The sequence below is a fragment of the Anoplopoma fimbria genome, chromosome 17, assembly GCF_027596085.1.
Source record: "Anoplopoma fimbria isolate UVic2021 breed Golden Eagle Sablefish chromosome 17, Afim_UVic_2022, whole genome shotgun sequence".
Classification (NCBI taxonomy): domain Eukaryota; kingdom Metazoa; phylum Chordata; class Actinopteri; order Perciformes; family Anoplopomatidae; genus Anoplopoma; species Anoplopoma fimbria.
In genome coordinates, this window is record NC_072465.1 from 20704897 (window position 1) to 20832688 (window position 127792).

At 39.9% G+C, this 127792-nt stretch overlaps 1 protein-coding gene across 4 annotated transcripts; it reads left to right on the forward strand.

Moving 5' to 3' along the window:
• Nucleotides 1-7756: 7756 nt before the first annotated feature.
• tox2 (TOX high mobility group box family member 2) lies at nt 7757-113335 on the forward strand. Of its 4 annotated transcripts, none has more exons than XM_054617615.1 (10): nt 7757-7827; nt 57147-57239; nt 70456-70515; nt 85969-86250; nt 101927-102202; nt 103292-103522; nt 108639-108719; nt 111321-111731; nt 111818-111966; nt 112644-113335. In XM_054617615.1, the coding sequence occupies exons 2-10, from the start codon at nt 57198-57200 to the stop codon at nt 112684-112686; spliced, it is 1575 nt and encodes a 524-aa protein (XP_054473590.1). In that variant the 5' UTR covers nt 7757-7827; nt 57147-57197; the 3' UTR covers nt 112687-113335. The 4 variants fall into 4 exon arrangements, with proteins under 4 accessions (XP_054473590.1, XP_054473589.1, XP_054473592.1 ...); XM_054617614.1 differs by lacking the exon at nt 7757-7827 and adding an exon at nt 25769-26107; XM_054617616.1 differs by lacking the exon at nt 7757-7827 and adding an exon at nt 26336-26386.
• Nucleotides 113336-127792: the final 14457 nt, after the last annotated feature.

The window sequence follows — 127792 nt, forward strand, 5'->3', positions numbered from 1 at the left end:
GATCCCCTCCAGACATGTTTCAAGACATATAAAATACTTTTCCATGAATAATAATTTATGTAATTTTTCAACAGAGAACTTTAAGTTTTGACTTCTCCCTCTTTGAAGAATCAGGAATCTATGAAAATGCAAATGTAATCTTGGGTAATCATGTTTCTTTTGAAACTTAAGTTGCTGAAAAACGTAGCTTGACATTACTAAAACTATTTAGTAATGTCAAGTTAAGTTATCCTAAGTTATTGATACAATATTAGTTGGTTTCATTACATTCCTGTATGTTATTTTACAGACAAACTCCCCTTTGTTTGACTGGAACATTTAAATTATCAAAGTTAGCATTGTCCACATGGAAGCTTCACACTCAAAATGAAGAGTCAACACCATGTTTTTGTCACATATACAGTATATGCATAACAGGAACCTCAACAATATCGCAACATTTTGTTTTGTGATATAGTAGAAACGTGACAAAACCACACACACTCACACACACATACATTCTGATGATAAACTTATTACAGTTAAAAGTCATTATACATTCTCATTACTGAAGCAGTTGCCTTGTTAGATTGTGTTTATGAGGTGGAAAGACATTGAAGTGTGATTTCTTTAAGTTTCATGTTTCACCTTTAACTCTCAGTTTTTCATTGCATGTTTGGGTGATTCCCCTGTAACCAGGCAAACACAGAGAGAGAGAGAGAGAGAGAGAGAGAGAGAGAGAGAGAGAGATAGAGAGAGAGATAGAGGACTACAACAACAGACTGTGAGCTGACTTTGTCAAACAAAAAATGTCTGCTGTCATTTTCTTATACACTTAATCTGCAACCATGTTACATGGTGCAGTGACCGCCACACAACAACCATTTGTATGAGTGTGTGTGTGCAGATAACATGTATCTATTACAAAAAGGCCAAAGTTTGGTTCAGTGTGAAGCCACTCCCTGTGTTATTGTATTTCATGAATGTTAAAAACTGTGAAAACACCCACACCCTCTGCACCATACTGTAGCCTACCTGCTTGTTTTTTTCCACCATCTTAAGCAACTGCCCTGCAGCTGTCATTTCCCATGCTACAGACACAGTGTGTAAACTAGTGTAATGCAACGTTGTTATTACCGGTGCCATATCGTACCATTAGAAATGCTGCCACAGCTAAATCACCATTAGCTGCTGCCGCTGCTATTGTTGTTGATTTTGTTATCGCAAATTTGTAATGCATCGCCTTCAGGCCATAAATCTTGTAGGGGATTACTGTGTACAAGTCCTTTGTATGGTCTTGACTCATCAATCAGAGCTGGAATGTTTGTGTTACAACTGCCACTTTGTATGATGGATGAAGATGGGTGCTCTCTAACAGTACAGTGTGTGTGTGTGTGTGTGTGTGTGTGTGTGTGTGTGTGTGTGTGTGTGTGTGTGTGTGTGTGTGTGTGTGTGTGTGTGTGTGTGTGTGTGTGTGTGTGTGTGTGTGTGTGTGTGTGTGTGTGTGATGGAGCACAATGCAAGCACTGACACTCATTATTCCATCTGCAGCCGAGAGTGATTGAACACGCCACATATTAACTGTCTTTTCCTCTTAATCCCATTGTGCTCCGCGAGATTAAATTTGAACACTAATAAACGTTTTTTGTGGCTAATTAATGTTTCGCACCTTGCCAAGAATCATTTTCTTCCTCCACTAATTCTAATTGGTCCAATTAATCATGCAAAAAGTAATTAGCATAGTTTGATGTGCAGTAAAGCCACTCCGGAGCCCACGGGGGGATTTGGAGAGCTTTTGTTTCTCGATACAAACAGAAAATTAGTCAAGGGTGGTATGCGCTTGATGCCGCAGCACAGTGCAACACAATACTAATGAGCGTGTTCTATTGTGATGGTCTTTATGGGACTGACAGCCATATTCATACCAAAGGCAGATGTACATTGCAAATGAATGAAGATGACTGGCTTTGGCTGCCTGAGAGATCTGTGCAATGTCCCGGAGATTTACAGTAAGAAAGGCCAAACACACAGACACACACTGAGGCAGCAGCTTATTCCCTGGTATACATAGATTTTCAAAGGTCTCCTGCTGTAGTCTATAATAGACATATATTGATCTGGATTTCTCTCTCTCCTTTTCAAATCAATAGTGAAAACTTTTCAGGGATTTCAGGGAGATATTATCAAGTGTTGCGATACAGTTTAAATCTGTATGAAAGTGTTTTCATGAGTGTATATTGGACCAGTATCAAAGAAAGAGTACAAAGGATCTGCAAACTACGCTATACATTTAAGGCCAATTTAGGAAAGCACATTAATCTTTCACACTCAGCAACACGAGATGAGCCACAAGAAGGTTTGATTCAGGGTCCAAATAATCCAGGTTCAAGTATTTCTAAGCGGGTCAACCCAGCAGTTCAACACCTGATGTAAAGAAATCTAATTTATCGACAATAAAAAGGGTTGAATTATATAAAATTCACAGATACTGATATTGAGAACAGGGAAATGAGCTATAAAGACCAAGATTATTTTTTTGTTTCAGGTTGTAAACATGTTTGTTTCTGGGCAATTCAACATGGGAGTCTATGGGGATTGACCTATTTTTGTAACAAGCCTCAAGTGGCCATTTGTGGAACTGCAGTTTCGGGAACTTTCACATCAGCTTCATTTTCCAGCACCAGAGGTTGCCTTTGGTTCCTCCTCGATCGTGGGTCTATTTAAGTTTAACCTTAACTGTTTAAATTAATCTGGATCTATTAGGGTCAAGCATGTGTATCAACATGACAACCTGCAGGTGTAACTTTCACTGAGGAGAAAACTCCTCTAAATGTAAAACGTTATTGCTTTAGTTATTTTGTTCTCCAATTAGTAGCGCCACCATCAAATAATTTAAATTGATATGGACAGGGATGGTGTATTGAAAAATTGGTATGTAAAAAAAGGTTATATGACAAAAGAGTTTATGGATATAAACAAATGATAGTGGGAGGTTGTGTATGTGTTATATAGAATAAACTATGTTGAAGAAAACTGGAAAGAGGTCCTGGTGATTTAAAAATAGGTTGATGTGCTTCTTAAATGTCTAATCTGTAATACAAATGTAAAGAAATGGGTCACCCCACTACTAAATCTCAAAACTCATGTCTGGAACCTGCTGTCACTGTGAAATTGATTGACACATCTGTTATAGTAATACAGGGACTAAAATTAGACACATCACCAGGTTATTGATTCTGTTTAAGGCGTATTCATATCAGTAGTGTCTGTAAATACAGCGGATATTTTAAGTCATTGTCCGCTGATAAACACAAAACCTGCATCCATGTATGTGAGTTTGTCCTATACATTTATACATGTGATCAAAACAAAAAAGACATTTTATAAAATCTAAACCTGAGCAGATAGAGTATATATGCGTATTAGTCATTATAAATGCCTGTGACAGAGAGAGCTGAAAGGAAAAAAGCATGGCTTTTAATTACCATTTTCAGAGTATACATATACATATTTATATTCACATCCATGTGTCTGATGATCAGCAAACATAGCCCACTCTTCCACTTTCTTTTTTTAGGACCAGAAATGATGATGATGTTTTCGGGTTTTCCCCATATATCAGTTGTATGGCTTGTTTCAATTCTCAGGAAACCCTTCAAGGGGTCAGTCAGTCCAAAACAAAATGAAATGTGGGAAATCATAACTTGTACTTTACCAAGTTGTGGTTTACAATAAACCTCAGACCTGTTAGAATACTGTTATAGAACAACTAACCACTTTCTATTTTGCAGCCATTACTCTATAACGCAACCATTACTCATAAAAAGCATTTATTGTGAGGTGGTCTTAGATGTGCCACATGTTCATAGGTTTTTGTCAGTTTTCCTCAGGGTATATATGTGTCATTAAACCTGAATGTATATTTATTGATTCAATACAATGAGCAGTATAAGACTGTTTGATTGTGGTTGCAGATCCACTCTGTATGTTTGATGTAGCCTATTTTCTAAAGAGAATACAACTATATTCAAATCTTAAGTATATTTTTTGTAGTAGTGTGTAAGATTGGGAGGAATTTCAAAATGTTGAGATAGCCTTTAATACTTAGCAATCATCTGATGGACTACGATTGAGATTAATATGTTCTCTTCGATTTATAGACGCTGATGATGGTCAAAACATTTGCCTCTGCACTTTTTCACTTTAACAATTTTGCCCAGTGTCAGCATCTATGAATGCAATTAATACACGAACACCAAGCTTCAATCTCATAAAACTAATTTACAAATTTAAACACGAACAGTTAAAATCAGATTAACAAAAATTCATCACTTTTCCTTTGATTATTTTTTCTACAATTCAGCCCCCTCAATATTTCTTATCTGCTCTCTTATCATCGGCACCACAAAAATCTATGCACAGTTAGAGTGTCAGCGAAAATAGTTGGCCCTATAATATCATTCTACAAGCTGAGGTTGATTATGATAGTGAAATTGGCAGCGGAGCGTGGAATATCCCCCCGGTGATTTTCCAACTCCAACTCATTTCACGGGCCATCTCTGGGTCCCGATCTCTGGGACTGGGTTCACTCGGTGCTGGCCCTGTGCTACTGATGTCTTGATTGCTGTTTCATAGACTTTCACGTGTCAATGCAGCAGTGCCGAAGGGACCTGCGAGGAGGAAGTGATGCAACCACAAAAACATGTAAGGGCGGCTTGAAAACACTAACACTGTGGTTCGCTGACCTCAAAGGAAGGAAAAAGACAAAGAGAGCGAGAGAGAGACAAAGAGTGAGACAGAGACAGAGGGAGAGAGAGAGGCAGTTTTATAGGTGGTCAGAGGTTCTAAATGTCAGGTGGTGACAGTTTGGACCATGAATGTCAAACTAGTGTTGAAGATATTTTTGCACGTATGCGGTTATGTTTCTCATGCATCTGTTCAACTCAAAAGCATTACACATATGCAACACACTTTAGTGTTACAAAATGATAAAAGAAAATGGCAACAAACATTAATCAGGTTGATGGCAGGTGAAAAAAAACCCAGGCTGCTATGTAATCTTAATGCTATTCTAAACAGTGACAATCTAATTGCTGCTGCCAAAATGTTGGATTTCAAGTAAATTAGATCAGTAGCTAAAAAAAATAGTCTCTGTAAATGTAGCTTTATCTGTAAGTCAAGGCCATTAGCAGCCCCAGTCTGAGTTGCCTTGGGCTCTGTAATTAACTCCACTCAAGCACAGCTAAACATTTTTGACATTTTTCCTAGTCCAGAATTAACTGTCACAGCAGAGGGAGAAAGTAACCATCTTGTCACATTGAGTTTATCTGAAGATTGTGAAACGCTGTCCTCTTCTCTCTCTCTCTCTCTCTCTCTCTCTCTCTCTCTCTCTCTCTCTCTCTCTCTCTCTCTCACACACACACACACACACACACACACACACACACACACACACACACACACACACACACACACACACACACACACACACACACACACACTCTCTCTCTCTCCCAACCTGGATCTCATTTCAGTAATGTTTCATGATGAGCGAGATGATGGAAAGTGTGACTAGGCCTAATGTTTTGAACGTTTGGGTGGCGCCGTCCTCAGGTTACATTACACTGCTAATTGTAAGGCAAAATGCATTCCTCTTCCATGTATATATGGAGCAAAGGTCTGGAGCTCATCTAGATGAGGTCACATGACACAAATGAAAATCTCTTAGATAAGTCCATGTGGAGGAAAAGAAGTATGAAACCCTACCCTGTCATTTTGAGTTTTCTGCAACTGTCACATAAAATATGTTGTAGGCTTTATGGTTTAAACAATGCTTTTGCTGGCACACACACATACAGTCGTGTTTTCATGATTTTTGGGGCCATTACATTGACTTACATTCATTTTCTGGAGACCTTCCTTAACCCTTACCTTAAATCAAGTCTTCAAACTAAAATGTAATAAATTATGTTACGGGGACGTTAATTTTGATGCCTTAAGGAAGGCTAGTCCCCACAGGGCGACTGTGTAAACAGATTTATGTCCCCGCAACACAGGTAAAACATGCCCCCACACACACGCTACAGAGAGGCTGTGTGGAACAGCAGATTCACCTGATTGGTTTAGCTGGGGAACAGAAAAATGAGTCGGCTGATGTGAATGGAAAGGCCCAAGGTACCGTAAACATGTAGCATGCAGCATGACAACTCCCAAGCCATCCAGGAACTGCCTGGTTTCCAGTAAAGAATTATTTCTCTGTGAGCGCAAATGCAGTTACTGTTTGATGTACGATTTGTCAGGAACAACTGAGGTGTCACGGTAGTTTGGGGGTGTAAACCACACACTGATAAAGATCAGTAAGATATTGATTGTTTAAATGCTAAGTAAACAGAGGAATTAGACTTCAATAAATCAATAAAAAGGGTTAATTTCATATTTAAATTGTATGAAGTTGTAAAATATCAGAGATATACTTTTTTATACATGTGGATTTCACTTATATTGTGAGAAAAAAGTACTTTCTACAAATTGACAATCTGTAATTATCTCACTCCATAATACAGAGTCAGACAAAATGAAGTGATGACATTTCTTGCACCTCTTTCAGTTTGGGTATGAATTCCTCTTTTCTAGCAACAGTATAATATAAAGCCATTAAGTAGACAGCAATTTCTATTCACACAGCACAGTTGCATAAGCGGGTTTCCAGACTATTCAAGAGCTTGTTAATGATGATAGAGTTGACCTTAGATATCGCCCACGCAAATTACTCATTTTGCACATAATAGACCATTTCTGCTAAGTTTCATTTATTGAGAAGACACAGTTCTCCATCATTCTATCATCTTGGATGGTGGCTATGAGTAGCTGGGAGGTTGTGAAAACCACACGACAATGTCTGACAAGCCTAAACAAAATACCACCAACGAAAAGTCTGAAGTCAATATGGTGCAAATTCCCCCTGATGAGCACACATTAAACCAATCATTGTGCGTTAGTATTTCAGTCATCCATGAACCATTACCGGGCACTGTAATTACACCACATGTTCCATATATAACTTTGAATGAAAGAAGTCCAATTACAATCCTTTTACTCTGTCTCTCAGTATGCTGGCTGATGCCTCAATAAAAGTCTGTGATTAAATTACTCAGGGGAAAGCACTCACATTTTATATGACAACCCCTGACGCATCGTTCAGCCACGAATTCCCCAACCGGCTGCAAATCTTCTGCGGGGCTCTGACTGTGGACAGGTGGGTCGGGATGACTGAGAGAGACGGAGAGACAAGTCCTCTCAGCTTTACGCCTTATGCTATTACTCTCTGTCCCTTCTGTATTGATATAGAGCTAACTTACCTGCCATACATATTGTATCATCTGACAGGAAGATTAGGAGGAACGTCAGTTCATTTCTGACCTCCCTCCTCCGGCATTCTGTTTTCTCTCTACTTTAGCTGTCAAAACTTAAGAAACACAATGCTTATCATCTTTTAACTGTGCAGTGTGTATAGATGAAGCATGAGTGCTGTACCTGCGAGTGTAGGGGCTCTCCAGACAAAATCATAACCAAACAGGTTATTCAGAACTTTTTGTCGTTGTCTGTTTGAAGTCAATTTTAGCACGAGAGACGCTACCCACTGCCAACTGCCCTTCTTTCAGTTGAAATAAACAGTCAAAGGCTTCAAACGAATATACAGTAACTACCTACTCCCACATGTTTCACTGAGGCAGAAAATTCCCTCATCTGAGACGAGTGTCTGCTGCAGACTGAAGGTGTTGCTGCACTGATGAGCACTGGACATAGGCACCGTGAGAGGAACCCTGTTCACGGCACGCAAAGAGCAAAGTAAGAGCTTTACATAACACTCAAATGCTAGTTTATTCAAGAATTTTTATTCCCCCAACGTTGGTGTACAGGAGTCATTTTAGACAAACTGTGTGAAAAGTGGGGCTCCAGAAATTTCCCCCTTTGCATTTCACAGCAGAGAAATTCAGTAGTTGTTCAAGTCACGCAGGAATGTGAAATGTGAGTTCTGGGAAGACATGGGTCAGACAGACACAGAGGCCCTTCTGACAAGGAAGGAAACCTTGTCAATCACGTCACCCCTCTGTCAATAGCTGTTTAATCCTCTGCTGAAAGCTGGTGGGTGCTGGACTTAGAGGCAGGCAGGAGGTTAAAGGTAAATTTAATGACACCCCCCCCCCCACCCTGCAAGAGCAATTTCCATCGTCAGAGCATAGTTGGCTGAAAGGTAAGGATCTCATTGTTTTTTCGTGAAACCAGACATCTGAGTTTTTAACATCAAGGCTGTAGCTACTAGACAGTGATACTGATGAAAGAGATACTGAGGGGAAATGCAAAATGCCTGTTATCAACTTTTGCAGATGGCATAAAATGTCTGCCTGAGAGCAGATCCTTCATGCCTTACTAGCCATCCCCCCCCAAAAAATAGCTTCTCAAAGTGTATTGCTTTATTCTCTGCCGGCCTGAAAAAAAACAAAAGACGGAGACAGTTGAATCAATTGGGGTTATATGTGTGGGTATAAACAAATCATAATGAAATGAGCACAGTGAAGACAATACCCTCGTTTTGAACAAAAATACATTTGAGCTTATATAAGTCTCATCATCTCCATGACAACGGCTTTACTGGTAACACAGGGATGTATTTGTGTATAACCACAGCAACGTCTTCCAATTGAATTAAGCTGCACCTGTGCACATTATAGATGGAAATAATAGACTGAAGGCTGTTAAAGTGAGGCTGTTGCTGTTGTGGGCACAGCACACAGAGAGTATATTTTGTTTTTCACGGATGACAGAAATGATTCATATATAACAGTGCAAGATGAATTAGCTGATAAACAAAAGCGATGGCTAGATAACAAATGTTTCATTTTTGTTCATTTGAAGAGTGAGAAAATGACTAGGAGATCTTATTTAATCATTAAGAAGAAACCCCTGGTTTTCAATCAGTTATCTTGTACAAGCCATTTGTCTTGTTCAGAATTGCTTTATTATTCTGCTACATGTCAATGATGGTAAAATATAGGCTTGTATTCTTCCTAATACACCATTACAACAAACAAAATAAATAGATTCTTAGACCTGAATGAGAAACTGCAATGGCAAAAACTATTGTATATGCGATACAAATGGTGAGAGCTGACATTCAAATAATATGCCTAATTGTGAACTTTTTCCGATTTTGTTTACTGCCGGAATATAAACTAAACACCTGATTTGGAGAAAGGGCACAGGAGCTGAGATGCAAACAGTGAATATCAGGTGAGAACCAAAAGTAAGATGTATAAGATGAATAAGACGTTGTAGGGACAGACTTCTCTCTGGTATGCTGGCTGCTCCGTCAAATAATTGGAGAATGTTATGACTGCTCTGTCAATACAGAGGATAACCGTCCTGTGCCAATGAATATTTATGATGAAAACAGCTATTTGTTATAAATATTTGATGCTATTTTATTCACCAAGCTGGTAGTATAGAATACGGTTTCAAGAGGTGTTCAGGAGATGGAGGCAGTCGTACTATTCATGTTTTTTAGATTCATTTTAAAATACAGAACTTTTATTTGTTAAGTTAGCAATCATCAAGTCTGAGTTACCATTATTCTTATGTTCAATAAACATTCATTTAAATTTTGTGCATCATTCATCATCTTTTATCAATACAATGGGTATGATAATCCAGTCGTCAGAATTCTTTTTGAAATCGTACTTTATCTGCAAACTACTTGATTGATTGAATTGAAGTTTAAGAACCTTAAGTAGTAACTGCCAGTTGAAGACTAAAAATCTGTGTAAGTTTTATTTGACATGTAAGTGTAGAAAGTATCTCAGAAAGCATTGGTGTTGAAAGCATTTTTTATTTATTTTTTTATGCCTGACTTTGACCACACAAACCAACTAGTACAGTAACAGTCAAAGTGAAAAATGAACACTATGTCTCCATAAGTAATAACAACACACAAGTCATAACAGCATAATAGTTATCTCAACAGTGAATTAAGAGTTACTCATGCAACTCATTAGACTCAGACAGCTAGTTTAACGACTACCTGGCTCGTAGTAACCTGAAAACTACATCAACCAATGAGAAACAAAACAGATAACCCATTAAAAAATTATAGTAGAAACCTGGAGAAAATTGTGGATGTAACAATGTCAGTTAAATTGCTACGGACAGTGTCAGTAGTGATTGCTACTAGCAACAGAATGTTCAACTGAAACCAACTTACTGGTGGAAGAATCAAGTTGACTCATGAAATGATACATATAACAGAAAAGGGGACCTTTTTAAATGTTGACATTGGTTTGACATCCTAACTTTGTCTTATAAAATCAAATCATAAACTACTTACTGTCCCTGTACCAACATCTTTGACTGCATAATTTAACATCCTAGCCATAATTAAAACATCTTAGCTTTATGGATCGGTAAAATCACTGCAAAGATGATAATTTCCTGCACAGATTGTGGTGTGACAATCTCTCACAATCTATTTCATAAATTCAATACCTAAATAGATACATAAATACTGTACACTGTATACACACCTTCCTACGGAATCTTTCACTTAATGTGCTTTTCAAACCAGTGCCATGTGCATGATTTATAATAGCACAGAAACATGTTATTTACTTTACACAAAAACATATCAGTTATGTCAAGTATTTTACTGTTGATATATCTTTGTGGATTAATGATAACATCATTATACGCATATTGCATTTGTAGTAGACATGTAGCCTGTTGGAAATAAACTGGTGACGAACATGAAGATATAAGATAGTATCAATAATAAGGTTCACTGATGTCATTCAGAGTCACACTGTCCTAAATGTCCTAAATGTTACCTTCAATCAATTTTGAATATTTCCTATGCTCGGACTGTTTCAGGTAAAGTGGGAAGGAGAGGGAGGATAGAGTACAGGGAACTTTTTTGGCATTCCTTTAGTGAGACATGGTGGGGCCGCAACTAAAGATTAATTTTATTATTGTTTAATATGCTATTTATTTCTCTTCATAGTCTACAAAGTGAGAAAACGTTCTATTATAGTTTCCCAGATCCAAGGGTGGCAGCTTTAAAATTCCTTGTTTTATTCGATCATCAGTCCACACCAAATTAAAAGGCAGCACATCCTCACATTTAAAAGCTGACATCAAAGAAATGTAATTTTAGCTCAGAAAATAAGGGAAATATTTAATTCACCATTTAACATGATTTTTCTTCCGATCGACTTTTCAATTCATCAACAAATCATTTCAGCTCTAAAACTGTTTACAGTGTGTATGTAAAAGTGTCTACAATGAGTAAGAGTGGATCATATTTGATGAAAAGGTCATTCTCCCTTGATACAGGTCCTGTGTTTGTCCAAATGCAAGTCTGTGATCTAGCCTTTACTTTTATAGGGAGCATGGACAGACCACAGTAAACAGGACAGGTTGTTTACATCTCCTAACAACACAAGGAAACGCCATCCTGCTACTCTGTTATTCACTTGATTGCATCTGTTTTTAATACCACTCCCAATGTCCACCGAGTATGAGCGTGAATAAACAAAATGACAGACGTGAATTAATGATAATGATGCAGATGTTTAAAGTAATGGAGGTGTGCTGGTAAATGTTGTGATAATAGAGGTACAGTGAGGGAAACATTTATGATTGCGGAGGAGGGTGACTGAGGCGGCTGGAATTTAAGATCAAAGAGGAGGACTAAATGCTTTGTCTTTTTACACAAGTAGAAATTTTAATTCATGATCTCAGAGGGGAGGAACGGGATGCACGGAGGTGTGTGGCTGATTCAGAAACAGAACCGAGCGAGATAAAAGCAAAAGCCTGTAATGCACTGTGACACGAGGCTCACATCAAGAGAAGAGAAAAGAAATGGTGCAAATGTTCGTCTGATAAAAAAGCCGTGTTTTCTGTCAAATATTAATGACGCCATGAAAGGTTTTGCTCATAACAGCAGCTATTCTGAATTTAAAGGAGGGCACAGTCACACAGAACGGTGATAAATAACTTCTCCCAGCTCTCACAACCACACCCCTTTCTCTTTTAATAGATGGGTACACAACACAGGCAGCCACATCTGTCTGTTTTTCTCCCTCACAAACTAACAGAGATTTTCTACGTGCATGTGCGTGCTCGGTGTTTGTGCAGCTCTGCCTTATTTTTCACTTTTCCCTTTAACTTCCTGTGAGTCATCAGCAGGCGGAGGAAATACTTTACAGCTGTACCTTTATTTTTTATGTGAAAACACTGCTTAATGCACACAGAGAACAAAAGCAGGAATCCAGTACAATGTTTTGCTTCACTTGTAAATTCCTGTGCACCTACTTAATTTGCTTTTGCTGCTCAATGGCAAAGTGCAGTTATAGAGCTGTTACATAACCATTGCTTATTTAAGTGTGTCATGAGCCGAGAGTGGCTTATGTAACTTTACAAGATGGTATAAATCTGTAGATCCTCTCCTCTTTTCCACTTATCAAAGAATACAAGATATATATTTTGTGCTGATGGAAATGGCTTGAGAGTCTGTGACAAAATATTCTTGATTATCGTGCGTGAGATTAGTTTCTCTAAAGTGGATGGTGTCTCCACAGATCTCCTTTTTTAACCACAATTAATGTAATGCAGCGCAGTGTTATCTGCAAATGTTGCCTGTTACGAGTGAAATGCAGAGAGAAAAGCAATAAAGATATTCTTTATTCCAGACATTCAGAATTAATGTTTTTCAAGTCACCACACAAAGAAAGAAAAAGGCCTCTGATGACAGTAGAGCGTGACGGTTGTTTGTCATTCACAGAACTACAGGGACGGATTAAACGTCTGTAAGATTTTGCCAAATAATTGGTAAAAATTTGCTCTGCGAAAAACACCAGCCTCCCTAGGAATAAATATAGTCGAGATAAACCTGTCATCCTGAATGCTTCTGGATGAGTTGTTGTTGCCCCAGCATTACATAACCCAAAGCCATTCACTCAGATTCATAGACCTAAGCGTACTGCGGAAGTGACTGTTTACCTCTCTCTATTGTGATTTATAAACTGAATTCATTTCTGTGGGAAGGACTTCTTTACAGATAGAAAACTTTTTTTTTTGTTTTTGCCAGGACTCCATCTGTGGTCAGAGACTGAACTATGGACCCAGACACTTCAGTCAGAAACATAGCCCGCTCTGATTGTAGATAGAGTTTGGTGTTGGTGGGGAAAAGGCACAGTTAATTGGACTTGTAAAGATTAATTATGATAATTAGGGATTGCCTCCCATGTTGGTAAGTGAGAGGAATGAGGTTGAGATAAAGTCAACCTTGAAGATCTTTAGATGTTAATGTGAGTTAATAGACAAAAAGACAGAGGAAATAATATGTGAAGGGATTAAACCTAGGAGGTGTGGCTACGAGGGAATAATGCCACGGCCACGTCACACTGCTTAGCCAAGAAAACATCCTCACATCAGCTTCTTTGTTGTAATTCCAGTTCCCTGGGATTTTTGACAGAAATGATTTTTCCCACTCTGTGAAAGAACTACATAAGTGTCAACAGTGGAAACATGTTATAACTAAAACCCAATTTTAGTACTTATATAATTGATTCAGCTAATTAAAAATGAGCTTTACACTATTTGTTTGAACATGCTCCGACTACATAATAGGCTACATCTAGGCTAATTAAATGATGGGACTATAAGGCCAGCAGAAGGGTGACCATTATAGAATAATGGGTGAACATTCCCGAGTCAAAATAAGGAGAGCTTTTCTTGTTCTTCCCATTCTGCCGTAATTGCAGAGATGGTCAACATTTAGTCAGCTCGCTGTTAAAATACCAAAAGTTGGACCCACAAAACAAATTGTTGTTGCTGACAGTTTGTTTTGGAGTAAATCCAGCTTGAGAAGAACTTTTAATGAAAAAGAAAACATGGCAATAAAACGAAATTGAGGCAACTGTAGAATAACAGCCATAACAACTTAATGAGTATGTCATGGGTGATTGTTTCTCATGTTTATGTGGAGTTCTTCTGCCCCAAGTGGCCAAAAAAGCAACTAAAGCAACTTTTAAACTCAATTCAGCTATTAGTTATATTCTAAATAATTATATTCTTGTATTAATATTGATTAAAATAAGTTCAGGATAAAGAGGCTTAAGAATTTAAAGAGATACTTATAATTATACAGTATATAAATGTACCTATAAATACCTAAAAAATAAATACTCTATTACTATGAGGATATAGGGGATATTTTAACAATGATAAATGAAAAGACCCTCATAATATGAACCTAGAGTAAAAAATAGCATAGCATTATAAGTGATGTGTCTTTTTATTTAATTTTTAAATTTGATTGACACGTCTGATGCGTTCTGGTCATATTCACCTGTTTGTCGGAAGGCTATGTGTGGTGAATCATAAAATAACTGCAATAAATGGAAACTATTAACACTACTGATTAATACACTAACAACAAATTGTTGTAAGCAGAACTAACACGTGTTGCACTAGTTGTTCTAGGCTACCATATAAATAAACCATGTTGTGGTATTTATCTGGATCTGTATTTACACTTTAAGTCTCATTTGATCGTTTTCTCCTCATATTTCAGCCTCCCTCCTCTGCCACTCTAGCTGTCAGACCAGGCTTTTAAAATCTTTTTGTATCAGCCTTGTTTGGCTCTCTGCCTGCCCCACAGGTCGGCTAGCCACCGAGAAAACTCCAGGCCCTCCAGATGGCCAGTCTGCTTATGAAAGCAACTTACCAAGCCCTTTTGAACAGAAGTGCATATTCAATTTCAAATCATATTTTAGTGCTTTGATATTCAGTGATAGTGGTAGATCTATGGTAGTGATTTTTTTTTTTTTAATAATGATGGAGTGTGTATAGTTTGGGATTTGTTGACCATCAAAACAAACACCATACAGTCAATATATGAGCAGTACTGTCTCTCCTCTTTCAACTATCAATCAACTCTTCTCCAAATCAATTTAAATTCCACATTTTTAACAGAGTCCTAAGAGTGATAGACACATACTGAAAGGCAGGAAGTCTCTCAGCTCTTTGCTTCCTGTATGCTGCCATTTGTCGTGGTGGAAACTTTGAAACAATAACCAAAGTTAGTGTGTACCAACGGAGTAGCTTGATCCTCCTCAGTCAGCATTTCTAGACCAATTATGTTTGAAATGGCAACAAGGTCAGTCCCTTTTCAAAGTTTCCACATGTCAACAAAAAAATGTATTTTGCTTAAATTTGGAAGACACAACTAGTGTATTTTTAGCTGTGCTGAGCAGCCCTATAGTACACTTGGTTGCACAAAAATGCCCCCATCCTTTGGCGGCCACATTTTTCTCCCTTGGAGGCAGTACTTTTGCATGTAGGTCATATGTGTGGGTCTCAAGTTGTTTTTTTGCAGAAAAAGTGGGTGTGGCAGTGACAGTAGCCTGATAGACTGATGAACTGTTTGTTGATTCTTGCTAAACACATCTTTGCAGTCAGTGGAGTTCCTTTTTTTAAAATTTGTGACAGCTTTCCTAGCCGCCTACATTTCAGCCCCGCCCCTTTCATAACTCATGAACCATTTCTCGTAGACACTTGTGGGAGGAGTGTGGATGCATGTGTGTACATGGTCGCAGCTATTAGGACAAGCCATCACTATCCCACATGTTCCATTGAGGACAAGTCAGATGTTTATTGGCTTGTTCAGACAATCCTTGTCATGTGACTACAGTGTATTTACAAAGTATCTGGTTCAGATTGTAATCATGCATCACATGAACTAGACCAAAGAAAACACCCCAACAGGATGTAAATAATGGACGACAGGCATGAACACCGCTGTGCTTCACAAACAGCCTGGACATTATGTTCATCACAGACTATTCATTTTTATATATATGTATATATATATATATATATGTAAGTTTATATGTACTTATACATACTTTTCTGGTTCAACATTTGCTAGTTGGCTATTATATGACTGATGTGAGATGTATATGGTATATAAAAACGTTATATTGGGAGGTGGGACTTTGCTGCAGCGTGTGAGTATCTGTACAAACTTGCCGTTTCTCAAAACAGTTTCTCTCTTTTTTAACAGGTAAATGTTTGATTTAACTCAATGGGTTTGAATCAGATCCTTGTTATAGGATATAAGTTTCAAGCAATCTTTTTACCCATATAAAATCAAAAACTATGCCATTTTTTTGACAAAACTTAATTCAAAATCAAACTCATCAAAAATTCATGTTTAATTGGATCCAAATGGTTGGCAATATTTTTTTTTTCAGAAAAAATACTAGAAAATGCTGATTATGAGACTATAGCCAAAAAGGAAGATTTTCGTTTAAAGATATGGTATTAACAATAAAGTCAAATATTGAGAAAGCTGCAAATTACTTGTACAGTCATTAATTCTGAGAGAACAACAACTAAATGCATGTCAGGTCATTATTTTTGTTTTGTTAGTGAATGCTTTCTGCAGTAAGCAGAGTGATTGGCATCTAAATAGTTTTCTCCAGTTCCGGAAGACATTTGAATTATAAAACAGAGCCTCAATTATTATGAAAAGAAATAATTTGGATGGCTGTTATTCAGGAGTTTCCCCGAGTTTAGTTAATAAATAACCAAAAATGATTTTAAATTACAATATTTTTGACTCAGGAAGTGGAGCAGATGTTAACACCAGCTTTAAGAGCTACAAGATTAATAAGGTTTATAAAAAGAGCCAATATACTGCAGAGCAGCGCGTCTGAGATTCAAGAGCAGCACGAGGATACAGAGGAGAGATTGAACCATGTATCTTTTCTTCCCTCTTGCCTCGACACCCTTCACATTCAAATGACCTCTGAAGGCAGCACTGGGATCTGCCTGATAGATATTACAGTATTTTGTCTGTTGCTGCTATGTGCTAGACTTCAGTGCCCCCCTCCCCCAACATGCAAGCTGACCTTTCATATTTAGTATAGCATGTTGGGTAAAGGTCAACACTGTTTTGGCTTCTCTCCACTGGTTTTGTTGTGCGATTGGAAATGCCCACTGTCTCTTCGATATATAAATATTTCCATGTTGCTGTCAACAACATGCAAAGGGCAAGTAATCACGGTGCGTTTTCAGTAAGTGATTTTTGAGATTTCCAATCACGCCAGGATGATTAGCTTGCACTAAAGCATGCAGAGCCATAACGTTGTGAGTTTCTCCTCTCATTAATTCCCGTTACTTCTACTCCACCATGATCAGCTTTGTGTGCTTGTGACCTGAAGTCTCGGGCATGCAATGCTTGAAATTAGCGTAAGACCTTACGTATCACGTGTCATGAATTGAAAAATGAAATACTTTGTTATCGGGGAAAGCGCCACCTGTTCAAAGCACTAAATTATCGAGATATAAATATATATTTAATGTCACTAGCATGTCCCCCCTCAGACTTCCCTTCGATGGAAAGGCAATGCATTTTCTTGCAGTACATTTCCCAATCACATAAAGTGCCTGCTGCTGGCTGCCTGTGACAGGTGCAGAAACCTAAACAGCCTCTTTGAAAACCGAATACCTCATTGCTAAAGCCATGTACATTATTTCATTACAGGGGGATCTTATAGTAGTGGGTAAGACACGTCACCATTCCTCTATGCTCAGTATATTATTGAAACAATTTCGACTTTCAGCATATTTCACTCGTCTTAGGGAATTTTAGACTTTTGTTTCATCACTCTGTCTTTCATTCTGTCATCATCTCTCTCTGTGGTGGTTCTGTTTTAAGACTTGGGAATGTGAAAGGCTCCAGTTAAGCTTCAAATGGTCCCCCTCCTCTTCTCAATGAGATGGAAACATTAATCAATTAGGTTGGCCCTTAAAGGATCTGAAGGAGATGAAGCTCCCCTCTCTCTGAAAATGAAATGCCACAGACTTTTAAATCCAGTCAAAGGGCATTTTTCCCAATCTTGCTCTCTTCTTTTCCCCCTCCCTTTCATTTCACACTCCCCGTTTCATTCATCTTCCCTCCCATCCCCCTCTCATTTCTCATGTGCTACATAAGTAGAAGGTCGGGGAATGAGAGGATGATGAAGAGGAGGGTTTATTCAGGAGTGGAATGGGAGGATGAGGGGGTGATGGGCCTGTGAAAACATGAGTTGAAAATACATTTTCGAGGAACAAATCTGAAGGTTGAATAAAAAATAAAAAATAAATGTAATTGTTTTGCATCAATCAGAAAGAGGTAGATTAACATATTTTCCCCCTCACAGATGAAATAAAAATTAAAAACTTGTAAAGATAATTTGATTGATTTGGATAATTTGTCTTTCTGATGCACCGAAACCCCCAATTGTCCACATACTTGACATGGAAATGCCACAGCAAATAACATATTAAAGTGTCACATCCGTATATGAATAGTAAATATGGTGTCTGGTTGGTTTGGATCTGGTGGAAATGCAACAGCAGCTAATTACTGGTATGGATAGGGTCACGCAGAGGGTGGAGCAGACTCCATGAATGGCAGTTGTTTCAATGGCCGATTGTCCAAAGGAACAAGAGACAACATAGTCTCATTATTGAAGGTCAGTGGCTAGAAAAGGTTAACAAAGGTTCACCATTGAACAGCCCTTTGTGGCGAGCATGCCACAGCTTCACACTGAATTTATTCACACACGCTTTGATACGAAAACTGAACTGTGCTTGGGTAAAGAGAAGTGCAAATTCTGCAAAGTGTTCTTCGGTATATAATTGTTGTCATTCTGGAACTGTCACACATTTTTGGTTTATTTGCACATTCTAATTCAGTTGATGCTCTGCCAGGAAATGTTTCCCAGTTTTGCATTGTGTTATTTGAAGTTATTTGCATTGTGTTATTTGCGGTTTCCTTAAGTTAGATTCAGGTTTTCATGTAGAGTGCGTCTTTCCTCGCTATACAGTTGTGCTCTCTGAAAGAACTTACAGAAATATGATCTCATAGGCAAGCAAATAAAAATTTACTGCGGGTCAGCGAGACCAAGCATTAAAATATCCCCAGACAATAATGGGGTCTTTTGTAAGGGGTTGGTCAGTGTGATAGTTTTTAGGCAATGTGAAGCCACTTGCTGTGTCTAGAGGGTCTGGATTTTGTGTCTGGAGCCATTATGTGCCATGTTAATTCAGAAATACATTCCACGAAACCCTCATGTCATCATGTCCATTGTTTGTCAGCAGACTTTCTTAGAATCCTATTTACATTAATTTACTAGTATTCTGTTTATGGTCGTGGTAGTTTTTAAACAAAATAATATAAATCATTTGAAGCATGACTAAAGACAGTCATACTGAGCTGAATGGCTTTTCATTCAACATGTTTAGGCAGCTGGAGACGAGTGGAAATGTGAAAGGGAAAAATTAAGCACCTGAGTACCAGTTTGATTCAGTTTAAATTGACATGAAGTGAAATTCATTGTATGAGAACCAAAATCAGAGGCAAAGTCATTTACCAAGCGTTTTTACATGCTGCTCTGTCACAAAGTGGTCCACTGAACACAAATGACACAAATTAAGGCAAAGGTGAGTCTTTTCAACATAATCTGTTTTCATGGATTTTTATTTGTTCCATATATATTTGCTGCTTCTTTGAAATGCTGCGAAAACAGTGTGTTTTCAGTGTAAATTTGGGTCATTAATGAATCATCTCCCTGCTTAATGGACCCATTGAACTATTTCCTGTTTACCATTACTTTGCTGTTTGCTTCTTTCAGGACAACCTTATATGGAATTGCTACCAGTAGAGCGAGGCAACGCTGTTACAACATTTACATTAGTGCTAAATTAAATCAGAGGGAAAGGTAGCAACATTTAGGACTTCCAATTTAGTCTAAAAGGAAAAGAACATCCATGTGAAAAAATAAACTCGTACTGCCATGATGTTAATTGAGAAACCCCTTGACCTCCAAAACTTCTGACAGTCATTTCTAAATCTAAAAGCTTTGACCTGTTTTACAAAAGAATAAGAATTAATATTTTACTCAAAATGACCAACAACCAAAGTCCTGTTGCGTCTGACGAAACTGCACCTTGGCAGCTTCACTTCCCATAAGCATTGGGGAACTGAAGGTCTTATTACAGTGACATTAAATAACACTTGCATAACTCTGCTTATTTGTTACAGATGAGAGATTAGGCTAATGTGTATTCTCTCGTGTGGAGGTGGAGGACGCCACTTAAGAAATACTGAATAAGTGTACAGTAGGACCTCTGAAATACACAGAGTGGAGGTTATTTGTTGACACCTCTCTTTTTCCACTTCCCATTCTCTGAATTATTAATCATTTGCCGCAGTTTTCCATGCAAGCAACACAGTTAAAGATGTTTTTAGAAAAACTCCCATGCTCATGTTATTCATTACCATTTACTTCATCAGGGAAAGACCGTTTTTTGTTCGACTCATCCATCTCCCCTCCCACTCGAGCTGTGTGGGTTTTTGCGGCCTTAATGATTCCTAGTTTATGAGTGTGTTGATGACATGCAAAAATGCGAATGACAGTGCATTAATTTTAGGTATAGCTACAAGCGCTGTATTAGAACATTCTGGACAGAGACATTTAATTCATGACCAAAAAAAATTCATTTACATGACACTCTTCATTGACAAGTCATTTTTGGAGTAAGCTAGCTATACTGCTAAAAATAAAAGGTCCTATCTCCAAAATCCTTCAAAAGAGGATGAGCAACCAAGTTCTACCTCTTAAACCTATTGCCTCCCAGTTAGTGACGGACTTGTGTATTAAAAAAAGTATGACTGAACTGTTTATTTGCTTTCTGTCACACAAATAAAACTTTATAATTACAATTGGGGGATATCGGACGGCTATTGTTTTTAGTCATGCAAATGCTGTGGTAAGGTAATGTCAGTCTGCCAGCTAGTCTGTCCACCACTTTGATTCAGAAAGAATTATCTCAACAACGACAGGATGAATTGCCATGAAAACCTGTACAGATATTCATCGTTCCCAGAGGATTAATCCCAAACTTTTGGGGATCTGTTGACCTCTTCTTTAATGCCATTGTGAGGTTGATAGCGTTCTACTATGTGTGTTTGCAGGATTTATCCAAGATGTCAAATTGATTCAGCTGGGAAAACAGGTTAAAAAGATAAAAGTAAGAAACTACAGATCACAGTGTAAAAGTGAAACACTACACCACCTGGAATAGAAGGTGATGAAGACAATGAAATGAAGTGACAACAACACTGTTCCTCTAAAGCTGGGTAGGTCTTTATTCACTGTTACAATCATTAAAAAGCATTTGTATCCTTCAGTTTAACTTCAGTAGCTAGTTACTGATGTGACAACGTACTCAGGTTTTTACCTGTGACGTTTTAGAAACGCATATATCTTTCCAACCTTTCTGGGACACGAGTATCTCTATTACACAACTTTTAACCATGACTAGCGCCAAATATAAACAAACAGCCTGAAAATAAAGAAAATCTAAAATTGCATGAGAGTTTATGGAGCACAGACAGATAGTTGTTGAAGCCTCGTCCGAACTGGCCGATGCTACAATATGATTGTCCGGTCTGCGTCCAAGGAGAAGGATCAATTCACCTATTCTAGAAAAACATTGTAAAATGTGATAGGATTGTGATAAATATTTCAGGTACCTTCAGGATGCCTGGTATTTTGACCAATAAAACAGAGCTTCACCTCAAAACCTCTCCGATTGCAGATGGAGGCTAATGCCAAGGTCACAAATCTAGTCGCTGAATGGCTGACATTCAAATTACCTCATTAGCATAACATGTTTTTATATAGTTACAGCGTTGCACATTGAAGCTAGTATTCGCTAAGCTTCTTGTACATTTTCTGTGAAAAGGACTTTTATATCAGTCCGACATAACAATCACAGCAATTGGTGCTCTCTTCTTTGAAATATGTGTTTAACATTTGCTTGAAAAACATCTGAGTGAAAAGAAGTGAAGCAAATATCTCATAGTGTGATAAAAGCACTCTTAAATGATATACAGTGATATAAAACAAACAAGCAAAAGCAGAAAATTAGCAAAACACCCAGACAGACTGCATCTTGAGATAAAGGGAAGAATTATTTATTTGGTGCTGTTTATTGCTCATATGTGGTGAGTGCACATTTCCAAGTGGAAGAAGAATTAACATCTCACTTAAGTGCAAGACGAGAAATCTAAGTAGCAGAGTAGAAAGGGAAGAAATGTTTCTGCCTTTGTCTTGTGCCACTCTTTGTAAATATTTAGTTTTAAAGTTAAATTGTACACCAATTTGAATAAAACTGACATTTTTCGCTGAATCCAATTGCTTCTGTAAAAGCACAGAGCACAAGGAACATTACTGAGTTTCTCCGCTTAAAGAACTGAGAGTGACTAAGTCTAGAAGTTATCTTTCTACAAAAAGGAAAATTAGTAATACATTTTTGAAAAGTAAGATCACTAAAGCTAAGAAGAAGTTATAAAACCAGTACTGCTGACATCATCTAAATACCAGCCAGGTCATAACCCTTAATGGAAAATATTGTTTTATATTTCCTTTTTCATTTCCTGGTGGAACAGGAGCTTCTTACCAAGGCAATAAAAAGTGTTTGTTCTTGCTAATTGCTCTGAGTGGATGCGTGCATTTCAAGATGTTAGGCTAGACGATGTGATTTGCATCCCCCGTTGGAAAGAAGGTTCTCTTGAGTGTTACACATCTTTAAAGTGCATGTGACTTTTCTCTCCCCTTTATTTACATGTTACACCAGTTTGAGTCCCTCCACCCCACAACTAATTCCAACCTGTGTCTCACCTCTTTCTTTTTTCATACCATTTATCAAATATCTTCCAACCCCTCTTTTTTTATTTTTTTTTAATCAAACATTGTCTGTGGCATAAGTCCCTTTCTGTCTGGCCAACACTCTGTATTATGCAGCGCTGCAACACAAAACACAACACACATTCCTTTCCCATGAGGCCATGAGTCTGCCCGTGCCAGACACCCCTGTGTACTGTATCTTCTGCTGTAACAGTGACTGAGAGGCAGAGTGAACAAGTGACAGTAGGAGACAAAGTGAGAGACGGTCAGAGAAGAATCAGACAGACAGCGACACAGAGGTACAGAGTGAGGAGAAATCGGCATCTTTGTGACACTTAACCTTATGAGCTTGGATTCAGGACAGCCTGAGCTGGCAGCTGAAGGCAGACTGCCACAGCGGGCCCACGGTGCGACCCATCTGTGCCCTGGTATTAAAACAGGCTCACACCCCAGGGCCAGAGCCACCATGCTGCGTAATATCTACACAGACATAGGCACAGTCCTGAGGGGGCCAACAAGTCACCCACCGGGATGACAATGGCAGCTTGGTTAACACAAACACAAAAAGAAAAAACTCCCACACATGCACTAAAGACTGAGAGAGACAAGAAATACACACATTGGCAAGCAGAAACACCTTAATGATACTTCCCTATATGTATGAGTGAGCACATAACACCACTCCACCCCGTTCTTGTGAAAAGTGTTATACACATTTGGCTGTGAGTGGTGTTATTTTCCCTCTCTGCACCTATTTGAAGCTCCACTCGGACATTGTTCTGTGTTTACATCCTGTTGTGTCGGCCGCTGCGTGAGTATGTTTTGCGTTTGTCCAGCTGTGTGTATGTAAGGGTCAAAGCTGGAGCACGGTAGCAATATATATTATCTCAGCTACCATGAGAAGTCCATCTATTCTCAGTGTGTATTCAACCACCTGCCGGATAGAAGACTGACATCAAAATGATATAAAGTGAAAAGAAGTAAATTACCGAAATAGCTGCAGGCTATTTACAAAAAATTATAAATTAGCATGGCCTAAATTATGTTGGAATTTGACATCATATCAAGTGGTGTCAAAGTGTTTTACAGGGTTAAAAGGGAGAGCACAACACAAATTCATGCATTTATGAAAACATAGTCATTGTTTTAGACCCCTTTGTGTTGCTTTATGATCATCACCGACAGGAAGTCATATTTCATTCCTGTTAAACACTACATTTAAAAATACACAAACTACACATGTATTTGGCCTTTTATTCTCTAAAAGTGCATAGTTATTAACATTCAACGTGTAGCTTTTTTAATGGACATCCTTGATAGTCCACTCAGTGACATTATAAAGAAACAGAAGGAAAATGTTAGATGTTCTTTTCTGGATTATAGGAAGACCCCAATCGTACAAAACTAATAAAGCTTCTAGCAGCTTGAGACCTTTTTCCTACTTGAATAGCATATAGTTACACAAACGTTTAATATAACACCATGAAATTATATATTATTGATCTGATATTTACAACGCTGAAGCTATGATTGAAATGATTCATTGAGTTACATATTCAAACCTGGTATTACATCAATAGGAAATGTTTTATATGTTTATATGTTTTATACTTTGTACACATTTCCTTAAAATTCAGCATGACATGTTTTTGTTTGCATTTTTTATTATTGGAACCTTTACAATCTTAAGTTGTATGATGTATTTTTACATATAAATCTAACATTAAGTACCCAGTTGGAGTGGACCAGTTGTGGAATGTAATTGAATACCTTTTCTCAAGAATTTAGTACAATTCAAGGTGGTTTTTACTTGAGTATTTCCATTTTATACTTCAACTCCATGACATTTAAAGATAAATATTGTATGTTTTACTCCACTATGTGTATCTGATGGCTACAGTTACTTGTTTCTTTGCAACTATTTTAAGTTGAAAACATATTTTCAGTTTATAAAAACTGATGGCGTGTTGAGATTAGCAGCAGTATATAGTCAAATTTAAGCAAATTTAGCTCAAACTCGATAGTAAAGTCAGTAATTATATTTCATATGATAATAGAATAAAGATAGACAAGCAAAATACAACCACACAGGGTCATGTTTCTGCAATAAGTGCTTTTACTTTTGATACTTTAAATGCATTTCGCATATACTTTCAAACTTTTACTTAAAGGGCCAGTGTGTAGGATTTAGTGGCATATATAGGTGAGCTTTCAGATTGCAACGAACAGAAGCTTCTCCCATTTGCCAGGCAAGTAGGGGAATTACGGTGACCGATGAGAAAACACAAAACACAAAAATGTAAAAGGCCTTATCTAGATCAGGTGTTTGGTTTGTCCGTTCTGGGCTACTGTAGGAAAGTGACGGCCTTTCCATGAAGATGACCCGCTCTGTATGTAGATATAAACGTCTCATTCTAAGGTAACAAAACCACAATGATTCATTTGTTCGGCTGATTATACACTTTTACAAGTTCCCTTTTTTTTTTTTAAAGGTAGAACTAGAGCCAATTAGAGGTCAGTAGTTTTGTTGTGATCTTGATGACGCTGACAGAGAATGATAAGAGAAAACAAGTTTGACAACAACTTCTGCTCACCTATCTTTCAATCACAATTAAAATGAATTTTGGATAGATTTGGAAGGACTCAATCTAACACCAATCCTCCCAGCCCCCACTGACCCTCCAACCCCACCTGCTCCTCCCCTGACCGACCGGTAGAGGTCGCAGCTTAGCAGTCTCTCTGTGGACGGGAACGCATGGATGTATCCTGAGCGTCTCCAAACCAGGGACGGAGCGCAGCGCGGAGAGAACCCTTCGATAAGAACCCAAGTCTGCACCTTTACCTGCAGCACGGCTCGGCTCGGCTCGGCCCGCTGTCACACAACTTCAGTTTGTATTTGCTTGCGTTTACTGCAGGAGGACAGCTCCCCTCTCTGTCTCTCCCCTCTCTCTCTCTCTCCCGGTGAACTTTATAGGGATGTTATATCAGAGCATCACCGCGCGTAATGCCCACATAGTGCTGGAGAAAGTGTAGGACGGATGTAAAGAGAGAGATACTATTCTTCTTATACTACTTTTTGTTCGGTTTAATACACGAGAAAAGGAAAGTGAGCGAGAGAGAGAGAGAGAGAGAGTGTGTGCAAGAGAGAGAGAGAGAGAGAGAGAGAGAGAGAGAGAGAGAGAAGTCGCTCAGGTTTTTTGGAGCTAAGCTTTCATGCCGTCAGTCTTGCGGACTCTGAGATGGACGTCAGATTTTATCCAGCTCCCCCTTCAAGCGTGGGTTCATGTACGTTACCGACTGACTCCGGTTTGGACTATTACCACTCCAACAAGGTAACGATTGTCTCTTCTTTACCTGCTTTTAGTCGGTCACATTCTCAGCACCCGGTGCACTGGTTACATTATGATTGTTCATATACGATCTATGTAGGAAGACCATTATTGACGAGTGCTGCTCATTTAGTTCCCATCTGGATGAATTAGATTCAAATGAGCTCACTGAACTTTGTGTTTGTTTTTGAACAAAGCAGAAAAGCATACCTGACACCTGTTCTAAACTCGTGCTCCCTTTAATTAGGATTTGCTTTAGGTGTTAATCCTGATGAACTACAGGTACGTTTGTCCTTTGAGGTGAGTTGGAGCGCACTGGAGCTGAATGCTCACAAACTGAATATGTGGCTTTTTTCTCCCCTCTGAATACATGTTAACCAGAAAAAGAAAAAAGAAAAATCCTCACTGTATAATTTAAACCTTGTCCACCAAACAGCGGACAACTCGCTATCTTATCTGCTCCACACAGGTTCCCACATGGGCCAATGCACAATTAGTCCAATAAACAGCTATCAAGATTGGGTTTAAATGTGATAGTGACAACGTGTTTTGGATCGGGGCTATTTGTGATGCTCCGAGGGGTTTATAGTGCAGCTTGTAACTAACCAGTCTGTATTTTTCATGCATCTTATTTTGTATCATTGCTTGATAAAAGTGTTTCCATGAAAGATTATGGAGTCGCATGTTGCGCAGGCTTGGTTAACACCTTTTTGCGCATACATCCAATATCATCAGTACCCACGTAATAACTTTTTAGAATTCATTATTCATTAGCAATCTGCAAATAAATCACCCGCTGTTGTTTGTCGTTTTAAAGGATGAAATATTTGAAGTGATCAGCTTTTGTGTTTGTATCGCCGTGCGTTTTTACGCACGAAATCGTATCCAGTATTTCTGGAACGCCAGACAGTTTTATAGGTAAATTGAAGTGGGAATAGGTGCTGCAAAAATAAATGTCATTTTAAGGAAAGCACCACGAAATCAAGTCAGCACCAATCGTTTCTGGGGAGCTTAATATTTTCAAATTTCCTGAATTATGCAGTTCTTGATATTTTTGCTGTATGTCATGGGTCCTACTGTAAAGAGAACACTTTTCCCCTTCTCCCCTCGTTCCATGTTGTGTTCATGCGTTGCATTATTCATACATATTTTTCATTTGAGGCAAATGAGAATAGTACAAAACTGCCAAATAGTCCAAGACTACCTATCACAAGCAACAAGGCTAGTTTTTTTTTTCTTCACCTGGTTTGGGTAAAACTTGTGTAAACATTTGGCAGAGCTAGAAGAAGGCATTATACCCGCAGCCATTCAAATAGGTTTGCTTGCCTTAGCACCTGGAAGGAAGCCAGCAGGCAGTTAACATTTGCTGATGACAAAGTGAAACATTATAGCACAGTGCAATATTTGAATTGTTAATCTCCGCTGTCCATACACACAGTCACCTGCATGTATACATGAACAACACGAGCAGACACACAATCTCTCACACCCACACTCACTTGCAGAGAGGTTTGGATTACAATACATGAGACTACAGTCATCCCTCAACCCCCTAACCTACTGTAACATCAGCTTCAGCTGTTTCAATCGAACACAAGCCGACCCTAATTCTGAATTTAAGCTTAAATTGTGCCTTTAATAAGCATGTTAATAAAGTGAGCATGGGCAAAATATTCTCACATAGAAAAGGTTGTTCTAATTGTTCTTTCCTTGTGATAATGTCACAACGTTCACGCTTGTGTGTGTTGCCAAGTCTAGTTCACACACAGAGGCATACGCACAGTAGCTGCTGTGGAAGTATATTTAAGATCACAATGAGACCTGGCCCTCCAACCAAGGCCGTGTCTGTGGTCTGGTAGCGTTAACACAATAGGCCGCACTAGTTTTCATGATTCAGCGAGCGTAGAGGTTGTTAGGCCGGTAAGGAGCAGGTTTGGGTTTCAAGGACAGAGTCGTATCACATTGTCATTACTAAAGTAACGGCTGTGACTAAGATGTAAATTGACATGTTATCTGTGCTGTGCTACCGCCACTTCACATAACTGTTGAATAATGATGCAGGAGCTTTATGTGACGTTTTGGCTATACCACATCCTTTATGGCAGTTTTATTTCAGTGGTGGGATGGAGTTACGCCACTGGAGTAGCACTGTGTGAGCAAGTGTTAACTGGAAAGCATGATAAGATGATAAAAAACAAGGTATATTTTTGTTTTTCATTGTCATTATGTAGTTAGTTATAGCTACTGCATGCATGGTTTCAATGTTTTTTGTTAGAATATTTCACAGGAAATTGAAAAGATGATTCTGAGTCATTGATCTTTGCATTAGGAAACAGTTTTTCAGGGTATAAACTGGCTAAAATGCGTCCTAGAAGCTGTTGATTCACTATCGTTTACACTTGAAACTACCATTTATATACATATATAAACTCACTAGTGTGGTTATGCATTACTGAATAGTATTAGATACACTAACCAGGAAGTGAGCATAATACTAAGTGGGACAGTCAATTTATAAAAGCACAGCACTTCCTGTAGTGGTGTAAACTCAAACACATCTATTTCTGACTAACAGGCTTTGTGCGACTGACTTTATGTGTGTGTCTGTGTGTGTGTGTTTGTGTATGCTGGTATTCATTCAATTGTCCACCTGAAGGGCTTCATAATTGAGCAGCGTAAAGAATGTGTAAGCTGAAACTGCTTCGAAGTGATCAGCCACATTCAGACTGATGATTGATTGATGCCTGCCAGGTATACGGATCACACTGACAGGTCACGTCAATACCACAAATCTATGAATGCACTTGACCTTTGAATTTAGGCAATGGTTTGCCTGCAATTACTCATAAAACATCAACAAAATACAGTATGTTAAAATCATAAATGTATGAATCAAAGGGAGTCTGATGTACTTTAGGCTTTAATTCCCCTTTGTTTTCAAACACAAAATGATAAGGAGATTATGTCAGACAAAAATGCCATTGTTTTTTTTACTACATTTCATTGTGAATTCCTCGAAAAAAAAGGAAATGTGCATCCACATTTCAGAACAACGCAAAGAACAAAACATGAGAGGAGCATCGATTTGTGTTTTTGCTATGAACCCCACGGCTCCGTTGCTCTTCTCAACTCCATCCAACTCGCATTGTCCTGCACTTGCACAATCACCGTGAGTCATCTTTACTTTTCGCCCAAGATTTCTCCTAATCTTTTTGAAGCCTCTCTGTATCTTTCCTCACTGAGTGGGAGGCTTGTTTGTTCAGTGTACACTCAGCTGTGTATACCAGCGCTGAAGGCCACTTCTTCGCAAAATGCCTGTTTTAGCGAGAGACTATTTGTCAAATGCATTATGACTTGTGCATACCCGCAGGCAGAATCACTCCGGTGAAATGAAGTTGGATAGATTACTGTAGCTGTTCCACTTTCTCCTCATCCCTCTTCCCTCTAACGGTGCGGTGCCCAAGAGAGAGGCTCTCAAGTAATTATACTGTAGTTATTCTGTAGGTTTATAATCCAATGGTTTGCAGATGTTATTCTTTACATAGTTGCAGTCTGTTCCAAGTTACTGTATGTTATTTATATATGCCACCGAGGCCATTTTTTTCGCTGCAGTGCAGAGCAAACCCTTTATTGATGCACCGTTTGTGCCGTACTCACAGAAGTGATATCTCATTAGAAAGCATTACTGTGTTTGACTGTATGTGTGTGAGTGCAGCGCATACATAATTGCTAATATACCTTCAGGCGAGACGTATGAGACACGTTTAACCAGAAACCCCTGTTTTAAACATTGATCCAGGCTTTCCCACGTTCTACTTTGTTATGCCTCATTGTACATCTTCATATAAGTGCACGTAACAAGCAGCTGACATTCGTCCACCAAAAGAGCAATGAGGCCAGTTTTTTGCAGAGCACGTACCGCCCCTTTTCAAGTGGTCTGTTCCATTTCCACCACTATCCAAATCACTGTATTAGTCATGGGATACTTCAAAGTATGGACAGGCGAAAATATTTTCCATGTTAAATTCTCAGAGTGTTTTTTTTTTTTTTTCTCTCTCTCTCTCTCTCTCTCTCTCTTCAAAACATGACTGTAATAGAAACAGAAAAAAAAGAAATGAGTTATTCCAGCAGTACCTCATTCTGTACACAGAGAAAAGTTAATTACATGGAGGCAAGCATTCTTGGGTCGACAGCGTGGACTTGGGGTTTTTCATTGTGCCCATTCATAACATTCTGCTGACTGGCCAGTCCGAGTTGCAATATCCCAACCGTTCTCATTGGGAAAAATGTTAACCCATGCATGGCTCTAATGCACACCAGAGGGGGAAAACGCAGTCTGCAGCTGCTGGGACTGGGAATACTTAAAGTGGCCAGTTTATTGTTCTAATGCAGTTCCAGGCAGTTAACTCAGAGCAAATAATAGATAACATAAAGCAGTCATGGAATGGACATTATATTTTGTATTTAAAAAAAAAAGAAACCTTAAGTGAAGTAAATTCTTTTTGGTCTAACCACTTCCTGGCTCTACACATAATCAAGTCTTTCTGTCTCGCCCCCTCTCCCCCCTCTGTGCGTCTAACTTCTTCTCTCATTTACCTTCCCAGCAGCAATGTCAAAAGGTTATGGAGGGAAGCCGGATCGCCTGGGGCTGATTGTGTCTTTGAGTTAATGATAAGTAGCTACAGTGTTATTCTCTGGAGCAGTGGGGCTTGGATTGTTTTCTGTGCGCAGACTATTACAGTAGGAGAAAACTGCACTATTTCTGATTTTGCTTTTTTTTATCACTTTTTTAAAGCATGAAAAAGGAAAATATATCACAATGTTGAGTTTATTCTGAATATAATCAGATGGATAAATTGAGGGTAGGTGAGTTGCATACAGATCTTGACCTATATTCTAATCTGTGTATGTTTTGTTCACCTGTGTTACAACATAAGAAAAAACACCCACATTGGCACCGCCACATCAATGATACTGTAGTTTCTATTTTGCAGCTACATAGGATTCCACGGGGTATTTGAGGACAACATTTGAGTATTTACAGAACAGGCGATGAACAAGGATTTACCAACGTGAACTTCAGTTTAACCTACAGGGTAGACAGACACTAAAGGTAACAAAGCCTGAACCAGACTCTGCAGTACTCCGGTTGCTCTGCTCTGTGCTTTATAATCCAGACCAGACATGACTCAGAGCTACTAGAGGTGTTAAGAGGGTCATAAGTCATGTATGGCTGAAAATAGATAGTATAGTTTATCCTGCCTGGTTAGCTACTTAATCACCTAGGTCCATTGAAACAGGCTATTTATGTCGATGATTGATTGTATCAACTCCCAAGGATTCAGTCATGACAGTGCATTTTTTAAAACTCTTCCCAATATACTTTTGGCATACACTAGTGCTATCCAAATCATATCCATGCTTCTATCACATTGCAATCAATCAGCCAGAAAATCACTTTATATATAAGAAGTGACTGGACTGCATTTAGGGTTTAAGACCGATGGCGATAGTTGTCAGGCTTGATGACATGCGTGGCAAACTGTAACACAATGCGAAATGCTGTCAAATCACAAGGTGTCAGAGTAATTCCAATTTTGACGTTGAACGCGGATCCAAAGAGCCAGCTGAACTCGTGCCCCTCATTAAATCACATTAACCCTAATTATCGTCACTGCCCCTTGAAGCCCAAATACTACAGTCGGGCCTGACTCCTGGCTCCTCAGCTGGGTGTCGGGTGTGTGTTTCATCCCCTCGACTTATGTAAAGGAGTCCAATGCGCCGAGGCGTTTTTTAAACTGTCTTCACCTCAGGGTGGCCACTGGTTCCTCAGTAGCAATAGCCTAGCCTGTCTGTCTGCCCCCACCACCCAGTTTCCTTGTGCTGTTTTATATTCAGTTCTTGATTGGTTGGGGGATGGGGTGGTGGAATAGCATTTGAGTGGTTAGCTGGTTTGTGCAGGGAGGGGGAAGTATATTTGGGGCTTGTGTGTGTGTGTGTGTAAGAGAGAAAGAGAGAGAGGTCTGCAGATGGAGAGAAAATAGAGAGAGATTTTAAGGGGTACTTTATTTTTCAGCTCGCCCTTGAGTCTGTAATGTCATTCAACGATGTGGAAACCAAAACGAGCCTTGCCACCAGATGTGTTCCAGTCCAGATAGCGACTTGAAAGACAGACGTTTATTGTTTTAGTGCATTTGGTGTGGTTCAAACCCAAACTGCATGAAATGCTGATTGATGGATTTCACTAATGAATGTGTGTGTGTGTGTGTGTGTGTGTGTGTGTGTGTGTGTGTGTGTGTGAGAGAGAGAGAGAGAGTGTGAGAGAGACATCTGCTCCATGTGATTTATTTAACCATTTCTGTGCTCTGCTCTACGCTCTGCCCGCTGATGAGAAGAGAAACTGAGTTTATTTCACTGTGCTATGGTATCATTTCAAAGCAGATTCATTTTCTATCTATCGGCGCACAAATAGGAAATAATACAAGCCATTCAGTAATGTTTCGCTTTAATATCTACAGAATATGGCCTTGATATTTCTAGAAAGTACGGACTAAAGAAATACTGTGTAACAGGCTTCAATTGAGATAAGTACAGCAAACATACTTAGCAGCCAGACAATAAATCACAAAGATGTCGCGTAGTAGGGCCTGTTTTTTATTATAACAATAAACCAAAGTCAATATTGACTCTCAAACTGCTCTGACCTTCTGTTATGTAACTTTATATCTTTGGTTCACCAAGGGCAACAAAACAAAAAGTATTGTTGATGCTGACATTTAGCATCATCCACATGCATGTGGTTTTGACTGTAGGTCAGGAAGTGCGCAGCTCAGTCGTTTTTGCAACAGTTTCAGCATCCCTGCTGTGAACTGCGTGTCCTTAATTATCCGACACAAACAAGTTTGGTGTTCCTATTGTTTTACGGTTCAGGTACCAGCACCGCAAAGACTTTTTAGATCCGTGAAAAATTCCCAGAGCAAGAAAGCTGATCTTCATTAGGATAATAGTTTAATTTCACTCGTAAACAAATAGACCACAAAGTGATGATTCTAGATGCTGGAGATTATGAGTGCATTTATTGGCCTTGGCAGATTTGTGTTAAGCAGGCTTTGGTACATAAATTAGCGTAATCATTGTATGAGAAAACCATATCAACATTTCACATAAGCACAGACGGAGCTCATCATCTCTGACTTTCACACTCCACAAGGATCTCACAGTTCACCCAACAATTTGTTTTTTCATTTTGTCTCTCTGGGAAAAGTGTGTTACAGCCTATGTTTTGGTAATTTGATATTTTCTTTCCCAGTAAAAGCTCTACGAGAAATGGTATGAGACTGCCGTTTAGTCTATTAGCAGGAAATGAAACACTAAGGAGAGGAAGAGGTGAAGGAGAGGGGGGTGAGGGAGATTTTGGGGCATGTAGACAGATCAGAGCGGGGAAGTTTTGACAGGTTGTGGACTTGAAAGATACAATCTACCTCGGATATCACAGGATTGGAAGGGACAGTGTTTCTATCAACCTTAAGTAAATCAGTGATGGAAACCCTGTAGACTCAATCCTTGCTGTAAAGAAGGTTTGCTGTGTAAAACGGCAGACCAACAGCTGATCCAGGTACAGGATATAGCTTTTTTTATTATATTAAAAGCTCAGGGAATGTGCCTGTCAGAGTTGAACCATTGCATGCAGCTTATTTGTTGGCATTTCAATCCCCTGGCTCCACTCCTGATCGGCGTTTCCTTCGAGAATTTCGTCTCCAAGGTGGCGTGATCCATAGGATAAATGTATAAAAACACAGATAAACATAGTGTCGGCGCTGTCGAAGAATGCAGCTGTCGGGTGTATTAAGAGGGGTTCGCAACATGGGCAAACATGAACAGTTGTCTTAGCTTCCTGAGGCATGTCCTGTGCAAATAGAACTGGAGATGGCTGGTTCAGGCCTACACTGAGAGACCACGGACCCACTGAGTACACACTCTCAGAGACATGCACTCTCTCACAGGTAGACACACACACACTCACACACAATCGTACATGCAAATGCAGGCATGTCTGCACTCGCATAGCATAAATAAACACGAGCTAAAACGCGCGAACGCACGGACCGCAGAAATGCTGTCCTGCAACAGCCCGCTGCTGGAGTGATAACTTACCTTCATAGTGTGAATGTTTTTGTATTTACAGTTCAACACATTTCAGTAAACTGTGAGTGTGATTACATGCACAATCGTTGAAAGATCTCTGGTTGTGTCATGTGTTTTACTTAGATTGATTAGAGAGGAAATTAGGCTTTGTTTCTTAGACTTTTTTTGGTTTCACAACATCTCCTTGCTTCCTTCTCTAACTGTGCCGTTGCAGGGTGACCTTATTATTGATGGAGCCCTATCAATCGTTGACATTGAAAATAAACCCTCAATAAAGTAAAGACTTTTGAAACTAGTGCCTCCTGTGATGTGTTTAATGTCAATATATCATGTTTGAGTTACTTCAGGATAGCACAGGAAGTTAGTTAGCTGGTTAGCCACCAAGGATTGATCCCTCTGCCGTTTGTGTCTGTGTGCCACTCTGAGCCAAGTGTGTGTGTGTGTGTGTGTGTGTGTGTGTGTGTGTGTGTGTGTGTGTGTGTGTGTGTGTGTGTGTGTGTGTGTGTGTGTGTGTGTGTGTGTGTGTGTGTGTGTGTGTGTGTGACTCCCCTCCCTATCACTACAAACCCACAGTCCCCCCAGGCCCCATTTTTGCCTCAGTCTAGCAAACCACCTCTGGCACTTTTGGGCTTTGTTCATAATATTTTCATTGTAGCTTTGCTTTACTTTCCAGGAATTCCATTCGCTGTGTGTTGATAGTCAGTTTTTGCTAAACCAAGATAACAGCATCAAAAAAAAGCACCTAATCTTACAGAAGAACTGCACCCTGTACATGAATGCAGATGTAATTGCATTTCTTTTCTTCTTTGATTATCAGTGCCGAATCTGTTTGCTTCTACTTCTGAAGACATGCAGAGTAATGCTTCAGTAATATGTATATAGGAGGTTGGTGTTACATTTAAATTTAGATTTTTTAAGAATTTGGTCTCTTATACCCTCTGTTTATTGATTATGGATCAACACCAGAAGATTCAGGTTGATAGTATGTTTATCGGTGTGTGATGTGTTGGTGCAGCTGAACGCGAGTGTGTTCACAGTGCAAACACAGCATTGCTGGCACTCCTGGTTTCACTTAATCTTTGACACAAAGGCACTGGCATGTGGCTGGGCTCTCAGACAGATTCAGCGACAGAGAGAGAGAAAGAGAGAGAGAGAGAGAGAGAGAAAAAGTCAGAGCTATGGGTATGTGTACATAAATAGCGGGATAATTGCTTAAAAGATCTCACATTAAAGCATTTAAATTTCTTCATTTTTTTTCAGGAATATTACCTTTTTGGGGAATTTCTGTAGACCTTGAACATCACAGTCAGTTATTAGGATTTCCTGAAGCAAATACTATGCCTGGTACTTTGGTCAGCTCAGTACCTTATTCTGTATTGTAGTATACGCAGAAGTCCACATTACTGCCAATCTTGATGGATGATTTATTTGCCTGACATCCCATAATTACCCACCGGGTAAATGGGAGGACGTCTCTGAGATTATAGTTTGTCTCTGCAGTAAAAAAAAAAAAAAAAAAAGCCTGAGACACCTTAAATGATTTGGCAGTAAGCTCTTTTAAATTATCTTTGATGTTTCTTCAAGCAATGAAAAAATTATAAAAACATGTATTCATAATCTCTGTAATGATGCGAATGGTGAAGTGAACGTTTTAAAATGGAAAACGTTTATTTATTTCCAAATTGTTGTGTTATCCAGAGTTGCGCTCTTAATTACCGCTTTGTTTGTACTTAAATGTTACCTCTTGGCACTGAAGACAGTTGTTTGGAAAGTTTAAAATCTTTCAGATGAAGAAACATTGCATTCAGATAAGTTTCAAATGACTATTTTCATATCAAAATAATTGTTTTTTGGACATGGCTCGAGGCTAGGAGAATGATTCCAAAATGAAAAGCGGTGACCTCTCATCAGACTTTGACAGGATTCTGCTGACACCAGTCATGGGTATTCACCAGCTTCTTGGCAGGAAGAAGGCGTTCGTTCTTTCTAGATACACAACACCTAATATTCTTTTAATTGACTTCAGAGAAACTGTATCAAGATGTGCTGATGAAGTTACAAATTGGCTAAAGCTGCTCATTCCGAGAGCCAGATCACTCCGTTCCTTTTGGTTTGGTTTGTTGTACTTTCTGCCGCGCTGCATAATGACGAGGGTGGAAGAGTGGAAGATTTCAATTACTCTGAGAAAGTCAAGGAGGTTGTTGAAGTTTGAGAAATACAACACGGGTTGGTTGCTATGTGGAGATTGCACCCATTTGGAATGCAATTAAGTTGGTTTGGCTGCTTGCCAGTGAAAAAAATATATTCCTTTTTTTTTCTCATCTCAAATGAAAATGTATAGAGTGTTTTGCTGAAAAATACCTGGAGGGAACAGTAGGCTGTTGAATATTTGTAATACAGCTTGCACTGTGCAGTTGAAATGGGTTTTGAGATGAGTTATCCATTGTGTTTCCCCTTTGACATTTCAAAGGTATGCAGTTTTTGAACCATGGATTTACTGTAATCTATATTTTTTTCCTATTATTGATGTGTGGTTGAGTTATGAACTGTAAATTGGCTTCCCTGCCATTTCACTGGCTGTGCCATATCAGAAACCATGAGGCCGTGATGCAAAAACAGACTTTGTAATAATGTTCATATACAGTCACATGTAAACACCAGTTGTTGGTCCCAGTCTACATATGAAACTGTACAAGACCGCTGTTTACCATATAGAGTGTGTGAATCTTTCAGCAGCTCCTCAGTAGCATATGTAACCAATCCATACTAAGACATGTTACAGACTTTACCAGCTGTTCTAATTTGAAAGTAATTAGAAGGCGTAAATACTGAGGCTGCTGCAGAGAGTATAGACAAAGGTCTAATTCTGCAGTGGTAATTGTATGTCTGCAAATGTTCTCACTATACTTTTAACATTTTTGTGTATGGTTCATTTTTAGTTTACACTAGACAATTTTTTTCTTAGATTGTTGAACCTGTCGAAAGGAGTTATTTGTAACATTTTGCTCGCCTAAAAATGTTTTATTAAGTGTTCATTATAATTAGCTCCACCCTCTCGTGTTAATTCTTGGTGCAAAACGGCAAGATGGTGACGGACAAAAATCAAGATGGCAATGGTCAAAATGCTGAACTCAAGGTTTCAAACAGCAGTCCACAAAACAATGGGTGATGTCACGGTAAATACATCCACTTATTATATACAGTCCATGTAACAGACTGAAAAAAATGTTTGCATGGTAACACAGAAATTATTATTATTATTATTATCCAGAATGACTAATAGATGAAAAGATAGTGTAAGGAACACCGACTATTTTATCACTTCCTTCCTTTTAACAGTAATTGACGTTTGAGGTTGTTTTGGCACTCACAAAGTACAAAGTGATCTTCCTCTTCTTGGAATGACCTGAGAGCAATACGAACCACAAAAAAAGAAAAACAAGTGCTTTCAGATTTGTGTTAGAGATTTTTGGAAACTGTACAGTTTGCATTTATGAGAACTTTCAGGGTTTCATTTCCAGCATTAAGGCCGAATAATAACATCAATTTCTTACCAGTCACAACAGTGTGAAAACGCCCCAATGGTTGTATTATGTGAAAAATAGAGAGGAGAGAGAAAGAGGAACCAACAAATTCAGAACCATGTGAGCTGTTAGGTTGTTGTGAAGTATAAAAAAAAAAACTAAAAAAAAACAGCTGCCTCTGATCCACTGTTGCCTGATCTGCAAATGGATCGAGCTGCCCAGCCGAGGAGCTCTTACAAAATCAGCTTGGCATGGCGTTATAATAGCTTTTCCTTGTACGCGTCCTGTCAAATCAACTTAGCCTCTCCGGGTGCTATTTTAGTGTTAGTCACACAGTGGATGGAGGAAACTACAAGTCCTGTGTGTCGCCTCTTGTCCCCAGAGAGCACAGGGAAATGTACTTGTATGTCCAACACTGTAATGCTTTCATTACACCATGACACTTTTGGGGAGTGTACTTTGAAACCAGATCCCTGGAGCGTGGGACCGAGGTGTTGAGATGATGAGCTAATTAGCGGGGTCTACCGCTACCTTGCTAATGGCTGTTTGCGGGTCTGCGGGTGCTGCAGCATGCTTGATTTTTAGGCAGAGGCTTAATCCAACATGCAGACGACAAAGCCTGCTAAGTGAATCAAAAAGCTGCGTATCAGTGGAAACAAGGCTCCTCAGTCTCCTCAATGGAACTGCAAAGATAGAGCGAACGGGCACAGACGCATGCCAATACACCTTCAGGGCATTGATTGTGAGCCATAATGCTTTCATGTGCCTCTCCTGCCTATGTCGAATATAAAGTCGTATCTCAATAAGGCGTAGGATTTTTTTTTTATGTTGTCTTGTGTGTGTGTGTGTGTGTGTGTGTGTGAGCCTTGCCAGATACTTTGATGTGAAAAGATGTGAGGAAATGTGCGCGTGTGTGAGAACCCAGACTTGGGGATACTCTGTTGAGCTGTAAAATTATGCAGGGTTCTACTATTATAGCCCTGTACATGTGCAAGGAACTAGAAAACAATCATCCGACAGAGAGGAAGAGAAGATGGAGAGCTGGAACTTTATCAGACAGAGAAAGAGGCCTGATAAGCAATTCTGCAAACTTACAGAAAACAAAAGAAGTGGATAGATGTACGTGCGCACCACACGTTAGCATCGACACGTCCTCTTTCCCAGGCGTGCATGTGCTGACGGGACACTAGTCAGCCCTCACTTTCATTTGTGCTCATGCACCTGCCCACACTCACTGTTCTTCTTATTACGGCAGAGTGAACGCAGTCCAACATCAAACATCGGTGTTCCTACCACAGTGTGATCACACGGTAAATTTCGACAAGTTCCCACAACTTAACGTGCGGTCCAAAGTCAACCAATTAACTGTTGAGGGTTGAGTCATGGTTAGGTTTAGGCACAATTCTAGGCAACAGTTCTGATTGATAGTTTAAGTCACATATCAAGCGAAATGTATCGAATACTCACTGGTTTCAGCTTCTCAAATAAGGAAACTGGCTTATTTTCTGAGCTTTATATCACTTTTAATTGCATATCTTTGTGTTTTGGACTGTTGGTTGGAAAAAACAAGCTATTAAGTGTTTTTTTAACTGTTCAACTAATCAACAGATTAATTGATAGCAATAAATGATAACAAAAGTCGTAAAAGAAACCAATGGCCTATCGGTCAGAGACAAGATTCAAACCATACACCCTTCTTGTCCTACTCTCTTACTTTTCATGTGAAACCAAACAATATTTTTAAGTTTTGCACTAATTGTAATTAGGGGCCATTTTTAAACAGCTCAGTCAGATGAATTTCTAAAGAGGACCAACATCTAAGAAAGTATTGTTGTTTGCACCAAAAAGGTGTCTCTTGGAGAGTGAAGCAGAGTTGCAGAAAATGAAGATACGAGTTAATCCATGAACCAGTGCCTGACCTTTCAGCAACACATCCAGCTTCTCTCACATTACAATAACATCTCAGCTTTTCTCTTCACTTTAAAAGAGACCACGCTCTTTCAGCTGGGTCAGGACTGTGCGTCAGCTTCTTGTGTTACTGCACGCATCTTGACAGCCCTTTACAATTAAATTAGATTCTGCTGTAGTCATTCAGGCTTGTTTAGTGTATTTTGGCAACTACCATTGCTAAGCCGCACAAACAAACCCAGGCAACAAAGCAGCACGAGGGGTAAGCAGGTTTCGCGTACGACACCGAGGTGACGGATGAGCTAATTGGGGATTAACAGTTAATAACTGAAAGAGGTGAGACAAGTGCTGAGCCCCTCTCTGTGCCAAAGTCGGCGGTGATATTTCTTTATTCCTGGTTCTGTTCACCCTTGTTTCTCACCTGCCAAGCTGTTATTTCTGTCTCCCTGGATTCTCATCCTCTCTGTCTCACTCTGTTGGATTTCTCCTTTCTCTTACTCTCTTTTTAGTCTCTCTCCCTCTCTCGTTCTCTCTCGGGCTGATTCTCATCAGCCTGTATTAGTTGCAAATGCAGAACTAAGTGGCTGTGACAACATTCTCAGATGCTCCAGCTGCCACAGATTTATTGAGTTATTAAAGTAATGTACTGTGATTAAAAATGCTAATTTTCCCTAAATCGTACGCCAGCGTACATCGTTTTTCAGAAGCTGATTTAATTACATGGAAAATGAAACAAGGGCCGATGATTCAATCTTTGGAGCCAATTGCCTCTCCTACCCGAAAATGAATTACCTCATGATACAGAATTATTGTTTGGGCAACAGAAAGTGAAATGACAGTGGGATTCTTTTAGATTGAATAATCAGAGCATTTGCTTTTGCATTGTTCCAGCTGTGGTGTTCACAAGTGCTTACATTTTAACCATATATTAGATTAGCTTGTATTTTATTTATATGTCATCTCAGCAATCTTACCTCTGGCCTTGAATTGAGTGCACAAAACACAGAATCTTTAAATCTTGCTGCTAAAGTAAAGCCAAAATAAATGTGTAGGATGTGGTTTTACATTTATAGCATGGTTTTTAAATAAAGAGAGAAAAAAGTTTCCCATTCCAATATTATTATGATTTGTGTCCTCGTCTATTCGGAATAATTTCCTTTCCCCTGGGGGATTTTTGTCAGTGTGCTTTCCTTGGCTCATTTTGGCCTCTCATTATGCATTCATGTATTCGTTTATATAATGCGCAACACTGCGGCTTCATTGGACAAATCTCAGTCGTTTTGGACAGCATTGTGTATGATACATGAATGTTAACATTTCTTCTCTTTGAATTTCTCTTTACTTCTACTTCAAGCAGTCAGTTTCTCCAGCTACCTTTATTTTTCAGTATATGCAAGGCCCCTTTTGAACATCACTTGGACTGAATCAGCTCCTGAAAAAGTCATACTCATTTAAATAATGAGATAGAACTTTTTTTCCCCTTGATCACTTGATCTTTGCAGGGCACTTCTGCTGAGCAGCAGATAGCGCCGTTATTCGGGCCCTCTAAAATCTCAGCAAGATCACCAGAACAGCTTCAGATACTGTTTGGATCCTTTCCAGATTTCCCAGTGTACTGTAACAGATCCTCGCCACTTCACAGCCCCACCTCCTGAATATGTCCTATAGGTGAGCGTGTGAAATATCCGTGACCATGTCAGATGTTTTTTTTTCCTCTCTTGTAAGGATTGACTCATATGCGGCGAGTACAGCGGCGAGTGAGCGGCTCCGGCCCTCCAGATGTCCTAGACATAACAGAGGCTTGTCAGCTCTGGGCCTGGGCTCTAAATGGGTCACTCTCCTTGATATCACACAGCTCCTTCACAATGACCCCACTGTTCTCCTGATATTACAGCGCACCAGGTGGCTCACTATGAAAGTCATGGCCGGACAAATGTGGACAGCGTGTGTTTGTGAGTAGTCAGGAAATGCACACATGTGAATGCAGAGCTGTTTGTTTGAGGTATAGAAATGCTTTTAGTACACACCACTGCCCAACACCCCAGAGCTTATAGAAAAAAAATCACTGTTCTGAAAAAAAAATGTATTGGATTTTTCACTCACTTTATGATTTCTGGCATCTTGTGACAAAACCCTTTGATATGGGGAAAATGCATTTTTCATTGATCTGCTATTCACCTCCTCCGTGGCAGTTTATATGCATGGCTGTATGTAACGTTACATGCTAGGGAGCTCTGCAGAGAGGAGTAGGAGGGTAGTAACAAAAAAAGAAAGAAAAAAAAAAAGAGAGGGAGAGGGGGTGGGTGGATGGCAGTTCAGTGATTTATGATTTATGGTTTGATTACAGTCTTTCCATCCTGCTGAAGACCGGTTGTATTTGCCTGCATCACGTGAACTTTTTCTCACATGGCCTAGTGGTGCAGCAAGCTCCAGCTCGTTCTGCTCCTCGTCAAAACTAAGCATGCATCTGCGCATACACACGGCAGTAGGATGGCATTCAGGCACACACACACACACACACACACACACACACACACACACACACACACACACACACACACACACACACACACACACACACACACACACACACACACACACACACATATACAGACACATATACAGACACACTTGCGCACTGATTGAGAGATAAAATGGAGAATGGCTCTTTTTTAGTCAGCTGAGCAGTCTTTCCTCCAGCAGCCTGGCAACCATTCAATACCATTTACCTCCTACTGGGAAATAATATTGATATTCACAATGTACCCAGTAAAGGAAAAAAATAAAAAAAGGACTAGCACAGGTGTCTACTGCCTTTGTTCACAATATCCCACTTATCAGAACATTTTGCAGTCCATTTATTATTACAAATATGAATGAAAAGAAAACCTTTCTTTATTTGGAATGTCAATGCCACCGTTTTGTAAGAAAAGTAGCCATGAAAATGTAGACAATGGAGCTTGTTTTTCACTTGTAGCTGGCTGGATGGTCTCTGCTGAGAGCTGCATACTTTTAATGGTCTATGAGTGATCAGACCTTGGCGAGGAAGACACACAGTAACGAAGCGTGTTCTCTTTATTTGTCATTATAATTTTTTTCCCACCAACATCGATCCACCTGCATTTACACCAAGTAGGTCTATGAATACTATGCAAGCTGCAGTGAAAGAGCCAGTCACTGATATCATATCCTCCCAGGCTTTCATTAAACTGCCATTCATTCTCCTCCTCAGGCCTCCTTAGGCCTCTTGCTCTGAATTCTATGACTGCACTTTCTGTACCACGGGATCCCGAGCCTTGTGAGTGAAGTAGTACATTTAAGTTAAACTCGTCAATCTGGCTGGTCGTAAAATTGCTGCAGTAAAGTTTAGAACCATAAAATCGAGATCTTGATTTACAGCTCTGACAGGACGGTTCCAGCTGTCACAATACAATATTGTAGCTTTGAAAAGTTGAGAGTATTTTAAGAGTTGCTTCTAAAAGGCTAAACCTAGTTAAGTATAAACCAGTAATTAGTTTGTTGGGTACTTACTTACTCAAAATTATAATTACCAAAAAAAGGACAATGAGGTATTTGTGTATTTGTTTTTTAACAATGGCATCCTTTTTTCTCCAGAGGGTGTACATTTGTTGGTTCGACATTGTTGGCACTTATTATTTTTTGGGTTCAATATGTGTCAATCGGCACGAAATATAATTTGTAATATCACTTACATTCTTACGCCCACACAAGCAGTTAACCAGCCGGGGCCAACATTAGCAGTTGCTAAGCACCATTTGTAATAGTCTCATTCCTACTAACTTAATTTGCAGAGGTGACGCCGGGGCAACCTTTTCTGTAGTATATTGATGCTGAAGGCTCGACGTGGATAACTCAGAGGTTGTTTCCACTGATAAGTCCAAAATGGCTTTATCCTCATGTATAAAATATTTACAATACTTGCAGTACCATAACGGTATATTTTCTCGTACTCAAAAAGTGTGAGCAATTGAGAACTCAGTTTGTCTTTCATTTTAATCTTTTTCTGTTGAACGAATAAAGAAAGAGTGCCATCTATGCTGTATATTCTTTTCATTTTGGAGCCTGAAACACCAAACTGCTTATGGTTTTGTGGATGAGTCAATATACACTCCAGTCATTTAACCCGACAGCGAAGCACAGAATAGACCTGATAGTTTCTGGCAGCACTCACAAACATCTCAAATTATCACCTTTTGAAAGCTGACGTTAAAAACCTGTGAACATCAAAAAAGAAAAAGAAAAAAAAGGCCAACCAAAATGATGGGTGAGCTCGCAGCGGCTCCGACATCGGCCGGTACATTTGAATATGAACGGATCCGACTGAAAGGTTATGACCCATAAAGAGGGGGAACGATTTGAGCGAAGCATGCAGTGGGGAGAAATGTCAGAGTGAGAATGGCAGGAAATATGTTAGTGACAAGGAAAAAGCTGCCCCTGGTATTCTAGAGCCGATGAGTAAAAATAGGGCATTGGGCAAGAAGGCAGGAAACCAGCAGAGCGAGGCCTCTAGTAGGAATTTCTTCTGGGGAGGAGAGATAAGGGACTTAACTCCCTCCTGTCTGGGCAGCCGACTTTAACATGCGACATGTGATCACTGATCACTTATGTAGAGATGGACAGAGGACGAGGAGATTGAAGAATTGAATAAATGATTCGAGCGCTGACTGATGTGTGTGTGCACTGCTGTGCGTCTTAGTGTGTGCACTTCTGGGTGCTCTCTGTTGATCTGTCACTTATTGAGCATTGACAGGACTTTTTAATTAGGTCAAGACTGTGATGGAAACTAAAGTAAACACACACACACACACACACACACACACACACACACACACACACACACACACACACACACACACACACACACACACACACACACACACAAGGACTCTCTCACACAAACACACATTGAGGTAATGGCTAAGGAGTGGAAAGTACCGTGTGTGTGTGTGTGAGGTTCCTCAGGTTGAAGAGTGGAAGTTAGACAATAAACAGTGGCCTTATCAGACTCTGGGCAGAGCTTCCAACCTGAGAGCCCAACATATCACTCTGATAATTAGAAACAAATATGACCTCTACACACTTGCCTCAGCCCACTCACACTCATGAATAAACAATTTTGATAAAAAGAAAGGGCCCCCAGTGGAAAATTTGTCTCTGTGTTAAGATTTTAGACTCTCGTTTTGCAAAATCACACTCATTTGATTTGTCCGCAGTTACGTGACCTCACCAAGACAAGATTTATCGGGATTTTTACAAATCAAATATTCCGGCCTGGCTGAATGTGGGGTTGATGCCCTAGATGAAGCGAGACAACGAGATGATTATAGAAACCGTCGATTACAGTAATTTGTACACAGTGTGGAAGTTGAGGAACTCATAGGGCGTTCACTGACAGCTACACAGTTGACAGTCTGAGTGACCACTTCTTATGAACCGTGGGTGGTACAGTAGTTCCCGATGTTGATCTCAAAGTCAGAACTTGCCAAACATCAACTCAGGAGACTAAAAATAGTGCACAACAGCCAACAATAGAGGTCCATGGCATTCATTAATTGTTTTTTAAGTATTTTATTCCTGTTGTGAGAGTAAAAAAAAGAAACGCTTGATCCTAATGATCATATTTTCATCATTTGTTTTTGCTATTAGTAAGTGGAAAATGTTCCTTGACCCACTAGCTACAGAGCTGCCAGCTAGCTGTTAGCCTAGCTTGACTGACTTTTGGTTGTTGATGCATTTTGTAAAAAGAAGCTACTTTGAAATAAAAGAGAAACCTCTGGATCATTCCTGTCTCAGCTGTGCTGCTGGGATTAATACAAAAGTGTGAGGGTAAAGATCAGCGTATAATTTAGGATTTGGGGGGATACTGGATTTCTGCAGCACTGTGACAGAATAGTAGCACTGTATAAAACATGCTCTGTGATAATTAGAGTTGAAAGACAGAAGTGCTTCCATTGACAAGAGGAACAGTGTTACATAAGCGTCCTTATGTCCTTTGTTGTGTCCAGTTGCTGTCATATCGAGGACACAGCCTTCCCTCCAGCTATAGTGCTGTATGAGACAATAACCTAAATACCTGTCGGATTCCTCGCTTTCTTTCTCCCCGTGCTTCTTTACCTCTATCTCTCTTTGTGATCCCATTTCATCCCCACATTTTCCTCTCTCTCTCTCCTCCTCTTCCTCATGCACCCCCTGTTACCCACACTCCCTCATGGTCACTCTCTTAAGTGATTGCTACATTTCATCTCATGGTAAATCTGCCGTCAGCCCGGTGAGCTATCATTATGCAAATGATGGGCAATTCAATTTCAGTTGGTCGGAGGGGGGATTTCTAATTAGGGTGAGGCACAGCACTCAAGATGGAGAGAAAGATGTAAAGGCCTAGAGAGAGAGGAAGGCAGAGAGAGGTGCTGGAAATGGATAACAGAGGTAAAGACAGAGGTAGAAGACGAAGGCTGGAAGAGAGAGAGGGCCTGGTAGACGAGTATCCATCCACGAAATCAACATCTGCATCACGATTATTTCCTTCAGTTGGCTGCGAGTCTCCTGCCTCCTGCTTTTCCCTTATCCAGTTAATTTTAATGAAGTAGTGGCTGAGCTTTCCTAGAAAAGGATCCATAGCACATGCATAAACATGCAAAAACTATGTAATCAAATTGATAAACACAAACACAGGACTTTCAAGCAGGAGACCAGTGTTCGTGTCCCAAAGGGTTTCTAGAAGTTATGTTATGTTCTCTTTACTTATGATACTATTTAACCCAACTATGATGTTTTTCCTAAACCCTAAAGTGGTTTTGTTGCCTGAACCTTAATGTGGTAAAATGACACACAGAAAATGTGCAGAGTATTTCGGGGGGTTAATACTTTGAATAATTTTTCATTGCTTTTTATATTAAGGTGAATGTCCTTTGGGATATAGTATGGTCAGAGCTATTTTTTCCTCTTGGTGCAATTAGTCAAAGCGAAGATTGTAAAGTATCAAGTGCTAATCCAGGTCAAGTCACAAGTAAATTGTCAGTTGACCATTAAAACAACACATCATTTGAAGTAGAGATGCAACTACCAATTATTTATATTATCAATTAAGGTGTTGATTATTTTCTTCATCAATTGAATAATGGTTTTGTCTATAAATTGTCACAAAATGGTGAAAAACAAGATGTGTTCCAATTTTCAATCAACAGTAAAAGAGACAAAATTGAATTCATAGTGATTCATAGAGAAAAGCAGCACATTTGTACTTGATAGGATGCTAAAGAAAATATGGGCCATGTACAATTTATCACAACAACACATTTGAAATCTATTTGCATTCAAATGCATCATTACCAGCCCGAGCAGAATGAGGGTGAATAATGAGATGTCAAGTAAATGAACTTCATGTATACTTCATTTATATGTAGAGTGGCTTCTGTACACAAGTTAAGGCTTTGCCAATTAATTTTCAATTTTTTTATCATTTTAAAGACATTGTTTTTAAATGTCTGTATTGTTTAGGCTACAATCCATCTCCTCGCATCACATTTTTAGCGTAATTGATAAAAGTAGCCTCAGTATGAAGAGACTTACAATTAATATTTCTGCCGTATCTGCAGGTTTGTGTCGCATTTTCTTTTTTACAAAAGATTTTTTATGATTTGTGTTGCTGTCAAACTGGACCAGTACTGTGCAGCAGATTTATTTTGATATTATTCTTGGAGCAGTCCAGAAGGGAAAAGAAACGCATAAAAAGCTCTGGTCAAAATGTTTCATCTTGATTAAATGAATGTTCTCATTTGAGATATATGCATATGAGGGTTGTTTGCATCTCTGTGTGTGTGAGCGCTTCGTTAACAGTCATCTTAGATTTGTTTTAAGTGTTGGTTCATTTTCCTCTCGGTATCACATGCTGTCCACTCTCTCTTTGTGTGTACAATGTGTGTGAATGTGTGGGAGTCGGTGCACACATTTATGTGGGCTTTGACTGTTTTGCACATCCACACATATCTGAACATGTGTAGGTGTATGAATGTGTCGGGGATCAACCGTATACATTCTCATACACCGAACACACACACACACACACACACACACAATCACGCAGACACACACACACACACACACACACACACACACACACAATCACGCAGACACACACATACACACACACACACACACACACACACGCACAACACACAATCACGCAGACACACAACACAATCACACACACACACACACACACACACACACACACACACACACACACACACACACACACAATCACGCAGACACACACACGTACACACACACACACACACTTTTTGTGAACAGAGGATTCAGCTGAGATCAGCAGCTCACCCTAGGCTGTCAAATATTCTGTCAGCACAGCCCAAGAATCACAATTGGACTCTTTGGGAGGCATTAATTCAAAGCACCGTAACAATGCTCTCTGAAACCAAATCAACTGCCTGTAGTCAGCATATCAACTCTCAACTAACTCTCTCCCTCTATCTCCTCATCTCTCTCTCTCTTACTCTACTCTACTCTACTGCTCTCACTCTCTCCACCCTGTGTTTGCTGCCTTTTCTTCTTCCATCATCACCTCCTCTCTCTCTCTCTCTCTCTCTCTCTCTCTCTCTCTCTCTCTTTTCTCTTCTCTCTCTCTTCTCTCTCTCTCTCTCTGGTTCCCTCCCCCTCTCTTCCTCCGATGTGTGATTGAACTTTTAAATATGTTGCTAAAGCTGACTTACTGTACAAGGTTGCCTAACATAGACAGTGACTTCCTCTGCAGCCCATATCTCGTTAAAGCAAAAGAATAAATGTAATAAAAATGCTGTCTTTTGACATTTCAACTCACCGTGATGAAGGGATATTTTTCAATACTGTTTTGGACTCAATTTCCAATAATATTTTACCAAATTAAAGGCCATATTTAGTTTAGGTTCTTTATAGGAATACGGAGTAATGCGAATAAGATAACACACCCTCATTACCTCTTTGAACCCTTTGGTATTTTTTGGCTGCAAATAACAATTTATTTTATTATTGATTGATCTCTTATTTGTTCAGATTGCTTGTTTTGTCCAACCAACAGTCCAAAATCCAAAAATATTAAATTCAAAACAAAGAAAAGCAGCAAATCTTCACAATTGTATGGAAGCCCTGAGAGGAAGGGAGGTATTTTTTAAAAAGTCTGATCTAAATTATTTTCTCTCCTGTGTTTATGACTTAAGACAATGTGAAAAAAGATTTTGTCAGGATAATCTTTTCTAGTTTTTGTGCAGCACATGTTTAATTTCTTTATGAACTGTAAATGCAAGATACATAAATTGTGTTAGCAAGTTATTTAACATTACTGTCATTTTTTTTAGTACCAGCCACAATTTTACAGGTGGGTATTTAAGATCAAAATCAAGGTTGAGTTTTAAGATGGGTGTGGTCAGAGTAATGTTGCCAAAAATAAGGGGTAAGAAGTGCAGTAACGCCCCTGACTTGATTTGGCGTTGTGGCTGTTGTGATCGCATTGCAAGATGGTCTCTAGTTCGGCTAGAAATGTATTAAAATTGGTGCTAATCTGCCGTTAGGAAAACATTAAAGCTCTAAGTCCTCTTTAGGACATCTGGTAGAGGTGCCCTTCAGCCTCTTGTGGTGGAAATTATTATAACAACAACAAGCACCAGATCATGGCCAAATTTCTTTTTTTAAAAACATATTTTCCCTCCTGATTCAATAAATCAGAAATAGGAAAGAAACCAGTTTTTAAACTGATCTTAAGTCATAAACACAGGAGAGACAAGACAATTTGGATAAGACTTGGAAAAGAAAATGGATCACCACAATGTTTTCTCTCCCTTGCCTCTCAGGGCTTCCGTACATCTGTCAAGCTGGAATCAAAGAATGTTTACATAGTTATCAAAAATGTCCACTAAATTCATTTTGCTAATCAACTAATCCTTTCAGCACTGCTTCTTTTCTTGTCTTGCATTACTGTGTTGTTAAGAAATCCTCATAATGCAGTACAGATGGCGTTTTATTTGCTAAGTTCTGTTCAAGGAAACAGGAGAACATTAATTTCACAGTCATGGAATTTCTCATGAAATCAGATGACAAATGCAAACTGACATTTGGGAGTCTCAGCTCTCCTCAGCAAACCCAATTTGTTAAGGAATTATTCTCCTCAGCTTCTGCCTGTATTAACCTAATCTAGCCTTTGCGTGTACCCTCTATTAGAAAAAAGAAAAGAGAAAATCCCCTGTTTTTGTATTATGCCAAATCTTCTCCCAACCATCTGTTTTCTGCCTGTAACACACTAGTTGTGGCCAACGCACAGCCAAGGTGCTGGCACTGCTTGTCAGTTGTCGGTTGTTAGTCGTATTGTTGTAACACCATGTTGTTTTGCCTTCAGGAAACCGCTTCAAAAGATGAGGGATTCTGAACGGATTTAGGAAAATGAAAAGTTTCTCTATTCCCCCTCTGTATCAGAGCGAGCAAAGGCACCGACTGCACTTTATTAACGTGCTCCATCTCTCCCGCTTTTGTGTCAAACATAATACAAATGGCAGAAGGAGAGCAAACACATTTCAGTGGTTATTCCGGTACATGTTATCCTTGGTAAAAGGTGGAGTGTTATAGAGGTTAATGTGGCATGTTTAAAACTGGCTTTGATGTTAATAAGAGAAATTATTCATCAACTGATTGCCTGTCTCTGACATACAGCTATAGGGTAGATAAAGCTTGACACATTTTTCTTTCATAGCTTGACTACTTTTTCTTTCATTTGAACTGAACCAATTTAGTCTTTAATTTTGCCCTTTGATAAATCCTACAACAAACTGTATAGACTGGAGCAAAACATCTTTAATTACATCTAGTACTTTTATTCCATTTTCCTGTGAGGAGAGTTCAAAAAATGCAACGTTTAATCCACTCAATAATCCACTCAGCCGATTGTACTTTGAATCTAAGCTTTTACAATTTTAGATGGCGCTGTTGAATTTCCTATCTACCAGCCTGAAAAACATGCAGCCAAGCTCTACATTGTTGTTCCAGTAGATACAGAATCTACTTTCTGTGACAACCGCTGCCGGTAGAGACACACAAAGTCAAGTTGGAAAGAACAAGAAAGAGAGTCGCAGGAAGAGAAAGGAGACCAGCAGAGTGACATAAAAGTTTGAGAAATGAGCACAAAGCCCATACAGTGTTGCATATGTGTAACTTCCACTTTCACTCTCAATTGTGTGTGTACCTGTATAAAATGTTCAAAATATTTACAGTTGTCTATCACAGAAAAAGGTTAGGTAACAGTCAAATTCGAGAAATACAGCACCTCTGGTTAAGCGCAAAGTTAAGGTAAAGAGTGACCACAATATTGATATTATCGTTGGGTTAAAAATTGTCACAATCAAAGGAAAATGTGACCTCCTCGCCCTCACTTTTTTATTTATAGAAAAGGATCCCAATGGCACCAACTAATCTTTATGCAAATCACATTTTTGTATCGCTATGTTCAACTATTGTTTTACATTCACTTAGATCATCTTAAATAAATAAGTCTTAGAATAAGTCTCTAAATTTGCCTCACTTTCAACTAAACATTGTCAAATTTAGAACAACATGAGCCTGTATTTTGCAATTTAACACATAATGCTCGTCTTTCGAAAATGCCAGGAGACTGAGATCAAATAGAAAAGGAATAAAAGTTGTTCCAATACCGATACCAGTGTTGGATAGCCTAAAATGCACCAATCAGGTATCACATTATCGTATCACTTTATCAGTTCATTAACGCTAAAGTACACAGGAACAACAACAAAACGTGTCACTCGCTAGCCGAACTGTGCATCCTACCCAATCAGTACTGCACATCTGCCAACTAACGATTATTATAGAGTTTAAAGCACAAGCGTAAGCATGTACGTACATACAAACTCACAGTTTGAGTTTACACATTGAGCGGATGGAGAGTCTCTGTAAAAGCTGCGGTCAGCTATAAATAGCCTCGGCTCAAACGCTGGTGTTGACTGGATATTCCCAATGGTGTGATCAGTAGTTTGAGTGTCAGTAGTGGCCCGAGGCAGGTAGCCCCTGGGTTCATGTCCTGGTTATGGTCGAGCTGCTTAGGCCTCAGTTGACATCTCTTTCACACACACACACACACACACACACACACACACACACACACACACACACACACACACACACACACACACACACACACACACACACACACACACACACACACACACACACACACACACTCATGCACATTTCATCTGTCTGTCTTTCTCACTGCAGGTGTTTGGAAATAAGTAATACATACAAATACAGCCAAATGGAAGGTCACAGACCTGTTGATTTACAGTCTCTGCAGACATTTACAGAAATATCTAAACAAACATTCACTGTATTATGTACAATATGCGTCAATCTTTTTTTGCAATTCAGGTCTGAAGCTTCCAGCCTTTAGAAATCAATGCTTTGTATTGATTTGTTTTATTACACAAGTAATGGCTTAACAATAGAGTCCGAACACATTTCTTTTACATTATAAAATCCTAGTTTGATTGTAATACATACAGTACTGTACACCCTTTAAATCTGAGCTGGAAATTCAGCTTATGATTTAAAATTAGTATGTTTAATAAATCAGATGTAAAGCATAGTGGATATTAATTAAAATATCTCAATCTTTATATTAAGATGTTAATATCATCCATCTTCAAATTCATTTAGATCACATTCAATGCAAGATACGTAACGGAAAGTGATTCATCGCAGTGTGCAAACCAATGTTGCACACAGCAGTTGGTTTTGTCTCAGACATAAGTCTCTAAAAACCACTGAAATAGTGATTCACACTCTGTTATTGACTATCCGACCACCGCAGCCAGAAATGCGACTGATATTATGTAATATGTTTATGCAACAGAACTGACAGGATAGTGTATGTTACCAGTTGAAATTTTAGGAAGAACATCACCAAAGGGAGTAGAATTAAACAATGTAGTGACTGAATTTGGAATGAGAGTAATGTTTTGTGTTATTGATCTGCTGATTGTCAGTGTGCATGCATTGTTGAGTGCATACTGTACATGCAGTTTGGAGCACTGTCTCCATAATGTATAACTACAGTATGTGTGTTCATGCATGATTGTGTGTGTGCATACATTACTGTACACTATAGATGAGTGATAGGGTTTCCTCATAAGCCGGTCTAGGCCCTGGCATTCCTCTCATCGGTGGAGTCTGCATGTGTGCAGAGGCCTTTCAGCTAATCTGGGAAGAATGTCGGCTGTAGACACACATGTGTTCCATTAAGTCCAGATCTGCGTAAATAATATAACATGCAACAGCTAACGTTACAGGTAACTATACCCCCACAGCTGTGCCTTTGGCTTTGCAGTGCCCCTCCACCCCGCCTATAAAAAGGCAACGCTGCTATCTAATGAGTAGATGTGTCGTGGCGTCTACTGTGCTGTAGGCTGCTGATATGGAGCAACATAAAGATAATGAATATGTATTAGACAATAGAGCCAGACAGATTTTAATAGATATTGAGAATAATAAAAGTCTGATGAATTTATATCAGCTGTTATTCTTTTTGATTTACAGTGGAATCTCAATATTTTCTGTTTTATAAGAGATGACGTATATATATATATATATATATAGTGTAATAATAACTATAAATAATAACTATATATACAGACATATGAATCAAAGATAAACTATTAGTCATATATGTGCAAAAATGCTGCCAGTTAAACATATATTGCTCTTTCTTTCTTTATCTGACAATATACATGTTGGTCGATAATAACTATCAGCTGGCCTCAATTATATAATGTGGTGGTAGACATTTCAATCTCTCATTGTTGTTAAAAACATTCAACATCACTTTAGCTTATCTGAGTAAATATTATTTTAAAACATGATTGACAATGTTATGCTGTGACGTGCAGCTATTTATCAGAATACAGTCACTATCATGTAAATCTGTAAGAGAACATTGAAGTCTAAATTCACGTGGCAGGAGTAAAAGCATATCACAGCCCCACTCGTGCACCCCTCCTTCCCCCCATTGTTAGTGGTTCTACATCCAGACGACCGCCATTGGCTCTCTGTGTTTATTGTCTGCCCGCTCAGCTTGTACTGATTGGCTCCACTCTGCCAAGCGACAGGACAATGTTTGCTTTGCTGTCTGCCTGGGGAAGTCCCTCTTGTCCCTAAACGGGCCCGGCAGCTACAGTAACTGATACAAAGTTCAGAGGATGCCAGCCTCTTCCTGGTGTGGTGCAGCATCTTCCTGTGGCTGCACAACAAAGTCAGTTTGAAACTGTGAGTGAATTATAGACTTACTTATTTATGTTTTTATTTATTCTACCTTCACTTTTCTCAGCGAGGATTGCAGTACCGCGAGCAAACAAGTGGCTCTGCCTTCTGCTCTATTTTGATCAGAGCTACAGTGTGGGTGTGCGGCATAAAAAAAACTAAAAAAACAAAAAAAAACAAGCAGAGATGGTAAACGGCTGGCAGCATCTGGTTTTGGTGGAAATATCACAGAAACCTAAAGCCAGCCAGAAAGTGAAAGAGAGGTGACAAGGGGTTGAGAGCGTCTGGATTGAGGACTAGAAAACAAAAGAAAGGTGTCAGAGAACAAGTGTAGAGAACAATGCTTCTGCACTTGCAAACTGTTGTGAGCCAGCAAGGAAATGTGAAGAGTTTGGCTGTTGCTGTTCTGGGTGCCAGCACTCCTAATGAGTCTGTCAGGGCCAGTTAGCGAAGCCAGGCCTGCTTGTGTCCCCTCCAGGCCGCAGACAGCTGTTATTAGCCCCGTAATGGCATGCCACAGGGCCAGATTAGCCTGGCACACTGGAGAAATATCAAACATTCACTTACTGTGGCTCCTTCGCTGGCTAAAGCAGCTATTCTGCGAGGCATTCATTTAGCTGCAATGCTGGCAAGCTATCTAACGGGCCACAAAAGGAAAAAAAAAGTCTCCATTGAGGGATGCAGTTAGTGTGCAGTAGCTCCTCTGGAAGGTAGAAGGGAAAATAAATGTCTGACTAGAGGATGTAGGAGCAACATAAAGGGTCATGTTGCTGATTATGACCCTAAAAATAGCTATGAATAGCACATTAATACCTACATTAGGGTACATAAATCAATTTAATTTCTGAGTATAGGACAATTGTAAGTCCACATAAAAAAGCATATTGCATTTCCAGATGAGTTGTTTTTGTGTGTGTTTTTGACAGAGTAAGGGATTCACAGATACTGATATTGGATATTGTGCCAATACTGACCCAGATAGCTGGATCGGTTATCGTGACAAGCGGGCTGATCTATTTAATAAAATTGAATTGTCATACTTGTGTAAGTGTTGACCAATGTGTTGCTGTATTTAAAAAGGTTAACACATGAATTGCAATTCCTGTCAATTTTAGAGTATTTTTACAAAGTGACTAGTGTACGATTTATTATTTAATTATAAATAGCAATTTGGTTAATGTATTTACAGAGTTAGGAAAGTCTGACACAAAGAACACTGATCCCAGTCCCTTCCACACAGAGAGGCATACAGCTTATTTATCAAACACTGGTATCAGATTGGTACTCTGTATCGGCCGATACCCAAAGCACAGCTATCGGTATCGGGACTGAAAAAGTGTGATCAGTGCATCCCCCTGGTCAGCACTGTGCAGCACAGAGGAAAGTTGTAAATGAGAGTTCTCTTTAATAATGCTGTGTCATCATTACGCGAGCCATATCGACGAGATGGCCACTGCTGTCTACTCATCTGTTTTCACCTTTCATAATGAGCACAGGAAATCAAAACCTTACACAGCAAGTACTCTCACTGCCTCAAGGAGATTGCCTGCCACTGTATACTGTCTGTGGTAGGCCATTAGATCATCTTAGTGTTAGTACTGTATACTGTGCTTCATAGAACTCTTCTCACAGGGTATAAATCATGCTCTCTGAGCCTGTGATCACTCCAGTACGTTTCATAGGTGGTGTATTGCATACGCTCTTGCATACATTGCTTGCAGGTTTCAGTGTGCATTTAGGCCCATAAACGCAATCTGCGAAGGTTTGTTTATGGCTGTTCCACTATAAAAGCTGAGGCCTGCTGTTATGCTCATGTGTTTGCCTGCACCATGTGACCAACTGGAAGTGAAAGGCACAGCCAGTTTCGGTTGGTTCAGGGATGTTTTCTCACTCAATTGTTAAATATAGTCAAATACGGCACGTCGTACTGCATAGCAATCTGAAGCCCTGCCCACAATGTATTTGTGTCTGTGTGATTACATGTGTGCCTGGGTGTTTTTATGTGTGATTATGTGCGGATGAGGTGACAGAATGAAGGCTAAGAAAAAGGAAGACAGAGCAAAGCAAGTAAACCATTAAGAACGAGAGAGAGATAATGTGATATTTACTCTAGATCGCTGTGCTGTGTTTTTTTCCCCAATAATCTACATCATCATTAGCCGACTGTATGTATCAAGTGTGGCAAAGCCATTAAGCACTACACATAGCAGGCAGGAGCCGTAGCCATTATCACATATAAATTCATGTTTTATCCTCTTATTTATGAGAAACCAGTTTCCACATCACAAGTTATAGCATTTATTTTAACAGCAGACAGCGCACAGAAGCTAAAATAGACTCTCTGACACCAGAGAGAAAAGGATGGAGCATTTCTATCAATTAACAAGCACACGCAATAGTTTATACCCCTGTTGGACAAATCAGATGACAGAAACAGCATGCAGCCTGTTGGCCAGATGTTACAGAAGAGAGATGTTGATTTAAGAAACGCAGAATATCAAGGAATCACAGAGGTGCAGTGGGATGTGGGTTGTTGAGTGAGGAGATAGATGAAGACAAGGAGGGAGGGAGACAGTGAATCCTGGGATGTTTCCCTGCTGAGGCTGTGGACCACCATCATTCTATCAGGTTGTGTTGCTGAAACCCACATAGGCAAGTACAGGGTGGAGCCGGCAGCACATTTTAATTATTATTATCTATGTAACATATAGGAAGATGGAATCAGTACAGTGGAGCCGAGCACACAGACTTCTGGCTACCAAACACAACAGCTTAGTTCCATTAGTTCCGCTACCGAGCCAACCTTATCCAGTTATTATGTGTGGTACATCACCATGCTGTGATGTGATTCAACATGGCAGCCAGTGTGCAGGCTATCCAACCTGGCAGGAAATTTAGGAAACCGGCTCTCGTAAACAAAATGAGGACCATGTAAAGAACTGTATGTATGATCCCTATACACTTTGTAGGGCGGGGAAACAAAACTTCAGAAACTTTTATATTAGTTTGGTAAAATTTAAATTTAAATCTTGTGTTTGAAGTGATTTATTTATGCGAAGTTTCATGTTGAATTCTCTGTAAAAAAAAGCAAGGAAACATACTTAAAGTCTTTCTTTCTCTCTCTCCTCCTCCAGAGCAGATACGGTCCTGCAGACCGAGGTGTGAGACTCTACAGTACCCTGCCCATGCGCCCAAACCCTGACGGCAAGAGACTGCCCTCTACTGGGGTAAGACTGCCCCCCCCCCTCACCCACCCACCCACCTACACCCACCCACCCACCCACCCACACCCCTCCCCACAAGGTCTCATCCATACGTACACATACCACCATACCATTATCTAAACAGCGAGAGCCACCCAAGAGGCCTTCCCTCATCTGCACAACAAGACTGTCCAAACACAGCATAGGAGTGACAGTTGAGAGGAAGTGCAGATATAAATTCATGGATACTTTGTGTGTGTGTGTCCCTTAGATTTAAAGCAGCTGGGAAGTTCTAGACTTTGTGATAGAAAGCTTCTGCATAGTAACAATTGTTAAAGACGATTACCAATATCTGGACTTAAATCATGGCCAGGAAACACTACAAGCTAATGTTTTTAAACTTGGCATCTTCCTCATCCTTCAACCCCTCATCCCACTGCTTCTAACCTCATGTGCTCCTTCCACGCTCACCCCGATAGACCTGCTTAGCCCCCTATCCTCAAACCATCACTGGGCCACCGCAAGGCTCCCAAGAAAGCATCTATCTGACTTGGTGGTTTGTGCGGTATCTGCCTGGTAGCATCTAACAGAGGCATTTTTCTGCAGCTTATAGGCCAACCAACCGCCTCCCACTGTGTTTGCACAGAACAAAAGAATGCAGTGACTTTCTGGATACAATGCTTCTAACCCATTTTAGGTTGTAAATAAAGGACGGGCAAATGTTGATTTAGTAGGAAATTGTAATATTTAGCTAATTTTCCCTTTATGTTTACTTCCTTGGATGTAAAGCAGTTGTATTGCGCCATCAAAGTCTACTTTTCAATAATTTTATTATATGATTGTTCGCAAAGAAGCTCGGGAAAGAGTTAATTTAAGTTTAGTGATGCAGCACTTGCGGTACTTTGACTTTGACAAAGTGCTGGAACAGTAAGTCTACTTTGTTTGTGACACCTTTCTTTCATTTTTTAATAATAAAAAAAAATCATTTAGTATTGTGAAAATCATAATTAGAATCTAGCTTGCCTTGCTTTTATGCATTTATGTAACAAAGGAGGGAAAATGAAAGAACAATGGAGCGAAAAGAGAGAATTTAATTTCATATGTCTCCCTTTTTCATGTTTCACTCCATGCAAGTGCTTTTTGAATTATCTCTTCTCTGCTCCGGGGCTCAATGAGAGGAAGAGTGGGTGAGCGAGGGAGAGAGGGGGAGACAGAGACGGAGTAAAAGAGAGAGAGAGAGAGAGAGAGAGAGAGAGAGAGAGAGAGAGAGAGAGAGAGAGAGAGAGAGAGAGAGAGAGAGACAGATAAAGTGAAAGCTGTGTAATATTGTTGGTGCGCACCTTTTTTTAATTACAACAGAGATTGTATTGATGTCTCAGGCCACATGTCCTCAATCATTTATCAAGGGGGAGAGTGCTAACAAAGCATTTCTAAGAAACCCATCCTCTCCGAGGGCCTGGAATCATACGTTATCTAAAGTGAATATTGTTAATGCTGTTCTGTAGAGAGACCCACTTACAAATCATGGGAATGAGTTCCTTGTCAGTATATGCATGAGGTAGTAAAGATATATATCCACTTCCATCTGATCCTCTGTTGAGCAAATAAAGCTCTGCACCTAAATCTCTATGCAAAAAAAAAATGTTTAAAAAAAAGAAGAGGGACATGTTTAAAAAGAAACATAAATGTAAGGGAAGGACAATTTTGTAAATCGCCTAGTTGTCTTTTGCAGGTACCAATTGAAAGATTACATCTCTCACACGGATTAGAATTCATCAACAACAAAGAAAAGAGGAAACAAAACACGATAGAAAAGGAGACAATATGTGCTTTCTGTCATTTCCTTTTGTCTGTTATTACCTTGGTGTAGCGTCGCTACAGTAGCAGACTGCAGCTACAGGCTGCATGGAGAGGAGGAGAATATAAACCACTTGGCATGCAGGAGGAAACCAGACGTTTTTCCATTGCACTTATCAGGTGCTTTGGTGAGAGCAAGTGTCAAGGTGCAGAAGGTCCCTGCACCCCCCACCCCCCTCACCCTCACCCTCTCCTTCCTCCCCTCTTCCTTCCCCTGCACACCCTTTTATTTTCCCCTGATCTCTATCTCTGTATCCTCCCCCCCCCAACACCACCACTCACCACCCTTGGTTCAGTTAAAAGTGGGCTTGGCACTTCCGCTGCCCCCCCCCCCCCCCCACCCCCCACCCCCACCCCCACCCACCGCCACCACCAACTCTTTTCTCTCTGTCAAACTAACCTCCAACTCCTGCTTCTCACCTCTATGTTTCCTGTCAAGGTGCACTGCCCCCCCTCCCCCCCCCTCCCCCCAACCACCGGCTCTGCCCCCGCAACCTTTTTCCTTTTCTTTCTTTCAACATCTATTATGGCTGTAAATGCCTACAGTTCATTTTTTTTAGACGCTCAGTGCAGAGGGCCTGACCCCAGTGCTCTGCAGGGATCATGCCAAGTCCAGCAACTTTGTGAATGGAGGGGGGGGGGGATCACAATCTCTTCCAAATGACAAGTGCACACTGTTAAGTGATCATTATGAATGTCTGTTAAGTGAGCGTGTAGTTCTTTAAGAAAAAGTTCAATACAACGCTGGAACCGGGAGAAAATGAACGTAGCTTTGCATAAAGACTAGAAGCAGCTGGAAAGAGCTAGAGGCTTTCCAGCTCAACAATCCGCCAGCCAACACTAAATACTTACATACTCACATATATTGAGTCCCTAAAAAATTACATATTGTAATTTTACATGCCTATAAATTTCACCCATTAAAATCCAATTCCCACCTTAAAAGCCATATAAACAGAGTTTCTTTTTACATTCAGTGCTTCTCGCTAAATTGCATTGTATGGATTCTTAAGTTCTAACAAACATGCTGAATGCATTTTCTTCATCATAAAACATTTTGAAACTATTGGTTACATCAAAGTTAACTTGCTTTTAGTCTTTCCTCCCTGCCTTTGATGATGCATTTCTTGGCATGTTACCGCCACTTACAGATTAGTCTTTAAGTATGTTAAAGTTTTTATGTATATATATATATATGTCTTCCTTATTCCATACTGTATTAAAGTATAGCTGTGCCATTTCATCAAATGGAATTATGTCCCTTTTAAATATGCCTAACTTTTACACATTTCCTCTACTATAACCCTGATCTTTGGAAACTTTAGGATATCCACTTTAATATGACACTCTGTTGGTGAACAGTGTTTGGCAGCACAGTATGAGTATGCAATAACTGAGCCACTGAACTAAATTCAGTTTACCTACCTACGACATGCATGCATGATGTAATGTGTTCAAGGTTTACTGTCAGTCGTAATGGAACTAAAGCAATCAGTACAATGAAATTAAATAATGAAATGCAATTAGTGTTTAACAATCTCTCAAAGCTGCTGGAGTGGAGCTTTGTTTTAGCTCAGGTTGGATAGTTACCAGCATATTCTTTGGAGGGAGTCAAACTGTTTGAGCTACCATTGTAGTTGTTGTTATTGTTGTTTTAGCTCCACTGCCTTGACACTGATACTTATGGTGAAGGTTCAGAATCCGCTATAGCTCAGAGAAGACAGGATTGTTTCAGGACTCTCTCTTCCTCTTTCTGTCTGTTTCCCTTGGTTTCTACATGGCCCCTCGCTCTCACTCTCTCTCTCTCTCTCTCTCTCTCTCTCTCTCTCTATCCTGCTTTGTCTCTCTGCGTCTTTCACTCTTTTTCCAAGCTGATTTGGAGCCTTGCATAGTCAATTATGTAGGGAGTGAGAGATGGAGTGGGGGCTCCGGCTCCCATATTTTGGTGCGATATTAATATTGCATGAGCGCTATTCTGTAGCGAATATCTAAGAGACTGCCTATTAAGGCAGCAGCAGGAGAAGAATGTGACAGACACGCACACACACACACACACACACACACACACACACACACACACACACGCACACACACACACACACACACACACACACACAAAGTGTACATTCACACATACATAGACAGTCAGAGAGCAGGGGTGTATCAGTAAGGATCATGCAGGTTGTTATAATTAGTGTTTTCCAGATTTATTTTGGTGGGATAATAAGAGTGACTCATTTTCCTGTTTAATATGTCATGTTTGTTTATCTTGACAAGGCCGTTCAGTCAGCGCGCTTCATGTTGGTGAGAACTGAGTGATGTTTCACTGTAATTGTGCTAAGAACGGAATATTTTAACTAACTAACTGAATAAACAAACAAAACAGAGACACAAAACAAATGCCTGCTGTAAAAAAAATAAAGAAAACATTGCCAAGATAATTGCGATATTGCAAAGCAGGAGTGATCTGATGGCAGGCTATTTATTTTCTGCTGCTGGGCAGATATCAATGATACATACAGAAAGTGTCAACAGTGACAGGCTGAGAAGGTCCCTATAGCGCTGACTGAGAGGCTGACATCAATAATATTTATTTTGTATTGCATTATTGTATATCACAATATGACAAATTAATGAAGAAAATGCATATTTATGCATTGAATTGTGTTTTACATGTATGCATTATATCAGACACATTTCTGATACATTTATCGGATTTATTGTTTTTATTTTTTTTAGCAAATTACAGAAAATAGTGACATTCGGCCATTATAATTTCTAAAGTGATATCCTCAAATGCCCTGTTTTTCCGGCCAACAATCAGTTTACTATCATGTTAAAAAGGAAAAAGAAGAAACTCTAGGAAGCAGGCTGCTAGAACTGTCCTGCATGTCACACACACAAAAAAATCAACAATCAAAAGTCCTGTGAAAGTCTTTTTCTCACCGGACTTGGAGAACATGCGGAAGAGGTCTTGTTTTACAGTCTTTCCCCTCTTGCAGTAACAATGCCAGCCCCCCGTCAGAGGCCCAGAAAGCCCGGCCAGGAGTCAACACCACCAGTAAGTCCCGAGCCCAGAAGCATCACGCTGGGCCCGACGTCGAACAAGTGCTTGGTGACCTTACAGCACCAGCTGGAGTTAAAAGAAGTCTTTAAAAGGCCGATTCTCCACAGTAATATCATCGCCCATGCCTCAAAGAGTCTGGATTAGGGCCCACTTTCCCCCCTGCTAAAATGTAACAAATGTGTGAAAAAACATCACAGCCGAAGCCAATGTGGAGGGAACAATGGAGAGAGGAAGAGGGGAGAAAGAGAGAGAGGGAGAGAGAGAGGCTAAGAACAGATAGCAGAGGCAGAAAAGAAAAGAAGGGAGAAAGAAAGTGATGGAAACGCCACATCTTCACACCCACAATCCCCCCCTCCCTACCAGATATATCAATGTAGTTGGCTTTCTCTGAAATTCAAATGGCAACAGGGGGGATAAAAAAAGAAAAAGAAACCTCTGGCTTTGGGAAGGAGGGGAGGGGTTTGGGGGGGGGTTGCTGAGAAAAAGACCTGCCATCTATGTATTAGTGCTCTGTAAATATTACATGAGCTGCACATTCGCTCAGTTGTTTGGCATTACTTCCACTGGATGGGTATATTATTTTAGAAACCATGCCTTGTTTATGGAGAGGCATGACCTACTTCCAGACACTCCTCTCTCTCTCTCTCTCTCTCTCTCTCTCTCTCTCTCTCTCTCTGGTATTTTTTTCTTTCTTTCTCCCCCCATTCTCTCTTTCCCTTCACCTCTCTCTCTTTCTCGCTCGCTCTTATTCACTCTCAATCTGTGAAATCTCAACTGGTTGTCCCTGCTGAACAATTACAAGGCAGAGAGACCCAAATGGAGATGTTTGTAGAAAACAACATGTGTATAATTAAGGTTTAATGAGCTCTTGTCAGGGTGGAATGTGCAATTAGATTGGTAATAAAAAAATCTGCCTGAATGCGCGTGGCAGAGGCTGGATGTGGAGTCAGCATGGAAGTGAATGAAAGAACAGTGAATTATTTTGAGCCCTATTGACAGAAGTAGATGGTGCTCGATGCTGTTTTTAGGTTTAAATACATAGTGAGATCCAGTGAGATAGTGCTTTATTGTGTGTTTTCAAATTACTGTACACTTGCACTCTGGGTTAGTTTCCTAGGAAAACAATTCTTAAACAGCTGGAGTTATGCTGTACTGCTGCAGAATGAAGCAAGAGACAATCATTGTGATTTGAAAGGAGAAGGTAATGAATGTCATTGGATGCGAGAATATAAAAGTGATGCTCAGAAAGTATATACCTTTGCCAATTTGTTGTATTAATAAAATGCGAAATCTGACGTCAGATCTATGACCACAATTTTGGCCATAAAAGTTCATCATGTTGCCTGTACCACCATCTATAAGTGAAATCAGAGCTGCAGCAAATGAACGACTTTGCTTATTGTTTTGGCTACAAAATGTCAGAAAATAAGTAAAATGGGAAAATATATATGTATAAGATGTCTTGCAAATCTAGTCATTTAAAAATTCAAAACCTAGGACCAGTGAATTTTTAGCATTTTTGCTTGTGAGATGAAAATGGACCCGACCCACAACGTTGTGGCAGAAGCATAACGCCCACCATCCATTTCCCCCTCAGGTAAACACTATTTGCTCTGTCAGCACTATTCTTGCATTGTTAGCATCGTTAGCTGCTTGCTGCCTGATCACGCGATGCCATGTTGAGAGCCGTGTGGAGCCAATCCCTCAATCGTAGATAACCTCTGAATTTGAAACGTATCACCGCATACCACAGTTGCCATGTGCAGATATTCGTAAATGAAATGTAAGCAACATCTGGAGTCTTGCAGAATTGTCCAATTACAACGTTTTTGTGTGGTGATAAGGTTTGACAGAGAGACAAACAGAACGCAAAACAGTAGCTCTGCGGTGAATGTAACAAATATGCAAAAAAAAAAGTGTTTATTATAAACAGCACTCATTTGCTTTCAAATCACCACCTAGCATTCCTGCGCTCTTTCTCCCTCATAGACTCTCTCTTTTAGGGAAGGACACTTCCCCACAGCGTCTTTTTAAATAAGGTTGTGAGGGGGGGGGGGGAAACGGTACTTGCTGCTCTCTTTTTCCACTCTATTTCTTTTTTTTTTTGACTTTGTGAAATTGCCGCTTGTGGGTCTGGTGGAGAAGATCCACACACAAAAATCGTGTTTGGCTCTTTCTGAATTACTTGACTAGACTGAAAGAGAGGGCCCTTTGTTGGCTTCCTCTGGGACTGCCCTTGAAAGGCTCCTATTGTGTGGTAAGCACTATGATATAATGCAAGTGGATTTAATAGATTTAATGGAACATGCAGACATGGTTCTCAAGCCCTCATATGATAGGAAACAGCCTGTTTTTAGGAGATCAGAACCACATCTTAAAGAAATGAAATGATATGTCAATGTTGCGTTGCTCCAGTAGCGTATTTAGTATTTGTGGTTTTTCAGTGCATGTGGAGACAAGAATCCAATGCATTTATTTTTACATCACCAACAGTATGCTACGATATCTTGTTTTGAAGCCTTTTAAGATTTCTATATTGCTTGATTATCCATTTGTGTGTCCCACCTGAGTTGTGTTGGAAGTCAAGGTTAGGCAGGAGCGAAAGGGGGGTTGAATGTCAGCGATGTGTTAGCTTTGTTTTCATTGTGTTAACAGGAGCACAATGGTACGATTGTGTGGCCATCTGAAACCCTACACCTACCCAGAGCTTTCGGGGGTCAGAGGTGGGGGAGATGTGTGTGTGCCTTTAGCCCAACGGACCATGCATTTTTAAAAAGACCCAGTACTCAAAGAGTAATCCAACCAGCATACCATCAAAACCATTCTGCTTCGCCGGCTCGCTCACATACCAGATCTGCTTTTAAAATGCTCTCATTTTCCAGATATAAATGATGTTTTTTCTCTCCTTCCTCTCGTTGCTTTGTAATCTGTCTCATTATTTTAAGGTGCCATTTGAGGAGTGGCCCGCCTCTTGAAACCCTTCAGTGTGATGGACAAGACCATAAAGCAAAGCAATAAACCTGAGATGAATGTTATATCTTAACACTGATAGAGGCAATTAAGTCCATCATAAGCGAGAGAGGGAACACTCTCCTCTGGGGACTCATTCACTTGCATGGTTTAACATGATTCCGAGCTAAATCCCTTATTTTATTTCTCCTCTCAGCTCACAGCTTACAGTCGAGCACAAATTGAGCTGATGTGTTTTTTTCATTTTTTTCACACAATTTGGTCTTTCTGTCTGATCTGCCCTTTTCTGTCCGTCATCATGTGCCTCTCTCTTTCTCGCCATCTCTCCCTTTTCTCTCTCTCTCTCTCTTGCCTCCCCATTTCGACCATATTTGTCATGGTAATGTAAAAAAAATAAAAAAAAATCTCAGCTGCTCCAATTCATTTCATGCTCTTTCAGTCGAGAGAGAAGGGCAATTCTGTTTTTCCTCACTAGGTTCTGTGTGTTGAGGTTAAAGCTAATGAAGACCATATTTCAGCGGCATGGAGTTATATGACTGGGCGTGGCTGAGCAGGTCTGTTATGGGAAAATAAATATTATGGAAGGTCTAACTTTGTTATCTTTATCTCGCTGGGATCAATGTGTGTATTATTGGACAGGATACATTACACAAACACACCGGGCACGCACGCAATGTGCACACATTCGGAGCCAAGAACTTAAGTTGTCTATACAGATTGCACACACACACACATGAGGAACACATAAAGGTAAAATACAAACGCAGAAGCAGAGATATCCACACATGCACACAGGCAATCCATATCTGCTTTACACCACACCATCCCCCATACTCTGTGCTTTGGTTATGTGTGTGTGTGCGTGCTTGACAGCGAGTCACTGAATGCTCTAATGACCACAGTCCTGACACAGGTATTTTGACTGCTGCCTCTTTCCATTGGCACATTGACTGACATGCGATTAGTTACGCTGGGATGAAAAACTAGGGAGGCGCACACTGTTACCATGAAGGAGGGTTAAGTCCTGTTCTCTCCGTCTCTCCTGCCTCATCTTGCTTTAAATCTAAAACATCCCTGGCCTGCAGTTGCCGGTTGTGTGATTTGGTATTCAGTACGTACAGTAAAAGCGCAGCTTGGCGCATAGCAACCTTATGAGAAAAGCTTCTCGTGTAGATCAATGCAGGTTAGTGACGCCGTAGCACAGAATGCAAAGTAAGCAACGTAGTAGGAATAAAGAGCGGATACAAAATTGATCTTAAGAAATGCTTTTTTTTTGTAAGTAGAGCTGCACCATCTTGCTACTGACCCCAGTGGTCCTGTATTGGCCAAACTTCAGTGATCCACATTAAGACAAGTCAATTGGTCAATTTCATAATAAAAGATTTTGCTCTATGTTACAGATAAATCATACACAGCAGGCAGGTGAGTGAATTATTTGTGCCACAGCGTCCATGGTGCAAGATAATGTCTTTATTATCCCAATGAGTTCCACATTGTGAGGTTATACAGATTGTTCATTTGAGAATAGGAGAACAATGGTAGATACACAGACTCTATGTATTGGCACAACCCGTTTTGTAAGATCACTCAAGCTATGCACAACATATTGCAAAAGTAAACCCGACACTAAACAAACAAAAAATACAGATGAACACAGATTCATATGCATCATGAAACACAAACTAGATATGATGTATAAAAGTGAAGCATGACACAGGTTTAAAAGAATATTTCTTATTTCCATTGCGACACTGAACATAGAACACCTACAATACAGTGTGAACAGACCCAATTTCTTTCACTGTCATCATTAGGAGTAAACAATTAGATCAAGAATCTTATTTTTCACCACTTTTTTAAAAGTTTAATGATATTATTTTTAAAGGGAAACTTATTCTCTAATGGATGGATACAATCTAAAGAGTTGGGATGCCACTCTGGGTGTGAGTCGCTGTCTGAAAAGCCACATTTCTGACATGCTGTGTTCCAGTCAACAGTTGTTTTATAACCTCTAAGACTGTGGTGCACTTCCTGCATCAAACTGACATTGGTTTTGGCTTCACGCAAACACAAAGTTATTTATAGCATCTCTCCCACTTTATTTTCTCCCTCCCATTCTCTCCCTCTCATGTATTTGCATTTCTGCTATGCAAACAGGAGTCTGGTGTCAAGTGCGTCAGTTGTACAGGCCTTACTTGTCCCTTCGCCTTCCCAAGCCTCAATCTATCTCACAGTTTCGTTCCCTCGCTCGACATGACCCCCCCCTTCCTCCATCTCACTGTAGCTTTCCACCTCTCTCTCACCTTCACCCTCTCCCCCCTCCCTGCTCTCCCCTCTATCCCTCTACCCCCCCTCTCTCTCTCTGTCTGTGTTTTCCTTTGCTCAATTGTTTTGCTGTAGAATTTGCCGCTATGATTAATGGCCTCAAAGCCTCAGGAAAGCAAACAGAGAGCGAGAGAGAGAGAGAGAGAGAGAGAGAGAGAGACACAGCAAGCTTGCCCTTCCCTTACAAACCTCCCTCTTTCTCCCATGTCACCTGCTCCTATGTTCACACTGAGCATGTTATGATATCTACTTATTATGAGTCAGATTGCACAAGAGAGAGATTTTATATGCACACATTTTATCTGATTTCTGAAGACAAGACCATCACCTGGCAGAAAACAGCTTTTCCAGACCGTTGTTGTTAAGTCCCATGCATTAATAATTTGCTCTTATTTAGTTTATTTGGCTCGTTAAATGATTGCACACATTTAACGACTGTAAAGTACAATATGAATTCAAACTTATTAAGAACAGAATAAATTGTTTTGGGGCACAAGCAATTTTACAAATTGACTTAACTAGGCTAAAGCTAGCAACCATTTAGCTTAGCTTAGCATAAAGACTAGAAACAGGGCAAAACAGCTCGGAAGCCAGGAAGTCACATGCCCCCCCAAAAAATCTTACAATGCATAACCTGTTAACCCTTTAAAGCTGCAGCTTTATGTTTATACATTTCTTTTTTCACATGGATGAAAACAAGAGATAAAGAATAACATTATTTGTGAGTTTTAGAGGGTTTAAGGTGGGAAATAATTGTTTTTTGATTTAGATATTGTTTGTTATTCTAACAACTCAGAGCCCTCAGTGACTCCGTCACATTGTTCTGCAGAAGCACCACCACAGACTCCAGTTTGCTCTTTGACATTCTGTATAATTGCATTCCACTCACCCTGTTTTGCTCATCAACATCTGGTTTGCAGGTGTGAAAATAACCTATTTCAAGACACCGTCACTTCTAGCAAGATGTGATTAGGAAAGCACGTAAAACCGTTTTCCAGGAGCAATAAAGAAAGTGATTTCATTTGCAGAATACAATGATTATTCCTCCAGCAAACTAATAGTGCTATCAGACAGAAATCATTGCACTAGAAGTAACAGCTCCATCAGAGTCTGAATGATAACGTGGAAATGGAATTGGGGCTTCAAATGGAATAATGGTGCAAGGAATTGTCTTTGTGCTGTAGTTTGTTTGGTGCTCTGAGTGTGTCATGTATGATGATAGAAACAAACATGCAAGTAAACTCTATAGTAGAGGAATCTGACTGTAATTTTAATGGAAAATATCTCCCAAAAAAATCCTCCAAAAGGCTTTTTATTGACCAACTGAACAACTACATTGCAGTAGATTGAGTCCCTGGAACACATGGCTTATACACGAGGTGAAACATTGCTATAAAAACATTGTGGAACATTTTTGGTCCGTGCATACAGTTTGAGAAACCCCCCCAGCAAGTTACTATGTGGGCCCATATCTGTCCCGTTACATGACCTTACAGTCGCAGCGGTAATTCATCTCAGCCACCACTAGCCGTCTCGAGGTGTGTTTTGTTTCCTCATAAATGGCTGGTGCCAAATAGTGTCAGACAGAAAAGCAGGGAAGGCCTCTGGGAGTGTGTGTGTGTGTGTGTGTGTGTGTGTGTGTGTGTGTGTGTGTGTGTGTGTGTGTGTGTGTGTGTGTGTGTGTGTGTGTGTGTGTGTGTGTGTGTGTGTGTGTGTGTGTGTGTGTGTGTGTGTGTGTGTGTGTGTGTGTGTGTGCATGTTTATATGCCGTGCGTTTCAAGCTGCGGCCTCTGGCTGTGACCCCAGTGTTAATCACACTACAGCCAGAACAACCACAGGCTCTATCGCCACTGCTGCTGCTGCAACACTCCTCCTCTCCGACTCTATTTCTCTCTCATTCATGCTCTCTGTCCTCTCTGTTTCTCCCTCTCTCTCTCTCTCTCTCTACCTCCCCACTCCTACAGCTTTCCTTCCATACTTACTCCCACTTCTACATGATCCCTTCCAACTACTTCACCATTAGCTCAAGGGTACACCCTCATCTTTCTCATCCCTACAACCTCAAACAGTCAACTTTCCTCGACCCTGAGTCTCCTCTTTAAGGCTTCTTGAGCTCTCGGTTTCTGAGTTCTGGATTAGCGAGGTGGCCCTGTCCTTGTTTCTTTGGCAAAGTGCAAAAGTGGTAAAGACCGTTCTCACCTTTTGGTGTCTAGTCTTGGCCACTAGCTGGGTGGCTGAAAGTGCTGATTTGTTATTGGTTGGCCATCATACTGATTGGTTAGGGTGATTGGCTAAGTGGGAAAAAACCTCCATGTCTGGTCTCTCACTTATATTTCAGTATTTTTCAAGTTCGGCACAAATGACATTGATCAGAGCGAGGAACATGAAACTCCTACAGTTTTCCCCCCACAATTGACAATTCAATAGATATCATCTTGAAGACTTTGAGTCTAAATATAAGTAAACACAGAAAGTAGGTCCCCCGGAAATTCCTGTAGCTGTAGCTGCAAACCGAGCGGCGCAGCAAATACATTTCTGGGTCGACTCCTGGCTGACTTACCTGTCATGTGTCGTTTGATTATGCTAATGTTGCCTTTGATTTAATGTGACTGGCCAACTTTGCTGGCTGACTAACTACACGGCCGTTGGTGCAAGTGTTGTGATTATCACTCTGTTGTGCCTTTGTTGCCTCGTGACACCTGCGGAATCACAGCGGTGAGGTGTGCACGCACTTACACACACAAACCCAGGCTGTCGGCGAGCTGAGACGAAGAGTGTGAGTTACACAAGCTTTGACAGGGCCTAATTATACGTGTCTCTAATGAACTGTAATTACTGACATCCACCAGAGCATCGAGGTCTATAAGCCGAGGACTCGCAGTCATTAGGCTGCTGTGTTACACTCTTCCTGAGTCTCCACTGACTGACTGAAAATTTCTATTTTTTCAGTCCCTGTTGTGATGTGTCGGTCTCTGACTAACTGTTTTTCTCATTTCTCTCGCTCTCTTTCTCTCTCTGCAGTTTGATGGTGACAACATGTACATGAATGAAAACAACCATGAGTTCCTCCCGCCAAACCAGGTGAGAACAAATTGCCTCTAATGGAATACCTGATCTCTTCCCCCTTTTTCTCTTATTTCATCTGTTCCCGTGATTGTTGCCTGAGTTGATGCACAGCCATTTTCATTCCACCATTGTTCAAGCTTGTTAGGATGGACGATAAAATTGTTTTTACTGAAACAACCACAGTTATAGAGTTATATGACATCAGCTGAAAGCAAAAGGGACTGAAAGCTTTCAGAAAATAGTCCAATTAGTTCACCCGTGTTTTATGTTGACAAATGTAGCAGAAAACAAAACTATTCAATGCATTCTGCGCTCCATGGGTGAAATATTCCCCCAGGATAATAATCATAATATAGCATAATATGAGAGTTAGTGTTCAAAGAGGGGAATAAACAGAAACACATTTATTTTAGTCCCAGAACCTGGAGTCTAATTACAAATCACTGCCAAAGATTTGTGCTTTTATTGTTTCTGATTTATTTGGATCCCCATAAGTTGTTACCTAGGCAACTACTACTCTTCCTGTAGTCTGTAGTAAAATGTTCATACTGTCAATAAATGTCTGCATTTATACTGCATACAGTATACACCGTAAAACAGAATCCCCTTGATGGCTCACCCAATAAAATAACATAAAAACCAAATATATGGCATACAAACACACAGACAAATTTAATTAGGAAAGAATTTAATTCATTTGCTCAAGACTAATTTTGATAATTTATGATGAATTTCTTAGTTTTTTTCTCACTAGATTGTGAAGTAAACAGATGATATGTTTTCATAAAATGTGAAAATGGTCCTTTTATAAAAGGAAATATTTGTTGTCTATTATACACTTAAGCTGGACTCTCTCCCAGCATGCACTGCACAGGTTGCTATTCCATCACAGTCTATGTCAGACTGCCATAACTACATGTCTGCTAAGTACTTAAGGAGAAAACCAGAGAACTTAAAATATCCAAATTCCAACCAGAAAGTGCTTGGACCTTCTTTCTGTGTCAACCATTAAGCTAACTCAGCCATCATAACATTCAAATTCACTTTATTCAAATTGTGCAACCATTCTCTGTGCACATCATTTTCACTTTGGTAAAAGCCAAGCAGAAATCGCTGTTTCACTGTGAGTGAGTTTTGGCCTCACTGCAAAGGGTTTATTAAGTTAGAATAGAGGGGGAGTCAGCGCTCTTCCACAGTACATGGCAACCATGTCACTGCCAGATTCACTGTAGCACAGCTGGTCATGAACAACTGGGAGACCATATGGTTGTGTTTGGACAGAGGGATTTGTGGAGTTTTGGAATAAGCCCATCTGACATACACAGGGGAGCAGGGAATTTGTCCCTGTCAATTGCAATTATTAGAACCGACCCATAGGCTACAGTAGTTCTGTGTTTCTGTTACATTGGCTGTTTTGCTTAATTTCTTAATGCCCTGGTTTGTTAAAGTGTGGCTCAAGGCCCAGACTGAGAAACAGAGCTGCTTATGGTGCTTCTTGTATTGGATCCCCTTAGTTTATTTAGATATCTCTGACAAAAAAATGATTTTTTTAGTAGGATTGTGCTGTTGTCTGACAAACGCCTCAATCTGATACTTGGCTGTCTAAATAATCTTAAGAACCACTGCTTTTATCGGCCATTTTTATTCATCGCATGTACTTCTACTGCAGTGCTGATTGTCCGATTAGAAGTCGCGCTGATGTGCACAATGTCTTTTGCTGAATTACTGAGGGACAGATAAAACATCGCAAATGTGGCATGGAAGATAGACAGAGGGAGAAAGGGAGAGAAAGGTGGTTATCAAGGAAGCAAGACAGAGAGAGACAGAGGGAGGGAAATGGCGTGAAACACGGTGATGGGATGAGAGACGATTTTGCTTTGCTCTGTGTTATACTTTGTTTACTCAAGATCCCCCTCATATTTGACATGTGCCTTGCTCTATTCTCCGCTTCACCAACTTTAGCCTCTCCTTCCCTCTGACAGCTTGAATCAGGGAGGGCCTTAGGGGTCGGCACACACTCCGACAACAAAACATAGAGATGGAGGAAATGGGAAAAATTTCCATTTCCTCGGTAGCTGTGTCTTATTATTCTACACTTCGAACTAATTATAAACAGATTTTCAAGTATGTAAACTGGACATGACTCAAATCTGTGCACAAATTGTGGATGGTGGTGAAACAGCTCTAGGAAGATGATGGGAAACAAACAGAATATTATTAAATCTTTCTGAATCATAAATAACAGCAGGTAGTCCCAAATCCAATTCACATGCTCATTCTATATATCGTTATGGGATATTGATTTTGCAGTTAGATCAGATGGAATTAAAATACCATTTCTGTATTAAATATCCTTTTTAAAACAGGGAATTGTACAATGCTTGCGCTGCTCAAACTGCTACTTTAAAATTCAACTGACAATTAAACTTAACAAAGAGGCAGCAAAATGTTTTCACACAATATTTAATTTTCTGAGATGTTTCTGGAGCTGCACCACCCCACTTTTAGTTTGACATTCTATCCATCTCTGAGTATCTTCTCTTTGTGCACTGCATCGTGGCAGAATACTGTGAATCAACAGCACACTCATTATCAAATATAATACTCATGTGGTCACTTCTCCAGTATGAACATACACCATACTAACAGTGTGCAGTATAGATTTGGGACACAGCTGCAGTTTGATTGATGTCTATCAGCATATGTGTTGCATAATTAATACAAACTGGTAAAGTGCATTGATTTCTTCCATGCCAATTGCAAAAACTATCCAATGAAAATTATTATATAGGTCATATTCAATGCAAGTTAGTGTGTTTCACTGGATTGGCTGTTTTACTGTAAATGTGTTTATGCTTGTGTTTGTGCCGAGGTAAAAATGGACTTGGGGAAAGTAACAGAGCTGCAGGGATCATTTTTTATTAATTAGTTTTACTCCTGAATAAACGTGTTGTACGGTATATACAGTAGCTGCACTATTCTCAATATATTCCATCTTGAATAAAAACAAATCATACTGCCTTAAGCTCACTTTTCTCTGCTTGCCGCTTTATTATCTCACTTTACTTCTCTACCTCTCTTCCTCCCATTCTCTCCGACTCCCCCACTTTTGCTGGTTCTCTCACTCCGTTTCTCTTTTTCTCTCTCACCCCCCGTTGCATTTAAATGCATTTGGGTCAGCGGTTCCGCCTCCAAACTGTGAAAGTGTGTCTCTCAGTGCTCCGCCGTCTCTCACTTCAGTTTCTGCGTGTAATCGTTCTATTTAATCTGGATCACCTATATAAATAAATTTTCTTCTACATTCGTATATGAAAAAACTCTGGCCAACTGCATAGTGAGATGCTTAGATTGGTGTGTTCTCATGATGAGTCAGAACGAAACGGGGTCAGTGCCATTGTCATATCGATGTTCCCATGAGCATCGTGGTCTGACCCTGCTTAGTTCTCTGTGGTGTTTCTTCCAGTCTCTCTCTCTACCCCCCCCAGCGGAGTGACAAAGTGTTAGTGATTCAATGACAAGGTCACGGACCTTGGCCGTGGCATCAACACGCTCTTTGTCTGCCCCTGTGGCCACTGACCATTGTCGTGTCAACAATGTAGGAGAGAGTTACCAACGACGATGAGCTCCGGCTCGTTCCGGCGTCTTCGCAGAGGTTTGATCTGACCCTTGAGCGCAAAAAAAAAAGACATACAAACATGAGATCTCCACAGCGCGAAGTGGATGTTCTCCAGGTAAAGAGTCTCTTCTTTGTAATAAAAGTATCAGCAGACCTTCAACTTAAGTGTGATTTCTATTAAGCAGAACAGTGCTCTGCGATGCGATCAAAGATAATGCGCTGCGGAGATGCCTTCTCATAGCTTCGCAGTAAAGTGAAAGAAACTGTATACTTCATCAGCACTTTACCTTGACAATGCTTTGCTTTGATGTCTTTCTCCCTGACTTATGAATTCATTTAGCAGAACTGCTGTTTGAGAGAAATATGTCACAGGAAAAAAAAGGGAAAAAAAAGAACACGAGGAGGAAATGGAAAGGGGGAAGGAGGGGAGAAACAGCACAGGGGAATAATTCGGCTAATGGAGTGACTGTTTGGATATTCAGCAGAAGTAGGAACAGAGATTATGATCTTGCAATTAGCGTAACAAGGTTTTATTGATTGGCTGCCGCTGTAGCGTCTTTGCTGCCAAGACGCTGCATGTGGTTTTAACATGCACAGTGTGTGTGTGTAGCCCAGCCAGTCACACTAGTCCTACCACTACGAGAGCAGAATCCAGCTCCGTGTTACCATCGAGCCGCTGCCATTTACTGAGCATCAAAGCTGAAATATTATGGATTGCCGAGTTGAAAGGGTCTTTTTGAATGCATGATGATAAAGTGGACTGCATTTGCATTTTCCACTCACTTTTAAGTTAATGCATTGCCCCCCACCCCCCTCCTGTCCTCTTTGAGTAAAATACAGGTATTAGAAAGACAGCTTCTGGTAACGAGTGATTTGAAAGTTTTCCTGCCTGTTTTACATGTTGAGGAGTTCAGATTATGTTTTAACGGTAAGTTTGCTGCTTTTTCACGTCTCAGTTATTTTATTGTAAGTCATTGCTGGCAGGGATTCTACGGACCCCTTGGGTGTTGTAATTGTAATTAGGTCGGTGTGCGAGTGCCAGCAGCAAATCTCTGAGACACGGAGAAGCAGAGACGGATTGGAGACCGTTGGAAAGTTGTTTTTATACGGAAGCAAACGTGATAATGATAAAGTTTAGAATACACGCTGACAGACTGAAATTACAATGAGGCCTTCCTGTTATTCTTAAATGTTTTTAATGAGAGATTTAGTGTTGTAAAAGCTCCTTTGGACAGATACGATGTCTGCCACAGTTTTAGTGCCTAAACTTGTGCTAACTCCAGTCTTATGAATATGATTAAGTCCTATTCCACAGCTCCCCTGTGTCTCTCATCTTTCCCCCATATGTTTCTGATGAACAATTGTAGAACATGATCCCAGAGTCTTTTATGTCCAACCTTTGACAAATCTATCACCTCGTCCCTCTATGCTCTGAATTAAAGGCCCATTCCACCTTTCCAGTTTAGATGAGTAATTCTCTTGTTTGGCAGCAGCCCAAAGCCCAGCCGGCCCCGTCTGGAGCCTCGGCGTAGCCTGATTGGTCAGGTTCAGCCGTGTGTGACTGACAGGAAGCCTGCTGATTGGGGGAGACGGTATCTTCGGATCGTTGCACTGATTAAAGCCTTGCGGCGGCGTTTTGTAAACTCCCTCCGTCCGGGGTCCCTGCACCAGCACCCTGGCCCTGCTGGTCTGAATTACAGCTCGGCCGCATTAGTCTGATTTACAGCTTCCTCCCGCTGTTTAGATTGGAGCTGGGGACCAGAGTGGCAGGCTCCTCCTCCCCTACACTTCCACCTGCCCCCTTCTCTTCCAATTGATTCTCCCACCTTGTGCCTCACCCTTTACTCCTCATCACGATCTTCACAATCCGTTGTATGTTCTCCCTCTTATGCCACCTCACATGATGTACCTAATTTATCCGTCATCCGGGCTTCGTACTTCCAACCAGCTCCTCTGCTCTTCTCAACTTTCCCCTCTCTCCCCTACTCACCCTTTTAGTCTCCCCCTCTGCCTTTTCTGCCTTCCTCCCACCTCCATCTCCCCTCTATCTGCCTCCCCTTATCCTCCTTTTCGCAAATGCCCCCCCTCAAACCTCTGACAACTCCCCTTTACCTTTCCGAGTACTACCCCCCCCCCCTCCCTCTCTCTCTCTCTCTAACTTCCTTGCTACATCTTTTGTGAAAATGAAAACAAAGAGCAGCCTGCCAAAATATTTCTATAGCTGTTCGCTGACGAAGCAGAGAGTGGAGACAATGCAAAAAGATGTGCAGGCATATTTGTCGCGGCAGCAGAAAGATGGAAAGCTCTCTCCCTGTGGCCTTTTCACAGTCATGGGAAACATCCTCACCCTCCTCACTCACTCTTGCCCCGTTTAAAAGCCCTCTGTTTGAAGTACTCATCTGACATGGCACCACATATAAATGCACAGCTGTATATTTGTGTAAGGCCCTCGCTCTGCCAAGCCGTCCATCCTCCTGTTGCCCCAGGTGATCAGGTGACCTTAGTGGAAACCTTAATGTGTTTGTGTAGGCCCTTCACCCCATTGGAGAACATGATGACAGACCAAACACTCACTGTTGTGCTAGAGTATTGTGTCTTTTTAGCCTTTTCATAATTGCAGAGATTTCCAGTCTTTCAAAAAAAATAAAACTTATAATCACCTTGAACTGCTTTCCCTCATGGCTGCAAAAAAAGAGGGTTATTAGGGAGGAAGAGAGCGATTCATTAGCAAAAATACTTGGTTAATTATTGATGCAGTATTTTCAAGGTAAGAAAAAAGCCCTAAGCTGACATCGATCCATGTTGGCTTATTTCCACTGCTGAGAGAAAGTTTAAGGTAGGTAATATGATGTTTACTATTAAACTGGCTCAAGGTGAAATGTACAGGATTCAGAGCATTAATATAGCAGCCAACAACTATTTGCAATGTTAAGATATAGTGGAGTAATGTCTACGTGAGCAGAGATTAAGTCGCTCTTCCTCTGTGTGTGTTACAATCCGAACTTCTCCCTGCTTTGTTGACATAGCCGGGCCATTCGCGCATACCTTCAGTGCATTTTAGTGTGACCTCCAATCTGCAGTTTGCTCATACGACGGTTACATCTGATAATGCTGTCCCAACTCATGTTTACATTACATTACATTACAGTCATTTAGCAGACGCTTTTATCCAAAGCGACTTACAATCAGTAGTATATTACATATCATTCACCCATTCACACACTGGTGACAGGGCTACCATGCAAGGTATCAGACTCTAACTAACATTCACGCAACATCCAGTCCACACCGATGGCAAGCCTTCGGGAGCAATTTGGGGTTAAGTGTCTTGCCCAAGGACACATCGACTGCCGAAGCCGGGTATCGAACCACCGACCCTCTGATTGGAGAACTACCTTGCTCTCCACTACGCCACAGCCGCCCCTTGAGTAGCACACAGTTAAGGTATTGGTACAAAGCCTGAGGCAGAAACCAATTATAGTTTAACATTTTATTTATTTATTCATGTAGTTCTTCTAGCAATGCAAAACAGGTGGGGCTCACCAGTAAGACAATACAGAACCAGAAGTTTAAACTGTCCCAAGGAAATTACTTGAGGATTAATTCACTGCGCTTTTCTGTGTTTGAATAGTCCTGATCCAGTTAACACCACCTAGCTGCTGTTTGTAGTTGGATTACAAAGAGTGTATAGGGTAAGCATGATAGCAGTGAGGCTGCTAACACCAGCATGCTAAGATGCTCAAAGACAATGCTTGTATGCTGATGTTTAGCAGGCATCATTTGGGGCATTTTCTGCATAGTTACAAAGCATGCTCACATTTTTAGAACTAAAAACAAAGTACAGAGGAGACTGCAGGAATATATTATTATATTTTGTCATAAACCATGGACAATTTAATATCCCCAAAGTTATTACAATTCATCCAAAGGGTGAAATGAATATCTGAACCAAATGTCATGGCAATCCATCCAATAGTTTTATTTCACTCCAAAGTGGAGGACCAACTGACCGACATATTCATGCCCAGAGGCACACTGCTAGTGAGGCTACTGGATTAAACCCCCCAAACAACTATGCCTGTTAAGATGCTCCTGTTTGGCTTTAACTCTGAAATCTTAGTTAGTGGATATGCTGCGATGCTGGAGGTTTCTTTCGTGGACACTTTTGTAAAGCATTAAGTGTGAGTTGCAGTGTGGAGTTCTAGTGTAAGACAGGGAGGTTCATTGACACTGGAGAGCTGTCTCCTCCATTCCCCTCCACTCCCCACCAGCCTCTTATTAACAATGGCACCAAGAGTACGAGGGTCCAGATGTTAGTCTCCTGCTCCCACCAGCTGTGCCAGCCTCCAATACACAGCCTCATTGACTCTGAACCAGGGAGACACTTAAGAACACACTAATACCACACACACACACACACACACACACACACACACACACACACACACACACACACACACACACACACACACACACACACAGAGCAAGCATTCTCAGTAAATTTTATGTTTTAAAAAAAAAAACAGATACCTAGAACATGTTCACAAAAGCATTCAATAGCTATTACACCCAGGTCTGTGCACGAATAACGGCACACGGACTCACATTTGTCACACAGATTAAATGATACACACACACACACACACACACACTCCCACCAGCCACATGCACTTTACTCCCCCCTTCTCCTGGTGTATGGCAGAGTTATTTGTGGGTGACAGGATCCTAACAATTCTCAGAATAATGCACGTTTGTTTGGATGACTGCGCCATCAGCGCTCCCTTTGTTATTTTCAACATTGTTTGAGTCAACCAGTACTGATCCACCAACCCTGTATTGTGCTGTTTTTTGTCCATTTACTTGCTCTTATAACAATAATTAGTTTTGTCATTCACACACAGTGGCACTATTGTCCACATGTTAATGATGATTTTGACAATAAGCGCAGAAGAGTAGATAACTGAAGAGTCATTCAAAATAAAAAAAAAAGCAGTTGACTTGCTGCTGTTTTTCTGGCCTTGCCGACCCTTTATGTGCTCATAACTCTGCAGTAGCAGAGGCTGTTGTTAAGCCACGCAGAACAGTGGTGTGCCAATGAGCAAAGTTAAAAATGCTTTCCTCTCCAGGAGACATGGCTGCTCAGAACAGAAAGAGACAGAGGGGACTCCGGGAATAATACTCTATGTCTGCCAGTGTAACATTGTAATTCTAGATTCACCCTGTCAGGCAATAAGTTTGATTATTGTCCTCATTTGAAATGTTGGATTCATATCTTTCCCCTCCCCCCCCGTCTTTTCTGCTCACTACTCTCTGGTTTCTACTCCATCCACCCTCCACCTCCTCGTCCTCCTCCTCTCTCCCCCCTCTTCTCCCGTCACCCACCGCAGTATCAACAGCGGCATCACAATCACCCTAGATGACAATTGGGTAACCTGAGCAATGGTGTGCACTCATGGTTTGTTTTCTGACCGCATTAGTGGAGATCACAGTTAAGTTTTCACTGACACTGAGCGGCATCTACATATCATTACTACCGCAAAGGTCGTGAACTCTTCCCGTGCAATCAACGCAAACCAGCAGAGGAAGATATAGATACATTTATTCATCAAACAACAAACCTGTTGTCATTCCTCTTCAGAGTAATAACTCTGTTGTTTTGTTTTTTCGCCACTGTTATACATCCATTCTCTCCTACAGTATCGCCATTTGGGAGCTATTTAAATGTTGTTTGTGTTCCAGTTGAATGTTCAGCAATAATGATGCGGTTGTTGTTGCTGACAGCTCCTCTCTCGCCAAAATCAAGTGTTATTAGACAGCGAGGAAGAAACGGAGACAGAAAAAAAAAACACGAGAGAAGAGGGTCAGTGACACATTTTCAGTGAACCAAATTGACAAAGGAAGAAAAGAGGAGGAGGAGACGCAACATATTAGGCGCAGAAGGCAGCTAATGTCTGGCCAATCACTTCAGTGTGCGGAGTAAAAAAAAAGCGTGCGAGAGACAGACAGAAACAGGGGTACAAGGGAGGTTGTGTTTATTATTTGATAAAGCCTCCCTTATAACCTCAGCATGTTGTGCAATGGCTCTGGCTCTCCTTCAACTCTGCGGTGTGCCACTTCAAATTAGTCGCTTGTGGAGAGGGCCTGCCCCGTCTTTGCAAAATGCATTAGTACGCCACTCAGAGCCTCATACAGCCTAGGGTTAAACACAAATTATATCATTTCTGTCATCCAATCAAATCACACTGACCCCTTGACCTGCCAGATGAGTCAAATGCATAATGAAATATGACATGGCACAAAAGCTCTGATTCTAATCTGCTCTGACACGCGATCAGATGAGGATGACCTCTTGACCTTGACTGACAAGTGCGACGAGCACTGGGAACAGGATACACCAGGGAGAAGAAGGGAAGGAAACATAAAAGAAAAAAGGGGGGAATATAAGCAATTAGGAAGGCTGGTTTTAGTGAATGGGAGGTTAGTTAGTAATCAACTCAGTATCTGGGGTGAATGGGGCCATCTGCATTTTAGGACTTTGGGCAGTTGTTATTCGCTTTGATTATTCTCCCTATTTCCACCATAATTTCCCTCCCATAATGATAAACAAGAAGCATTTATTTTTCACAGAGCTGCGGCCAGGGCTGAAGAGATAGTGGCTGGGTTTTATTTCCTAGAAAGAGCGTGACTGTGACATTCTTTTTTTCCCTGTCTCACTCTCACTCTCTATCTCTCTCTCTCTCTCTCTCCCACCTCTCCCACCTTCCCCCCCCCCCGTCCCATTCATCCACCGAACAGAAACCGAGTACACGGCGATTTAGCATCCCCATCCCCACAGCCCCTTTCATGATTTCCAAATAGTAACATAGTGACATATAAATAATGCAGCCTGGCTGTTTTAGAGGGAGATGAGATGGCAAGGGGATGGGCGCAAGAGGGGGGAGGTTCAGGACCAGAACTGTTTGGGCCCGCCAAGAGAGGAAGAGGAGAATGGAGGTGTAGGGTGGCCTGTAACTGGATCTCTGGCCCGATCCCCCTCCCTCTCTTTGGGCTCTGCTGGAGAAGGCTTTGTGGTGTGTTGATACCCGCCCCCGAAATTATATTGTAGCAGAAGAAAAGCTATGGCTTTAATTAAGCCTGAGTTGACTGAGAGAGATGGAGAGATAAGGAGAGAGAGAGGAAGAGGAAAAAAGGAGTATCAAAAACAAACAGAGTCAATAAACAGAAATAGAAGATCAGTTCAGGCCGTTAAGAGTTTGAAAGTAAGTGATCTTTGTAGTCCGACGACAGCTATTTGCCTCCGCTGTGTTCCATTAAAACAAGAGCTCTGTGTACACCAGTAAACAGGATCATTCATAAATATACAGTATAATCTTCCTCTGGGAGAGCGATGGCAGAGCCAATGAAAATGGATGATGCCCCTTAAATTCTTCCCCAGAGATAAATCCAGCGTTTTCCTTGCAAACCGGACTGCGTGGAAAGGAGAGATAACGGAGCCTGACTTTGTCTCTGTGTGCAGAGTGCTGCACGGCGGACACGGGGAAGGTGTTGGAACGAAGAGTGTCGGTGGTGATGGAAGTGGTAGTGTGTGGGGGGATTTTGAGCATAAATCACCACTGTGACAAAGCTCTCCAATAGGCAGATAAGTGCACATTAGTGGTAAGGCAGATCTGTCATCGCCTGTCTCCGAGCTGTCGGTCCCGCCCTCTCTCCCCAAAACCAACGCTGACTTGAGGACTCAAAAGTCTGCGTCTGAATATACTCGCACATGCATGTTCTTATTGTGTGGCTTGATTTTTTGCTTGATTGTTTTTTAAATAGGAGATGTTCACAGTGTGTGGGCCACCTGTTTGTTTTACAATGTTCCTTTTTAGGTAATATAAAAAAATAGGCCTAGGGTTGCAACTAGTGATTATATTCATTAATTATTTTCTTGCTTAGTTGATTAACTATTTACTATGTGGAAGTTAAAAAAAGGTGCTAATTTCCCAATGATATACAACAAAGAAAAGCAGAAAAGCTCACATCTGAGAAGCGGGAAAGCAGTTTATGTTTTGATGTTTTATTATTAAATGGCATAAACAATTAATCATTTATAAATATAGTTTCATAAACAACAGTATGACAAGATCATTTAGTGTTTTACAAATACTAAAAGGCATGCAGCTATTTTATTGTGCATTTGAATTTATATTTGATAGTGAATCATTTTTCAGAATAGTAATAGAAAGATACAATTTAATATTAATTGGGTTATGTCCTAAAAAGCCACATTTCTACAGGCATTACAAGAATAATCCAAGAAGAAGAAGAAGAAGAAGAATGTACAGATAATGAGCCATTAGACACAGTCAATATCATCTCCAGAAGGCTTTGGATACTCAGGCAGTGTTACAGAGAGAGGGAGAGATCTGTGCCAAATAAAAAGACAAGCTGGAACGCTCCCCAATCAATGTTATTTTCTCTCTCAGTCCCAGACCAACTGTCTATTCATCTGTTTCTTTCAAATGAAAGGTGCGCGGCTATGTAACACTTACAGTCGAGAGATCTGTCTCTTAATTAAAATGTTACAGATTGTGTTTCACTCACTGTGCAGACTGAGCATACTGTGTATTGGAAATAACGCCGCTATTGATCAGTAGGAGGAAAATAAAGGATGTTTGTGGAAGAAAATAGAATCTGTGTAATGCAGCTTTTGGTATGAATATGACCCTGACTGTTGAAAGTGAACCCATGACGAGAACCTCATATGGGAGAAAACAAAGAGGCGGCTTTTGTTTGAAAAGTTACAGTAATTCCATACTAGGACACATGCTGGTCCGTACGATCCATCAAATACGTAGCCTTTGTTTAGATTTTACTTTTAAAGGAGAAAGGAGTATACATTAGCCAGAGTGTACACGTGGCTCTGTACATGCAAGCTCATTCTGAATAGAGGCATATGAATAATTTATCTTGCCACAATCCAACTGGGAACGTCCTTGGTATTTACATTTTATCATCAAGGGCACTGGATGAGCCCTCACAGCAATCCAACACATGACACAAACCTCCGTACACGTCCCTTTGCAAAATCTAAAAGAAACGGACGGGACCAGGAAAATGTTTCTGTGGCGTGGATATCAATTTATACACAGAGAAAACAATAGGTTAATGAACATGCTAGATGATGATTAAGAGTGGCGGGCTCCACATTACAGAGTGGTCACCCCCCAGTCGTAAGTGAAAAATGGCGGTGAATGCAGGGGCTCCGAGGGACTCACTTTACACAATGGGCCCAATGTTTATAGCAGACAATTTAGTTTCCTTCCAACAATTATGAGGGAAATTGAATCTCAGGAAATGTTCGTTTTCTTGTCCAATACAATAACACTATCCCCAAAGGTTTACAAAAACATCTGTCTTCAAAAGGACAGTCCAGAAAATTAATATAAACTTGGTTGCAGGCTATGTCAGGACAAAGTAAATCTAATTGAGGCAATGACACTTTTTTTTTTACTCTTTTTCATTTGGTATAACATGTAGGAAGATGAAAGTGTGCCATAAACGCTGAGTCTGTGTCTACATTCCTGCTTCCCAATAAAAACATCGCTGACGTCCTTTTTCTGTGGTCAAATTAAAGATGGGGGGTTTTAGTGTTTTAGGTATTGTAACTTAATGAAATTCCTCTCATCTGGCTTTGTGCTTACTGCCCTAGATTGGTATTCATTTAAAATACATTAGATACATTTTAATCCTGCTGAAAGCAAGTGTTGTAAAAACAAGATTGTCAGTTACTATGTTCTTCAAGGCGCAATTTGTGATCCAAATGGGGAAAACAAGGATTTTAATTTGCTATTACTTAAAAATTAACATAAAAAACAACAAACCCAATAATTTTTTCATGATGCAGATTGAGGTTTGATGGCAGGCCTTCTTTTTTATTATTACAAACAGCTGAAAAATGCTAATTTATAATATGGAAGTCATCATTTTGGTTATACATCTTAACAAACCTGTAATTTATATGGCCACAATATCAAATGATGGGCCTTTATGCTCACCTTCATAGGTTGAGTGAAACAAGAAAAAGAAATGTGCCCTGTATCCGCTCTCCTTTCTTCCATCTCCCCATGCCCCTTATTTTCTAAAAGTATCTGTTTGAGAGATAAATGACCACTCTGCTGCCGAGGATGACAGCCTACACAAAGATGATATTGAATTTATTTCAGAAATGTTGCAGAACTGACTGTTTGATGTATACTGCTAGACATGAATCATAAAAATTCTATTAAAAAACCCTTGAATGGCTGACACCAGAATATTATTTGTGATGATTAATTTGACTCAGTCATTACAATGGGAGTCAAGTTGGATCGTCTCAGACAAAATTGCTTTTCATTCCCAGTTGAATTTCCCTGCTATTTTTCTTTTCTTCCTGCTCTGTGCAGGACTCTGATCTGATTGGACTTACTGTGTTAGCGCGACAGCACACAAATACAGAGGCTGCTGGTCTTCTTTATTACTGATCACTGAGTTTTTGTTCCAAAATGAGACGTACAAAATATGAAAATAAATTACACCCCTTCAAAAAGAAAAAAATGAGAGAACAGAATTTGAACAGTTTACAAAGCTACTTGTAGAAACTGTATCCATAGGGGAACAAGATGCTAATATATTAATGATTATTTAGGTTTTATTGACATCAGTTTGTAAAGGCTACGTTACACAGAAAGGCTTTAATGAATCACCTCTAATACAGCAGTGGCTGTTTTGAGCAATATAAGTAACGGGTAGTAATTTTACCCTTGAGTGAGGACAAGATATTGACAATCACAGGGCCTAAGTATTGAATATATAATGTTTTTTACACCGCAACGTGTATTATTTCACTTATAGCATGAGTGTAACAATATTTGTTTTTTTGTTTGTTGTTGTCAGTTTGTTCGTCTCATGGTGAGGTCAGTTTTAATAATAATTGGCAATGAAGCACAAAGCAGAAGTACTGATACTGATTACCCCTAGTTTAAATCTATGTAATAGGAAACGGCAAGATGTAAAGATATACAAAAAATGTAATTTCCTTCCCTATAACTATTTTATAAGTCACACTTAGCAAGTAGCAACTGTAACATTTACTGTTGCTATGGATACTGCGATTTTGTAAATTCCCCTTTTTAAAAATAATGTCATGTTGCTAGTTAAACGATAATATAGGTCTGTCTAGATGTTAGTTTTAATCAATTCAACTTTTTATAAAAAATAGTTAAAGACATTTTTTTGTGGGGGGTTGGGGTATCGTGAATGGCTCTAAATGCTGTGATACCCATGAACCTCAGCTGGCACTGCTATGGAGAAGAAGCCAATTAGAGGCACAAATTAGAGCTTTAGCAAAGTCAGACTGTTTTGTTTTTGTTGCATTTGGGAGCAAAACTCACCTTAGTTGCCACATTCAACCGCTGAATGTATTTTTTTAATGGTTGTTTCTTAATGAAATGCACCTCGAGAGTTGTACTTGACCTTTGTCCTCACATTTTACATACACAAGCTTGTAGCCTATTTTGAAAAAGGCAATGCTCGTCTTTTGTGATACCGATGATTCAACATGGAGAGTTGTATACACTTCCAAATGCTCCAGTTACATAACATTGCCTTTGCAGGAAATGAACAGGACTTTCAGAACTGTTGGGAGCTTAAAATAACGATTCCTCTCTATGACTCTATCACTATAAACTGAATGTCTCCGTCTGCAGCCCATATGGAATAGTGTCATGAGGAAATCAGTAATGTCTTGGCTCTAGTTTGATCCATGGATATCTACTACATCCTTAAACCTTTAGTTTTCACACTTGTTTCTCTTTGTGTCTCTCCCTCAGAGCTACACAGGTCAGTCTGGCGGCGGTGGAGGAGGAGGCGGAGGAGGAGGCAGTGGAAATGGAGCTGGGGACGAGGACTACGAGATCCCCCCCATCACTCCACCCAACCACCCCGAGCCTTCTCTCCTTCACCTGATGGAGCACGACTCTACAGGCTACCTCTGCCACTCGCTGCAACACAATGGGCTCATCAACCCGTATTCCTACCCGGAGCTGCCCACACTCATGATGTCCAACATGCTGGCACAGGACGGCCACCTCGTCCCCAGCCAAATGCCCTCGGTGAGTAGCAGTACGCGGACTGAACCATTCCACTGGGGACCCCCATGTTTATGGTGTTAGAGAATATTTTCAGTAATGGTCACAAAAGTTATTTTATGCCTCAGAGCAGAGGGTTTTACTTAATGCTTTTAGCATGGGGAGTGATTTCAACAGTGCTGGCTTTTACAAAAATTTGTATCACTTTGAAGAAATATTTTTTTTACCCAGGAGGACATGAGGGCAAACTATTTACCCTCGCAGGTACATACTCACACACATAAACACAAACACAAACACTGAGGCAGATAAAAAGTTGCATATTGAGGGCGGGAGGGGAAGATGATGAAGCACAGGGGAGATTGGACAAATTTAACCTTTAAAATGATTTTCAGAGCTTTTTGGATATTGCAAAAACATTGAAAAACAGACATTTAAAAGGCGCTCTCTAATGTAAAGCAGATTACGAGCCCATAAGGTAAACTGAATTTTAAAAGACGTGAAAAAGGTGGCTAAATGGGAGAACTGAATGATTGTTCACTGGTTTCCATGTCAGCTCTGATGCATGGAGAAAAGGATTGTGGGTAAATCCATCAGCATCATATCTACCTCGACAGCATGCATCGGTCAATCTGTCAAGCCTTCAAACATGAATGCCCACTGATTACTCCCTTAGCTCCACACAGAACTACTCCTCCACAAATTAGCATCTCCTAACCGTAATTGCATTCATAGGAATTGCATGAAGTTGAGCAGGTTTCTGTCTCAATAAATGATATTATGTAAAGCTTATGCGTGAAGCTTAATGTACAGGCTGCAGCAAGCAAATGTCTCTCCTATAGTATACATATGGCTCCACATGGCACGAAATGAGTAAATGAGTGGAATTCAGGGTAATGTCTTTTTATGGATCCCGCTTTTCAGTGACCAAAACATAAATATTGTTGCGTAACATTTATGGTCTAGTTTGATATTTGATTAAATGCTCCTTTCTTTTTAACATACGGATGTAGCATTGCTGGTAATTCTACAGAAATGAGGCATTTTCGTGTGGCTGAAGGTGAAGATGTTGAATTGAAAAATGACTCAGGAGGCAGACATCCTCAAAAAAGGTGGAGTTTTTGTAAACTAAACATCACAACAAAACAGACAAGAAGAAAAAAAATGACGTTACAACAGCCTCACAGCAAGCTGCTGCTAACAGCACCTCTCCCACAGTCTATGCCTTAGTGGCTTTAAATACCCCTCCTGGCCCAACCCTAATTGGACTGAACCACTGCATGTGATTAGGTAAACCAGAGAGGGAAATTCCCACTGAAAGATGATAAAAATAGAAACAAACAATTGAATATTTAAAGCTGAACAACTATTAAAACACTCTTCCCCCCAAGATTAATTTTAAGCCCCCCCAGAGACTACCGAGCCCTTCCCTTCCTCTTCAGCCCATATTGTCAGTGACTACAATGGCACCAGTAAGGAAAAGGGAAAATCACAATTAGAAAACATCACCATGCTTAATACACACTGCACCAACCGGCACATAAACCTGGTTATGGAAAACTCATTTCATTTCATGTCTTTGTGATTCACTTTAGAAATAAATCAACTAATTCATGGCTCCACCCGGTGCCTAACTAGACACAGGTGACCTGACTCAGCCTGATGACAGTGATTGCTGTAGGACATGGATCAGACCATGTGAAAAGGAACCTTTTGACAATAGACCGATTTGAATGTTGTTGTTTTTTATTGATTGCAGCACTGAGATCTAAGTGAAATTTACTTTGAAAAGAAAGAGCACATATTGTGAAAATGTTTTAACATATTAAAAATGTTCAGGGTTAAAGCTCAGAATATCATATTTTCATAACTTACTTGATATTGACTGAGATATAAAAAGATACAGAAATAACTACACTCGACATCTGTGCCTTTCTTTATTATAATAGATTGTATGGGGTTCATTATATTGTTTTTTATTATCCTTTTTTTGTTTTCAGAAATGACATGTAAATAAGAGTCTGTCAATCAAAAGAAAAGAACATTTTATTTACAGTAAAAATTAAATACAAGCAGGTGCATAAGCATAATGTATTCTAATGTTAATCATAAACAGAAGAGATAAGATTAAAACAATCAGCATATAGCTAAAATATGGCTTGGTTTTGCTCTGAAATATAAACATACTATATATTATATATAATGTTCCAATATTCCCCCGTGCTATTGGATTCATGTGTCATTTATCTTCATATTCATTTCACATTTTGGTCATGACCTTTACTGTGGAGACAGTGGTTGATTGGCCAGTGTTTCGCTCAGCAGTCAGGATATTTGTATCTGCTACAGAGGGCCACACTCTGTGGTTTTATTAGATTGAGTATTTCAGATTGTGTGATAAAAAATACATTAGATTTGAAATGTTGGAATTGGAGCACGATGAACATGTAACCAAAACACATACACTACTAATGCTGGTAAACAATTGATATTCTGATAACCCAGCGGTTTGATTCAGCTTTGAAAGTGGAGACACAAAGATGTGTGCAACACACCATTTTGAACATGATATTTTGTCCAATGAAGTTTTTTTAGGGTCATTTAGAAGCAAATAGATCAAGAAAAAGCCAAAAAGAAATTATAGCTTTTAACCAGATGATCATTGATCTTTCAAAAAATGTTATAACCTCTCAAACCTTGATATTTCTAACCGGCTCTGAGGGAGGCTCCGTGAACACATAGGAGACCTTTTTCAAGGCTCTGCTTCAACTTCATTGCAAAAAGCAGCATATAAAGCGAACTCAGACATTTCTAAGTCAAATAGGCTGCCTGGTGAAACTACCAAACCGTAGCAGAGGTTCATTTGTGCTGAAAATGGAGTGTCTATTAAATTGGTGCCTCACCTTGACACAGTCTGTTGAGCAGAGTAATTAAGCAAACTCTGCAGTTCAAACACGAGATTCTATCATAATGAATACTTCACTTGACATGGATAGATAAATAACGAGGGTTAATTTCTAATTTTAGACGGTTTTGTGTGCTAAATAATACATGCACATGTTGATATAAAAGGGATTATTTCGCTGCTGTTGACATACTGTTTGTGTGTTTCCAAGTGGGTTCTGTGTGTTTCTGTGTCCTCACTATAAACAATATCTCTGCTGTTGAAATGGATCCACTACATCTGGAGGTCAGGCCTTATATTCAATCTTGAGCACATTGAAAAAAAAAATCCATTAGGGTTCATCTTTCCTGCATCAGCCATTCTATTGTGGTGCTGCAGTGAGATCTGTTTTCATCAGGCAGATTCAATACGTGAGCTGGGCAATGAAAAGAGTGCAATAGAGTTGGATGAAGAGAGGAGGGGTGAGGATGGGGGGAGAGAGAAGGGGGGTTGCATTGTGGGTAGGAAAAGCAAGAAGAAATTGCAAAGAGGAAAGAGGTACCTCTTATTCAAAATGAGTATATACCTCCAGTTTTTCTGTACCTCCTGGATTTCATTATTAGATATTTTAGAGATAATTCAGTTGAGTGAAATAAGGTAATTCTATTTCAACAAAAGGTTCAGAGCTTCTGGTTTCTAAATGCGTGCCTGTGTGATTCAAGTATGAGGACATTTAGAAGTATTCCATTGCAGGTGCAACACATAAACATAAAATAAAGAGGACGATTATATAACAAAAAAGACTTAGAGTAGAGCAGTATTACGGCAGCAGTTCATCATCATCATACATCATACAACAGTGGATTGTGGGTGAGGATCCTCCAGACATATCAAGATTTTCGTATGCAAACTAAAATCGAGAGAATATTAAAGAACAACCCGTTGTTACCATGGCAATGTTTACCTCGAACGGCTAGTGAGGGTACACGATCGTACATGCTGCTCCATGGTCTGTTACTGGATTTCAAAATGGACCAACATTGCGGCTCGTTTGATTAGTTTTGCCTATATTATGAAAATAGTTCACCGAAATGTGTTTCTGAAAACAATTGAGGTGAGATATATGGCATGCATTTGCTAAAACTTGCTTTATTTTAGATTGAAAAGGTTCGTTAAAAAGTATATTTTTAGGAGTTTCCATGGCGGTGATTGCCATTAGCAGTCGTTTATGGGATGAGTCGTTTCTTTACTCCTAAAATAATTATGTACATAGTCTTCTACCTTTTTTCTTATTCCGTTTTCGAAATACTTTTTTTGCTCAGAGTAAATTGTTTCATGGTCACGATTAATCTCGTAGTTGGTTGGCTTGGTTCCATGCTTAAAACTCTTTATATGGATTTTCTGAAACAAGTGAAGTGAATAAATGGGAAATTCACCTCTGGAACCGGAGCTGATCAAAAAGTTGATGACCATTTTTAGCTGTGGATTAATACACATTTGTTTGGAGTATTTACGGCAGCATGACTCACTTGTCAGTAGAATCAATACATTGTTGGATTTGTTTTTTGTCAACATAACAAAACTATAATATATTGCCAGTCTAATTCTTCACCTAGAAACCAAATTCAGAGCATATCTATTGCTTCAAAAATGACTCTCAACATGGCGACAGATGACCCGGGCGGCTAGCAGCCAACGCTGCTAACATCGCTAACAGTGCAAACAACGGCAACAGTGCTGACAGGGCTTAAGGTGTTTACCTGAAGGGTAACCGTAGGGTGGGTGCTACGCTTCTGCGACAACACTGTCATTCAGGGCGACTACTCTTTTTCAGACATTACTCCATAAAGCTGTTTGCTGCTATACTAATGCTCTGAATATCACATAGAGAACCTTTCAGTTTAAATCACTAATATCAGGAGTTGAGAGAAGCTAACTTTCCCGTCCAAGCAGGGGGAGATTTTTCAGGGGGTTTTCTCTACTCATTCTAAAAACCTGAAAGACATAATTGACTGTACTTTTGTATAAAGAGGCTATTTTCAATTCATACTTTTTTTTTTTTTTTTTTTTTTTTGCTGCTGCTGCTGCTTATTGTGTTGCGGTCTGAAGCCCCTCCTGGCCAAACCTGATATCTTTCAGAGAGCTCTTTTCTCTGATGCTCTGATGCACTTGGCAGGGCCTCACTCCCTCTCTGTTAATGCCCCCACTGTCATACCATCTACAAGTTCCAAAACACATTAGACATTTAATAGCCATGCTCAGGTTGCATTGATCTTATCAATACAGCCCAGAGAGATACACATCTCTGCTGCTGCTAGTGAATCATTTCTGGCGTCACAAGTGAAGTGGCCTTGTTGTTGTCTGATGTTTCTTTATTTACATCAAAACTTGCCTAAAGCAAAACTATTTTATCATTGGCTTGATGTATATTAGTTTCGCACCTGTGCCATGGCAACGACATCTGCAATCTATCTGAACAGAAAGGCTCCACATTCAATTATGGTACATTTAAAATGCGCCCTTAAATTCGTATGACATGCATGCCGGCGACTGGAATAAATTATCTTTGATTAAGGTTTTTTTCATGTTCCTCAATGATGCATGCAATATTAGCCATCATCAAACTGGCTCGAGTGTGATGTTCTGAATATGTAACAGATGATGAATGTATAATCAGCCGGAGGATGTTATGCGTAACGGCTATGTATTAGCAGAGAGAGCTATGTGCAGCCTTAGCTTCATCAAACTCCCAGGTATTATCTCATTTGTTATTTTTCCAGAATACAAGACGTGAATCCGCCTGAATGAGGGTCAGTACATTTGAAATGAGTGTGGTCTGCCTGCTGTATTCATATTCAAATTCATACTCTTAATTTCCTTTGTTACCAACATTTAAATGTAAGAATTTCCTCCCGAGCTCTTTATCTGCAGTTGTTGAGGTTAATTATCAAGTGTTAATCCCAACCTGATTGTCATGTTAAATTGGGTGGACGGTGTTTCTCTTTCTCTTTCTTTATTTTTTACTTGCGAGGCATTAAGTGCTCCTGGCAGGTGCTCGCGCTCCAAGACTGCGTGAATGAAATATGAGCTGCAATGTCAACTGAACTTGTCACAGACAAGCTGGGATGAATTAATGATAAGAGAGCAGAGGTGTGTTTTAATGTGTTCTCTCTCTGATGGAGGGTCTCAGCAAACGTATTATCGCATACTGTACACCTGCTGGTTTTTGTATAAACATGGAACAGGGAATAAGGTGGATTAGAGATGAGGTGATGCATTTATAGAGAAAAATCTTGGTGGACTAATTCTAAATCTAAAAAGGAATATTTGTACGTCACCTTGACTATTATCAAGGGACTTCACAGAAATACTGTAATTAAATGTGTTTAGAATTTTCCAATATGGACTTTAAATTTGTCTTGCTTTTTCCTTTAAAGACTTGCTGCTCTTTGAGGCTTTGCCTTATTCTATACTTTTCATTCTGAAGAAGAAAACCTATTTCTCCTTTGAAAGACCTTCATTTTCAGTCATTTTTAAAGGGATTAGACCGTTTGCGGAAAATGATGGAATGTCTGTCGCTTTCCACCACAGTTCAACAAGCCCAGTGATAGAATGGGACTTGTATTAGTTATTCCAATGTTGATTCAGGCATAGATGATTTTGAATGATCAATGCCCTCAGCGGAACAAAAATAGCACTTGCTTGTTTGATGGCCTCTTGAAATCTGCTGGGGGGAAGAAAATAGGGCTGTTCTTTAAACTGCTTCCTTCTTTTTTTTCCCACTTTTTTTGTGATTATTTATTTTCAAATTGTCCCTTAGGCTAATGTTCCATTTGGCATTTCACACCTCCCTTTCCCATAAATGAACCATCGCAGTCATAAATCACTGGACAAACAGAGACTTGTGCAAACCCTGAAAGGTTCAGAGATTTATGTAACACATTCATGTTTTCCACTTCCTCATTTTAGTACTCCACTGGTAAAGCCTAGCTAATAAAAGGTCCTATTAATATTTCCTGTTGCTTAGCAACGGCAGGCAGCAAGTAATAGCATTCTGTGGAAAAATAGATGACCGATAAGGAAAAATTCAATTCTTTTCTCATCTCCTGGGAGAAAGTGCCTTATTTCTCTGGCAATGTGATATGAAACTGTAGTTGTCTATTAAGAAATATCTTTAAAAGAAATATAGGGTATTTTCCAATTTCATCATTTTGGGGGGATTTTTATTGCAACGGCAACTCATCTATTTTTCCTGATAAAGTCAATTAACCTATCGGATTAAACTAATCAGAGGATAAGGTGCCGACTTAATTTCTTTATTTGTAATCAGAAATTCTACAGAGATGGTTTTAAATAAAACACAAACCCAGACTTTAAAAGGATCAGTTATATGAGATAAATTGCATTGTATAATTTAAACTTGTTATGTACAAACACAGTGCCATGCAAATCCCTTTTAATAACGCCGCCTATCAGTGTGATCACAGGTAATGGATTAGGATCTCCATGGTGACAATTTTCAATTTAGATAATTCATCACATCGTATTTCAAAAACAACTGGGTAAAAGATGCGTTATCACACACATGTTGTCGTCACCGTCCTCATCCACACTGTAGATGTGATCAACAGTGGCATTCAAGCAAAGAACAGAAGCTAAAAGAAACAAAGGCAGATTCAGCTGCAGGAGATAGCCAGTGTTATGAAGCAGATACATAGATAAGGGATTTCATATTACACTTAGCCACGGGCCCCTGCTGAGATTTATCATGCCATGAAATCGTGTCCATATTGCACTGTGCCCTATCTCAACCATCCATCAGCTCATTCTGCTTTCACCACCAGGAATATTCTGCCCTGGTCGGCGGGGGGGCGTCCCGTGTCATCTCACTCAGGGACGTCTCCCCTGCTGTGCCACCAGCCACCAGTTCAGCACAACACTGACACTCTGTCTGCTAATGTGCACAAGAGTGGCTCGAGCCAGACTGATTAAAACACTTTGTGTATTCATGTTACACAGTTCGTAGTGTGCTGCGTTACTGTAATCCAGCCCCAAGAGGCAAAAAGCTACAGGCAGATTTTTATGGGTAGCGTTCACTCTTGATGGAGCAAAGTAGGAAATGTCTCTAGAAATGTATAGTTGTCACAAGTAAGGTTTGATATCTGAATATAAAGAAATACTGGGCCTAAATCTGACCAAGGACACAAAATGAGCTTAAGTATATCTTTGCTGTGTCTCCACTTTCACAGCATGCACAGGTCTTTTTTATTCATGCCTGTTTAGATTATTAAAAAAACAGGAAAACATTGACAATATAATCATAATAATAATAAAATCGGAGTTTCAAAATGCAAAGAATGTAGTCATGTATCATGTATTAATTTTGCTCATTAAGAGGGGCACTTAGCAAACAAGTGTGTATTCTTTTTTCTTCTTTAACCAGAACTATTTTCTGAGCTGTCTTTGTAGCAAAAAAAAAAAACTTCACCATGAGATTTAATGATCTGCGTAGTCTTGCAGTAGAAAATACAACATTCGGATGGTGGCATTTAATATGGGTAACAACCTGTAAAGTGAGTGTGTTATAAAATATGTTTTTTTGTGTGTTGAAAACCAGTAAATCAAAAGCAGTAAGCCTCATGCATACTGTACCGCAGTGAACCGTGTGATCACATGTTCACTACCATATAAATAGCAATGAGTTAAATTGTTTGCTAATCTGCTGTCTGTTGCATTTTATATCGTCCAAAGCAGGAGAATAAGGTGAAGATAGCGTCTGTCAGAAAGGTGTGACATTTCTCTGTGAGAGGATTTCACACACATAAAAATCACCTCACCGTGACCTGCACCATGCACTACTGTATGCACCCACGTTTCATTTGTGTGCTCTTTCTTGTTTTTGTGTTCATTATTTCTGCATCTACATTCTTTTTTTTTTGTTTGTGTGCAAGAGCAGGCACACACAAACACACACACACACACACACACACACACCACACACACACACACACACACACACACACACACACACACACACACACACAGAGTGTATTTGACACGGCAGCCAGGAGTCTCATTAGTGGCAGCAGAGGATCCTTGCCTTCTGCTGTCAAGAGTGTGTGTCCCTACCGCTCCTCACAACCGTCTCCTACATGTCATGTCAGGCAAGCCTCTGATTCTCTGACGCCGTGCTTTGTGAGGTGAGCTCGGAGACACGCCCGGGCTGAGAGGGAGCGAGACCGGGGGAGAAAGAGACAGTGAGAGAGAACAAGAGAGAGAGAGAGAGAGAGAATAAAGACTGAAGAACAAGAGAGAGAGAGAGAGAGAGAGAGAGAGAGAGAGAGAAAATAAAAGCAAAGGAGGTTCTGACATTAGCAGTAATGAGGAACATGGAGCATGGTGCCGAGGGGGACATCATGACATTACTATCTGCAAATCAACCACTGCCTTGTTGCTGCCACAGATTCACTCTGAGAGGCGTTCAGGGTGGCGCAGGACTTTTCAAACCAACAGTCAATCACAACCGGGGTCGTCAGCTTTTTTGTGCTAACGCCTCCAGCTATACTTTTAGATTTAATCATTAATAATAATGATAATAATAGCCACAGGCATATAGTACCTTCTACGTACAGGATAACAAAATACCAACACATTTTGTTGTAAAGTATTAAACATCATAAAAATTGACCTTTTACTCTACTTCTGTTTTTTATTTTTATTTTATTTTTTATTTGTATGGCACACCTTGTAATGTAATTCCTAGGTGAATATCAAAAGTGTTGGCGCGGATTCCGTTTGGCTTTGGGATATATAATCGCAAATCCATTTCAACAGTGTGGCTACTTAAGACGCTCTTGCCTTTTCTCCCTTTTCAAGTTTGCAGTCGAAACTCTTAATTATTTCCTTGCGCTGTTAGTTTGTGAGGTATTGCTGTTTTTCTGCCAGATTAATAACTCAGTTCAGCGCAGAAGGTGCAGGAGCAAGTTTTTCACATTTTTCCTCCTGACTAGCATGTAATTGGCACGATTGAAAATGACCTTATAGTGTTTTGTTTTGCCAACATGGAGTCACTGCCAAGCTGTTAAAGAAAAATTAGGTTTTAATAGCGTGTGGCTAAATGCAGTTGGCTGGTAGTACACCTGGATCATAGCATCATATCACAGCTGAATCAAAGTCTCCTTGTCTTAATGATTTATATTTTACAAGTAATCGTAAATACTCTTTAAAATAAGTCCAATTAATCCTCGACAAATATCGTAAAACACTTGTGTTTCTTCTTCTTCTTCTTCTTCAACATCCCGGCATCTGCTGCCCATCATATCTCCTTACTTAGCATCTGTCTGATGTCACAAGAAGGCAAAGGGAGCGTTTTGCCTTTGCTTTCATACTTAAGTAGCGTATGATTCATAAATCCACTCTCTTATTAATTCTCCTCAGCTTGTGTAAATGACCCTCCTGGGTATATATAAGCTTGATAAACCGAAGACATGGATGAAGGGAGAGAGAAAAAGAAGAGACAGAGAAAGAGAGAGAGAGAGGAGGGTGAGGGAGGGGAGGAGGCCCGAAGGCTCTTTGAGGAACAGAGTTGTTAGTGCTGTGCCCTCGGGGTGAATGAGAAGTAGCTTTGAGGCCCGGGGTTGGCTCCCCACCTAAAGGCGTGTTTACCAGCGTGTTGCGCGGCGGCTGTGCTTTTGAAGGATCAGTCTTGAACGCGCCTCTAATTAAAGCTGTCATGGCTGGGTGCCTGCAGGGATAATGTTCTATTATTATAGTCATTTGTTTCAATTAAACGCTGGGTGATTTTACAATAGCAGCCGTGAACCTGTGTGAGTGAGCCATCACTCTAAACAAGATGGCTACAGTCGAGCAGGCAGTTGGGGAGAGTAAAAAAGTCTCAGGACTCTCAGGAGCATTGATCACTGTGTGCTCAAACAGGGCAGGACGGGACGAAGAAGGGTCTGAGGGTGTGATTTAAAGCAGACCAGCAGGGGATGTCTCTTTAAAATTCAAATACTAAAAGTATGTATACTAAAATGCTTAATCATTAGCAAACACATCTTGCCTTTTATTTACATTTTGAAGTTAGTAAACTAAAAGTGAATAGACCCTGCACCTAATAAAAAACTGACACGCTTTAAGATTTATTTACTCATTTCTAGATGATGATAAAAGTTAAAGCACAACATTTATTGATTCTTTAGCATCAAGAGACTGGTTTATTATGATGCTATGGCATTAAAACCTCGCATAGCAATCAGCCTGCTAATATAAATGATGAAACAGATGCCACTCCGGTATAATCATCATAAGGACGGAGCAAGGTTAGCTGCTTCAGTCTCCTCTCTCTCTCTCTCTCCTTGTAGCTGTATGGAGCTCTCCTCTCTCCCCTTTTCTCATCTCTGGTGCTGGTGGTCAAATCCCCTTAGCTAAATCAAATGGTGCAGGCAATTGGAGCGGCCGTGAAACCATTTCAAAGGTAAGGTCAGCAGGAGCAGGAGAACAATGGCTTTGTGATATTCCATCTCACACACAATGTGCTACACATAATTGGAAAGCCTTTGTTATTTGACTCCCATTTGACTATGATGTACAAGATGTGAATACAAACACGACAGGCGTAACGATGGCAGAGGAGCACGCTCACACTGAGTTTCCTGGCTTTACATCACAGTTTAAGTCCTCCTGGCTGCCCGTCACCCAAAAAGCAATATCTAACTGTCCTCTTTCTAACTTTGGAAATGGATTTTAGTACTTAAATCATGGTTTTTTGTGCGTGTCTTTCTGCCTCTCTCTCTCTCTCTCTCTCTCTCCCTCTCTCTCTTCCAGCGTCCTCTTTTCCTTTCCTCTTTCTTCTCCTCCTCTCCACTTATGAGAGACTCTGATCTCCTGGGGCTTTACAACAAACAACTAAATTGTTGGAGGTTAAGCACAGCTACAATACCCAAGAGAACCTAGAATCCAACTTTATAAGTAATCTAAATATAGATGTATATAAATTCAGGGCACTGCATTGCTCAAGTTGGCATTTGTTGGTTCATATTTCTACCACAAAATACAGTATTCAACGAGTTTGCTCATTCAGCAGTGGATAAGACTACATGCAAAGCTAGCTTCCTCAACCTATAACCATCTATCAGGTTTGCCCCATTTAAAAAAATGTAAAAAAACATCATGACATAGTTGTCATGCTTTGCAAAAGACCAAGTCATACATCCAGGAAAGAACTCAGTATCTATGTCAAGAGTCCATGTGTTAAATACTGAAAGCAGCGTGAGCAATGACCAACCAAGTCCTCACTGCCGCCCCCCCCTCAGCCGTCTTCCTCCCATTTGGATGATACCATTAGGAATTAGCATACAGTACCTATGGCAACCGGCAACCTTTGTCAGATTCTTTCATAATATTTGAACAGCCGTCTGCTGCTCGCTTTATTTAGCTCAGGCTTGATGGCGTTATGTGATAACTTCTTGGTCTTTCCGTCTCACACAGGTGAAAGCACCAACTAAAAACACCCGGAGACATTTTTAAAAAAGTGACATAGGAGGAACTGTTACTGCATTATCACAGAAGGAATGTTTCGACTAATGAGCACTAGTCCTTTAGGTTTAAGCTGCTTTTAGTAACTGTAATAAGGTTATATACACTTTCATACTTAGGAATCAGTGTCTCTGTGATTACATTAATATGTCTTTGCTTTTACAGTAGATGTAGTATCACTTTCATTAGACTTTCACTGATGTGCAATACTAAATTTGTTTCTGTGTTTTCTGGTGACTTGCTGCTTCATTAGTTAGCACAGAGCACTCAGCTCTAATGAAAATTGAGTCAATGCTGTGATGATAAAGAGTGGCAGATGAAAGTGCGCTGGATTCATAATAAAATCAAGAAATACATTTAAATATTTATTATTTGCTTAAAAGGAAAGTAATTTGAATCATTTCTTCCACACGAATAAGCTGAATTGGTATGTAACATATTCACAGTTTCAGAAAACAAAGTGTCAAAAATCAATCAGTTAAATTGGGAATTTAAAAATAGATTTATGTCATAGATAGAGCATGAGGGACCCTTTTCTGTTTCTACTCTTACGAGGTCTGATACCCGGTACCCACAATGCCACAGTGCCTTCCCCCAGTGAACCCTCTGCATGTCTCCTTCTTGTTTATATTAAACATGGTGTGGCTCAGATTAAAGGGTGACAATTTTGCCTGGAGGCTGTTGCTATGGAAATGCGTCTGCTATAGCTATGATAGGCCATTCATGTTTGATTAATTGGTTTTTCAATGCTTCTTGGTTTGTGAGGACCCTTAAAGAGCAAGTCCATGGAAAATGGAAAATTAATGGATTTCTATTTCCTTCTCTTTCCCCTTTCTTCCTCTTTTCTCCCCGCCCGTCTCACTACTTATTTTGCTGGAGCTGTTTCCTCATGTTTTAAGAAGTGTATTGATGGTGTTTTGTATTATGATTGGAAGTTGGAGATTGCCATGGATGGGGGAGGTTAGAGCTTGGTTATTTGAAATGCAAAAGGAATGTCTTTGTTCATGGCTGGCTTTTGTGTGCAGCTGCTGAGCCAAACACAGAATCTAATGTCGTGTGAATATTATGAGTTTTCAAAGCAGACCAGAGCCTCGTATAACATTACTTTGTTGTGCATTTTTACTCTAGCAATCTACTGGGACCAATTATGATTAGAGAGCCGAGCCTTCATCTTTGAACCTCTACTCGTGTTTATCAGGACCTCATATGCTCGGGCCTTTTCAATTTGATTTTTTTAGCACTTCACTAATGTGTAATGTATTATTTAACTTATAAATATTTAAAAGAGCTAACAAATGCTAGTTCATCACTTTCTGATCTGTAAATTGCAAAACATTCCCATTTATGCCTACATTAAAAGCATCCTTTGGTGCATGCTCATGTTCTGTCCTGATGAATCTTGAAGAAAAGCTTTTCATGTAGTTATTATTGAAGATCTTTTAAGATGGCTAAGAGCAGAACTTTGTGAGAGTCTGATTCTGTAATCACTCTGAAGGGTGTTCTCCACATGGAGGTCATTTTCCAGCAGCGAGCACCGTTTTTGTTTCTATTTGTGGGCCCCAAGTGTTGAAAAAGGTGTTTTTTAACAGGGCAGTAAGTGATATTTTTCTCTTTCAAGGCACACAGTTAGCATAATACATCTGCAGGGGGTTGATAGGGTTGTTATCAATGCCATTGACAAAACGATTGCTGGGCAAGGTAATCAGATTTCTGGCTTCTTACAACTTCCTTTTCAGAAGCAGGAACTGAAAAGTCTTCCACAAAATACCAACTAGGTCACTGTGTCTGAAGAACCATGGTGGGCCTGCACTTATTGCACTACCGAGTGATTGCTTGGATGTAAATATAACTCAACAGAAATTATTGATTGTACCTTTGATTGTAATAGAGAGGTCCCTTGAACAAATATATAATTTTGAGTTAAGTGATGATGGGCCTGTGAGTTACATGAGTGTTGAACGCAACATTTGGCTTGAGGTACTATTCCACCTTCACCTAATGGCTTGTAGGTGTGGAAAAAATTGACTTGAATTGAATAGTGTCTTTATATGTCTTTATAAGATTATTAAGTTGTGTTTTTCTTAGATAAACCTGCAACAACAGATTTTTTAGTCTACTTATACAGCAGAACACAACACTGACATATTATCACCTTCAATAGGGAGCTTGTTAGCAAACAGTTCCTCATCTTTCACATCTAGCAGCAATTCATGTAGAGTCTTATCTCTGGGCGCCTGATGATTTTAAATCTCATATTCACTGTCATTTTAGCTCCTCTTTTGGTCTCCACCAACTACTGAGAAAAGTATCTGGCTGTTTAGCTGATAAATGCTCCACTATGTTCGCCAGCTAGTCGCTAGCTGTTTCTGGCTACTGTTTGGTGTTTAGCAGGTAGTGAACAGTAAACTTTTAGAGCATTTTTGCTGAAAACATCTGCCTTCTGTGGACTTTGTGAGTCTCACACTATGAAAGCAGTAAGAACTAATCAAGACAGCAAAGTTCTTGGTCAGAAAAAAACTAATAACGAGTTTAAAGACTTTAAAACACTGTATAGCTGAGGGGAGTCTCTGTAGCTTCAACTCTTCAAGCTGTCATGTGATCTATATAACATAAAAAATACTTGTTATTACTAGCTGTTTGTGTTTTGACAATTATTTAAAAAAATAAATTTAAAAGGGTATGTTTGGGTCACATTTGCTTGATTGACATATGTCTACACCTATCACAGCGAGCCCTATTGGTTGCTGCTATCATCAGATTCCATTCAGCTCCGACTCACTACTTTTTATAGGTATAATTACCAACAGTGAGCAAGAACAGCCTGAGAGATTTCATGTTCTTAGTTTTTTAGAGGGAAATTTAGCTGATTAACTGCCTTGCCCCCAAAATTCAAATGTGCTCCCCTGTATAAAGGTCATTGGTACCAAAAAGCAAAAGATAAACTTGGCCACAAACCTGCAAGTTGGAAAAAAGTGTCTGTTAATGTCTTGAGAAAAGACAGTTGCAAATGAAAAGAGAAGCTTTCTAACCACCAGCCTCAGTAAAAAAATGAGACCTGTCTAGTTTTTTTTTCTTTTCCAACAGACATGCGTCCCCATTACAACACATTTAAAAAGTAATCTTTGGTTTTCCTTTAGATTTAGTCCAACACATATTTTCTCAAATTTGAAAATGTCATCTCCGCTCCTCCAAGTCTTTCTATATTTGGCTAATTGGCAAACTTTTACTACTTTGAGTAGAGGAGAAGATGGTAAAGCTGGTGTTCTTCTCTCACCCCAGATGCAGGAGATGGCTTTGCACCACCACCACCACCACCAACAGCAACACCATCACCAGCACCCAGACGGCTCTCATTATGACCCAGCCCGTAACCACCCCCTGATAAACAGGTCACCTCCGATACACCCCAACCCCATGAGTGCACTGACCCAGTTAAACCCTCAGGTCAGCAGGAGTGCACTGCCTCATGGGTCCCCTTCACCTCCCGGAAGTAAATCGGCCACACCCTCCCCCTCAAGCTCCAATCAGGAGGAGGAGACTGATCCTCATTCGAAGGTACTGATGTAGCAACGCTTGTCTGGCTTGTAGTTGTGGAGAAGAGGCGAGGGCTTGGCGGTGCTTCTTATAGACGGTTTGCATGCTGGTGTTGAGACTAGACTAGAATTCAAGGGTTGCCTTTTATTGGGTTGGGTGGAAAACTGGCATGGTTGAAAAATGTTGCTGTTGAAAGGAACTGAAGCCATGTCGTTTTCCTTGCGAGGTTATAGTGTGGTGGAGTGTGGTGTCACATTTGAAAAGAAAATTTACTTGAAATATTTAGTTGGCAATCATATCTTATTTTGTCATTGGAGTCACATACAATCTGCTTTAAATGAGAGGAGAAGGACACTTGTTTAGATTTTTTTGATTTATGTAAAACTGCTTTCATAAATTGCCCACCAACCAATGTCCCTGTGGATTTGCTTCATTTCTATCAGGGGAGTGTGAATGAGTGTATAATTGAATCGGCCACATCCACAGTGTTTCAGATTCATGGGTGTATTTAAATGCTAGCTTGCAGTGATACAGTTTAACAAGAAGATGATCCTTTAGTCAAAGAAAAAAAAAATATATATCCCTGCATATACATCTCTGCTGTGCTTCTCACTGTGTGTGTGAATAAAAATGATTACCATCACTCCTATCAGTAAGTAATTCCATTTGCTCTCTCCAGTTTACTCTGAGACCACATCAAAGCCAGAGCAGATACAGCAGGCGATTTAAAATTCCTTTCACCCCATAGCATGAAAAGTCAGAATTTATTACTTGCTGAACAACTGAAAAATAAAGATTTGAAAAGGTTTGATAAAATCAACTAACAGATGGTGTTAGTTGATTACGAAGTAAGGCAGAAAAAAAACTGTCAGCCAGTGGTGGTGTCAAAGTGTTACTGTCAGTGAAGTATTGCTACAATTATCAAACACTTACTAATCATCTAACAGAGCTTGAGTTATTCATTTAACAAGGTTTACATGCTTTACTTGGACCCAATGTTATACGAATTCATCAGCGAGGCAACTTTTCACTCCAGTTGAATTGGTAGCCCTCATGTCTGCGGTGTCAATAAGTCGTTTTGTTTTTTGTGTCCTTTTGATGGTCTTCCAGATCACGGGCGAGAAGCGGCCGTCTTCAGAGATGATGAAGCCCAAGCCCAAACCCCAAAAAAAGAAGAAGAAGAAGGATCCCAATGAGCCTACAAAGCCTGTGTCAGCCTATGCCTTGTTCTTCAGAGACACCCAGGCAGCCATTAAAGGACAGAATCCCAACGCCACCTTTGGAGACGTATCCAAGATAGTGGCATCCATGTGGGACGGACTGGGAGAGGAGCAGAAACAGGTAGATTCATAATCATATGTGAACTTGGTAGCAAATTTATCCAGCGAATTATTGAGCAACATTTACATTCATTTGGAGTTGTATGTCTGGTAACCTGGCGAATATTAGTCTAATATTCACTGTCCTTTTATCTGTTTCTGGTCTCTACCAACTCCTGAGGGAAATATCTTGATCTTTAGCTGAAGATAAAAAACAGTGGGTCCAGCCTCGTTCTGGGGCTCATTCACATGAACGGAGGAAACAACTCTAGTTTCAGCTGATAGTGCACTTTACAACTTTAAGGCCCTACTGATTTAAATAAGGCTTTCAAGTTGTTATACAAGGAAGTTGATTCGCCTCAGAAGAATCTCTGCTGATTTACAGACAAAGTTTCTTTCCCAACGTAAGTCTATTGGAAATAGACTCTTTAGAGGAATAAAGTATTTTTTGGCCCCACGGCAAAGCCGGCAGTATTTCTGGGAACTTGCTGTAAGAGCATAAAGAGTGAACCAAAACAGCAACACTACAACATGGATCTGTAAGCTGCTGGAAAACTTTGAAGAGCTTTATAGAGAAGGGGAACGGCATCCCTCAGAGTAACCCATTTTACGTATAATGAGATCCGTTGTAAATTACATTTTTTGCCTTCAGGTAGACGAATGGTAGCCAACAGTCAAATGTAGGTTACTAGCATGACATTTGTGCACACCCACTACCCTAGCCCAGTTAAAAATTTTATGTTGTCGTCATGCAACTTCACCACAAAAAATATAAACTCTGCTGAGAACATATGTGAATCTCGTTGTAACACACTGAGCTATCTGTCATGCAGCTACAAAGATTTAACAAGATAGCTTGTAGCTCTGGTATTGCATGTCACAATATAATGTCCTTCTGACTAGTTAATATGGCTACCTGGCAGGTAGCCAGTAAGAGCAAGTTAAATTGTTAATATAAGCATCAGAGCATACTTCATATAACATGATCTAGCACAAACACTATACCCAGAGAACATGGTTATGATCAAGCTATCAATGTCAAAATTGTATAACCAACCTTATATGATTTTTTTTATGCTAAAATGGCATGTCAAGATGTATTTAAGAAGAGTAACAATTTGCAGCACCAGAATTTTTTCTTTTAAAATGATATAGTTGTCCTCCACTCTCAATAATGATACAGAACTTAAAAACAGTGAAGCATAAAAAATACTTCCAACCACCCAGGATCAACTGCCAGAAATCGGTTACTATGCAGTGATAATCATATTTTGAAAGAAGTAAAAAGTGTGTAATAGTAATAGAAATATTTCCCTGAACATTTTCAGGACTCAATCTTGTTTTAGGACATGACCTGTGCATATGGAACTGCATTAACATTTACTGCAGTTTCTCAACCAATTCTAAACCAACAGACAAAGTCAAAGAAATAGAAAAGCGATGTCTATGTGTGTTTTTGGTAACAAATGATGGTGTGAAATGAATGGAAAACTAGACAGTCTGATGATCATGCGCCGGCTCATATTTTTAGAATATCCAGTCAGGGCGCAGCCTATTGGGTGTCAAATAAAAGCACCTGTCTCCATGACAAAGTGCAGCCCATTCTCCTCAGCCCCAGCCACCGTCGACTAGACCCCCATCTAGCATGTGTGTGTTTTTCTCCCACCAAACCTACTTTATACGCTGTACTTTGGAGGCCGTCTGTCCCTTTTATTTGCAGTTAATTTTTGCCGCCTTCACCGGGGCTCTTCACCATGAATCTTCATTTCGCCGCTGACACCCTTGAATGTGAATTCCTCATTTCCTGTCCTTTTATTTATATCTGTTGCCTGGTGATTTGATCATGCTGGGAATACAAGATTAGCAATTGCCTTGTCCTTGGTTTTGCCTCAAGGACATCTGCTCCTGAAATGTTATTGTTTGTGCTTCTTAACCCTTTGTGTCCCGGCTTCTTTTTCACCTTAGATTTTGCACTGTAGATGAAACGCTATCTGTGTCAGTCTCCCCCCCTCCTCTCTCTCTCTCTCTCTCTCTCTCTCTCTCTGTCAGTCTCTCTCTTCTCCTAAATGCATTTGTCCTTCACAGTATTACCTGGGAACAGTGACGAAACTAACAAAAGGGCAGTTACGGCATTACAAAAAAAACATCCATTTATTGTGCCATTCCTCCGCTAATTTTTTGATTTGTTTGTGCATTCACGTGTTTAATCAAACGTGTCACCTCGCAAGACACATAATTAACGCTAGGTAATGATGTCATTATGGAATGAAATGTAGGACCCTGTCTGGGCAATAACACTGTGATTGCACTAATTATTCTCTGTGACTAACACTGTCACTTATTCCTGCACAACAAATGCATAAACTTGATAACCGTGTATTTACAGAGTGTAACCAATTCAGCATGTTATTAGTCATTAAAGATACTAACATTTCTGTCTTTGGTTTGAACATCATATTAAAGCAAGCAGTTTCCACAACTGCTGACCGGTAATCTTCAGGTGAAATACATTTAGGCTGAAAACTCTTCATGCCGGGGTCTCATACCTAAAATATTTTCTCTCTTTGCCTGCTCCGGGCCTGTTGATGTATATGCTGTTATGTCTTTTCTTTGCGTTTCTTTTTCCACCACCGGCTGTCACGTCATCTCTATAGGACCGATGAGGTGTGTTCTATAATGTCACAGTCAGACCCTCTGGAGCCATGCAGGAGCACCAGAATGTAAACACAGCCCTTCCCCTACACACAGCTTTGTTTTAACTAGAACGTGGCCCCTGTTTCCAATTACCTATAGTACTTCTCAGACGCACCATGCAGCACAGTTCACATAAATGGATTGAAGGCAGCATGTTTTATTGCTGTAGTTTATTGAAGAAACGATCAGAAGTGTCATTGTTATGATTTGTGTTCCTTTTTGCGATTCTTGTTTTTCTTAAGCTTCATTGTGCATTTCCCACACTTTGATAGCATTGTTGTGTATTCTCCAGTGTCACCCTCCAGTTTGGAAGAATAAAGTCTTTTTTTTTTTATTATTCATGTTTATGTTTATATTTTCCTTTTTATTAATATGTTTTCGGATGCCTGCACGCTTTACAGCGTTTTTAATTCCCGAAGGCCTTTGTTTTATAGTGCAAGATCAATGCCTTATTTGGGCTGCGTTATTCCTCAAGGTGACTACATGTTAAAGCTGCCCCAGAAACACAAAAGAACATTTTTCTTGTTTTTGTTATTTAAGATTAAGATACATTTTACATTATTATTTCTTTCTTTCAACAGCAGTGGGGAGTAACAGTGATAATGGAGTTGGTTAGGAGGGAGGAGATGTCATAGTTTAATTTAATTGAGTCTGCGAAAAGGTCAGAAATAGAAGGACAGGAACACTGTCACTTTGTTTAAACTGGATACTTTGCTATTAAACTCCTTCTATAGGTGCAGTTTTAACATCCATCAATTATTTTTATCTTTTTTTATTCTGTTTTATGCCTCTTTTTCTAGCTTTGCCTGTTTGTTTCTTTTTTCCATTTGTAACTCTGCGTCCTCCTCTCCTCTCTCCTCTCGTCTCTCGTCTGTTCTCTCCTCTCTCCACTTCCTCCTCCTCCTCCTCCTCCTCTCACCGGTCGCTCGGCTTTTCGGTCGTCGGGGTAATCACTCCCTTCAGTGTCAGCAGGGTGCGGAGTTATTGTCTTCTGTAATTAACTGGTTATCAAACAAGAACATTTCATTAAGGTACAATTAGGGGCTAATTCAGGCGGGACACCTCTGTGTCAGGATTACGATGGAGGCATATGCTCTCCCCTTGCAGCTTTGTTATTTTTAATTCATACTGACCTGCAGCCTCTGACGGCTTCAATTGCTAATGAATCCACTCACTTTGGAATAATTAGACATCCTTAGGCATGGTAATTTATTTAAAAGTATCTGTCGTTGCGCGAATCATTAGCTGTGTTAAATTGATTTGAAATTAAAGCTGCTGGGAGAAGTTTGGGGTTCATTAAAGAGGCAGCCATGGCTCTATCAATATTTAAAGGGGTGAGGGGTAAGGTTGTCATTTTTTTTTTTTTTTTTTTTAAAGAACTGTAATTTTTTTCTTAATGGAGATTATCTGTTTGTATTATGAAAGTCTGCAGTCTTATTATTAGTATTTTGGTCTTCCTTATTCAATGCAGTCTTGTTCCAAAATACCTGAATATATATCATGGAGGGGAAATAATAATACTATTGTAAATAGGGATGACTGAGAGGATGCACATCATCTGTTTGAGCAAGAGATTGTATCCGTCTTCCTCCCGGTTTGTTTGCTGTTCTGTGTGCATGTCTGTTTGTTTATTGACTGTATGTGTTAGCAGCTGCCAGCCTTTGTGCATTTGGCAACCCATGAATGCTTAATGGTTATTCTACCCCACCTCTTTGAAAGAAATGACCCCGTCCATGGAGCCACAGACTGTCTCACACTGAGGATCAGTAATTACCCGCTGCATTCAAACACACGTTTCTCCTCCATATAAAAAAGCTCCAGAGAGGAGCTGAGATCTGAGTCTTCCTCATCGATTTAAGGGTGGACTTTTTTGCGACTTGCTTTCCTCTCATCAAAAAAGGCGGTGGCAGCTATAAAGAGCCCCGTGAGTGACATGCGATGACATTAACTTGAATTCCCTGTCTTAACGCATCATTTGAGGTTCATTCAGAAGGCTTGAGATTGCCTCTTCGCTAATGCTGTTTTGAATTCTTTTATTTTTCCCCTCCTCGTCTGAATGATTTGCTGGGACATCAACTCTGATTAAGAGATGAGCAACAGCCTTAATAGAGGAAGAGGCTGGAAAAATGACAAACGGCATCTCATTCCTTCTTTTAGCGTCACAATATTTCAAACTCCGCTTTCTCTGCATTCATTCTGGACATTTTAAAGGAATAAATGATTCAAATGCAGCAACACCATGCAGATGGCCAAATGTCCACCACTTGATAATGCGATGAATACATTTGTTATGTCTTTCATCACAGAGCTCACTGCCGGGTCACACAATCACACCATGACTCTCAAAATCTCATCCGCATCAGTCAGTCTGGACCACTGGGTCATTTTAGCCTTTGGCATCACCTTGTAATCAATCGTTGTTGTTGTTGTGTTTGCTCCTGCAGAGCTACAAGAGGAAAACGGAGGCTGCTAAGAAGGAGTACCTGAAAGCCCTGGCCGCCTACAGAGCCAGTCTGGTTTCCAAGGTAACCACAGGGGTCACATCTTTGATATACATGGGTCAGCGGCGATATAAGGGATGATAAATTAGACAGAGAATTCCTCTCAGTCTTATTCCAAGGAAACGGTCCACTTGCTGCACATAAGGGTTACGTATGTTTGTGCATGTGTGTGTGTGTGTCTGTGTGTGTGTGTGTGTGTGTGTGTGTGTGTGTGTGTGTGTGCTTAGAGGAGAACAGTGAAAATTAGGCCTCAAACACACCCAATTTGCAACCTGGGGAGAAATGAAATAAGTAACAGTGCACGTCTGTGTGCGCACGCTCATCATTGTGCACATGTACGAGCAGAAGTGGGCATTACCTATCATTTGCTTGTCCTCCTGGTGTTTCTATCCTCCCTGATGGGCCACTAATGTGCTGGCTGAGGTTTGCTCACACCTACTGCTCTCTCTTTGCCTGTTTAGCCCAGAACACAAACACCTTTTTAGCCGCGTTTGTCCAAAGAACATACGCAAAAGTTACATTTTTATAACAAAAATGATGTCATGTGTTCACCAAACTCTTCGTACATCTGCGAGGCTTATACAATACTTATCTAAGCACACAGGGGTCTTTCAATCTGTTGGTGCACTGCGTTTCAGTTCAGTGTTTCGGCATTGTTTTGGAAACACAACTCTAAATTGCATTAGCATATACCAGGCTCCTCCTCTTCCCCCTCCCTCTTCCCCGTCCTCCTTCCTCCCCTCCGCGCAGCGCCGCACTTCCTCTCATGCTCATGGGCCGAAAACAAGCACCTTGATTAAGGCATGAATAGTTAATTCATCAGCCTCTTCACTGTGGCATACTTTCAACTAAAAAGACTATTCTCATCTCTTGTCTTTGCTGCAATTAGACATTCATGTCAGAGCTTCCATACAGAGGCCTGATTGATGATATATGTCGGGAGATTGCCAGTCAAAAAAAACTGACAGCCAATCTGAATGCAGGGCTGAATCTCATGATTCAACGGGACTTTTTATTTTTTTTAATTACCAATGAAGGAGTCTTTTCAAAGTGAATTGGGGCGGGTGGAATTGGAGGTAATTGGAGCTTCATTTAGAGGATTCACATCCTCAGCGTGCACCTGTTGCCTTTTTGTTTTGTGACGCATGTCGGTTTGTTTGGGAGGAGGGGAAAAAACAAAAGTGTGATTGCTTCCCACTGTATGTCATGGCACTTCTCTTGTGTTCATTCGAATCCAAGAGCTCCCATGTACAGAATGTGATTTATAAAGACTAAATAAAAAAATAAAAAAAGATTTCACAGATTTAAAAAAATGTTTCAATCCTCACAAACTCTAATTTAAACACATGCACTCTTCATATATTGCCACAGATGGATATCAAATCATTGTACTGCAGTACATCACCCTAAAATGTCCCCTTAGAATAAAATAAGGTGAAACGAATTGCACCCATCCTCTCATGCTTACCTTCTCCCTTCACTCTATTTCTTCAGTTTTTCATTTTCCACTTGACCCTGCAAATATATCTGACCCTCTCTTTTATCCATCCCTCCATCCCGTTCCATTGATTATTTCATGGGTTCAGAGGAATGGATGTGAGCCATTACTAAATAGCAGACCACCACACATCACTCCCGCCCGTCTGACAGCTAATGAGAAACACTGGATGTATTTCATATATACACCACCTCATAAAAGAAAGGGAGATAGAGCGACCTGCAGAATAAATGTGTATTGGGTCTCACAGCATCAACAGGGGTTTGTGTGGAATAGATAAATAAAGAGAGGAGGAACAGAGTAGTGGCAGTGTTTAGCATTAGCCGCAATGGCTACTTACATATACTTTAATTACTTTAGATAATGAATAGTATAGATTAGTGCACTCTGTTATGAAACTACTATTTAAAACCACATTTTCAAATCAGAAGTAAGCTTCTTGGAAGAGGAGCCAAGTCACTTTTCAATTTATTCCATTGAGTTGTTGAGATAATTCTCTTAGAATTAGATTTTACCAATGCCAGCTGCTCCTTTTTCTTTTTGCTTCATTGACATATTGTTTTGAAAACATGAGGGGGCGCAAAGAATTATGGTACATTTAGTCACTATCAGCTATTGTATGCATGTTCATATCGGTGTCAGACTATATTTGTATCCCAATTTGAACTGTCATTTTTACATTGTTAGTAAGTTTTATAAGCAATTTAGAGATGCTGTTTTTTGCTTCTAGGAAGAGCAGTATAAAACTACTACTGCTAATTTACACCAAAAAAGAAATGAGACAAAGCTTAAAGATCTGCATTTCAATAAGAGCTCAAAATGTCAATATGTTATACATTTAATTCATTTCTAGTGGTTGAGGTAACATTGCACTCATCAAAGAAGTGGCTAAGATCTGTGAACAGCAATATCAATCAAGTCAGACAAGACAAGAAATATGAACTCTCAACAGTCAGACAGGTTGTTAACAGTTTGGCCAGTTTATCTTAACCACTTTATTTGGAGGTCAGTACACAAAATTGCACAATGACATCAATGCAAAACAAAAATATCATCCACGTTGCAATAAACTGTTATGTATTGTCACAATGAGTGTAACCAATGTCCTTCTCCTCCGTCCCCTCTAGACATATAATGATCCCGTGGAGACAAAAAGTGCCCAAACAAGCCAGGCTTCTCCACACATGATGCCAGCTAACCCGCCCCTGTACAGCGTGCCACCTCCCCCCCAGCCGTCGTCGCCCTACCTGGGGCCCGGGGCCTTCCCTCTCACCGACCTGCAGAGCTACGCAGGCCACGCCCCTCGCCACGCCCTGTCGCAGACGCTCAGCCAATCGCAGATGCTGCCAAGCATTAGTGCCTCTCCCCCTTCCTCCTTCCAGATCAGCCCCCCCCTCCACCCCCACCAGCAGCTCTCCCTGCACCAGAGCTCGCTCCTCAACCAGCCCATCCGCATGCAGCAGGTCCAGTCCCAGCCAATCATCTCTCACCAGATGGGGCTGCAGGCCTCTCTTCACTCCCCTCCTCCTGGGCAGCAGGTAGAGCAACAAACGGAGACACACTCCCTGCTATTGAATAGTTTATCCTTTAAGATGTTGACTTCATTTTTCTTTTCTTTCTTTAGGGGTTTTCCCACCTCCAGTCAGAATATCAGAAGAGTATTGGGGGTTCCCAGTCTCCAGGAGCCCCTGGCCCTGGTCCAGGTCCTGGAGTGGCTCAGAGCCATGACTGGGACAGTGAATACTGCAATCGGGAGTGTGGCAACCACTGCAGGTCAGTCAAGACAGAGACTCTTTATTTGTTTGCATCTCATCTACTCCCATAGTCTAAAGGGACATTATAGATTGAGACAAATTCATTGAAAATAAATATATATATTTTGAAAAAGTAAATGCCAAGAGGTTTTTCAGGTTGAATTTGTCAGATAGAAACAGTCCAATCCAAGTCTTAGACCAGCGCTCCTTTAGAAACAAGCATACATGGTCTTGTCAGACGTCTCTCCCGATGCTTTCACAATATAAGTGTTGGAAATTGTCAGCTCGGTTCCAGTGAGACAGGGGAGACAGCTGGAGAGGTAATGGTGAGATAATAGAGCTTGTCATGTGTTTGTCAGACTGCAGTACAAAAACAGATGTTCCTAACACAAGTTTTCACTTTTATTGTACTAAACGGTTTGGCAGGCCGTGGAGTTTCTGCATCACGGGAAGATATTCAGAGTTTGTGCTAAAGTACGATGAAACGTTTCGTTTAATTTGCGAGATTTACTTAGAGGAAGGTAGAAGTAATGAGAATGGGCTTAAATTGCAGCCCATTAAAAGTATTTGCAATTCGAGGATAATAAACCTTCTTTTGTTTTTTGAAGCCTTCTTTTCTTCACCGTTGTGTGTCTTTGTTTGTCATCTAACCTGTGCTTCTGTTTTCTTTTATTATTTGTTTTTCATTCTCTCCAGTGGCAGCATGATTGGCAGGGACAAGCCACTCTACCTCACCTGAAACTGAAGATCATGCTCGGTCGACAAATACGACACAGAGAAGTCTACTCTCACCCCACATCCCCCTCGCCCCCTTTCCACTCAACCCTCTTCGGACGCACACACACTTACACACAGTTCACACCTTACATACAATGACATGCATACATATACAAACACTCACGCACACACATCCCGCCTCCCAAACCACCAACACCATCACCACCACCTTTTTTTTGGTCAGTGTAATGATTATTTCTTTCAGTTTCTAGAGTTATTCGTGACCAGAATTTTTTGACTATATGACTGCTGTCTGTACCACTTAATGTATTAGCAGTCCTCCTGCTGTTTCAAATTTGCCAAGCACTTATATGGCCCCCCTCCCTCCCTCACTCCCACCCTCACTCCCTCCTGCTCCCACCCCCTTTTTTGAGTTTTGTGTCTACGGCCGCTCTGATACAGGCCGGGCTGTAGAGCACTCCTCTTCTGTGTCACCATCAAAGTCCCCTCAGGGACCCCAACCAGCTTTAATTAGAAAGAGAAGAGGAAGAAAAATACTCTTCATCTTCTTTAATCATTTTAATTTCCTTTTGTGTTTTTTTTTCATTTTCCTTTTCGTTGTTGTTGTTGTTTTATTTATTTCTGGCTTGCAAAATTGTTCCTCTTTTTTTTTTTTTTTTTTTTTGCCAATAAGCGTTGGGTCCTGTACTGTAGAAAAATATTAACTTCTAGTAGGTTCAGCGCAGGCTTTGATGTTATGGTAGCTTTGCTTAAGGGCCTGCAAATTGATACAAAAAGCTTGGGTGGGGAAAAGAAACAAAACAAAAAGAGTCTTTTTTTAATATTAAAGACCTGTTGAGGTCTACTGAGCGGTCACAGTGTGATTGTAAATATCACTTTTATGGGATCAAATTGGGAATTGGAAGTCCAGATAGATTTGTTTCTTCTTTAATATTACATGTAAGTCATTTTGTGTGTGTGTGTGTGTGTGTGTGTGTGCGTGCGTGCGTGTGTGTCTGGACGTTAGAATGTACCCCATTCATGACGCGTGAAGTTGAGTGTGTACGTGCACGGACACACACTCGTACGCAGCAGTGTGTCAGCGTTCGAGTGTCGAGTCTTTCTCGTGAATTTTAACAGCCTTGTGCAGCTGGATTTCAGAGGAGTATTTCACACTCTCATTCTTGCATTAAATCTGTGCTCACTGGTGTGTTTTTTTTCCAATAAAGTTCAATCTAAAACTGAATACACAATATGTGTCCTGCAGATCATTAAATGGAAAGAGCCAGGTGAGAGATGGAGAGAAAGGAGAGAAAGGAGAGAAAGAAGGGCCCTGAGATAGAATGAGATATAATGTTGCTGTTGGAGAGAAAAAAAAAGATATTGCCTAAAAATGCCCCCCGACCTCCCTTTTCTTATTTTCTCTGAACATAATGTCAATTTTGTCTCCCTGACATGCACAAGTGAAGTAATGAAATATGTGAATGGAGCCATCACATCTGCATTACAGTGATTTTTATAAGTTTCTACTTGGTGTTTGGTTGTGTTGATCTCATCTTTTTAACTTTTTGTGTGATTAACAGAAATGCATTTTGCTGACAAAGACATCTGTATTTATCTCTTTACTGTTGCAAAATTTCAGTTTTAGTTGTTACAGAACTATAACATTTTAAGTTGTGTAAAAAAAAAAAAAAAAAAAAAAAACCTGCCAATTGTAGTTATTTTATTTGTAAAGCCAGTAATGATAAATATTTTAAATGGTTATCAATATATTGTTTCCGCTAGTTACCCATCAGCCATTTGACAGGTTTTCTTATTTATGAAAGAAATTAGATCACTTTTGCTTCTTACAATGGAGGTGTATTTTTATTCTTATTTTATTGTTTCATTTCCTTTGGTTTGATAAAAATGATGATGACCGCAACAATGATTTTTTTTTCTTTTCTTTTTTATATTTTGGGTGCTGCTCCCTTTTCCCCCCCTTGCCAGCAGCATCTGTTTGTGTCACAATGCTTCTTTTATTTCAAACCTGCATAATAAAAAAAAGTTTAAAAGTGATCGTTCCCTGCAGACTCTTTTTGTCCATTTCTCTAATGAGATGATCACACATTTGTTTGAGTTTTTTAAGACATGATAATCGCTGTTTTAAAGATCCACCAACACCCCCAACTTACCAAACCTCACAGTGTGTTTGCACTTAAGAGGGTCACATTTGTATCCTATATTTATATTTAGCTCAGGACTCCAATGGCATTAGCTAATTAGCCGTGGATACAGAGTACGCCAGCCAGCGTGGATATTGCCAGTAAACTATCTTAACAAACAAGAGAGCAGATGCGAGAAGACGTTTGCTTTGCTTGTGAAAGTGGTGCATCGTAGGCGTCTAGTGTGAGATAAAGAGAACAGAGAAATGCAATGTGCACACAAACTCAGGCAACCGTCCAAGTAATGATTTTACCCCAATTGCACACAAGTCTTCTTAGAGACTCTCAGAAAGAGAGAGATGGAGAGATTGAAATGGAACTGTCACGATCCCTCTATTCAATGTTTTATTCATTTTACGTCTGCCCGCCGTCTCTTCCTCAATAGTATTGAATTGGCAAATAGATCATTATTGGACAATTGGAGAACTTGCCACTTTGTGATATGACACACATTATATGAAAATCACAGTCATACATTCTTAATACAATGCGAGATAAAAGAGGCTTTGGGTGCTGCCACACAGCACTGTCTGTGCCTTTTGTGTACGCAGTCATGTGTTTGTGTGAATAGCTGTGTTTTTGTTTCTTTTTTTCTGTGTTTGGGTGTTGTCTCTCCTCTCTGGCTGCGTTATATTTGTGCATACATGGTAACAATATCTTATTTCCTCTACTACATATTCCCTCTGCAGTAAACATATGTGCTGGCAGACATTATATCTGTAGTAAATACTGTGAGAAGACAGTATCGCTTTGACACTCCCGTCAACTCCCTTAATTCTATCTCTCGTCTCAGAGTCAAAGTCATGAGGCTGAAAAGCTACAATTTACGGTGGAGGATGCCATTGAGAGGAGGTGAATGCAGCGATCTTGTTGGTTTGCAGAGAAAATCCAAAAGACCACGACAGCGATGGGTTCAGTAATAGCAGGCTGGTTGACAAAGACAAGGTCGGTGTGGTATCCATCGAGTAGAGAGCAAAATAAAAGTGATGCAAAACCACTACAAACTCACTGATTAATACTGAATCAAAAATGCAATAACTTAAATGAAATATTTGTATGTGTGATTTTTAATATATTTCATGTTTTGACATTGATTCAGGATAATTTATCAGCCCAGCAAGATTAATTTATGAACTTACTTCATCAAATCAAAATTAAATTTAAATGAGTCCCCTCAGCCCTATTTTGTTTTCCCTTTTGGTCCAATTTGTTTGATATGCTGTTCAGGCAACATTTAACAAGTAAAACATGAATTTCTTCGGTCCATGAGCATCTTTTTTATTCAACCAAAACATTTATTGAGGTTTAATTAATGATGAAAGAAGTGTCCAATGTCCTTAAAATTAAATATTTTATATAAATGTTAGATTCAAGAAAGTTCTGCGAAATGTTTGTCAGTGTATGATTCTGTCTTCCTGACTGCAAATAACGTATTTATTTAGATGTTTATTTAAGAATCCAACTGATTAAAGATACAACCATGCACGTACAACAGGTTGAGCATGTTTGTACATGATGAAACTGAGGTCAACCTCAGCGTGTGTGAGTCTTTCTCTGTGGAGTTGCTCAGCCAACGGTGGAAAATTTCCATCACCGACAGGCTCGTTAGATCCACCCTGTCAAGAGCGAATTGTTTTCTTAAGAATGTTCTTTTATTTGCTAGATGTTGTGGTGGAGCAATGCAAGATCACGTGAATATAAATATGGTAGATCTGAGAACATGAGACAACTAGGGAGCTGGAGCTTATCTGTCCTTTGAAAGTGATGCAGGCCAGAAGGTCAGTGCTCTGAGTGAACTAAAGGTTCAACTAAAGGCAGAGAGCACCGAACACACCAGGCCTTTTACAGACCAGCTAATCTAGCAGACAGCCAAAACGTTTCAGTTGCAACCTCTGTGCTGCGGTGGAGCATCAAGCAGCAGGAAATGTGGGTGGTTTTAACAAGAAATGGGTTTCGCTTTGTGTTCAGAATCAGTTATGGTTTCTTTATTATGCTGACTTTACTTCACATAATGAACTAGTACATCAACAAAAACACAATATAGCCGGAACATTTTTGCATTCAATATTTTAATTGTTCAAAATGTATTCAACAATACTTTTAATTTAGCATTTTAGCTTAAGTCATTTATTTCATCATTTTGGAACATTATTTGACCTTTCAGTTGCAGCTTGCATACTTATAACTATGCAAAAAAAGAGAAGAGGAAACAAGGTGTGACAAAATATAACACAAAGGACATAACACGCGAGGCAGAAAGCACACTTGTGGTTTCACACCTGTAGATGTTAACATAATCCGGCGTATATGCTTTGTCAGCTTTGACAACCGCCAGGTCCTTCCTGCTGAGGCCAAACTTTGTCCATTTCCTGTTTTTCTGATATTACAAATAATCAAAATGTTTAAAGTGGTTGCATTGTCTTTTAAAAAACAAGGGCTGCAATTTATTTACATAGAAAATGCCACTGGGACTCATTGTGAAACATCAGGTGATGAAGAATTTCTCTCTATGACTGGATTAAACTAAATTTAAATGTCTGAATATCAATTTGGTTCACACACTGCGGGGTCATTAGAAGAAATAGTATTATATCCATATTTTGTCCAAAAGAACACAACTACTTTTATAAAAGAGACGAACACTCCAAAACAAACATGCTGGTAAACTGGTAGTCCAATACTTCAACACATGGTTAACATATTATGTGACGTAAGCTATGCACGTTAATCTATTTAAGTATGTTGGTTGGTTTTAGCAAACAAAACTCCTTGGTTAGGTTAAGGGAAAAATCCTGGTTAGGGTTAAGATAAGTGTGACGTAACTTAAAGGGAAACTTTGCAGATTACAAGCGGCTTCATATCATTGCAATGAAATGTCATCCGGCAACGTTTTGCTGGCAGGTGTGCGGGGGGATGCCGTAAACACGGAGGGATGCCGAATGTTCATTTGCACATACCAAATTAACGTTTTTGTTTGACCCATCCATCAACTCGAACCTCCTCCATGATTTTTCTCCTTTGCTCCTGCCATAACTAAAACGGCCACCAACAATAGTTGCCTAACAATTAACGTAAACATGGTTAGTAATAAACTGCTTGACAACCACGGACATTATTTGGTCAAGGACGTCGGCACAAAAACATGTGGCCTTACAAATGTCTGCGCCATACCCAACAGTAGATACTACATTTAATGATATAGCTTTACATGTATTAAATAGATAAAAACACTAAGAAATGTTAAATAAAAAAACAACTACATATTTCCTTTTCTTTCTGAGCTTTCTCTCAGAGAAGTAACTGATTGTGTTACATGAATATGTAATCTTTCAGAGCTTGCCTATGTCCAGCATTTTCTTTTGCCTTACTAGGAATAGAAAGTGATGTGAACAGGCTGATATTGCACTTTTGATCTTTATGGACACGTGGAAATTGTGGTTGAGAGAGAGCATTAAGCAAATGGTGGCTGGAAGAGAGACTTGTTTGATAAGAAGTCTCCCTCTCATTTGGCTGTGGGCTGCACGGGGCAGGAGCCCACATCCCTAAAGAGAAACCACTGTGCTCACTGAGTAAGAGGTAAAATAATAGTGCCCCACATTTCTCCATCTCAGCAGTTCTTAAGTCTTGACTTGAAGTGGAGATGAGTCATATCGAGAACCACACACATAACTATTTTCTCATCACCCTTGCAGTCGTGTGTGAAAGTCAGGTCTCTTTATGCCCTGGCTCACCTCACACTGGAGCCACAAAAATGGGACCAGCCGTATGCAGTCATTTCCGATGTTTGTTAAGCGCCACAGCTGCTCTATTTGAGCAATATCGCCCACACATGCTGCACCTTAGATCCTCCAATAATTGCATGTCGGAGAGAGTGTTAGAGAGAAATGGTTGTGTTAGTGTAACAAGGTTCTGGTCCAGATGTTTTGGATTAAAGGCTTTTTATGAAAATACAAAATAGTTACTCAGGATGTAAGGTATTCAGCTCTGTCATGCACATGGCATGTAACACTATTTAAACAGGCTCCAAGATGAGATTGGGAAAGGATTCAATTGAATATAGTGCAACATGTTGGCATGTTGTATAATAGACAGTCCTAGCATTTGGTTGGTGAAAAAGGTCCATGTTCTTAAAATCGGCACCATAGCAACCAAGCTGTGACACTTGCTTTGCCAACATACAGTCAATGTAACTTCACAATGCATTTTTACACTAGCACTCACTAGCTGAGACACCCTTTCAAACAGCATTGCTCAATCTACTCATTTAATTATCAAACACAATATTTAGGAAACATTTATGAAAATAAAAGCATTTAATGGCTATTTGAAAATGTTCTTGCTTGTTTATCCCAAGATTGAATGAAAAATTGAATTGAGATGTTCCTCTTTGTTAATTCACTCATAGCAGCAAACTGCAACTAATGATTTCTAGTGCAAAAAAATGTGTTAGAGCTATTTTATTTGTGCAGAGAAACTATTCAATTTCTCCCATTCAGTGAGAAATATGGTTATAAAAATGATACATATTGGTTCAGAGCAAATCTTTCTTTTGCCAACATACAAACAAAAGACAAATCAAAAATGGTTCAGACTTGCCAACACCAAAATGAAAGAATGAGAATTTTGCCAAGTAATCAGGAAAACATGAGGACTGCGTACAGGCTGTTAGCAGGCGAACATTAATGCTCATAATATTAAATATCTCCAAGAATCTCAAGTTATGTTCTGAAAAAGAGTAGAAAATGCTGCCCTAAGTTTGAACAAAGTAACAATGCAGCACAGTTTTTTGAAATAGGCTTAAAGGACATATTTCTTCATTAGGGTTGGCTTATGCTTGTCCGCTTGTAAAAATATTGAACCTCTTGAAGAAACAAACTGAAAAATTAGAAAGTTAGCAGCGGCTAGTAGCTACAATGGCCTGACCCTAAACTTGTTTAGCTATTGCATGTTCTTCTTTGACTATAAATAAACCATGCATCCAGGAGGAATTTCGAATTAATTTGATGAAAATTGCAATAAACATTGTTCACACCAAATTACTTGTGACATTATTGTGCTAACTGTATTGCCATATGCTTATTGAGTCAGTGCAAAATTCTCTAAAATTGTGTAAAGCTGAGCTATCTGAGATGCTAGCCACTGCTAAATGCTATAAACGTTTACTGCCTTTTTGGCTTTGCCCTCCACTGTAAAGCTCTTGTGAACTTTGTTTCACTTGTTTTACAAGATAAACTATATATCATCTTATTGAATTTACTTGGCAAAATTAATCATTTTGTTATTTCCACCTAAATACTATAAAAATGCAAACGTTTGTATCGTAGCTATGCAGATGCAATGAACTCCAATGGCTGGTTTATTTTCTGGTTAGAATAATATTGTCACAATTTTTGGCATATATAATAGTTCATTTGAGTGCTAACTGAAAGTAAGTTTGAGTGAGAAAGTTATCATTTTTAGTCACTCCATTGTGTCTGGCACATGGTATGTCAAGTATTTCTCCTATTTTACCAATGATAGTGTTTATTTACCTGCAGAACCCAGAATGCTTTGTGCTTGTCTGCAATTTTCAAGTTTCAAATCCAGTATAGTATCATTCCATCTTTAGGCCCAATCACTCTTCATTTATGTCTGTGAGATTACCTTTCTTTGGACCCAAGGGACATTTATTTTTTTGTCAGGTGCTTCTGCATTCATTAGAATCAAATACACCAGAACACACCTTGTATTTCTTTTTAGTTTTCTCCCTTTGTGTCTCTCTTCCAAATAATGATACTTTCTGTTTTTCCAAAGTGTTTTCAATCAGTCTCCCTGGTTTTAAAGAAATTGCCTTAAAATGTTTGGAGGAGGTGAAAAATGTGAATTGAATTTCACTTGGGACTCAATTCAAAGGATCATCTCGGGCAGAATCATTGGCAGAGGGTTCCAGGTGCAGAGACACAAACCCTGATGAAGGCCACATGGACAACGTGTGGGTTTTACACATAAATATTAGCTCTCGGTTAAAAGCATTGAACTTGTTTCTCAATGTTACGCATCCACTCTTTGAATTTTGTCAGCACCAGAATAACTTTTTTTAAATGATGAGCTGACTCGTCATGGAGAAGGACAGCAGCTGTGTGAACAGGTCAGAAGGTCTGATTGTGGAAGAAGACTGCAGAGTATTTAAGTAAGCAGGAGAAACCTTGGAACTACAAAACAGAATTTATTCGCTCAGCTGTGGAAAATCCAGCCTTATCTGGGAGAATGTTGAATACTACTGGAGATGCAAACCTGCCACTTTTATATACAAAAGTAGCAGGTTTGCATTCGCAGAAGCAAACACATTTTAAGAGAAATATAGTGACACCTGAATTATTATTATTTTCTCATCAACATTAGAATAGAATAGAAAACATTTTGAATGAGCGTATCTGCCACATTTCAAAATGTTATTCAATTAACAAGATTTGCTTCTTTTGGTAGTATCACATTCATTATTTGTTTGCTTTTGTTGCTGTCTGAATCAAGGTCAAGAACAAATTGAAACTTAATATTCAACAATGTTTTGTTGCTGAATTGTACAATGTATTTGTATCAAACGAAACTAAGCCATGCTACATCCATGTTAGCTAATCTTTGAAACTGTGCATTTCTTAGCTACACGGTAACATCGGTATGCTAGCATGCTAATCATTTCTTTGCCAAACTGTTGTTGTAAAGCAAATAAATTGCTCAACATCAGCATGCCAGCAACTCCATGTTTGCTAGTTTTGCAGGCAAAAAAACAGAGGATCATCCCTTTGGTTCATCATGATTGTGCTTGAAATAACTACGTATATTAAGTGACAGGTAAACAACCTAATTTAAGAACCGTAAACATCTTTGGCATTACCAAAGATAGGGGGATCCATCCTCTGGGGACCATGCATATCAGAAATTTCATGGCAATCCATTACTAGTTGTTGAGATATTTCAGTCCACAGACAGACCAAGATTATAAGAGACACATTACCAACTAATTTTCTCTTCTCTCTCATATAAACAGTCAAATGCTAATAAAGAACAGGCTTATACCATCTCTCTGATTTAGTGGACTCCTTTACCGTGAACCATAAATTCATATTATACACACTGCAATTGTATCATTCATTAGTAACTTTAATTGCATTTGTTAACCGTGAGCTAGTAATGACTTAAATCCTGTTTTCTTCTCACACCCACATACGTGCAGCTCGCGGCCTCTTCTTTCTCCGCTTGTCAGCCGCAGATAATAAACACAGGAGCACATTCTGGAAAAAGCACTTTAATATGTTTCCTTTTTAAAAAAAAAATGGATTATCAAATTAATGGAAACTGCTCAATAACTGCTGCAGCGAGGAATGCTTCCCACCTAATTGAATTAGGGTTTTCATTTCTGTGATTTCTGTGTTTGTTTTTGGCAGCTGCCATCTGTTTGCCTGGGACCAGCTCTATTAATAAGCTATTCAGATTGAGATGGGGCTTTATTCCAGCAACTGTTTCTCACCTCCTCTCTCGCCCTCTCCCTCTGTCTCTCTCTCTCTCCCTCTCTCTCTCTATCTCCCCGTTCCTCGCTTCCTCGCTCACTCAAATGATTGTCATGGAAATCATCAGAGGTGCCAAACCACAAACAAAGAAAGAGCTTCAACGTACACCTGAGCCAAAAAGAACAGAACTGCAGTCTAATTACGATGGGAACAATTAAGACTGTGCATATTTATTGACAGGGGACTTCACACAGGAGCATATGCTCATGAATACCCAAAAATGAAGGCAGGATGGGGTGGTGGTGGTGGTGGTGGATCTGAATGTCTATATGATGGCGTGGCTATGAAAAAAATAAAACATTTTAACCCTAGAAGCCTGGTAGGCAAAGAAAATGTACTATTTTATTACAGACTTATTTTGTGCAATGTTTTGATGTAACACCTTTCTGAAAGCAATCTGGCCAATTTCCATTGCCTCAAAACAAACGAAGATAAAAAAAAAAAACTTAAGTGTGCTCATCATCACCAGCTGCCAATATTAACCCCCTTTGTCTCTTTTTAGTTATTTTTTTTACCCCTCCTGTTGACAGCTACGGTCTCCTTTCAATGCTCTAAGAACAAGGAATTCCAATCTGGGCTTTGCTCAGTATTCTGATCACACACTCCTCTCTCCTCCAGTAATACAAGTCTACTTTAAAATTCATAACTACATTTGGAAAGAATAAAAGGGTGCCCTGATGGAATATTTCCAAGGAGCTTACTTGAGCGAAAATACAATTCGCTTTGGCATATTTAATAACCCTAACCTGGTCTTTAAGACATACAGTAGTAATAACAATATTAAAAAAAATACTGGGGACTGAAAAAATAAAAAAATAAACGAAATCCAAGCCATGCCTTAGCATGAAATGAGCAGCAATAATTCCCGCCTCTAGGAGGAGGATGAGAGAACGATTGAGAGAATGAAAGAAAAAAGGGGGGAAATAAACGAGACAAGGGATGGAGAGAAGCTTCGTCAGAGTTAGAAAGAGTCCGCTCAGCTCAACTCTCATTTTCTGCCTTTCTCTTCCTCACTTCTTCTGCCCGGGAGGCAGTTTGAATTGAATCAAACAACCTAGATTGATTAAGCTTGGATGAATGACTTTCCAATGACACAGGACTCAGCTTTAGCCTCACCCCATCCCTCTGTACATATTTGACATGGTTATGGAGGGAGTTGATGTGAAAGTGATTACGCAGTTGTTTCCTTTTGGATTCTGCACAAGGTTGAAACGTTCTACCTCGACAGACTGTTGTCGCCATTGTTCGGTTCCTTGAAAGTCCCCGTTTGATTCCTGTTGAATCCTGCTTTGATTCCAATGCCTCTCAGGAAGAGAAGCACAATGAACGAGTGTGAGAAAATAGATAACATGCTCCTCCAGTTGGAATATGAATTGCTCAGCTCGAGCTTTAGTATTAATCTCTTGCCCTCTTTCCTCTCTCTAGTCCTTTTGTGTTAAGTGGGAGGAAAAAAATGATAGAGCGAGAGAGACAAGGAATAGAGTATTGAATATTGTGGGATGTCCTGTTCTGAATTAGGTCAGGACCAATCAAAGCTTTAATTCTCTCTATTTCTCTCTCTCCTCTCTCTCCCCCCTCACTGAACACCAATGCTCTCTTTGTGATTCTCTGTATGGAGAGACAGAGACCCCTACTGTTTCTGACCGTGCATTAAAACCAGTCAGACCTCTCCTCCCTCGATGATCTACTGCCATCTGTCTGCTATGATACACACTGCAGGATGTGATGTAACCAGGGCCCACAGCCTGCTGCTGCATCTACATGTCATATACTGCCATGTCATATACAACCTGTGTGGGGGAAAATACACAGTGGCACATCTCTTACTCTTGGGTAGTAGTGGAAGAAGTATTTAGACCCTTAGTTGTTAAGCTAAGACAGTTGTTGAGTTAGTTTATATATTGAACAGCGCGCTTCCTTATTATTTATTTTTATTCTTTTAGTTTTAGGTATATTGATTGCGTTTATAGATGCTCTTACAGAACGATGAAAGACAGACAGTGACTGTCATGTTTCAATGAACTGCAAAGCATCCGGAGGGTTGGACTGGATGGTGTTGTTTAATCTGTTTGTCAGTTGTTCTGTATCAAAAAATAATGAAAAAGTTGGTAACAAAAAGCTTTCTCTATTATCTGAAAAATGATGAATAATGAATGTCCCCTGTCAGTCTGTATAACATTACATTTATACTAATGGATAGTTATTTTTAATGCATTACTGTGTTAGCAGTATTTTATAATGCAGCTGGTCAAAGTAGAGCTAGTTTTCACTTTACTGTTGGCTACTTTAATCATAAAGATTCATATTTTTGAAGGTCAACAAATGTTTTAAAATCTGAAACAGTAATGTTTCTAGCTACTAAAAAGTAAAAAAAATGTTCTCTTCTCTAACATTACGCACAAGTCTAAAGAAGCATACAAGGATACTCAAATAGAGTGCTTGTAAATGTACTTAATTTACATTCCAGCACTGATCTCAGATGCATGAACCCAGGAGTTTAGCCAAATGCTATAGCTATTCAAGTTTGATGAGATTGGCATTTACACGCTTTTTAAAATTATTATTAATTTAAAGAAAGAAAGCGTGCCAATCTGTACACAAAGTGATGATTTAGTCAGACCTGCAGGACGAGATGCACATCTTTCATAATGACGGTGATTATAGTGAACATATTGACGAGAGCGACTTTACAAAGGAAGTGGTGGAGACAGTAACACAATAAGCAACTAGCTGGACTAGAGATCTTGATAAACATCTGGACTAATAGTTGCTGTTCATTTTACAAAAGCAATGCTTCCCTTGATGAACTCTAATGGAGTAATAAAGAGTAATAATGATGCCAAATGGGCACGCTGGGCCTGTGCCATCTCAGGAATGCTTCCTGGACAATTATTTAAGAGGACATTTTAATGTTGTCATTTAAAAAAGACATATCCACTTTCATTGCTTGTCATTTAAAATAAAAAGAAACTGTTAATCATTGTTTAATGTATTACTTTCACAAAGAATGTGACACAGTACAAATGATTAAAAATGAGAGGAGAACTTGTAAAAATGACAGATGTAATTGGTTTAACTTTTAAAAAGACTGAGCGTGGACCTCAGACTATTTTTACAGAAGCCATAAACCATTTAAGACATAAAACCTGTCATTAGTCTGGGATTGGGAAAGTTGAAAGGATGGGGAAGAGAGAGAGAAAGAGAGAGAGAGAGAGAGAGAGAGAGAGAGAGAGAGAAAGAGAGAGAGAGAGAAAAGCCACAGTTATGCAAACATTTTATTGACAGATGCCAGAGCTGGAGTGCAATAATAATCAGGTTTATTTGGTTGTAGTGCAGCAAACAAGAAGAATGTACAACTGATTCAATGGTGTTTTGTTCATTTACTCATAGTTTTACAGTTGGGTCATAGCAGTGCTTTTTAGCCCATTTATATTCACAACCCCTTTTTGCCAACCACTTGCCAAAGTACGTTTTCTAGATTTGTCAGTACTCTCCTCCATCTTCCAAAGAACAATAGGTTTCCAATTTTATCAAAAGGGTAAAAAAAAATAAAAAAATCTTTCATTACATATTGGCTTACCTGAAATGTCTATTTGCATTATCGTGCAACAGAATTGATTTGACCGAATAGTTTAAAAATCTGGGCTAAAACATCACCAGTGTAGTCCTTTAAAAAGGGATGTTCTAACCTTGATCAACCCTGACTTGTCTCATTTCCAGTCTTTTCATTATTTTATGTCTGCATTCACACCATATTCCTTGTTATTGTTGAAATTCAAACAAAGACCATAAAGCCTGATTGTCTAAAGTGTTAACATTGCCTATTCAATCTTATTTAGAGTCAATATTCCTTCTCTTTGTGTGTGATAGTGTTTGCTCTCCAGGCTTCAACACAAAAGAAGGGATTGCAGAGTGCGTTCTATCCAGTACAACATCTTCTCTCAGACCCTTCCCTTACTAACATCATATTTTTCCGACAATTTACTCCCCCTTTCCTCTCCGTCCTAAGTGCCCTTCCATTTTTGTTAATCAAAATATATTCACACAATCTCCTCCTCCTCTCCAGCGGATCTGAGAGGCTGATTGGCAATTTCAGCAGTGAAACCATAGTTCAGGGGAAGAGATGGACGCAGCCAATCTGAGAGCGCCCTGCCGTTACCATGGTAACATCTCAACAAGAGGAGCGGGGGGCTCAAAGGGGGATAAAAGGGAGAGAGAGAGAGAGAGAGAGAGAGAGAGAGAAGATATGATCAAATGTGAACACTCTATTCTGATTTGACGTGCTGATGTAGAAGTCACAGTTCCTTATTACTAGACTTCCATTTGTTGTTCAGGGCACACTCATGCAAATGCACATGTGTGTTTAAAAAGCATATGCACGCACACGCGCTCACACTTTACACGGCAACAAGCAGCATCTGCGCCTCACTGATAACACTGCCTCGTGGCAGTAAAAGCATATAAGAGGCTTCTGTTTGCTTGCTCCTTTTACAATCGCTAGCAGCGGGCCTAACTGTCTCCATCACACACCCCGCTGACTTAAGCATCTCATCATCATCATCATCTCGGCTCTCTCCATTCTGCAGATCTGTCTGGACTTAATAAAACTGTCAGACCACCAACTGGGACTGTTAAATGGAAACTGCGCGGAGACTAGATCTGCTGTCTGAAGCATGAGCAGTGGAACAGATCGTTAAAGAGCATGAGATATGACATCAAAAGTTGCAGATGGATATGAAAAGTGGATTAGGACTGACCTAAAAGGATTCTACTAGGCTGTTTGAGAGTGCTACTACAGCATATATATATATATAGATGAATAGGTGGATAGATAGACACTTTTATTCAATCCTTTTTTTCACAAGGAGTCAGGGTCCAAAAAGTTCATTTCACTCCTTGTAATGAATTTCTTCTTTCTTTTCATTTTTGAGGATCATCCGGCGATTAAAACATTAACAAACAAATATGAATAGTCATTGAGAGTATGTGCTTGAGAGATAGGCGTCAATTCAACCAAGACTTGATTTTTCACGATTGCAAGTAGTAAATCCAAATTAACCTTGAAAAAAACAAAAACTTCCGGATACAGTAACACTGGCAAAAAACAAGTTTCTGTGCAGTGCATTTTTCACTACAAGGCCTTTAGAGCTGCTTAAATTGATTTCTTTTTTTTGCCTCAGGTGGTCAACAAAGTCAACATTGACCTTACACGGTTGTTGTGGCTAACATGTTAGCAACCAGATCCCTATTTACATATCCAGCAGACACAGAACGTTAGCATTCAGTTGGAGTTGTGTTTCTGGCCACCTGATGAATTTGGGTCGTTTATTCATCGTCCTTTTGGCTCTGTTTTTGGTCACCACCAGCACCTGAGGAA

What these genes read in the sequence shown, in the direction of transcription:
- tox2 (XM_054617614.1), top strand. Translation starts at nt 26,015, where the DNA reads ATGGACGTCAGATTTTATCCAGCTCCCCCTTCAAGCGTGGGTTCATGT. An exon ending in AGACTGATCCTCATTCGAAG is followed by an intron (nt 102,203 to 103,291) that starts GTACTGATGTAG and finishes ATGGTCTTCCAG; the next exon opens with ATCACGGGCGAGAAGCGGCC. An exon ending in TGGGAGAGGAGCAGAAACAG is followed by an intron (nt 103,523 to 108,638) that starts GTAGATTCATAA and finishes TTGCTCCTGCAG; the next exon opens with AGCTACAAGAGGAAAACGGA.